Source organism: Acipenser ruthenus, chromosome 8, assembly GCF_902713425.1.
Source record: "Acipenser ruthenus chromosome 8, fAciRut3.2 maternal haplotype, whole genome shotgun sequence".
NCBI lineage: Eukaryota > Metazoa > Chordata > Actinopteri > Acipenseriformes > Acipenseridae > Acipenser > Acipenser ruthenus.
In genome coordinates this window covers 41192943-41337121 of record NC_081196.1, presented here as the reverse complement: position 1 = coordinate 41337121, position 144179 = coordinate 41192943, and the positions used below count along the sequence as shown (strand labels likewise).

At 36.9% G+C, this 144179-nt stretch overlaps 4 protein-coding genes and 1 pseudogene across 11 annotated transcripts in view; 3 read left to right on the top strand and 2 right to left on the bottom strand.

Moving 5' to 3' along the window:
* Positions 1 to 34756: 34756 nt before the first annotated feature.
* On the top strand, positions 34757 to 49847 carry LOC117406978 (gem-associated protein 8-like). 4 transcript variants are annotated; one of them, XM_034011477.2, is made up of 5 exons: positions 34757 to 34928; positions 35843 to 35912; positions 37357 to 37384; positions 38228 to 38669; positions 49329 to 49847. In XM_034011477.2, exons 3-5 carry the CDS (start codon positions 37382 to 37384, stop codon positions 49583 to 49585), a joined length of 702 nt encoding a protein of 233 aa, XP_033867368.1. In that variant the 5' UTR covers positions 34757 to 34928; positions 35843 to 35912; positions 37357 to 37381; the 3' UTR covers positions 49586 to 49847. The 4 variants fall into 4 exon arrangements, with proteins under 4 accessions (XP_033867368.1, XP_058884984.1, XP_033867367.1 ...); XM_059029001.1 differs by having other exon boundaries at positions 34757 to 35013; XM_034011476.2 differs by lacking the exon at positions 35843 to 35912 and having other exon boundaries at positions 34757 to 35013.
* Positions 49848 to 62003: 12156 nt separating this feature from the next.
* Positions 62004 to 109013, top strand: LOC117407455 (neuronal membrane glycoprotein M6-b). 3 transcript variants are annotated; one of them, XM_059028998.1, is made up of 7 exons: positions 62004 to 62350; positions 101095 to 101281; positions 101942 to 102098; positions 102830 to 103001; positions 103947 to 104020; positions 104112 to 104177; positions 106769 to 109013. In XM_059028998.1, the coding sequence occupies exons 1-7, from the start codon at positions 62347 to 62349 to the stop codon at positions 106916 to 106918; spliced, it is 810 nt and encodes a 269-aa protein (XP_058884981.1). In that variant the 5' UTR covers positions 62004 to 62346; the 3' UTR covers positions 106919 to 109013. The 3 variants fall into 3 exon arrangements, with proteins under 3 accessions (XP_058884981.1, XP_033868397.3, XP_058884982.1); XM_034012506.3 differs by lacking the exon at positions 62004 to 62350 and adding an exon at positions 92323 to 92806; XM_059028999.1 differs by lacking the exons at positions 62004 to 62350; positions 106769 to 109013 and adding exons at positions 92332 to 92806; positions 105230 to 106339.
* A 3828-nt stretch (positions 109014 to 112841) lies between these two features.
* On the bottom strand, positions 112842 to 133438 carry LOC117407454 (centriole and centriolar satellite protein OFD1-like; annotated as a pseudogene).
* A 1147-nt stretch (positions 133439 to 134585) lies between these two features.
* On the top strand, positions 134586 to 138599 carry LOC117407456 (trafficking protein particle complex subunit 2-like). Of its 2 annotated transcripts, none has more exons than XM_059028997.1 (5): positions 134586 to 134685; positions 135356 to 135456; positions 136438 to 136586; positions 137299 to 137380; positions 137757 to 138599. In XM_059028997.1, exons 2-5 carry the CDS (start codon positions 135364 to 135366, stop codon positions 137853 to 137855), a joined length of 423 nt encoding a protein of 140 aa, XP_058884980.1. In that variant the 5' UTR covers positions 134586 to 134685; positions 135356 to 135363; the 3' UTR covers positions 137856 to 138599. The 2 variants fall into 2 exon arrangements, with proteins under 2 accessions (XP_058884980.1, XP_058884979.1); XM_059028996.1 differs by lacking the exon at positions 134586 to 134685 and adding an exon at positions 134733 to 134754.
* Positions 138600 to 142139: 3540 nt separating this feature from the next.
* The window catches only part of LOC117406793 (ras-related protein Rab-9A), a 7370-nt gene continuing 5330 nt past the window's right edge, over positions 142140 to 144179 (bottom strand). For both annotated transcript variants that reach the window (XM_034011109.2, XM_034011110.2), the window contains exons 2-3: positions 144166 to 144179; positions 142140 to 143386 (exon numbers count right to left, since the gene is read on the bottom strand). The exon at positions 144166 to 144179 is cut by the window's right edge and continues 19 nt beyond it. In XM_034011109.2, the coding sequence (XP_033867000.1) occupies positions 142743 to 143348 (606 nt within the window). In that variant the 5' untranslated portion in view covers positions 143349 to 143386; positions 144166 to 144179 and the 3' untranslated portion in view covers positions 142140 to 142742. The remainder of the gene's footprint in view (positions 143387 to 144165) is intronic.

The following is a 144179-nucleotide window of genomic DNA, read 5'->3' as shown; positions in this document are numbered from 1 at the left end:
TTTTTGAGAAACTGCTACTTTGTGCGTGAAGTTTATGAACTCTAGTGTATACTGGCGGTGGTGTGTATCCACATATAGCTCTGCCTGTAGTGAAAGGGATAGGGGGAGATCTAGAATGGCTCCTATGTGATTATTTGGTCTGTAAAATGAAAATCAATTTCCTTTCTTTGATAGCTTTGAGAATGGGATTATTTAGTCAATGGAATACATGCCCGATGTTCGGTATCTGAAATCCATTGGAGGTGAGATTGAGGACTCGCTAGATTTTGTTAAGTTGGAGCACCGAGTTATTTTGATATGGATGCATTTTGTTGACTTCAACCACATCTCCAATTCACCATTGCAATTGACTCTGGATTGTTTTATTCTGTTAGGTGCCCTTCAGTGCTTTATAACCCGTGATGCTGACATGTTAACTACTGTGTCTAATTTGTGTAGCTGATAACTAATATGCCTCTGTTTTTACGAAGCCCTGGGGGAAAAAAGGATCCATTTGATATATTTTATTTTTGTAAATGTGAAAAGCATATTTTATCTTATAAATAAAAATATTGAACTCTATTTTGCTTGTCCTCTACTTTCCTTGTGGTTCATGCATTGCTCCTTCCCAATAAAATAACCTGTCTGTTAAACTAGGGCAAAATTGGGAAACATTTATATTTGAGTTGCTCTTTCTTTATAGAGCTGGCTTAATGGTGGCTTAGCCTGAGCGTAGTTGCCCCCGCTGTAGCTGTGCACTCTCCTATACTGGTTAGGCTTCCTTACCTCTCCCCTGTTACAAAAATATAAGAAAGGGTCTTCTTTCATTTTCCATAACTAGCTTTATATCATTTGCTTCTATTTAAAGTGCATTGAAGACATAATTACCTCGGAAAGGTAAGTAGATGGGTTGGAAAAAGCATACTGAAAATACAGAAACATGTTTCTGTTTATTAAATTATGCTGGTGATGTCCAGATCTCAAAACGGATTCATTTAGCTGCACTAGTTTTAAATGCACTATACGTGTTATTGTAGTTTCTGTTACAAACAGGGTATGGTTGATTTAGAAACATAAACCAATGGAGTATGAGCAGGCTCTGCAAAACAAATGTTGAAAATCCTAGTTCTTTTAGCCCACATCTCCTCAATCTGCATCTGTCTGTATACTCTCCAAAAAAGATTAGGAAATCTATAGTCAAAACCTTTTGGATTATTTCCCAAGCAAGGAGAACATGTAACGTTTCTCTCATTTACACAGACACTGATATCTGAAGTAATTAATAAGTGTGTAACCATATCCTAATGTGATATGCAGGCCACGATGAAATATATCACTATACATGTGATCACCCTGCTCGGCTGCTTGTATGATGCACAAAACGATCAAATTATCATTTAATGATGGACTTTTCTTTTTAAAAGGCAAAAATAAATTAACCATTTGGTGAACTAAAATGAACTATGTTGTTCTTTTGGTATCACAATACAAACATACCTGTACCTCTATTATGATACATATATGATGGCAAGAAAGGAACATAATTTATCAATATACAATGAATCGTACACCCAGCTCCCCCCCCATAATTAATGTGCATTGTATTTATTATGTCAGTTTATACAAGAATATAACAATTTAGCAAGGCATTGCTTGTATTTTACTGTGTCAAAACTGTCAAACCTGTTAAACCATGTCAAAAGGATTGAGCAAATATAGTAGGGTTGTAGGGAGGGGCAGGCAAATGGTTACACTCTGATATACCAGCTGTACTTGGAGATAATTGGTTTGAGAGCTCTTCCAAGGCCACAGGGATGCTTTTAACTTCTGAGTTTTAAAGAATCACCATGGTGTGAATTCAACAGTAATTTGATGTAAATATTGCAAGTATTTAAATTATTGTAAATACAACATAACATTATGTACCATAAAATGACAATAAAAAATAGACTACAAAACAAAACAAAAAATAGTAAAACTAAGGGAGGAATCAAGTAAACAGACTTTACAAATATTGAGTTATATTTAATACACTGTAACAGTTGGGTGATTTTGCTGTATGACTTGACAACAATGACATCATCACAGGTCAAGTGAGACAAAACACAGGACCAGAATGATTTCTAACATAAGAATATAAAACAAAAATAGTACAAGAAAGGCAGCCCTGAAGCAAACAAAATTGACAGGTTTTCTTCTTAATAATAAAATGACTTACCCTCGTATCACATCCACAACTTAAAATGGATGCAATATGGAATAAACTTCAAACTTCAAGGCAAATGTAACAAAGCATGCCTATAATTAAGACTTCAAAGATGTTTTACAATAAATAAAAAATAAGAATGAAGGCAATTTTAGAATACCATAGATAATCAGCTCAAAAATACCTTTATTCCCTAATGGGATTATCACCACATTATATAACAAGTGGACTCTTGCTCGCATTCAGTTAAGTATACCAGTGCTCAGCTCAGCTAATAACTGTCTGATCATCAGAATATTTTCAGATTCAATCTTTCTGCTAGTTTTCACCATGACATGCTGATAGTTAAGAAGTAAAAGTAAACTTTTGTGAGTGGTTCTTTTTCTTCTCATTGTCTGGGAGTTGTGATAAGAGGAATGATAGTAAAGTGCCTAGCACTGAACCTTAAAATTTCAAGAATACAATTTCCCAGATTCATGTAAGCCATACAATACGATTCAGAGGTTACACTTGATAGCAAGCTGATCCCACTCTGAACATTGCATTTCCCAAGAGAATGCACAGAGCATTGAGCTAAAAGCTCTTGAACCTGGTAATGCAAACTGTGTGACTGAATAAGCCACAGTACATGTTTTCTATCTTCACCTGAAGAGCTGCCTTCCAGAAACATTTGGACACTGCTCATGTTAGACATGTCTTAATGTAAGTCTTGCATTGTTACAAATTAGAGTGGAAATGATTTATAAAAATAATGATCAATGACTGTACATTGCTGCTACTATAGGCTGCCTAAAATTGCGTAATTAATTTGTTTTGTTTTTTTCAAATAAAATGACTTTTATAATAAAATTGATTTGTATTCTTGCACAAGGATTTGTTTCCAACTAATTTTCAACTAAGGGGTTGTCCAAAATTATCACCAAATACAGCAAGTGTACACAGTGTACTCTTATTCCTGAGCTGGAAAGGAAATGGGTGCTAGTGTAAGAGGATCCTTTTTATCAACCAACAGTCAGATATCATGAACTAAGACAAAAATGGCATCTATGGTGGCTATAATACTTCTGCAGGAAGGCATGTTAATATTTCTAGCTATATAAAAATTTCATTTTTCTTATCAAAAAGCATAAACTGCCCTTGACCCCCCCCCCCCCCCCCCTATTAAATCATTTTGGCAATTTTGTTTTAGATTTAGATTTGTCTACTTTTGGGATATAATTGATTTGTGCCTCTAGTACTACATTTAAAATAAAAAGCCACACTTTGGGGGTTTTAAAAAGCACTTCAAATGAGACCGTGTTGTGGTCTGAGTTTGCCAATAGTTCTCTGACCTCTGTTTTAGTTATTCTGTCTTCGTTATTTGAAAAGACTAAATCAAGACATGACTCCTCTCTAGTCTGTGCCTTCAAAAATTGCGTTAGGAAGCAATCATTTGTCATTTCCACCATTTCAATTTCGTCTGTTGTGCTCCCCACCGGGTTTTCCCATTTTATATGGGAGAAGTTGAAATCCCCCATTAATATGGCTTCTCCTTTGCTGCACATATTTCTAATGTAATTGTATAGCAGATTATTTTACTCGGAATTTGGCGGTCTATAGCATGTCCCTATTATTATGCCCTTTGAATTTTTGACCATTATTCTGACCCATATTAATTCTGGGTTGTTTTTTTCTTCCAGAGTTAACACCTGGGCTTCAAGACTATTTTTGATGTATAGCACCATCCCTCCGCCTCTTTTGTCCTGCCTTTCTTTCCTATACAGTGTATACCTACTAATATTATATTTGTCTCCATCACTCTCTGTAACAGGGCCAGGAGCCCCATACATGAAAAGGGGGCAGGGCTAAGTCCTGCCATAAAATGTGTTTGTTTGTATGTGGAGGACGAGCGAGGTGCAGTCCGCCACGTTATTGTTTTGTTTTCATTTTGTATTTATTTTAGAACGGGGTACCCCTCTGCCCCTGTGCAATTTATTATTCTGTATTTGTTTTGTTGTATTATTATTATTATTATTATTATTATTATTATTATTATTATTATTGTTATGATTTATTTGTATATATGATGGCGAGAAGCCGTATGTTTTGTTATTGTTTTACAGCGTGGCTGGGAAGCCCCATCCACATTAAAAAAAAAAAACCTTGTGCAGAAGGTGACCATCTCCCGAGTTAATTAATTGTTTAATTGTTGCTAATCAGGAGATGGTCATCTACATAAAAGCCTGCTGCTCTCTGCAATCTGTGTGGGTGTTCAGAGGAGAAAACAGAGCAAGAGCAGGAGCAAGAGCAAGAGCAGTTTAAAAAACAAACTAAATACAGGATCAGTGAAAACGATTGCCCAGCCTGACCTGACTTTTGTTGTGTTTGTGTTCAAGATTTGGTTTTGTTTGACTTTTATTTTTGCTCTGTGAGCAGTGTGTTTTTGTTAAAATATTTTATTTATTTTTGTATTTAAAAATAAAGTGCGCTGCAGCGCCTTTTTGCACAGCAGTATTTTTCCTTTGTTTTTCTTCCTGCCTGACGTCACCACACGCCAACCCTGTCACACTCTAGGATAACCTATAACACCTATCACCTTATAGTTACTTGTTAGTGCAGGAGTTTCAAGTTCTAACATTTTGTTTCAGAGACTTCTTGCATTTAGATAAATACACGAAGGATCAAATCACAAATATCTGATATGAGGAAGGCAGTAGCAGAAGAGGAAGCAGATGTTTTTTTGTTTTTTCTTAATGACGATACCTTTAGTAAACGCTTCAGTAAAGTCTTCAAAAGGTAAACATGCATATAGGCTGACTGTAATTAGTTAGGTTGTTAGGGCCTTAGCAACAATTATAAACAAGGTTCAAATAAGGGAAAGAAGGTGTATGTTTTTTAAACAAAAAATATATAATCTATTGAAATAAACAATTTAATCATACTAATATAGCCTTAAATGTATTGTCTTTTGGTAATGTTAATAAGGGGTTGTCACAAAGACGGCCGGAGTGGGTGGCGTCAGACCAAAAGCAGGGAGTAAACAGACAGAGACTTGGGGTTTTGGTGGAGCTGAGCGAATGGTTTCCCTCAGCATTTAATAAAACAGCACAGAAAATAAAAGGTTTGAACAGACAAAAACACGGGACACGGCACTACACGCCAAAATAAAAAGACAAACAAAACGTACTAAACACTTAACAAACGGTGCACGGAGAGACAAACAAACACGGTGAGTACAAACACTTCTAGATATTATTGTTACTATTTTTACTACTTTTACGTTCTCCTTCTCTCTCACCCGTTCTCCACTCTCGAACACCCAACCCAGTGAGTGAAAATGTGTCTCTATATATACTGTTGTGCTGGGATTCAATTACTAATTAATTATTCACTTGAATCCCAGCACGTGAATTAATTCTGTGCAACCCCGTGCTCGCATATTATATTTTAAATGCACGTGCGTGATGTGCAATCCCGTGCCTAAATACAAATCTACACTTTTTAAATATACGTGAAACACAGACCCGTTTATATCCCGTGTACCAATCTATACACCGACACTAACACACGCACGCACACAACACATAACACAAATGCACACAGGGCGGGGCGCTTTGCCACATATACCCCCCCTTGTGCGCAGCACACATGGCCTCAACGGCCACCTCCCCCCTTAAAAATCCAGCAGTCCAGGACAAAGTCTCGGGCTGGGAAGGGAGGCTTCAGTGGGCCCATGGCTGGCCATGCTGTCAGCACCCCTGCCGGTAGTGGCACGGCTGACAGCCTGTTGGTCCCGTCCTGCAGCGAAAAAGCTGCGGGGGCAGGTGGTCCCCCGACCTCCCCCTTCTTCGTAGCCGGTAGCTCCCTTTGGTGGGGCTCCAACCACAGTACTGCCGGCAGCGAAGAAGCTGCAGTGGGAGCAGGTCTCCGGACCTCCCCCACGATCTCCGGCAGCGAAACTGCTGCAGTGGGAGCAGGTCTCCGGACCTCCCCCACGATCTCCGGCAGCGAAACTGCTGCAGTGGGAGCAGGTCTCCGGACCTCCCCCACGATCTCCGGCAGCGAAACTGCTGCAGTGGGAGCAGGTCTCCTGACCTCCCCCACTTTCTTCGTGGCCGACAACTCCCCTTGGTGGGGTTCCGGCCACAGTACTTCCTGCTGCGATGCGGAGCAACTAGCAGCCCCAGGCGATGCGGCACAGCTGACAGCCCCAGGCGAGGGTGAAGCGTGGCAGGGAGTCAGGACCAGCCGGGATGCGGGTGTTGGCCCTCTTCTCGGCCTCTGCGACCAGGCGATTCTTACCCATGCTTCCCTCAGCAGCCTATGCAAGGGCTGCGGAGGGCCGCCAGCTTCACGCCCTGGTCTTTCTGGTGAAGGGAGAGGCAGCTCCTGCTTCTCTCCCCCTGATGGTGATGGAGGCAGAGGCAGCTCCCGCTCCTCTCCTCGTGATGGTGGGGAAAGTGATACCAGCAGGCATTCATCCTCTGCTGGTGGGGGAAGTGATACCAGCAGGCATTCATCCTCTGCTGGTGGGGGAAGTGATACCAGCAGGCATTCACCCTCTGCTGGTCGACAGGGACCCAGCAGGCATTCACCCTCTGCTGGTGGACATGGCGGAGGCAGAGGCAGCTCCTGCTGCTCTGCTCCTGCCGGTGGAGGTGGCGGAGGCAGAGGCAGCTCCTGCTGCTCTGCTCCTGCCGGTGGAGGTGGCGGAGGCAGAGACAGCTCTGCCTCGGAAGGGGAAACCAGCAGGCATTCTTCCTCTGCTGGTGGAGGTGGGACCAGCAGGCATTCTCCCTCTGCTGGCAGCTTGGTTCCTAGGGTTATGGAAGCCCCGACTTTCCTCTCTTTGGGCTGTGGACGCACCGACTCCTCCCTTTTGGGCTGTGGACGCACCGACTCCTCCCTTTTGGGCTGTGGACGCACCGACTCCTCCCTTTTGGGCTGTGGACGCACCGACTCCCCCCACTCAGGCGTAGGACGTTCGGGCTCCTCCCACTCAGGCGTAGGACGCTCGGGCTCCTCCCACTCAGGCGTAGGACGCTCGGGCTCCTCCCACTCGGGCGTAGGACGCTCGGGCTCCTCCCACTCGGGCGTAGGACGCTCGGGCTCCTCCCACTTGGGCGTAGGACGCTCAGGCTCCTCCCACTTGGGCTGTGGACGCTCAGGCTCCTCCCACTTGGGCTGTGGACGCTCAGGCTCCTCCCACTTGGGCTGTGGACGCTCAGGCTCCTCCCACTTGGGCTGTGGACGCTCAGGCTCCTCCCACTTGGGCTGTGGACGCTCAGGCTCCTCCCACTTGGGCTGTGGACTCTCAGGCTCCTCCTCATAACTGCGGAAGGGACAGTTGGCGAACAGATGATCCTGGTCGCAGAGGAGGCACCCCGGCGTTGGCTTGTTAGATCGCCGTGGATGTCTGGCCCTTAGGCGGCACTCCTCCTCCCTGTCCTTCACCTCTTTATCCTCCTTCCATCCCATTTTATTTATTTATATATAAATTTTTTTGTAATCCAACACTTTTTTTTTTTTTTTTCAAAAAAATGCGGTTCCTGCTCTGGCCTGAGTCCTGGAGGCGCTGTCGATCCCACGCAGGACACCACGTGTCACAAAGACGGCCGGAGTGGGTGGCGTCAGACCAAAAGCAGGGAGTAAACAGACAGAGACTTGGGGTTTTGGTGGAGCTGAGCGAATGGTTTCCCTCAGCATTTAATAAAACAGCACAGAAAATAAAAGGTTTGAACAGACAAAAACACGGGACACGGCACTACACGCCAAAATAAAAAGACAAACAAAACGTACTAAACACTTAACAAACGGTGCACGGAGAGACAAACAAACACGGTGAGTACAAACACTTCTAGATATTATTGTTACTATTTTTACTACTTTTACTACTTTTACGTTCTCCTTCTCTCTCACCCGTTCTCCACTCTCGAACACCCAACCCAGTGAGTGAAAATGTGTCTCTATATATACTGTTGTGCTGGGATTCAATTACTAATTAATTATTCACTTGAATCCCAGCACGTGAATTAATTCTGTGCAACCCCGTGCTCGCATATTATATTTTAAATGCACGTGCGTGATGTGCAATCCCGTGCCTAAATACAAATCTACACTTTTTAAATATACGTGAAACACAGACCCGTTTATATCCCGTGTACCAATCTATACACCGACACTAACACACGCACGCACACAACACATAACACACAAATGCACACAGGGCGGGGCGCTTTGCCACAGGGGTCAATAGAATATACATGGCGGAAAATACCAAGAGGGTTAATATAGAGTTCAAGGATGGCAGTTTTAAGATCTACTAGTTTCGATCATTAAAATACAGTGTTTGCATTTCAGTTACTACCCAAATGCATTGTGTTTTACAGTTCAAGCCGGAATTCCCTACATCTATTCAGTCCTGAACTGAAAAAATACAAATATAAGCTAGGAATCACTTCAAATACAATAAAACTGGAGCATATTTCCAGCCTAATGAATTCACATAGTACATACATGATCTTAAAAATTGCTGCTTGACTAATGCATAAAAGTTGCCATAAATGTTGTAGAATCTGATCCATAACCATGGACACATTATACCATTCTTATAATGATTCAAAAATAATTTGGCAACCTATCCTAACTATAACAGGAGGTGCGGTCAAGTGGTTAAAGAAAAGGGCTTGTAACCAGGAGGTCCCCAGTTCAAATCCCACTTCAGCCACTGACTCATTGTGTGACCCTGAGCAAGTCACTTAACTTCCTTGTGCTCCGTCTTTCAGGTGAGACGTTGTTGTAAGTGACTCTGCAGCTGATCCATAATTCACACACCCTAGGCTCTGTAAGTCGCCTTGGATAAAGGCACCTGCTAAATAAACGGAGAATAATTTAACAACATTTAGCAGTACACAGGTTATTTTATACTATTTATACATACATTACTCTAAGGTATATTTGTGATGGCAGTATTGTAGGTGAGAGGATTACAAGTTATGTGTAATAGACAAAGCAGCTCAGAAATGCTTGCTTTATACACGGTGTGGGGTACATGTTTTATTACCAAAATTACAGTGAAAGATACTTGATCTGGAAGTACTCAATCTGCACACGGTTACTATCTTGGTGCCTGCCTCGTCCTATGCTTTGGTAAACTGCAGCCTTTTTTTTTAAGTTTCACTATCGAAGCATGGTAGCAGTTATGTATCATTCTAAACAGGCTATCCTGGCAGAGCACTGAGTCAAGAATAATGGAACTTCAATTACCTCGTTCACTGGCTGCGGTACGTTACAGCAACATGTATACATACTTTCAGATGCATTATTACCAATAAATAGACCTGGAGTTGCCTATTTGATCATTGGTGCAAAAGTTTTGAGGTGCATATATAATAATAATAAGGGTTATGTATGATAATCTAAACTGTTCATTGTTAATTATATTAAAGAATGCACACATACAGCCATGACCAAATGTTTTGCATCACCCTTTTGAATTAATAAAATTTTGCTTCATGAAGTCGAATGCAACCTGCTGAATAATGTTACGCTAACATATTGAATTACATACCGCTTTGTAGTTTTCCATATACTTAACGAAAAATGATAAAAATTGAAAAATGTGACATTTTGAAATACTGTATTACTATTATGGCCGGTAGAATTTTGCAATATAATTTTGTAGTTTCTTTAACTACATGATGTTAAATAAAAGATAAAAACTATTGTTCATATAAAATGTATGTCTCAATCCTAAAATTCTAGGTGATGCAAAACTTTTGGCCATAGCTGTACAGGTACTGTATGTGCCGCAGCAACATTTAAATGCATTGACAAACAACATCCTGCAGACTTCATCAACTTTAAATACTGACATTATGAACGGAGTAACATTCTCTTCCCCCGTGTGATTTTCACACATCATGTTTGCTGGCTTCTCAGTTGATGGAAAGTGTTAAAATATACTTTCAGGACAAATGGTTATCATAACTTCCATGTTGATTCAGAAGCAGCCAATCAGTGTGTGCAATAAGTGCATATATGAAGCATCCCAGTGGGGAATTCCACGATAATGAGTTGTGCTGAATGAAGCAGTGTGGTGCCAGGGGTATCTATCCAAGACAGGCAGTCAGGACTCCAGAGAAAAGAACTCTCTATATCTCTGAGCTCCTCTTAATTGCCGTCATTAATCTAAAATAATAGGCATTAGACTTACACACAAGACAGCAGGTTGTCTATTTATTTATTTATTTATTTATTAATTTTTTGCTAGATGGGCCTCCAGTGTACAGTGTTGTAAATCCTGCTCACTTATGTTTAGTCAGCCCTTGTAAACAGCATCAGCGCTGCAGAATGAACTGTGTGATTAACTCATATATCATGCTCTACTGGCAGCTTTATGAAGCCCTTTATTTCCCTTTTGCCATTAAATGTAGTCCTGAAGGAAAGTGATGACTTAATATTACCTGGCAATGTGGAATAAAAGGAGCAACGCACAGAGAAGTTCCATTGCTGCCGAGAAGAAAACAGTAAGAATTATGATCACATTCCTTTGAAATATTCGGACTAGTGCACTGAATCATGGGTATTGCCCAAGGTACATTTCCTCAAAATAATAAAAAAAAAACCTGTTATTTACTCACCACAACAGAAACTTTAAGAAGATTTAACAGTGTCTTCTCTGATGAATTATCTCACCAGTGGTACAGAATGGTGTACACTAGCTGGTTTTGAAATTAAGCATGCTACAAGAAGCGTCCATTCCCAGTTCCCAGGTTGCAATTACAAGCAGAGACTTTTGTCTGACACCCACATTCCAACAGTAATTAAATCAGCCTTTTCTGCTTTGCCATTGCTATTCTTAGCTGACTCGGATTTCAATCCACGCAAATGTGTCCACCCACGCTTATTATTGCAATGTACTTGCATTGCAGGAGGTTCCAGTCGATACTGAGTTCTGCTGATAGGGTACTGTTGCATGTCTGTAGTGACCTCTTGAAATTATGCTTTATGCATATCTCTGGTGAAGGAGATATAGTGCGCCAACAAGCATCTAGGTCCTTGGCACCATTGTGCACTGCACTAGCAGATTCATAGAATGACATTCCAGCAGATATCAACAGAAACCTTGCAGAGAAATATGAACGTGAGCATGAGTACATTAAGAGATGCTTGACTGAGAAATGTGATTAAATGCATATTCACACATATCACATTTGGAGACTACACATAGATTAGCTGACAAACAGTACGAGGGGTCTCAGAGAAATGCATTTTACACCCACTTGCTCATGGCTTGAGGTTGTCAAATACTGTTCAGCTTAATGCTATGATGCAGGAAAGCATAACTTTGCTTTGATTAATAGGTCATTGTTAAAAAAAAAAATCAATGAAAATTCAATAAAGGTTTAGTAAAGTAAAAAGAACACATGTGAACAGCAAGCTGCTTTTTTTTGGCAGTTATTTAGAATCACAATCGATATCGTTCAAAGATTACAGCAGGATAAATGTTGTCTGCCAAAAGAGCATTACTCCTGGTAGGACAAAATGCTTTAATGTGGTACCAAAAAACAACATTGCAACCATAATGATACATGATTGTTTGAACATTCTCATAATGAATTCAGTCAAAATAAAATGCTGTCTGAGATATGTTTTGCATAACATGGGGTTGATGCAGACTTTAAAGCTCAAACTTCTATAAATGAATGCAATGTTCATGAGGAATCACGTAGACTGTTTGGATACTCCCGTTTTCTGTAACTTTATCACTAAATTATATTTAGTAAAAAAAAAAATAGATGTGGTTGATCCTCACAATTAATAATACTGTGGTTATACAATGCTTCTGACACAAGACAAACAAGCACATTTCATAAGTCATCTTGATTTCAAACAATCATTCATCCTGAGAAAATCTGGAATCAACTGGAATCACCTGATTATGGCTTTCAGTAAGAGATCTGATTCTGTTCTGTGAGATGTGATTTGGGGTTAAACGAAAAGCATTTGATCTTTAGCGAACTTTTCGTTCAACATGAAACCCACTTGCTCAAACCTCTTAAGAACTTGGTGCAGTCTGTTGTCATGTTCCTGTCTGTCATGACCATACACCAACACATCATCAGCATGGCATAGCACCCCCTCAAATCCTTCCAGCATTTGTGACATCCTTTGCTGAAAGTGTTAGGAGCAGACCAGATGCCAAAGGGTAGACGATTAAAGCATTAACAGCCAAATGGGGTAATAAAAGTCATGAGGGCTGAATCAATGGCTAAGGGTATTTGCCAAAAACCAGAACTAGCATCAAGTTTAGTGACACTTTGGTGTCTGTTAGCAATGCTAGTGTCTGATCTACCACAAATAGGATATGGGTTCCTCGGCGCACCCACTTGCTAAGGCAAGTGAGATCAACACAGATCCATATCTTGCTGTTTACTTTGGCCACCACCATATCCTTGCACACCATTATGCAGGTTGTGTAATTGTTTATATAATGCCCATACTTTCCATTCAGTCCAGTTCTTCTCTGACTTTATCCCTCATCGGAATTGGAACTGCATGGTGTGGACAGCGCATAAGGGGTGGCTCCTGGTTCTAGTTCAATCCTCTCTGCTTCTTCTAGCTAGCCCAGTCCTTTAAAAACAGCTGGGCAGCAGACAGGGAATTATCTGGTGCCTTAAAACAACATATATTTCCTGTTGTGTGGCATCATTCTTCACAGCTAGTCTTCCCCTGAAACATCCTTGAACCTCCAGGAAGTTTTTTCCGGGTATATTATTCAATATGTTAACGTAACATTATTCAGCAGGTTTCATTCGACTTTATGAAGCAAAATCTGTTAATTATATGGGGTAATGCAAAACTTTTGGCCATATCTTATACTTATATGTGTGTGTAGTTTTTAGTGGGGCAGTGCCACAACACCCTGTATACACGAGCCGCCACTGGCCGATTGCTAGCTCCCGTTACAGCTCTCTAAACTAGACTGTAAGCTTACCGCTTACAAGACAGTAACAACAACTGGACTAAAGCTTTAAGCCCTCTCCACCCCTGCATTTCCAACCATTTAATACCACCGGCAGAAAGCCACCAAATCCTCCCTATTTTCTTTATTAAATTTGTGAGCTTTCTTTTTAAATAGTATGGGAATGTATCCATAAATTTAAACACTCAATCATAAAAATCCAAGTAGAATTATATATATATATATATATATTAGCTTATGCCTTCGTCAGTGTTTGCCAACTTGATCTGAACTGCTTTAGCGACCTGGCTGTGATTATCCAATGACAAACTCTGAAAATAAGAGGTTTATGCAGTCCTGGGGGATTCCCCACAGTTTTACAAAAAAAAAGTATAAATCCAGCCGTGACTTCCCCCAGTAGGTTTTACAGTAGGTTGATTTCATCAACCCATTCACTTCTTATCGCCTGGTTTCAGAGATCCCAATTTACCACTAACCTTGGACAACCAAATTACACACTTGCCATGAAATGTACAAATTCAAATGTGAGACCTGTGAGCAAATGGTAATGCATTTTAAGTAGCCTGTATGGAATTACTCAATAGCAGTTCAGGCTTTAGCGCTCAGCTCCCCAAGGTTTACACATCGTAGCATATTTAACATGCATGCTAATTTCCTCATTGATTCGGTGGTAAATGAAGGAAAAAAGCAGAAGCTGTTTGTACAAACATTTAAACATGTGGCTTAAAGCGTAGCAGTGTCTCTAGAGTCAAGTTGTAATATAATGTGTTGTGCACAATATCATATTAACTCAAAGTATAGGATAGAGGGCCTCAGAATATTCAAGTGATGGCTTCTCCCCAGAAATGTAGCCGGCTCCTCAAACTGATTGTGAGGAAGTGAAGGTGGGGATATATATTAGTTATGCACTGTGCACTGAAGCCCAAAATAAAACATTGTGCACTGAAGCCTGTGTATGCCTCCCCACCTCACTTCCCCATTAGCCTTAATAAGTTGTGGCAGGGTGAAAGCTCTGCCGGTGTAAATAGTGTGTGGTGGGGTGTTTTTTATTTGTTTGGCAGGGATGGGGTTATAATCTCATATCTGCCAAATCCTTGTGCAGAATATGGCTGGAGCTTAATTGATAAATTGAGGATCAATCAAGCCCAGCCGCATGCTAGGAAAGGAGAGCCAAATTCTTTGTTTGGGGAGAGGAGTTTGGGAGAATGGTTATGTTTTTCAGTGAAGGCAGCGGCGCAGCCTTTATTTAAAGTGTCTTTTGAAAAGTGTTTTTGTTTTAAACCTTTTATTTTGGCCCTTGTGCCTTTGTTTCTTTGTTTGTGTGTTTAATAAAAGCATGCACAGCGCTATTAAACTGCAGCTTCTGATTCTGGGTCTGCATTCCTGCTGCTGACCAGCCTTGACTGTAACGCTACCCTGCCACAGAAGTCCTTTCTTTTTTTTCTGGAATAGTTTGTAAGCATGGCAAATGTAAGTAGAAACATCAGTAGAGATTCATAATAGGATATTAAACAGGAAATACATAAAATTATAATAAAATGTGACTAACGGCCCACCACAGCCATTCATGAATAGGGATAAATGCATCTGATGCGTATAGGTCTTTCACCATTGTGCCTTTTTTGCTTTTAAAAACATAAGTTACCTCGCCTCTTCTTTCACAATCTAAACCTGCTATTCATTTCTAAGGCCAGTGTTTCCCAAACTGAGGTAAGTGACCTGTGGGGGGCTTTAAGATGGTTTGAGGGGGACTGTAGCACATAAAGAAATATTCTCTCTTCCAAATGACCTGACACCTGACAAAGCAATGTTCCCCAGTCTGAAGTATCAGTTTATTTATCTGAATGTGGATGTGTTAGGTGCTTGGAGTTATTTCAAATAATACTCACTATTTTTGTATCAGCTCTTTCTTCACAACAAAAATGGTGATTGTAAGGTGATTAAAAGTTCACATTTATGAAGATTGGGTGTAGGTCCATGAAATAAAAGCCATAGTGATCAATAATCAATGAATTGTATAATCTCTACAATATATACAACCAGGCCTACCAAGATGGCCGGGATATTTCCCTGGGGCCCGCTGCCCCGTAGGGGGCCCTGGATAAGGCAATAAAAATATATAATAATAAAGTAATAATAATAATAATAATTCTGGTCAATCAATACTGAACATTTCAATGTAAAAAAAATAAAAATAACAGCACCAGTCCTGTTCTGCACAGGACCAATTGCGTTTGTGCCCACCACTACATTAAAAAAAAAAATGTTCAGGTCAAGGTTGTGATATACTGCACTATAGTACTATACACTGAACCAATGTGCTTCTGTGGTAGTCTACGCAGCGGTGCAGGTGCTGTCAAAATACTATACATTGATTTTAAATTAAATATTTTAAATATATAGTGAGAATCGTTGGATGTGTCTTGCGCTTGCATTTTAGAGTACTTTTTATTTGCAAGTGTGGATATGCTGAATTAGTTGCTTTGTCAGTTTTAGTGTTGTTTTTTACGTTCTGTACTGTAACGAAGCGTGGACCCTGGAAAGGAGGGTAGGCAAGGTGTATTACTTGGACATTATTTTGGCTGAATTGAACCTTTGACAAGGGATGGTTGTTTGTGCGTAATTAAAACAGTCATGAATAGGGATACATGCATCTGATGCGTATAGGTCTTTCACCATTGTGCCTTTTTTGCTTTTAAAAATGTTAAGTTACCTCAAATATAATGATAATTTAAAGACAGATCAACAAAGAAAATATAAACGAAACCAATGTCGACAATGACTACTGCTACAGAACCTATATGTATACATAATCCAGTCGTAATTTAATTTCAAAACAACAGGCTAGCACCGTGCTTTACAATAATATTGCGGCATGATCATATTTAAGTAACTGTGAAGTGTCACTCCATTTTTTTCTCTACTGAATGTCCAAACTGAATTCCATTGAGATCTTGTTTCCATTGGACCATTTTTCAGTTCACCAATATGTACCTAAATACATTCCCCATTTAACAGTGCTGATAAAGTCAACAGGAAGGAAACAGCCTTTGAGTAATATGAGTATTTCTCTCGTCTCAATTTCTCGGCCCACCAGAGGAATAAATAAACCCTGACAATAAGAAAATGCTAACAGCGATTTGCAATAATTTTAATGAGAAAACAAGACCCCTAGTGAGATTTGCTATATTTCTGACAAAGGGAAACAGCTTATACAACTTATTTAAATCCATTTCTGACCAGGGAAAAGGAAAGATTATTTCCATATGCTTGTTGTTGCTGGAAGGATTCTGAACTTAATTAGGAAATGTCTCCTGGACCTCTAAAAATTCACAGCAAATGAATAATCTGCGTAGTTATATTAAAATTTAAATATAATTAATGCCAATGCCTCCATCTGTTATGAAAAAAAAAAATAACAACAAACTAGCATAGATGTAATTCCAGCACGGGCCTTGACGCTTTATTAAAACTACAAAATTAAACCATAATATTATAATATTTTAAGCTGTAATAAAAATGTTTGCAGGTTAATATTGCATATATAGCAATCTGATTGTAGTGCTCTTAATTGATATAAAAATATATTGTTGTTTGAACCCAGGACTGTACATGTTGTGTTATAACTTATACTTTTAAATAATGAAATAATTCCATAAATCTTACATCCAATACGTAGGTCTCACATGTGCAGTTCTGAAAGTGGTAAAGAAAGTTTCCAGGCAGTCTGTTATTACACTTGAATCTGTCAGTGAATAGGGCCCCACATTGCTCTTTGCTTCAGTAATACTGCAGTATATTTTCTAAGTCTAAGCAGACAAAACTACATTTAATTAAAAATGATATTAGATTACAATCCACATTTCAAGCATTTTAGTTTTGTTACATAGTTCAGTGCATAACGTTACCTTAGACCATAGATAATAAATTAAGACTATAACAAAATACATGTTAAAGCTTATCTGTCTGCTGCCCATGACCTTTCAAAATACCTGGGATCATTGTCAACCAGAAGCTGCTGAAATAAATATTAAACCTTTCTAAACAAGAGCTAAACACAGACAATTATATCATTGTAATACTGTATATAAATCGCTAGATAAAGGATACAATGACATTCCCTTTGCAGAGTGCACATATTAGAGTTACCCCCACAGTATCACCCTGTGCTGTACAACAGGGGGGACAACCATTGCTATTTCCAGGCCAGGTATTTGATCCAACCATGTCCTAAATTATTACATTGAACCAATTAAGCCTCAGACCAGGTCGTAAAGTACTTAACAGTTAATCCTTGAATGGAACAGCATTTAGGGGCTGGAGTTTCCTATTCCTGCTGTACAAGATTTGAAGGCATCCTTTGTATTTGAAAGTTGCATTTTTAAAGTTGCAGCTGAGGATCAAATCCCAGTCTTTAGGTTTAGAGACATCCAAAAAAATCAGGGCTCCATTTACGGACAGATGCAACTTTGTTTTTCTAAATGTATGGCGTTGCCATCCTTTTGGCAGTTTTCAGAAAAGTGCATGATGGTCACGCTAATAAAATACCTCATTAAAGCCTTGTAAATGGATTTCTAATATATACTTTCTTTACTTTTTTCTTCAACTATTTTACAAAAGGTTCTGCATACAAACACATGCACTTATCTTGTGTTGACGTGCAAACCCTATACATACGGCAATTTACGTAAATATGTGGTCCTCAAATAAACCCAGAGGCACTACCGGTAGCCATAGAGTTTTGTACACCATTAACAGAATAGGAAAGCTAAGAGAGATGTCGACTTCTGTCCCATAATTCGAGCATTGATTACATCAAAGTTTAACTGCTATGAGCTGAATTTAACAATATGACATTGAATCCGTGGGGAAATGCAAACTATGCGCGGATACAGGTATAGAACTTTGGTTTTCTGAGATTTATTAATAATTGATTGCAGATAATATTTTTTGACATTGCATTACTCAAATTCAGAAGCAGTTCATGAGCCCAATTCCCAGATGGGGTTTCCACAGCAGTCCACTGGCTTTGAAATTATGATGTTTGACAGTGTTTTACAGAAACTGGGGGATATATTGTTTATCTTCTAACAATTTTTAGCAAATATACTTCAAAGCTCTTTGTATGAGGCTTCAAAGGTCTTTGTCAATAGGGTGTAGGGACATCACGGGCAGCGAGGGTGCAACTGATTTTATTTGTATTATTAATATTATATTATTTACCGCACAGTTAATTTCATTTTCCATGACTGCTGATGGCCTATATGTAAAACATATGCTAGTTTTATTACATTTTAAGTACTTGAAATAATTATGATACACTGCTACAGCTCTAGAGGTAAACGGTTGACTGACTTTTGCCAAACAAGCATTAGCAAGTCAAATCAGACAGTAACATAAAAGAATCAAAAGCTCAAGAGTAATCATTTTTTATCGGTATAATATCTTGTTAGCAGTAATAATACATTGCTGAACTTTTGCAGACTTCACTGAACACAAAGACAGTAAATCACAGTTAATGCTTGGGATCATCATCAGATCTCTTTTAATGCCTTGATTATGGTCTTTACTACCTCATGAAGAATATTAGCAGTTACACTGAATTGTGAGAAAGACCGTGTGGTGGAGTGTCCCGCCCCTATATATATATTTATTATTATTTGTATTTTTGTTTGCGGCGCGGATAAAAGCGCTGCGTCTTTTGTTATTGTTTTTCGTGAGGATGCGTGGTGATCAGCTACTGATTATTTAACTAGCTGACAGTCACGCATCTTTACTAAACTCGACTGTGGCCGAGGGGTAATAAGATAATTAACAGCTAGTTAACCCCTCGGCCAGAGTATAAGAACCTGCAGCTGTCCGTGCTGCGGGGTTGAGTGTACAGAGGAGAGTACGGGGAGCGGAGAGAGCGAGGCGAATAAGAGAAACAACTGCTAAGTATCGTGCTGGGGTAAAACCAGCATGCTTATTTGTTTATTTCTATTTGTTTGGCCAACGTGCCCTTTTGTTTTGTTGTGTTTTGTTTGTTTAAATATTTTGGTTTATTTAGTTAATAAAACGCTGAGCGCCGTTGTGTTCAGCTTCACCCGCCCATCCACTGTTTTGTTTCTGTTACTTCCTGGTCCGTGACGTCACCACACCTCACCACTGCAAGCCATCCTGCCACAGACCACATCACCCCCAAGACGCTGAATCCGTTAACACTAAAAGCCCCATGGACAGAGTCAATATGGCTGCTTTCTGTATGTTTGTGTGTCAATGAATAGAAACCATTTTGTCAGACGTCATAAAAGCTGATCGATTTGGAGGTTATCAAAGTTGTTATTTTAGAGCATCAATAGTTAAGTCAGAAAGATTAATTAAGGTTATTCGTAAAATACGCCTTTTATTAAGGACGACCTATCTGTCATCCCCACTCATGTAACTAACACAGTATTTGTGGAGTTTCCTCTATGTATTAGTTATGGTGTGCAATAATTCAGAGTGATTCTGGATTATATTGTCAGATGTTTTTTTTATGAAATGAGAAAGGTTGTTCAGTCCCAGCATTTAGGATTCTCCAGACAAGCTCAAAGCCAGATAAAGATGATTTAGACAAAAAACATTGGAGCGACAGAACCCAGGTGACTGCCAACCCCATAAAATAGTAAGAAAAAAGAAAATAATAATAATAATAATAAAGACGTTTGAAGCTACTAGTTTTTTAATAAAACACATTAACAAACACAGTTTAATATGGCAATAAAGAAAAACAAATGTTGTTCCCAGTGTTAAATGAAATTTGGAGGGCCTTCAATGAAGATGGATCTTTCAACCACCTTAATCTCTCTATCTGGAGACTGTTACAACAAACCACTCAAAGAGATGGGCTCTTGTAATAACCTGGGAACTTCTATCTTTTTCAGAACAGACTGAAAAAAATCAGTTGGCTTAGTTTTCTAGACTTGAAGATCTGTCAAGAGCAATTTGTATCTGTCCAATGCATTTTTGTTGTTGTCATCACTTCAAAAGTTTTTGTTTTTGTTTTTTTGTTTTTTTTAAATAACCAACCACAAGTTAAAAATCCTGCAGTGATGAACCACACACACAACAAATTTGGCAAACTAGATTTTTTTTGTACCACTTTCTTGCTGTCTACAGCGTCTTCTGTTCCATGATTGAGGTCTCCAGATAAATTATTCATGGTTTCCATCAGGGATGATAATCACACTATTTGTCTTTTCTCCTTCTCAGTTCAACAGATCAACTTTAGCTTTATTTTACCATTACTGCACGTCTTATTGAGTGATTGAAGTTATGGATGAGCAATGATATTAACATTGCATCCCAAGCCTAAAACTTCTATGACCTTAAATTCCAACTAATGCTCAATCTTGATCAGTTTTGATTTAAGATGGGGTACTGATAGCTGCTGCACAAGAAGTGAACTTTAAACGGACTCAAAGTGAATATAAGACCTGGACAGTTGATTACTGCCATTAATCATCTTCCCACACTTATATTCAAATGTAAAAACTATAATGAAGCTCCCACTAGAACTAGAACAGTCTAGGTCACAGTCCACTTTTTAAACATTTGATTTTGCTGATGCAAAAAACTTTTACGCCACAAAGTAAGGTATAAGTAACCTAATAAAACAGCTTTTTAAATCACACCCTATCCCACACACCTGAACTTACATATGCACGCCTGAAACAGTTTTTCATTTATGTAACCTGATGGAGAAAAATAATTATTTATAAGCCTTCCGTCTCATAAGATCATGTAGGAGAGGGGAGAAGCTGGGTACCTGTCAGGTTTTAAATTACCCGACCCGACCCGGGTCTCTTTTTACTACCCCGGTATTGATTCATTTGAGAAATTAAATAACATGTAGAAAATATAACAATACAGTTGTAAGCGCGGGTCTCTGGCTGGTGTAATAAAGACAATGTTAAAACAAGCTTTACATTAAGTCTTTTCTTAACTGACAGCATATCAAGGTTTTACAGAAAACAATAACACACAGTGGCAAGTGCACCTCAATAATAACTGCGGAAACTATTCTTCTCAGTAACTAAATCGGAAAGAAAACAACATAACAACATCCTGTTGGGCTTATGTCAGTGACACCTCTGTAATCCACTAATAATAATAAGCATGTGGCTTTCAATACTGAATGTTTTATCTACAGTTATTGTGCAGTGTGGCAGTGTGACCCCGCCTTGTGTGTATTGTTTTTTGTTTTTTGTTTGTTTTTTCTCTTCTCCAAAACACACACACACAAAAAAAATACTTTTTGAAAAAAACGTCCTTTTCCTTCCTGGTCCGACTGTTGGAGGCATTGTTTCATCCCATTACTAATACCATATGTGGCAGGCTGGCTCGCAGTGGTGAGGTGTGGTGACGTCACGGACCAGGAAGTAACTGAAACCAAAACAATGGATGGGCGGGTGAAGCTGAATGCAACTGCATTCAGCGTATTTAATAAATAAATCAAATAAACAAAACAAAAAGATTTAAACAATCAACAAAACACAAACAAAAAGGCACAAGGGCCAAACGAATAAACCACTACTGTTTTGCAGTCGTTTTTAAATGTCGTTATTTTTTCGCTCGCTCTCTCCGCTCCCAGTACTCTCCTCTGTACACTCCCACCCAACCCCGCAGCACGGACAGCTGCCAGTTCTTATACTCTGGCCGAGGGGTTAACTAGCTGTTAATTATCTTATTACCCCTCGGCCAGAGTCTGCATGCGTTTGGTAAGGATGCATGACTGTCAGCTAGTTAAATAATCAGTAGCTGATCAGTCATGCATCCTCACGAGGTTTCTAAATATAAATAATAAAAAACAATAACAAAAGACGCAGCGCTTTTATCCGCGCCGCAAACAAATACAAATAATAATAAATAAATACATAGGGGCAGGACAATGACCGGGACTTTGGGACTAAGGGGGGAGGTGGCCTTTTAAGGCCATGTGTGCTGCGCACAAGGGGGGAGATATGTGGCAGTGTGACCCCGCCTTGTGTGTATTGTTTGTTTTTTTGTTTTTTTTTCTCTCCCCACACACAACTCTCTGGTCTGACTCCTGGAGGCGATGTAGTCCCACTTCCGGACACCAACTGTGGCAGGATGGCTGCAGTGGTGACGTCACACCCGGAAGAAGACGCAAATGCACAGCAGCTGCGGGTTAAAACCGAGACGCGAAAGATGGGGCAATGCACACCCCTGGTTTGCAACAATGTGCACACTTCACGTTTTGTGATGCTATCTATTCACTCAAGAATGGATAAATATGGGTCCAGTCTTCAGAGCCGTATCCATACTACACCTCATGTAAAATAAATAAATAAATAAATAAATAAAAATCTACATTTAAGAAATGCTTACTGATGGGTGTTCACTAAAACAGCCAGTGTGAATTATATTATCTACAACAGCTGTATGCTTAGTAGTCAAACGGAACCAATGGGGACTAGGGACAGACTGTTAACCATCTGGCAACAAAAAGAAAGAAAACAGTGGGTCTGTGTTTTATAAGCTACAGAAGTCCATTTAAAAGCTGAGCAATATCAAAGAATGGTTTTACTATGTATTGCTTTAGATTAACGTGGGTCTATTTTAATGATCTAACCAGCAGTGCATCTAAAAACCATGCTTTTAAATTTGCTCTATCAGCAATTTATTTTCACAGCATTATTATTGCAAATTCCAGAAATGTCTGCTACATTCAAAAGCCATTGAGAATACATGTCGTTGATTGAGTATAATTGGACTCAACTGAGTATGACATCACAAGACCAATGGACAAAAACAGACACCATCCATACTTAAAATGGCTAAACTGTATTTTTCAGACATATCACTATGGTATTACAGTGAGATTATAGGATGTTAATATTTATGGGCACCAGTGTTTACGATATATATTCTTTAGACATATGCACATTTGCTGTTGATAGATGTTTTAATGGGCATTCACAACAGCTCTTAAACAATATTTAATATTGTGTGACTCTTGGGTCAGAAGACACAGTTCATACATCCCTTGAACTAGATCCATAAATAGCTTATAGCTCATCTCATTTTTAGGTTTTATCCTGCGAGATGACATGTTTAGAAAGGTTAATTTATTTCTGAATCTCTGTCTTCAAGGGAAACTCTTCTGTCAGGGAAAAAAAAACCTCAGTGAATTTTGATCACAATAGGACTGGGAGACATCAAGGAACAGTGCTTTATGACTAACCTTAAGGTTTTGAGAAAGCTGTAAAATGCGAGATTATCATTTAATCAAATCGAAGGGGTGTAATACTACATGTTCATTAAGTTCAATACCATATAAACCCCTTTGTCTGACAGGATTTATATCCAGTTCAGGCATGAAGTTTAGAATGCTGCATACAAAATATCAAATTACCTGGCATCTTGTACAGTTTATATTTATTTATAGGATGTACTACACTGTGTATATGCTATAATTCCTTTGTTCGTGATTTAATGGCAGATAAGCAGAAGACTACCACTCCTGGCAATGTCACTTCCTTGACTCTAAATTTAGTAGGATTAAAAGACTAATGCACATTGCTTTGTTTCTCCAGGACAGAACAATCCCCGAAGCTAACACTATTTATTTCGTAGAGAAAAGACCAGCATAATTAACCATAATAGTGTGTTATAAAACTTACACACAGTAGTTTAAAAACAAAAGATTAGCTTGTGATTCTAGTTTTGTAAAATGAAAAGGTGTTTTTTTCCTTTCCTAAAACAGGAGTAGATTACATACTGGATGGAGCTAACTGGACATCTGACTCCATGTAGCCTTATTTATCAAGGGGCAGTTAAGTTTAAGAAGCAAGTCTGTCTGTATCAATAAATGCACTTACTCCCTGTCTATAGAAACAACAATGCCTATGTTGCAGCCTTAAAAGAAAATGACACAGATGAAAGTGAGGAGAAGTAAAAAAAGCTGAAAACGCAGGAATCTGGGATCCATGGCCGTATTTGATTTTTTGCTCAGGAACCCAAATTGAATGAAGTTAAGATTCAGATTACACCTGAAATTAGAATGTATACCAAATAATAAGTGAACTTTAACTGCTGGTTTCACAAACCCAGAGATGTCAATACTTGAGAATGAACAAAACAGCACCTGCCTAGCAAAATAAGTCAGGACGGTAAAATCTATTTTTTCTTAAATAAATAATCTATAAACATGTTTTTGTTGTATATGTCGATACAACAATGTAAAAGCTCTGCCTGTATTTTATCCAGTTCATGTTTTTTTTATGCACTCCGTTTTACCTTTTAATGTGTGTTGTCATGTTCTGAGAATGCAAAAATAGTTCCTCACTGACACTTTTTTGGAAATATATTTATACAGTGCTCCCCCGTTATAATGTGGCCCATTATACTGCGAAACAGGTTATAAGGTGGTACGGTAATGCTTCCCATTTGCCCCATAATGCCATTATACTAACACTAGTATTCTCGTTATAAGGCAGAACGCAAATAGCATGGCCTCTTAACTATGGCTCCCGACTACAGCATTATAAAGAGGGAGCACTGTGTGTGTGTGTGTGTGTATATATATATATATATATATATATATATATATATAGAGAGAGAGAGAGAGAGAGAGAGAGAGAGAGAGAGAGAGAGACACTTTTCTTCCGATGACGCTATTTGCATAACACCGGATGGTGGCTATCCAGAGACCATTATGGGAATCAAACATAGCTGATGGCGGCTGCAAAGGGGTTAATAACAATGTGTCATGCTGAGATGGGAGATAAGTGTCTTCATTAATTGGATGCCTTTGACATTGAAGACATGTAGTGGCGAGGAGACATTATGTTGATCTGCTCATTAAGTTCAGAGAGTGCACACTGAGCAAAATAAAAAATGCTTATGCTTCGAGCCTCCATTTTATGGCGTAGAGTTCAGAAAGCAATTTGGAGCTTAACAGACAACATCTAATGAATAATGCAGAAGGAAAATACAGTATGCTGTTGACATGGGCATCGCTAATGTGTATTTGGCAGAACCGCATAGTGTTCAATTTTCCCAAACATTGTTAGCACACAAAGCATGCATTTATGGATTTGCTTTTTCTGAGCAAATGTGGGCTGTCTCGTAAATTTAAAATCACTACATTTTGAACAAAGAGCACTAATCATTTAGTTTTGTTTGGGCCACAAACAAAAATGGTATTTCATAGCACGAAGGATCAAAATATATGGCCTCAATCCAGATGGTGCCTGTTTTCTTTTTTATTTTAAAGGTCATTGATTGTGACAGTAAGTCACTGCTTTCTGTATTACATCAGCTTTCTCTTTTTGCCACATTATTTCTGAAAGAAATAAAAACTGAAACAAAACAAACCAGGCTGACCCTTAAAACATTTTTTTAGCTCCAGTATCTTATGTAGCTTTATGGACATCCTTGCTCACCGTGGGCCCAATTCACATAAAACTGGAGTTAAGACTGGAGGTATGTTATTATCACTCCAAACTTTACTCCTTGCTTCCGCTATAATTCACGAACATCCTAATGTTTTCTGTGGCGTTTGTTCAGCTCTCATAAATTTGTGTTAATACCACCCTTTTATCATGATAATGGGACTCTTGCCTTATTATGTCCTTCAAATAAATTGCTACACACATACCTCTAGTACAGTTAGCTATAGGTATATTAAAATAAGCTTTTGCTTTAACTAAAAATGGCTCAACAAGGGAGCACGTTTTTACAGTCATATTCTAATGCAAGTTTGTTAGATGAGTTACTTATAACAGGTTTTTTTTTTAAGTTGTATTTCTATTACTTTCAAACAACAGTAATGTGAAATGTATTATTACATGCTGTGTTTGATTTTCTGTGACTAATCATTGCTTAGTGAGATTACATTTGTTGTACACGTTGAAGCACAGAGAAAATGTATGTCTGAGATATCAACATTCAAACAATCTCCGATTTAACTAATGTTATCATAATTTCACACTACAGTTAATCATTTTTTAGTCCTACTACTTGTACTGTATATTAAAGTTGGTGAAAGCCACACCAAAGCTGCCCAAATAGAGCACAAAAAAACCCTCAAGTCTCAAACAAGTCTCTTTTTATTAACTTCGATTTTATTTCCTGTACCCCTGTGAACCATTAAGAACTTGTTTGCTGCCTAATGTACCAGAAACCATCAATTAAATATTATGTATGTCTCCATGGATGTTCTTGAAAAAAGAGACATCCCATCTTTGTCAAACTACTGATAAAATGATTTAATGAATAAAATACTGTCCAGATGGGTTGGGATCTGCAGACATCCTGATAGCTGAAGTGGAGGGAAGTCTGGAGTGCCCAAGGCAGGGAGGGGTCACCCATCATGTTTGAGTTAGACTGGGGGCCTCACACCATTGATCTGCTGACCAGTTATTGTATCTACTAAAAAGAAACATGAACCAACCTTAAGCCACTTAGTGCGACTGACACAAGCCAGTTCCATTGAGTTCTGCTTTTATTTTAGTTTTTTTACTGGTGTTATTAAAAGGTTTTTTTTTCTGTCTTATTTTGAAAGTGATAGAAACATGGCTGTCTCTACTCTAGCTAGTAAGAAGAGAACATTTGATGGTGTAAATCGTAGATTAAACAGTGAGTGGATCAATAAATACTTATTTATTTTACCAACTGTACATTTTGAAACCAAATACGGAGCTTTTGGAAATACGTATCGAAAGGGGCTAAGCAGTGAGAAGTTCAAAAGTAGAGGTGCTGATCTCTTCCTATCAACATGCTTGTGCAACTCTTGTACAGCCTTTGCACTCTTCGATTGTTTTTTGAGATTCATTAAAAAGTATACCATATAAAGGAAATTAACAGTTTGGTCAGAAACATCAAATGTCATTATTTGGGAAATTAACCAAATGTAGAAACAAGATTTCATTGATTTCCCATATGCTTCTGTAATCCCGTTTCCATGGGACTAATCTGTTTGTTTTTAAAGTATTCAAGTTTTAATTTTTGTGTCCGAGATGGAATAGAAACAAAGACACAAGTTTATTTGTTTTAAGGTCACATATTGTGGGGGGCTCCCGAGTGGCGCATCCAGTAAAGGCGCTCCACGTGGAGTGCAGGATGCGCTCTATAGTCTGGACGTCGCAAGTTCGAGTCCAGGCTATTCCACAGCCAACCGTGGACGGGAGCTCCCAGGGGGCGACGCACAATTGGCCGAGCGTCGCCCAAGGGGAGGAGGGTTAGGTCGGCCAGGGTGACCTAACCCTCACCGCGCACAGCAACCCCTGTAGTCTGGCTGGGTGCCTGTGGGCTTGTGATGAAAGTTTTTGATCGCATTTTTACTCTTTATGTTTTATTCACATCATTACATTACTGTATATTATAGTATATAATAGTATATATTATAGAGTAACAGTTATACTATTAATATGTCACATACAATGATACTCTGTTAAATGTTCTCACTGTTCACCAACTTTGCTGGTGACTCCGAAGGGGGCATCACATTGTGCAACAGTGAACTCTACTGGCCAGACACTGAGCACATTCAGAGTGGATAAAAAGCAGAGCTGATTTTTGTTCTCCATGATCAGTAGTCTGCCCACCTCTGCTCTGGATTACTCAGCCTAAAAGCGATTCTGGCTTTAGGCTTATGAGATCGGAGGACGCTCACACGCACCCTCAGAACGTCCTTGCTGTGTGGGGACCCTCTGCGGTGAGGAGAAAAAACATAATTGGACATTCCAAACTGGGGGAAAAATAAATAAAAATAATAATTGGCTTGGGCTGACACTGTTCTATTATTAAAGTACTATTAATATGGTAAAATGTGTAGGTCTTGTTCAATATACTAACATTATGTTATATAATATTTATTATGTTGTTTAAAAATGTGCAGAGAAAAATACTTCTGGCTTGCCTACTCCTAACTTTTTTTCCAATCTGGCCCCCTTAAAAAACTAGTTGAAGAGCCCTAGTCTAAAATGTCCCAGGAGCTACAATACAGTTCATAGCAATTATGCTGCATACATGCACCTTTCAGGTGGATTCGCTGTGACTGTGGGTCCATTTATTTATTTTTTTTCTTCAACAGTATAACAGTCTTTTATATTGGTTTCAATTATGGTAGTCTGCATATTCTTATACATATTTGTATACTGGTTCTGACTCAGTCCATTCAATGAGGCAATTGGTTCACACATTATGTACCCTTGCTTTAAAGGTATTCATTAAATTTTTAAAGACAATATTAATCATAGACACATTTGAATTGGAAGTACATCACATAATATTGCCTTTCAAAACAAGAATACAAAATGTCCACTTTATATTATTATTCTAGTCTACTTTAATGGAAATCAGGGGTGACTAATTGCATTAGAATACAAATGAAAGAACATTATTAACATGTACACATGCCTGTTTAGTGTGGGTTGTTGCATGGTTATTTTAAGCTTAAACCAAAAAGATTATAATTTACAAACTAATTGTATGGATCTTACACCAACCTATTGTATACATCGCCCAGTTTGTTCACACTGGGAATTATTTGTAATGATATGAAATAAGGCCGAAGGCCTCTTGGCTCTTAGTGCCAGTCTCTGGGCATTCATAACACAGTGACATTTCCACCACAATTTAAAACCTGACAACATGAGTCTTGGGGGTACTGCAACAGGTTGGCGTATGGCAATTTTGATACCTGAACTGCAAGTAATTACAACAGACCTTGCCTTTCTGTATTTCATTTCCATCCTTTGAAATGAAAATGTTCACTGAGGAAAAGTTCACTTACAGAACTGGCAAGACACTGCAGAAGAGCGATACCGTGGTCATACAATTTCACATTGTCACACAAGTTATCTGACATTACAACATTTTGAGATTTTCCACCAGAGGAATCCATTAGCATCAGTGTTGATATGCAGGTCTTGACAGTTGCATTGTGAAGAAGAAGAAAAAAAACCTGCCGCAAATGTCATGCAATAAAACTAGTACAGAAATTGTACACAATCAGGTTCAATCCAGGGGAGTTTTATGTGTGGCTGACTCACAGTTCCCACATTAATATCATCATAAATATTGTTACTAGACCATATAACGTACTTTATAATGCCTTACTAAGGCATTTTATATTAAAATGATAATCATTAAAGGCCGGTTTCACAGACCCCAATAAACACCAGTCTTGGTCTGCCTTGCCTAAACTAACCTTGGATAGTCTGTGAAACCAGCCCATGGAGTGTTCATCTACATGTTGTTGGGCTTGTGGAAAACCCTAACAAAGCCTTTGTAATGATCCCAAACTGTATTCAGTTTTTTTTTTTGTTTTTTTTTTTTATAGCAAGCATATCACATTTCAGTCTGTATCTCATATACAACTTCCAATGAATATTAAATGAAAACCTCAGCAACCAAAGTAGATATTTTATTTGAAATCTAAGTATTTGTTGGTGAGAAATACATTTGGAATGCCAATTTTCTTATTTATTTCTACTATGGTAAATGTGCCACAAAGTACAATAAATTTCCTATTAGTCTGTTTCAAACCTTTAGCTAAGCTCGCTGCAAGCTATTTACGAGGATATTTATGCATCAGAGGAGCGTTAATGTCATTTTCTTTCTCGCAATACCATTTTGAAATATTGTGTCAAGCTTTCTGCTGCCAAATAAAACACTGGTGCTATGGGTATGCAAATGGTGCAGACACACTAATGTGGCCCTGGAGTACAGACTCATTCCTAGCAATACATTTTCCAGTTGCCTTGGCAGCTGAACTTCGATCAGGTAAAAATGAGACAAGTGTGTCGGGGCTGGCCCATCCATGCTGTTGCCACACAGCCTGACTGTTTAGCAGGAGCCTTGCTGGAGAAGTAATTGCTTCAGTGACCTGAAAATGAACCTTGTTAAAGCTGCTACTTTTAAAAGGAAGCTAGTTGGAGAAGGCAGTTAAGTCTCATCTTGTATCCTGGGCATGAAGGTGTACGCTCCACTAGAAGCCCATGGTTCTGAATTACATGCACACTTCAGGAGGGAACTTCCTCGTAACCGATCAAGGCCCTGAAGTCTGCACTGTAGAGACACAGCAGGGTGTTTAGTTTTGTTTATCTGGTCTCAATGCCTCTTGCATACCCACCCTCAGTTAAAGGAAACAGTGACAGGTGTTTACAACAATGATACGTTTTGTTTTTGACACCCCTGAAAATAACGGATAGTGTATGTTGCTTAATTTCCTGATAAAGGACCTTACATCAAACACTAACATGAAGACCCCTGCAGCTCCTCTCCATGTTGGCAGGGACTTAAAGCCATATTCAGAAACAACACCTGAGTGTTAATGCTCACTCAACTGTGCCAAGTTAATGTTTTTTTTTAAAATATATATTAAGAGTTAAGTGAGCATTAACAATTGCCACTCAGGTGTTATATGTGAATTTAGCACTAATATTCTGTTGGGGGGAGTGCCTCAAGTGATAGTTACGGTGCATCTGGGTCTCCAAATGTTTATCAAGCAAGGCTAAATCTTGTAAAATAGGCTCTTCCTGTAACCTGTTGGCAGCAATGCATTAGCGCCTCATCCTTCGATTAAACTTTCTTGCTCTTCAAGATGACAGTTCAAGGTTTTGTTTTTTTTTTGCTTTGTTTTGTTTTTAAAATAGATTGTAAAGCATGTTCCTTGGCCATCACCATCTTTGCTTCCTGTCTGACAGTTTTATTCAGAAGTGACTTAGCGGTACTAATATGAACTGTGGACGAATGTACGTGACAGAAATACAGATTTCAGACATTTGTTTTCTCAACAGTCCATTTTATACTAATGTTTACATTGTTTCCTGTTTCTTACTGAATCATTATAGACAGTCAATAAGTGTGGATTTAATGTGCTCAATGCCACAAACAAAACCATTCATTACAACAATCTGCAAACCAATTAAGCTATACAGTAGGATGGCAAGCTTCTATGTGTAGGTTATATCGACACAGAGCAAACAGGTATCAACTTTCATCTTCCACTTTTTCACTTATGCTAATACTGATATTCCCTCATACCACCTATAGTGATGTATCCCAAGACAACCCAATGAAGCACAACTCAAACACTGAGAGGTTTTTTTGTGCACATCTATGGCCTTTTTCATTTAACCCTGCTGGGAGTGCTTTGCCCACATTGGAGTTTGGCAAGCCAGCTACAATGTATCCACTTCCCAGGCTGTTCAATCTAAACACCTCAGACTTCTCTACTGATCATGCAAGGTACCCTACATTGTCAACAACTTATAATAATAATAGTAATAATAATAATAATAATAATAATAATAATAATAATAATAATAATAATAATAATAATAATATCTTTATTTTTATATAACGCCTTTCATAATGGACCACCATCACAAAGCACTTTACAGAGGTAGGCTGTGAATTGCAAGTATGTTTGCTCTTAAATTCACAACTCAAACTACCTACAGTCTAACAGGGGGATTCTTTACATACGTGGGGCGTCACTGAATGATACTGAGGCAGACACAGAGCAGTGGGTGTTGACACACCGCACAGGCGCACAGATTTAATACAACACAGGTGCTGCCACTAGGGTACCAGCAGTTTAATAAAGAAAACAAAACAAAGCTAAAAATAAAAGTTTGCCACACCAGGTGAGCACTAGCCTCACTAAAAGAAACGTCCCTCTCCAGGAATCTACTATACTACTCAAACCCTCTCTATACTGCTTGGGCTCAACATCCCCTAAACTGACCTACTTCTTTTAACACAGTTCATTTTTCATCATTCTGACTGTAGCTAAACCAATGGACCAACAACACAGGAACAGAATAGGTACCAGTAAACAACTTGTGAAGAAAGAAAAGAAGGACCAAAGTGATTTTCAGCATGAACATACAGTATGGAAGGCCCAGAAATACTGTGCATTTTGCATTATGAAAACGGGAGCTAGTAGTGCCAGCACTAATGTATGAAGGGGTGTATCATGAAATAGTTATGTGATAATACACAAGACAAAGTGACTAGACCAGTCAAGACAAATTAAAAGACCATGCACATCTTCCCTATTGATGTGTGCAAAGTAAGATAAATGGGTAACAAGTCTAAAAGATAGGCTGCATGGCTGCCTGGAACAGAAACAGCATCATGCATGGCCAAAGGCATGTGGATTATTGGTTTTCCACCTGACTGTCACAAAGGGTTCTGACTGTTTGAAGTCTGAATCTGCAATAATAAATTAGTCACACTTAGAGGTTGAATGTTAAGTGAATACCAGTGGTCTGATACTTGTTTATATATGTAGAGTAATGGATGAAGTATATAGTAGTATTCAAAAGAGCAGCATGTCTAATTTTATCAATTCAGTTTCCTTTTAGTGGTCTATTGGTTATATTTATCATGGTATTTACAGCAAAGTTGAATTTAAATCATTTTTGAGAAAGAAAATACACTACAAAAATGGCACAAATAAAATGCTGTTATAAACACCCTCATAAATCTGGCCATATATCTTTAAATTTAGCGTGTAAAGTTCTGGGGGAACAAGAAGTACATAGAGAGAATGTCCAAAAAGAAATGTTTGATAAGCGCATTGCAGCCTAGGATTCCTGACGACACCATTGTCTCCATCCCTCCTGGATTCGGTAAGCTAAATTGTAAGTAGAATCTTCCCTCTGTAGAGTAAGCTTGATTAAAGCATCGAAAACAAATGCAGACAAGTGTGGCAAAGCATAGTAAAAGCCATGGTAAACATCCATTGTAAAGCAAGGTTCATGGGAACTACACAATTACTGTTCACATTTACTATGGTAAATGTTAAATGTATACATTTTCCAATTGCTTTGGCAGCTTAACTCCAATCAGGTAAGAATCAGGCACAGACCAGCATGGCAGGAAGGGTGATTTCTATAGGTCTTTATACAGAATTGACTGTAGCTTTACATTTCAATGTGTGCATTTTGCTAATGAAAGTGAATAGCGAATTGTGAAGGTTGGTTAATTCTGCTGTGGCTTTCCGAAGAGAAAGAAAATCATGCAGTATATATTCTTTGCCTATTTTCTTTCTCCGCTGTAAGGAACTTAATGGCACACTGAAATATCAGTATAAATTATGTAAGACAGTGCGAGTGCAGCTCTTCATTAGAAATGCAGTGCCTGCTGTGCACAGTAATGAAGTATGTATGTAGCTTTTCGTTGAGAGGAAAGTGTTTTTTTAAAGTGTAATAATTTATCTGGCTTTTCATTCTGTTTGTTTGATTTGGGGCACACTTTTAACTGAATAATACAGCATACAACACCACAGAGTGTGACTCCATATGTAGAACCACAAAGTTACAAACACATTGGCAACTGAGAATGATCATAAGACTGAAGAATCTGTAACTCTCAACCCTGTATTATTATCAATAATGTTGTGTTAATAAAAGCTACGATCTTCAAGTCTTTTACAATAGCTAGGAGCTCTATTTCTGGATTCAAGAGGTGTTGTGTCTCAAGATCACACTTGAGACACAATGGCCTTCCATAATAATTGAATTGCAATTCAATTGCTCTAAAACTGCAAGCCACTGGCGCAGTACTAAGGTGCAATGGTAGCACTTAGCTGTAATTTGGATGGTGTCATAATGGTATGAACACAATACACACTGATTGTCCATTGTAGTGCCTTAGTTGACATTTCTGGTAATTCTGCTTATGGTTTTGCTATGCTTTCTTCAAGATAATATACTGGTAATATTATGGCATTGCAGTTACAGTTTTCAGACTTTGTTTTTGTACAGGAGAGCTTTGTGAGGACATTAAGATTGCTGACTTTTAGTTCCTCACCTGGGCCCTTACCTTTTAAAGGACCAGATATTAACTTTTCTAGAGTTTGTTTTATAAGATATTTCTTTAAATGTATTATTAAAATAAGCTTTAAATAAAACTTTATTTGATAAATGGATAACAGATTTTATTTACAAATCATTTACCAGGTTATATGCTTAAGATTTTAAGGGAATAGTGCCACCTACTGTTAAAATATGACCCACACCCTGTCAAATGTAATGCAGTACATCTGTACAGTACCTTTCCATCATTCCTGTCCATTTTCAATATTCTATTGAAAGTAAGCTTGATTAGATATTCAACTCACGATGGAAAGGGTAACAAGGTAATACAGCAAGTATCGGAAATATCAGTTTATTCAGCCTGAATATAGTCAGCTAAAGAAACAATTTAGTGTATTTTATCACAATGAGGTTTTGAAACATACAAGGGATAAGTACTCAGGTTTGGCCAATATAAGCATATAGTAATGATAATGATGATAATTTTAGGTCATGCTTTTGGGACACCAAATCCTTTATTTCCTTATGGCAGACAGAACATATTTTGGCAAGATTAACATAAATATAGTTTTAAGTGGTAATTTAGTGATCGGAGAAACTGGTTAAAAAAATAACACAGTAATAATTACCAGTTAATCAGGTGTTTGTAGCTCAACCAGAGCCCAACCAATGCCCATCGCATCATATTATCCTCTTCCTTAATGGTGGCTGCCATGGCATCCCTGTTAACGAGAACGTTATCTGTATTTCAAACACTGGAGTTTCAAATACTGTTCATGTAAATCTTACATGACAAACTGAACCTCTAGATGGCGTATAAGTGTCGTTTACTGGTATCTGGGAAAACAAAAGAACCCTAAACGTGGTGGCGGCAAAGTCTTAATTTCCTGTGTATATTGCTGGAAACAGGAAACAGGAGACTGGGTAGCGGAGTGCTAACTGCTGAAATAATACAGTGAGTTTAGGTTTCTTGTGTACACTGCCTGTATATTACGTTGTATTTTCTCGATATTTCTGTACGAAGCAGGCATTCTGTTAAGGTATGATACTGTAATATTGTGTTGGTAACTATATACTGTACATGCTGTATAGATAGGCAGGTTTAACTTACAATTTACATTTATACATTTCATTGATAACTGCCAAGTGATTACGTGTGTGGTCAGTTTTCACGGGGTAATTAGACTGAATGTGTTGCTGCGTCTTATCGGCAGTGGTGCAGCGTTTGTTTCCTTTCGACCCTGTTCAAAAGCAACACTTGACAACAGGAACAAATTGTCACGTGTTAGTACAAAGAAAACCTTACTTTAGCTTGTGAACATCCTTACAGAATTAATTTGTAACGTCGTTATATTTAAAAGCCACGAAAATTATTCCACATAGGCCTACATTTAAAACAATACCAGTGATCACAAATCGAATGGTTGGCTACCTCATAAAATGAATTACGAGCATTTGGCAGCGTTGACGTAGAATGCATCATCGTTTAAGTCCTATAGCGTGCAAATATATTATTATTATTATTATTATTATTATTATTATTATTATTATTTGTTTGGCAGCTGTATGCATTGTATTGACTATAACGCCAGCATATATTTTTGTTTTAAAAACGTTTTGTTTTTATTTTGCTTTTGGTGTTCAGATGACATTATGTCATCAGCCTAGGTTTTCTTTGTCTTTGCCAGGTATCACAAAATGTATGCTGCTGTGTCTGGCAAAAATCGCAACCCTTATATTAAGGGAGCACTTTACTTCATATACTTATATATAATTTAATTTAATTTTTGTACCTGTTTTATACCTATTGTGTTTTTTTCTATTGTAATTTCTGCTTTTAATTATTTGCCTTTTTTTTAATTACGACAGCAAAAAATGTCTCTGAAAAGACTTCTTAAAGCAGATAAAGACTGAAGCGCATAGTGCTGGTGTAACCATGGTATGCTTCTATTGTTAATTGTACATTTTCACCCAAGTTGTTAAGGGTTAAGTACATGTACTAGAACATATTCACACGGCTTTCCTGTTGATGCAGCAGTTGAGTCTCAGCAGGGAGTTAGCCCACAGACATCTGTCTGCTCTTACCAGTATGTCTGAGGGCAGTGATGGTGTTCCACATGAATAGTGTGAATAGATTTATATATTCCTGGAGGCATTTTTTATTTTTTTAATTTGGGCAAAAACCCATGGTAGTATCTTGTACTCTGAATATGAGTATGCACAACTGCAAAGTTACTGTACTATGCTCAGTGCAGATATGTTGCAAGGTTAAAATACAGTAACATTCGACGATGCGTCTTAACCCTACGTGCTGGGTCATTTAATGTGAAATTCATCTGGTGCATGCCAAACTTTAAAGTGAATACATCATATGAAAATTTTATTTGTTGAAAGCATTTTGTTGTTAATACATGCTGCCAAAACTGAATGTAGCATAACACTGGTAATTCAAATGACATGTTTACTGAAATGAAACATGTACATGAGCTGAAGGTTGGAGTGTTGACAGGTTGATAATGATGACATACTGTACCAATCGATTTTTGGCTACAGTAATACTGCAAAAACAAAACAAAACAAAAAACCCTACGACTCAAAAGCTAGCGTCTAAGGTCTCCTGATGTGATTATCCTGAACAATTGCACAGTTTAACAGCTCCATTAGTCTCACTCCTTTAAAATAACTACTGTATGATGTCTGCTGTGTTTCAATGCTGTCCTCTTTCAAAAACAATTCATCATTCAACTCTATATCCATGTCCATGTTAAAGATTAATCAGGTCCCTTTATTGTAATCAATTACAGACTTCGACTGCCTTTCAAAAGAGCTGTCATTTGTGACTGATCAAATAATGTCCATGTTAAAAATAAATAAGAAAGTGATATACAGTCCAATCGCATTCCCATGGTCACAGTGGGTACTCTTACTCTGCCACTGTGGAGTTTCATGAAAATCCACCTTAATTTACTCTGTTTTGCTTCTTCAACATGGAGAAGAAAGACAAGATATTAAAAGGCATTTTTTCCAGGTGATGTTAGTGTCCAGATACATGCAGAAACAAAAGAATAATGACACTTGGAATAGCTGTGGCAATACACTACATCCAGTTACTAACAGGTACAAGTACCTGGGGAGCACTTTGTTTCAACCAAGTCTTAACTAGATGTAGAAACCACTTTCATTCGTCCTGAAGTTCAGAGTTTGTATAAATTGCTTTAGACCCCTTGAGGGTGGCTTGTACTTTATTCTGCTGTATTTAAACACTTGCATGTGTATCAGAAATACGTTTGTGCATTGGATATAGGAAATCTGAGTAACTGACATCCTTTCTATTTGTAACTGAAGTATTATTGTCTTGATTGTTACTTTCTCTTTGTGTATAGATCTAACATTCAGTGAAGGAGAATCATGGTAAGTTCTTTATTTGTTCACAATGTATTGGGAATCAGATTTTGTGTTTTTTTTTTTTTTTTTACTCATTGCATGCTTGTTTCAAATAATGCTAAAATTCTGAGGTTTAGTGAATGACTCAATCCAAAAAGATATATATATATATATATATATATATATATATATATATATATATATATATATATATATATATATATATATATATATTGCTAGATATATTGCTATAGATAGATTGAATAACCACAGAATCCCCCATGTATGGCAAAACAAGATAGATAGATAGATAGATAGATAGATAAAGGACACTAGGAAAGCCTCATAAAAGCCAGATTTTCAATCTGCTACTGGATTTGACTTTAAAGCAATTCAAATTAGCAGCCAATCAAGATCAAATCCATTTCAAATGGGACCCCTGTCAGCCCCAGCAGAGTGATCTAATGTTACACGAGAGGAGGGTTTTTGATTATATGAAATGTAGGTTGAACATATTTTAGGTTGGTGCATTAATTTATAAATAGCAGTTATACATAAAGGTGATTTTTACTGATTGGATTGTAGATTGTACCCTGCAGATGGAACTTGCCGCGACCCCATTTTGATACTGGGAAGGTGAGATTGAGTTGTACAGACAGCTTTCATTGTGCAGATGGAAATGTGGCATACTTTGGTTCTGTCAGCTTGTTTTTAAGGGGAACACACATGTGTTCAAGCTATGCAGAATGACCGACTTATTTTAAAAGATTCTTACATTCATATCCAGTGTTTATCTTGGGTATATATCCTGAAGCATGATTATTGCAGACAATATAGCTAATTGTAATGTAACGCTTTCACCCAAAACAGGATGAAGCACCCCATCAAGAGAGTGATGCTTGGTATAACCACCAAGTGTACTCCAGGTATTGGCGGCATTACCAGCAGGCCATGAACTGGCAATACAGACATAAACAGGCCTACAGAAAGGCACTAGAAGCTGTTTACTATTCACCGTTCAGTCCACCACCACCTGCTGCACCTCATCGCTATTCTGACTGGATTGGTGATAATCACAGTTCCATGAGCCATTGTTCTGCACCCAGAGAGAGAATGGACTGGGCAAGGCAGCATAAGCGTAGTGGGCAGGAGAAGCACAAGGAGGAGTTGGAAACGGAGAGCGAATCTGAAACGGAAAGTGAAGGGGACTCGGAGTCAGACAGCGAAATAGAATGTGACGTCAGTAACATGGAGATAACAGAGGAGCTTCGGCAGTACTTCGCACAGACTGAGAAACACAGGGAGGAGCTCAGTGAGTATTTAATCAGGGAATAAAATAAGAACCATTGCATTTCAGGTTTTCTGCTAGTGGACACATCCTAGATTGTTACCATTAAATCAAACTGCTATGTGGTAAATGGGCAATGTTGTGCGGAACACTGCTGTTAATGATTCTGATCCCTTCAGGTAAGGTTAAAAGCCCTGTATGCTCGTGCAAACTACAGTAGTCTCTTTTACAAACATGTTCTTTGAAACTCTGGTTACCACACATTTGCAATGCACATGTGTGAACAAGCTTCTTCCTAGACATTTTGTTGGAAACGTACTGTGTTTTGCTTGTGGAATTCCTGTTCAACATGTGAAATACACAAGATATTTTTTTCTTTTGATAGGCTCATTTAAAAATCTCTACAATACAGCCAAGCATATGTTTAAAATGAGGTCTTGCAGCTCTGCACGTAGTATGCAGGAATTAAAATAACATGCTGTCAAGCTGCCATTGTCTTCCCGGACACTGGTTGGTCACTGCTGTCTCTCAGCAACCCTCCACAAATTGCTGTATAGAAGTACACTGTACCATGGGCATCATTAAAACTGCAAGAATCTTTCATCTGTAAGCTTTTGTATTCCTAACTATGGCAACGAAATGAACAAACTGACAAATATTAGGTAACGGGGAATTTACAGAAAGAAACAAAGCACAATGAACTAGGGAAAGTACTGTAAATGCAATCAGTGATGACAAAAGTAGATTCTGTGTTTGTCTTGAGAGACAATGAAAAAAAAACCCAAACAGACCACTGCCATCCTGACTTTCTTGACTGAGTGCCAGTTCTCCATATTCGACTGAGCTGTGTCGCTGTTGCTGTTCTGAATCATCTTCAAGCTGATCTCCTGACTGTGTGAAGAAGAGTTATACTATTGAACAGAATAAATGCACTGTGTTAGCAGTGACTCGTGTAGTTTTTCACCATCACCAGCAGGTATCACTGGACACTAATTAGAAATACCTTTTCATGGTCAACTATACAGAAGTCGAATCTGGGGTGTCCACGAACTGACTTTACCTTTAAATTCTTGTGAAGCTATAAAGACTGATTTACAAATAATAGAGGCCTATATACAGTTTGATTCATTGACATCAGAATATGGGTTTTACCCTGTGCGGAACATTACTATATCCATTACACACTAGGGGTGTTAATAGTTTACATCTTAAACGTTTAGATGTTTTCTTAGACGTTTTCCTAAATGTTTAAAAACTGTCAAATATGCATGTCAAAAATAAATCACATCAGCTGTGGCAAGTAGGATGTGTGCAGTCAGCATAAAGTGATGTATTCAATGCTGTCTTTACCATATTCATATACATATTGTACACATGTAGTCTCATACACATTAATGTTGTAGTGTATCACAAAAACAGCACACAAATGGAGGACTTATCATGATGCCGTTTTGATTGGTGACAAATTCCCAAATAAACCTGTTTAATTCTAAAGTTAAAACTTTTAGGAAGTTCAATGGAAATTAACATCCCCAGTACATACTGCACTTCTGCACACATCCTTAATTCCCAAGTGAATGACCTGAATTGGCCGTGCTGTTGTTATATTGTGGCTGATGAATAGTACATGATGTGAAATTCCATTGTTTGTCTTTCAAGGGTGCTCTGAATACGATAAAATTATAATACGTCTTAATATGGGTCTTTCATGAACTGCACCTCGTTGTTCTAGGTACAAAAGACATACTCTAAGTGCTCGTTCAATATTGTGTATAATGTAAATGTTGTTTTGTCTAGTTCTTTTTATAAATAACAATGAGAACTCAACATTTCTAAAGAAACATTTGTAGGGCATGAGAGTATAGTCTTTCTACAAGAATGTAGGAGCCGAGTCGCAACCTTTTACAAACATTATATATACAGTAAATACAGAGGTCGGCACGGGTACCTGAAAACCCCGGTACCCGTCGGGTTTTAAATTACCCGACGCTACCCGGGTCTCTCTTTACTACCCGGGTTGCGATTTATTAATTTTGAGAATTTAAAGAAAATGTAGAAAATTACAATACAGTTTAACAACGTTAAAACAAGCTTTTGCATTAAGCCTTTTCTTAACTGACAGGATATCAATGTTTTACAGAAAACAATAATACACAGCGGCAAGTACACCTCAATAATACGAACTGCGGCAACCATTCTTCTCAGGAACTAAAAGAAAACAACATAACACCCTGTTGGGTTTATGTCAGTGATAACTCAGTGATCCACTAATATTAATAACCGTGTGGCTTCCAATACCGAATGCATTATCTACAGCTATTCCACAGATATAGTTTCTTACCAAAAAGATAAAATAAGTAGCCTTTATTTAAAAATACATAAGCAAATAATAAATAAAAAAATAAAATAATGTGAAGCACATTAAGTAAGTGTGCTTCCTCCTTGGAATGAAAAATTTCCTTTGCAAATTATGTTTTCTCTTGCTTGGTAAAGAAATTCCACCCAGTACTTTGCTTGGGTGCCATTGTTATGTATTCACAAGACAGAATTGAGAGATGATCAGGAATGGCACTTCATTGTTAACCAAACAGATGCACGTGTCTCATTTGTGACTGTCGTCAAAACCCATAATGTAATAGCGGTGCTGTACTACTGCATTAGTTTTAAAACTGAACATAACAGCCACGTTAACAACTGCGGAATATGGCCAATATATGTTGCAAAGAATTCTACAGCATTATGAGCATTTAACATTAATAACTGTATTTAAACAGAGATTCATTATTATTATTATTATTATTATTATTATTATTATTATTATTATTATTATAGGATTCAGACTTGCGATCTCTGTTGTGTGGTACCCAGTTCCGGATTTTCTACCAGTGCTTACCACTAATTTTATATCTATATCTATATATATATATATATATTGATACACACACACACACACATACAGCAGATGCCACTTATTAACAACCTCTCGGTTTCCAGCAAAAAGTTGTCATTAACCAAAAGTTGGCAATAAGCAAAAAAACACATTTTCAAGTGTATTTATATGGCACGATATATACTGTAGTTGTACAAACTTGGCACTGAAATGCATGTGTTTTAAATGTTACAGTGTTAAAAAATGAACATGAGAAACACGAAACACCCAGACATAGAATGATTTACTTCAAACTTGTGTAAAACAAAAAAAAAAAGGAGTAGGCTTAAACAGAACTACACAAAGATGTACTACAATTGTCCTTGCAATAAGTAAAGCAAACATAAAAATCTGTGTTGTACTGACAATCAATTCTAAAGAACACAATTTTAAAATAAGAAATTGCCCAAAGTTGTCTGCTTTTCACAATGCACCACCTCCCATTGTAAATCCATCTCAATTTTGTGTGCAGCTTCGTAGCCAGCTTCAAAGCCACAATTCTGCCTCAGTCCGCCAGAAATACACAGTTCAGGAGTCTGTGTGTTATAAAAGCTGCATGAAGTATGCGGATAAATCATGCAAGTGAGCTCTATATGTATGTGTGTGTATATATAATAAAAAATAAATTATATCATAAAAGATTCCAAAATATTATTATGTTTAGTTGCTTTATTCACCAACAATGAAGCAGAGGAAAGATCCACCTTGCATGCTGTAAATGTAGCTCCCCATGGGTTCCCTTGGCAACTTGCAAATAGTTTATTTGCTGAATAGATTTTGCAATTGAGCATCTCTCCCAGAGGGTCCAACCCACTGGATTGTTCCACAGCTTCAAGATTGTCCAGTAATCCGCAACACAAATGTGGAGCAAACACAGCTGCCAAAGTGGAAAAATAAGTTATTCCAAATCTCTTTTTTTTTTTTTTACCCATTCAAATATTTTCTAAACATTTTGTTTTATCAACTGAAAAAAAAAACATGTATTTCTTTCAGTGAAGGCATGAGCTGTTTGGCAAACATAAGTTTTTGTTTTAAATGTTTTAAAAAAAAAAAAACAATATTGTTTGTATTGTATGTGATTTAATAATATGCCGTTAACACCTTTTTGCTGTGACAGGTTAGGTCAGTTCTGCTTTATTCTAGACTTTCTAAATACTTTGGTATCCCTGAGTAGCTGTTTGTCTCCTCTTTTAACAGTTTGCTTAGGATTTTTTAAATGAGCAATCTGTCTCACGAGTTCAGTGGTACCCTAAATATGATGAATGTACTACTGTACCAATGCTGAATGACTAGATGGAGTAATTGTTCTCTGATTTACCCCCCAATTATTTTTTTTATTTTTTGGGTTTTGCTGGTACAATATTCAGTGTAGTGGTTTCCTTGGCAGTCCTCAGCCTGAAAGCTATTTCTGAGGGTCATATAGAGGAAATGTCATACCCAGTCATTCCACATTGCTAGTAAATGGGTCATTAGGATTCCACTGCACAGGTGGGACAGACTGCTCATTAATTTCTGTGCATATTTTTTTAAGAGGACACGATTATATATTCACGGATAGCAAGATATTTCGTGAGCAAATTGTCAGATTGAGGTTAGCCAGCAGGAAACCTCCCAACTCCCAATTTCACTGCTGTCCCAGAAAAAGGAGAAGATTGTAGTTGTGAGATGAACTGCTGAATAAAATGTTTTGCATATTTTTAAAGAGGAGACAGTTATCTATTCAGATAAAAATGTATTTTGTAAGCAAGGGGTCTGAGTGAGGGAAAAATGGATACAATACAATCCCTACCCCTAGTCTTGCTGTAAAGCATTCGTCATTTCCTTAATTTATGTTGGTACTATTATATGACACATCTTCTTTTTAAAAGAGAGGCACCTACACACTTCTGTGCCTACAGAGCATTTAGACTTAAACAAACACACTGAATACATATTGTGAGATATACCAACCCTATACAGTACCATAGAGAATTGTTTTATGTTGTATGTTATTTGTTTTTTTTAGTCGTCTTATCGCTGTCTGCAACAGATTGACATTGTCATGTGGTAATGCCAAGTCAGCTGGTCTGTATCTAATCTTATTGCCTGAGCCCTGATCGCCAACTAGAGACAGCTGCTGCTGACTGATCCTGCACTAATTTGAACGGAGTGGTCAGCAGCTCCCAGGCTTTGTGTTCGTGTCATCTGGCTTTGAAGTCTTCAGCCTGGGGATTACAGGTCTGATAGTGTTTATAGTGTTTTTCAACTGGGTTGTGGGTGTGTAGCTAGGCACAGAATACTTTAGATCTACATGGACCTCGAAAGACTGGGGAGGGGATTAGTTCAGGGCTTTACAAAAGGAAGTTACTGTTAACAAGTCTCTGGGAATCTTTGAAAGTCAGCCTGAGGCATAAACTGGCACTAAACTGGCTTTGACAGTAATGGGAGAACATTTCCATGTCTGCTAATTAATGTTATAACAGCTAGAACATGTGTTGCTTAAAATGATAAAACCCTTAATGTGTGGATGGAGACTGCTAGTGGGAACACAATTAGGCTGCATTGCATATACTAAGTGTCCCGCATTTTCGTTTTTTATCTTTTAAAAAAAAAAATTCCGGGAGTTTATTTTAGATATATTAAAATAGGGATAACGTCAGTAAAAAATAGTTTTTAATTGAAACATCGGTTAAAATCAGGGGGGAAAGAGAGAATGTCTGTATACACACTTTACATGTGGAATATTATGCGTAGCAGTTGTGGTTTCTGATGAAGTTTAATGTCACTGGCATGTATGATGAAGAAGAATCTGCAAGTATTTTCCCAAGTACTTTACAAATGTTTGGACAATCGCTGTGCTGACGGAAATAGTCTACAGAAGGTATGAACGTGACATCAGCACAAAACAAGCCAGGTTTATTTGTAAAGCAAAAAAAAAAGAGAATTGACCGAACTGGGTGGTGCAAGCCATCGGGAGACGCATCAAAAATCACACTGGACATTTCCATCAATGCATTCCATAAGTTTACCAACTAAAGCATCACAATTTTCTGCCAGATATTTACAATTAAGATTGTCGGTGTTAGGCAGTGTTTTAGCTGATGGACAGTACTGTCGCACAAAGTCACCAATGCATACCTCTCTGCAATAAACAGTGTGTATTAAAGCGTGTGTAAAAGCAGCATAAATGGATTGCTTGTCTCTCAGTTCACTTTCTTGTTTTAGTTTAAACTTATTTTTCAGTATGTTCTTTTAGTGTGAACGCGAACATGTACCTCGATGCAGCAGTATTTGCAACACCATGCATTCTTTGCCTCATGTGACTCACTTCTGCTGTTTTTCTTTTGGTGTACTTAGAAACTTTCATTTTCTTTTGAATGTTCATAAACTGATTTATGTTTTCTCCCCATTCCTCAACTACTAAAAATATTATATTTTTATAATATTGTAAGTATTTCAATTTAATTTTTGATCAAGCTGGTAGTTACTGCGCCCAGCAATTGCCACAATAATCAGATTTTCATTGGCCAGCATAATCAGGTGATATTATGTTTGCAAAGTGACAGAGAACCACGTTTGAACGTTATTTTATCCTCTGACGTCTGCTGTATCCTTAGATACAGTGCAGGGCTGCTTATTGCTATGTCAGAGTCAAAATAAAACAGCATTTTAATCAAAATATTGTGTATTTCCAAGAAAATAGTACTGGGAAAATATTGAATAATAGACAAAAATCGGGTATAAATCAGTAAAAACAGACGTCCAGTTAAAAAAAAAAATCTTGTAATTTTTCAGTAAAATTCTGAATACACCGGAAACGCGGAACACTAGATATACTGTAGATAAGGGCTTGCTGCTGCAATCCCATGAGTATACTGTATAGCATTCAAAAAAGAAAAACAGTGAAAAGGCCAATTATACACTTGAGGCCTCACGTTATATGAAATGGTATCTGAGAATGAGGACAGCACAGCAGAAATTGGTGCTAGGCCTGTATTTGTCATTACCATAGATATGTCCATACGATAGTTCTTCACTAAGATGAAGTAGATGCTTCCTCACCCCCAGGGTCCTAAAGGCTCAAAATTGGGATCGGGAACACCTGCTGTACCACAATATGCAAAATTATTATTTTGTTTTAAATAAACATCCTCTTCACAAGTTCTTCACTTTAAGTACTTTGTTCCATGATGCAGTTATATGACTAACTTTCTCGTTGCATGCGGTCGAGTATATTAAAATGTTGACATATGGAATTAATTATGGTATGCTAAGAGGGTCAAGACAGGAGTGCGATTAACACGCGTAAAATAAATTAATCTCAAAAGAAATGAACGCATTAATCGTGGGATTAAGTGACAGTCCTAATATACAAGGTGATTAGAAAGTAAGTTTACCACATGAGATATGGTGCGTTGCTGTGGTAAACTTACTTTCTAATCACCCTGTGTGTGTGTGTGTCTATGTATATATCTGAGCCATTTTTCTTTCACCATTATCAGCGTTATTAATTGTAGACACTGGATAATGAGAACAAAATAAATAATCTGAATAAGATCCAGGCAGTTTCTACTTGGGATAAATGCTTCCTTTATCCAAAACATCATCCGATGTCAGTGCAGGATTTCCTCAGTTCTACAGTGGACCAGTTCAAGTGTATAGTAAATGTCCCTGAATTAACAATGTTTAGTCACAAGGCCGGTTCAGGCGCTCTTTAGAATGCTGTGTTCAAACAAAGAGAGGCTGTCTGAATGCCCCTGAATCCTCTAAAGCAGTTTCATAAAAAACAAGGCACAGATGTGACAATAATTATTTTGCAGTCACATTGGCTACAGCTGGACTGTATTTCCTTTTTTCTATAGACAGTACTATATCCAACACTTTTTCCACATTCCTTTCTTAAGCTCCATTTGGAATGCAATGGAAAAAAGGTTTTAAAGGAGTGCAGATTCTTCCCTTTCGTGTTGCCCAAAACCTCTTTTAATTGATACGATTCAAGACCAAGCCAATGTGGTGTGCTGGGGAAGCTTAAAAATCTGCTCACATGTGATTTTATTTTATGTTATTTTATACTTAAGAATTATGCAAAATGCTACTGATATGGCCACTTTTTCCCCAAAACAGTGATAATTTAGGACTAAAATAATAACTACATTACAAAGCTTTGCCATAGTATAGTAAGTATTTATAGAGTATTACACTGTAGACTGTATATTCAACATTTACTCACTCTAAATGTGTGACTCTAACAGCATCTTCCAGCTTGAACTTGTACTTATAGGGAATATCTGTTTAGGTTGGGACTTCATATCTACCAAGTACACAGGACAGGTTTGTTATCCCACTACTGTTATTGTTCTACATAACTCAAGAGTTTATAAGAAAAAGCAGGAATCTCATATTTTTGGTTTATTGCAAAGTAAGACTCGTATATATAAGCTGTCTTTACCTCGCTAACGAAGCAGTTTCTAAACAGGAGTCTCTTCCACTCAAGCCCTCGGGGCAGTTTCTGCACTTCCCCAACAATTCTGTTGCAGATCAGTTAAAGTTACCAAAAGAAGTATGGAATTTAATTAAAAGAATGACTGTAAAAATACTTTTTTTGTACTTTTTTATATTTTGCCTACCATGCTCTGGTGTGGGATTTTAGGTACCAGTTAAAATGCAATACAGCAGCATAACAGGGAATATGATCAGTATGTTACAGAAAGGAGATCCCTGCAGAAAATCTGTGTTCCACTGAAATAAGTGGGACACACAGATGCTGTATCATAACAAAATAACATTTTAGTAGATTTAAAAAATGTTACAGTGTGTTTAAAGTAACAGTCAGGCAGGTGTCTAGCTACTTTGTCTATAATTACATTAGTGCTGGGACGAACACAGGATTTTCATGTTCAGAGATTCGCTCATAATTTAAATATTCGTTCATTTTCAAGAAGTAATAAAAGCCATAAAACCCCAAAAGACTTAAAGCTGTTATTGCAGTGAAAGGTGGCTCTACCAAATATTAATGTGTGGGGGTTGAATACTTATGCAAGCAAGATATTTCAGTTTTCTATTTTTCTCAAAAATATTTCCCAACATAAAACCAATGTCACCTTACAATAATTGATTTAGAGTTTCAGTGTTTTAAAATAAAATATCAAACAGAACGAAATGTCAATGTACCATTTGTAATTCAGTAATATGAGAGAATTGGTCAGGGGTCTGAATACTTTTGCAAGGCACTGTATGTGTGTATGTATATACAGACGTGCTCAAATTTGTTGGTACCCTTACAGCTCATTGAAATAATGCTTCATTCCTCCTGAAAAGTGATGAAATTAAAAGCTATTTTATCATGTATACTTGCATGCCTTTGGTATGTCATAGAATAAAGCAAAGAAGCTGTGAAAAGAGATGAATTATTGCTTATTCTACAAAGATATTCTAAAATGGCCTGGACACATTTGTTGGTACCCCTTAGAAAAGATAATAAATAATTGGATTATAGTGATATTTCAAACTAATTAGTTTCTTTAATTAGTATCACACATGTCTCCAATCTTGTAATCAGTCATTCAGCCTATTTAAATGGAGAAAAGTAGTCACTGTGCTGTTTGGTATCATTGTGTGCACCACACTGAACATGGACCAGAGAAAGCAAAGGAGAGAGTTGTCTGAGGAGATCAGAAAGAAAATAATAGACAAGCATGGTAAAGGTAAAGGCTACAAGACCATCTCAAGCAGCTTGATGTTCCTGTGACAACAGTTGCAAATATTATTAAGAAGTTTAAGGTCCATGGAACTGTAGCCAACCTCCCTGGGCGCAGCTGCAAGAGGAAAATCGACCCCAGATTGAACAGAAGGATAGTGCGAATGGTAGAAAAAGAACCAAGGATAACTGCCAAAGAGATACAAGCTAAACTCCAAGGTGAAGGTATGTTCGTTTCTGATCGCACCATTCGTCGCTTTTTGAGCGAAAGTGGGCCCCATGGAAGAAGACCCAGGAGGACTCCACTTTTGAAAGAAAAACATAAAAAAGCCAGACTGGAATTTGCTAAAATGCATATTGACAAGCCACAATCCTTCTGGGAGAATGTCCTTTGGACAGATGAGTCAAAACTGGAGCTTTTTGGCAAGTCACATCAGCTCTATGTTCACAGACGAAAAAATGAAGCTTTCAAAGAAAAGAACACCATACCTACAGTGAAACATGGAGGAGGCTCGGTTATTATTATTATTATTATTATTTATTTCTTAGCAGACGCCCTTATCCAGGGTGACTTACAATCGCAAGCAAATACAAATACATTGCAAATACAAATTTGAGCACGTCTGTATATATATATATATATATATATATAGGCAAAGTAGCCAGGCACTAGACTGAATGTCGATTTAAATCTGTATGAACACATTGTAACATTTTTAAAACTAGTAAAATTATTTGCCAAATATTTTGACTAGTGTTTATCCATGTATTTAATGGTATGGGGTTTGTTTGTGAGAGTTCTTGTACCTTAGGTGGCTGGTGTTGACTCCACCCAACATAAGGTGTACAAAACTGTTAATAGTCCTATAGACATGGACAGGTCAACTGTTGCCAAGTGCTGTTGTGTTATTTTGTTTCACTCTTGTGGAATATCTGTCATTAAGTTGGCAATTAAATTGGAGTTGCAGACTGTTATTGCAGCATTTTGGTTGGTGGAAAACAAAATCAGTTTTTAAATTTTAAATGCAGTGCAGTCGCCAACCTGTTCTTTTACTAAATTCTAGTCTTCCTTCCTCAGAGAAACAGCAGCAGCTGGATGCAGAACAGCAGGATACATATGTGTTGGCTGACCATGATTTGTACAGAGTTTCCGGTCGAAGTGCACAACCCCCAGTAGAGCGGCCCGGTGAGAGAAGAATGGCTGAAATGAAGAAACTGTACGGGGAGGATGCTGCTAAAATCCAGGGCATGGAGACAGCCATGCAGCTCACTTTTGACAGAAACTGTGATAAAAAGCAGCCAAAGTACTGGCCTGTCATCCCCCTTAAACTATAAATCTAAGTTGACAAGACGCTAAATGAAAAATATATTTGATGTGTGATGCAAAGCACTGTTCATGTGGTTGTATGTGAATGACAGTATTGTATGTCAATAACGATTTGTTTTAATGTACAGTATTGAAAATGTCTGACCCTGTGACCCTTTTATATGACTACAGAATAGTGGTCTAGTTCAGAAAGATTAAAGGTTTCAAACTGAAATGTATACCTGTTGCATACTTTTAGTATTTTCTCTAAAATAAACGTTTTTCAGTTCAGACCAAGTGTTTATTTTTAAACCTTTTCTGGTTTCTGCTTTTGAAACTACTGTATATTGAGTTTGTCTCATATTTTGTGGGCATGACTGCTTGCATGCTTGTGACTCCTGTAACTTGTGAACAATTGCAATGGATCTCCTATCGACTGATGAGTTAATTGTACTGACATCAGCATGAGACACATACCGTACTTGCCTCTCTACTACAGGGCTTGCTGTCTTTGAACTGGGAGGTTACCAGTTCTTGTCCAGTCCTTGCATCTACATTCAGTTCAATGGTTTGCTGTGTTAGACAAACCACCTTTCTAGTTAAACAAATTTGATATGAGCTACAGTATAATGCTGAGCATTTGTGATTCATCAACTAAATGTTGTTGGTTTTACCAATTGTGTCCACACTAAATGATAATTAATGATAAGGGATATAAAGTCAATTTGCCTACTTTTTAGTACCAGACAATATTGCACATGTGCCATATGTTGCTAAAGAGAAATTCAAGATTGCCGTCTTTCTAAAGGTCACATTGAAAGTCATTGGAAATAAGAAAGTGAAAGGTCAGGCTGTTGCTAATGATGTTTGCACTTATCAAGTCTGATTTATGTGACAGTGTGAGCACAGAATAAGGCATCCTAAAACTTGTTCAGAATTACAATTTTTTTTTTTGCCAAAATCTGTAGTAAGGTCAAAACCCTTAGTTTGTCCACTGCATACAATATGTGGAACATTTTGGACATTTTGGACTGGCACTAGTTCAATGTGTAAGGACACAGTAATATTTTCTTGAAATGTGAGTTCTGCATTTCCATGTGCTACATAATTCTATAATAGACGAGTTAGATGGCAAACCTGATTAATGTCTAAGCACAAGTTTAACTGAAACCAAAACACACAGGTACCAAACACGAGTTTTTGTGTACATACAGTAAACAAATATGGTTGTGTTTGGTGACTTAGCAAACCAGAATGGTACATTCCCACAATGCACAAATGTATTTTGTATAAAGTGTGCGATAAAAAACATGGTACAACCCAAGGGTGTTGGTGTTGGGGATTTTAGCTTGATAAACAGTGTGCCGTTCACTTCATGGTACGGCTGGGGCACCAAGAATTTATTTTTTTATTTGAATGTTTTATTATTATTATTTATTTTTTAGCAGACGCCCTTATCCAGGGCGACTTACAATTGTTACAAGATATCACATTATACAGAGATCACATTATTTTACATATAATTCCCCATTTATACAGTTGGGTTTTTACTGGAGCAATCTAGGTAAAGTACCTTGCTCAAGGGTACAACAGCAGTGTCCCCCACTGGGGATTGAACCCACAACCCTCCGGTCAAGAGTCCAGAGCCCTAACCACTACTCCACACTGCTGCCCCAGTGGTGCTTGACAGGGAGAATTTAATTAATATTTATTTAAAATACACTCACATTAGAAGGAACATGTTAAACATTCAGTTTGCAGACTTTATTTTCATAAAATCTGTGAAGGTAATTATGTGCTGATCAACTGTGCCCTTTAGGCTATTACCATTTAAATGCATACAAAATATACCAGATAGGTCAGATACTGAAATGTTGCTTTCTTTCATGGAAGTCTTTCACACTTATGAACAGGAATCAACTAGCATCTTGAAATGTAATCGCATAGAAATAAAGCCCTAATTTATAAATGTAAAATGATTGTAATATCTAACCTTTATATTCCTTGAAGAAAGCATTAACCGTGGGATAGTACAATAGTGTGCCTGGAAAATTTGATTGTTTTCTTAACATGTTTATGGGGTTGTAGCAATGACTGTGTTACACTTGCACACATTTATTTGTAATCTGCCAATGTATTTTAATTTTAACTTTCATTAAACCCTACCATGTTTGCACAACCCCACCTCAGGTCACAGACAAGTTTGTTGTAAAATCTTCAAAAAATGCAGGTAAATTGAAAACTTAGCATACCAGTTCCTTTTTTCCCCCCATTGTAAACATAGCCAGTGATGGGTGTAACAATTAGGTTCTTGAACATCATCAGGAGAGGAGAAGCTACCCGGAAATTTGCATGCAGAATTTTCCATTTTTAAGTAACTTGCCTAATCACTTTATGTTCACTACATCAGACTATGTGATCCTTCAGCAAATGTACCAGAATGCAGTACTTTATTTATAGCACTGTATCAAATATTTCAAATCTCTCCAGATTTAAGAACTAAGAGATAAGTGTTAAAAAAAGTTAATAAGAGGCAAGTAAGTGGATTTTAACCAAAAGTTGTATGTGATGTTGACAGAATCTTTGTAAACTAGAAACAAATTCTACACAAACATTTTGAAATGTTTATTGAATGTACTTTTACAATTTGTCATTCATCGTGTTTATAACCAAACACCTCTCATTCTCTGCATGAGGTTCTGTAAGTTATCATTAAACTAAAAAGGATCCTGTTTTTATTACTGGCATCTTGTAATCTAAGCAGGTAAGTACTGTGTTTACTGTAGATGTGCCACTGTTTAGATCATTGAATAAACACAAGTTTCCTAAATGCACTTCACCCATATGAAGTGCTTTGCTGTTTCTGCAAAAGATTGATCATTCATTAGCTCTATTGCTTGTGCAGAGATATGCCTGCATCATTAGAATAAACTGCTGGTTGGCAAGTGTATTTGGCATCAATTCTAAATATCTGTAACCATGGAAGCCATGCTGTTAGTGATACACTGCGTTCTTAGTGATCTCATCCTTTTCCTTCCCTAAGGCACATTACTTCTACTATTTGCACAAACAGAAAATGGCAGTACCTAAAGAGAACTGGTTTAAAAGGCAGATACTATAATATTGGCCCTGTGTACTGGGCATTGGCCCATTACCAGAAGAAAGAGCTGTCTAGTTAACACTTAATTGCCAGTCATGGTTAGGCGATTATATTCATCCTTAGGCGACCGGAAATAGAATTTATTGTCTTAAATGTCTCTATTGGTGCAATAACTTTGAACGTTCACAAGGTCTACTTTTTATTGTTAATTTCTACATTATCTTCAATGTTGGCTTATCATTAACAGGGCCTCAGATATTGAGGATTGTTCATGTATGTTGTCTCAATAGCACTGAAGTCTGTTCAATGTTTGTGGAATACTATATATTTTCAATTGTTTGCTGTTTTTTTTCAGTTACTTTGGAAAAAATGCTTTGCTCACTTTTTAATTTCAATGAGCTGTTTTAAAAAATATTAGGTTGTTAAACTGCATATAAACATTTGTCATACTGTATAACAAATAATTATTGTCCCGCACAAGTAATAACAAATGCATTCAAATTGAACTAATAATTTGAGTCTGCATGACTTTATGGCAAAGTTATGTTATCTCAAACTGCCAAAAACAACTTTACAATAAACTAAGATAATATTTCAATCTTTACTCACTGACATTTTTTTTTACTCTTGACATTTTTCTACACTGGAATGTTTGTTCCATTTGGCAGTTTTTTCAATTACTTAATATTTGAAAAACACATTTTTGTTTAATACAATGGAATTTCCTTGGGGTTAGTGGAGTTCATTATCATTACCTAAAATGTGTCACCACTTAACAAAACTCATAACCCTGTGTATGTATACAGGCCTAGGAAAGATAACCCCTCTCAAAAAAACAGACCCCTCCAGTAGTATAGCAACACCAGTAAACAAATCTAATATATTAATGTCTACAGCATGCCCATTTATATTTATAAGCTATAATATTAATGTAGTCATCCTAGGGTAGTCCTTTAAGTATTTTCAAATATAGTATGCCCCCCCAATAGTCATTGGTATTGCAACCATTTTAAAAAATATATTTTTGAACAAAGACTTGCATAATATAGAAACACATTTATATGTTGTACTCATTTAAGTTGCAACACTTAAGGTTACAGCTTAAGGTACCAAAAAAAACCTTTATAATGAATGTCTGTGACAAGTTGGCGTCATGGCCCAGGTTGATTACAAGCAGGAAAGAGACCCAGAAACAGAAGCTGCAGTTCAAGCACTAAACCGCACATTTATAAAACAAAAACAGGAACAAAATTAAAGGTTCAAATAAAAGAATAAATCACTTGTAGGCTGGGTATTAACCTTCCATACTCACACGTGCATGCGCACACACAGAGGATTTCTCCTTCCTTATATTATTTATTTTATTTTTATTATTATTTATTTCTTAGCAGACGCCCTTATCCAGGGCAACTTACAAGATATCACATAATTTTTTACATACAATTACCCATTTATACAGTTGGGTTTTTACTGGAGCAATCTAGGTAAAGTACCTTGCTCAAGGGTACAGCAGCAGTGTCCCCCACTAGGGATTGAACCCACAACCCTCCGGTCAAGAGTCCAGAGCCCTAACCACTACTCCACACTGCTGCCCAATATACATGTAACCACTCCCCAATAAGCACCAATGACCTAATTGGGAATGGCCACACCTGTAATTGCTGGCAGGGACTGATTTAACCCCATCCCTGCCAACCTTACATTCCCACACACTATTTACACCAGCAGGGCTTCTGCCCTGCCACACTGTTGTAGCCTTAAGAGGTCAAGTATTATTATTTTAATAGTTAGACTGTAATGTATTAATATGAGCCCAGGAGGTGTGCCTTCCCTGAATTTCCTGTAAACTGGAAAATGTGAACCAAGAGACAGTTTGAGTTATTTGAGTTTTGCTATTGCCTAAAAAGGTATGTTTTCAGTGTTTGAACATTAGTCATAATCACTGTGTATATTCTGTGTATAAAAATTGCACATTGACATAGGACACTATTCACAAAGTTATTTTTTTATGACTTAATGTTTAATTCGTGCCACTTTTCTAAACTGTATTTGTCTTTCATTAAAACAGTGTCATGAATCTCAAACTTTTTAAATAAATAATCCTTTTGTGAAAAGTGTAAGGATTTCTATTCAAAAACACATTGTTATTTGATGATTGTGCAGTGAAAGATGTACAGTACCTTATTCCATCTTTCTCTAGTTTAAATAACCCTCCACATTGTGAACTTAAATAAATCTGGTTCTAATCAATTCTGACGGTAAAAATTCTGAACGGAATTCAATAAATATTTTTTGAAAGAAACCTAACTTACTGTATTTATCCTAGGGGATAGTTTTTAGATAGCCCCTATTGCAAGGTTAAAAATAAGGAATACATTGAAATGTAAAATTGATTCATATATTGTAAATCATTTAGGATTCAACAAAAGCACAACGTGGTAGTCACTCCCCATCCATTCAGATAATGATATCTACTTACAATCTTCTGTGTATGGGTGGTATGCGGTTGGATGTCACTTATTAAACTGGTAAGTGGTGCTAAATTTAATCTGGTTTTAGAACTGGTATTATTACTGTATTTATATAACTTGTAAATATCACATGCTCGCTTTGACAACGGCTGACCAATACATACAATTAGTCATGCCAGCAGCTCCAAGTTTGACTGATTACATAGAATTGTAAAGTAGGTTTCCATAGTGACCAAAAAGTACTGTGGAGTTATTTCCTGTGGCATAATGCAGACTATTGAGAAGTTAACAATTTAAATATTTTAATCAGTAATCTTCAAAAGAGAAAAATAACAATATTTAGAGGAACTCTTCTTTCCTTTTTATAAAAAGCTCAATGAGATTTCCCATTTAATTGTAACTGTTTTACGTGTCATACTGTAATTGTCCTTTTCCCAGTGCCCACACCTAATTAACTGTATTCTATTGTTATTTTCATGTAATTTTGTTCTAAAAACAGAACAAGAAAAAAATGAGAGAAATTAATAAAGCCTTTTACTTTACAGTGTTTTTAGCACTATATTACATTACATTGCTGAGTCGTTTATTTCAAGTTTTATTATAAAAAATAATAATTTAAAAAAGCCTTTTGGTTCAAGTGGCTCAAAACCCATTAACATTAACCAACGCTGTTCATGTCAGTAGCTGTTAGGGGGTGGAAGATGGATCTTCTAAATGCAAACACTGTTCAATGTAACAGATGAAGTGCATTGTACAGTGCAGTTCAATTAGGTTCTGTACATACGCCAGTATGTCTACAGCTGCCATTTGATTATCTGCAACCACATTATCCAAAACGCTGGATTATTCAAATTCCATGTCTCCCTACTACAAAACCATAGAATGCCATCTCAATTATCTGAAACAACTGATTATCAAAACAAAATGTGAATTTGCAAAACTGAGTATCTACTGTACTTTTTATACTTTTTGAATGACATTAGAAGCATTTTTACTACATTGCTGACAATTCTATTAATTCACTCAGAATGACATTTTTGGGGTTTGTAGAAGTAGGTGTATGGGAGTAGGCTGCATATCTGCCAAATTATTTCCGTTTGGAACTGGAAATGTGCTTTATACTTGATAAAATGTTTTAAACAAATGTTGAACTTCACAAGAGCCAAAATAAACTTTAGCCACCAGCAGATGATGAGGGTAGAGATTTTGAGAAGCATATTAAAACTGTACAAGTTGGTACTAACCATGAATTAAGTCCATAATGTTTATACATTTCTGATAACTGTGCTCATATGGTTAATACAAGACTGTTTAACATGTAAATAAAAAATGAAAAAACAGAAGACTATATACAGTATATGTATTTCAATACATATTTTAAGGAGAAATTGTAGCCTTCCTAAACCAGCTGTTTTGATATATGTATTGCACTGGTATGAATTTCCTATTGATATTTTATTTAACCCTATGTGCCATAGCATATGTGGTCCATATAGCATGTACCTTATTTCTATTATCATCACATACAGGAGTATGTTTCTTATCAATTACACACGTTGTTTATGGGTTTGGCAATAATAATCTAAAATATCTCAAAACGTGTTAGTACCCCTGGTACTTTACTGTGTGACAGACTGGTCCTGTGTATTACACATTACCCAATGTAGGGCAAGTTTACAGCAATGCTGCTTGTCTTCTGGTCGCAGCTGTAAGACTTCATTTGCTGTTAGCAGATGGGTTAAAATGACACACATTGTTAGGATTTTTAACATGCTTTTTTCCCATCTGGAAGCCCAACACATCTCTCTTCGGAATTGACTGGAGTCAACTTGGAACTGGACTTTAAATGTATGCATTTACAAACACTTTCTCATACTGGTGGGACGATTCATTTTTATATTAAAATGAAATATAATATCGGTCTTGATTTACAGTAGGTGAGACATGTTGACACATGGTCAGAGCTGTCGTTAACAAGGTAATGCACAGAAATGATTCCAGGTCTGTAACAGCTTGTGCAGGTGAGCCTGGCTCTTTTGTGCAATGACTAAGATCTGAGGCTTAAGAGCTTCAGTCTGTTTCAGCACAATAACACAGCATAATAAATCAAAGGCTCATAAAGCATCTCAGTTGTTTCTTACTATTTTATATATACAGTATATACAATGCCTATAGAAAATCTACACCCCCTTGAACTTTTTTGACATTTTGTTGTGTCAGTGCATCAAAGTTTCATGCATTTAAATGAGGATTTTTTTCCACTTATCTACACACCATACTCCACACTGTTAAGGGGAAAAAAGTTTTTATTGAGATAAAATATATATATTTTTTTTTTTTAAATACAAAACTGAAAGATCATAATTGGATGTCTCCACCCCCCTGAGTTAATACTTGGTGGAAGCACATTTGGCAGCAATTGCAGCTGTGAGTCTGTTGGGATAGGTCTCTACCAACTTTGCACACCTAGATTTGGTAATATTTGACAATTCTTCTTTACAAAACTGTTCAAGCTCTGTCAAGTTCCTTGGGGAGTGTTGATGGACAGCAATCTTCAAGTCATGCCACAAATTTTCGATTGGATTTAGGTCAGGGCTCTGACTGGGTCACTCAAGGACATTTACCTTTTTGTTCCTTAGCCACTCCAGTGTAGCTTTGGCTGTGTGCTTCGGGTCGTGATCATGCTGAAAGGTGAACTTCCGTCCCAGTTTCAGCTTTCTTGCAGAGGGCAGCAGGTTTTCCTGAAGGACTTCTCTGTACTTTGCTCCATTCATTTTCCCTTCTATCCTGACAAGTGCCCCAGTCCCTGCCGATGAGAAACATCCCCATAACATGATGCTGCCACCACCATGCTTCACAGTAGGGATGGTGTTCTTTGGGTGATGCACTGTGTTGGGTTTGCGCCAAACATTACGCTTTGCATTTAGGCCAAAATGTTCCATTTTAGTTTCATCAGACCACAAAACGTTTTGCCACATGGCTACAGAATCTCCTGAGTGTTTTTTGCATACTTCAAATGGGATTCAAGGTGGGCTTTCTTGAGTAATGGCTTCCTTCTTGCCACCCTACCATACAGGAGTGCTTGGGATATTGTTGTCACATGCACACTTTGACCAGTCTTGGTCATAAAGGCCTGTAGCTCTTGCAAAGTTGCCATTGGCCTCTTGGTGGCCTCTCTGATCAGTCTCCTTCTTGCTCGGTCATCCAGTTTGGAGGGACGGCCTGATCTAGGCAGGGTCTTGGTGGTGCCATACACCTTCCACTTCTTAATAATTGTCTTGACCGTGCTCCAAGGGATATTCAAGGCCTTTGATATTTTTTTTTTATACCCATCCCGATCTGTGCCTTTCAACAACTTTGTCCCGGAGTTCTTTTGAACGCGCCTTGGTGCTCATGGTTGAGTCTTTGCTTTGAAATGCACTACCCAGCAGAGGGAACCTACAGGAACTGCTGAATTTATCCTGAAATCATGTGAATCACTACAATTTAACACAGGCAGGTGGTGGCCACTTAACTTGGTGTGTGATTTTGAAGGCGATTGGTTACACCTGAGCTAATTTAGCATTACTATTACAAGGGGGTGGACACTTATCCAACCAAGCTATTTCAGTTTTTATTTTTAATTAATTTTCTACAAATTTCTAGAATATTTTTTTCACTTGGAAGTTGTGGGGTAGGATGTGCAGATAAATGAAAAAAACTATTTAATGCATTTAAATTCCAGGCTATAAGGCAACGAAAGGTGAAAATTTTGAAAGAGGGTGTAGACTTTCTATAGGCACTGTACTGTATATATATATATATATATATATATATATATATATATATATATATATATATATATATATATATATATTTAATCTACTTCAAATGTTTTAATTCAAATGTTGCACGAGAAAGCTCTTAGTAATCCTTGTCCATTATCACCACATTAACATCCAGTACACTGAAGTTCACAGGGGTTGCTGTTGTGATTTCCATTTCGTACTTTTGATTCATTCAACCTTATACAGTATGGTGATGCTTTTGTACATCTGTCTCCGCCCATGTCTGGGTAGTACAACATTCCCATAGCCTGACCGATGACAAATATTATAGACCATTGCCTACACTGTCCACTGAAGCACATTCAAAAGATAAGTTATCAGCAAGTCCATTCCTCCAGTATTTGAGAAGTTGCATGAACATATTTGTATGGAGTGGTGAAGGGTGGTGGTCTGCTTTGGAATGAAAGACAAGATGGCAAAACTGGGAATGTAGTCCTAATAAAAGAAGAACCATCATGAGACAAGACCATTTAAATGAGAATAGTGATAAATATAATGCAATTATTTAAATGATTAAATGATTTTTAGCATAAATGAATTTCAATAGATTTAAGCCCTGCCTAATGTTTCTTCATTAATGTTAGACAATAAACCAGCCATACATGTTTGAAATGCTTTGTATGTGTTTTGTACTGTACTGATTTGAAACATGTAAAGATCCAGACATTTTGTTTAATTACCCATTGTTTGTGAACCCTGTTACTGTCATCTAATAGCCTACCAAACAAATCTGTACCAAGTAAGTCAAGTGTTTCTTTTTAATATGATTTATGTGGCTTATTAGCTTCAGCACTTTTAACCTTGGTTACTGAGTATATTAAATAAATATGACTTTAACCTTTCACTATATCTAAATAGGGAATTTCTACTTTCCAATTCCAGCATGAGATACAGTTTATACTATTACTGAATATTATTATTATTAGGAGTAGAAGAAGCTGTATTTAATACCGTACTTAATTTCTTGTGATTATAAAAATCCTCACTTTCTCTTGCGTGGGGTTCAGTGAATACTGTTTTTTGAATTTTCTCATTTACATATGTGGGCTCTGCTGTAATTCCAGTTTATCCTCAGAGGAAGCAGTCCATTCATCATCAACAATTGGCCTGCGGTGAAAGGCTAGAACTGAAGAATAAGCCTCCCTGCAGTCAGGGCTGGCCAGTGCTGGCCCATGGATCAATGGTGAATAACTGGCACTGTTCAGGATGTAATCATTATTCAGAAGAGTAAACCATAGATATGTTTTGTTATAAAGATAGGATCTTGAGAAATCTGGGGTGGGTTTTCCAGTTTCCCTTAATTTGTGTGGAAAGTTTAAGGGACATTCTGCAATAGGTGTACAATAATTACACAAAGTGTGATTAAAGCATATTTTTGACTAAATGAAAAAAGGCACCGTTCATCATTACAGCACAGTGGAAATTAGTGCCCACTGTACCATACAGAAGCCACCCAACTCTTAAGAGCTGAGAACCAAGTGGTTGAAATTCAATTTAGTTAAAATCCTCTCTTTATACAGGGAAAAAAAACACTGATTACAAGTTTTCATTTAATGTAGAATTAAGACCCTTCAAAATCTGCAGCAGTACACACCAATTCAAGTCCAAATGTACTCAACTCCCCAGTAATGTTGTTGAAGCTGACACCCTAGGATCCTTCAAGAAGCTGCTTGATGAGATTCTGGGATCACCAAACGAGCAAGATGGGCTGAATGGCCTCCTCTCGTTTGTAAACTTTCTTAAGTTCTTATGTTCTTATATACAAAATAAACAAAAAAGGTTTAGGGTGTACATAAAGAAAATACATGTACAGGATACATTATAAAATTATAAAAGTATATTGCATCTGTTAACATCCCTGGCACACTAGCATCAAAACCAAGGGTACCCAGTCATACATATGCAGTGCAATACTGGGTCCAATTTTCAATTACAATGACATTTTACACAAAAGAAAAGTTTATCAAAATTAAAACATGTATTACTCTTCAATATCTGTAGTACGTTCTGGTATAAATATTTTTTTATTTTATTTTTTTATCTGAAGCTGGTATTGGTCCTTGGAAAATTCCTAAAACAGCAAGGGGATCCCTACCTTGGAAAAGGATTTGAACCACTGCACTAGATCTATCCAGATTAAAAGAAAGCACCTCTGCATTATAAACTGCTTCATGTCTTACCCTGCTTCGTAATAACATACAGACATGGGCGATAACATAAACCAGAGTGATTAGAGGCAGTAGAAAATATACTGGAAGCAGCCTTTTTAGGTTTTCTTGTTACCAGTAAAAGTTCTACTGCCAGTAAGAACCACCCGTAAGACAGTTGCATATAGTTTAACATCTGGGCTGAAAAAATATATTTATTTTCCATCATTCTTTATACAAAAGGAAATGGGTAGTTATATTAATAATTTATTTTGTGTAGCTATTGGTACCAGAAAAATCAGACTCAGTGCTAATAAAAGTCATACTAGTAACATCAATCCTACTGCCAACATACATTCTAGAGTGAGAGGAGGGATTTACAACTGGAGCCCTTAGCCAAGTAAAAAAATATTCTGTTGAGCTAAAGTTGGATAAGCGTTGATTCACTTTCAAAGCTGGGGATAGAGTAAAGTGTAAAAGAAATCCACACCAGTACTGCATATTTTAATCACAGATCTATCTTATATCAAAAGCTTGCTTCAGACTCTGTTATGTCTTTACCAAAAAGATAATGAAACCCTAGGCTACAGTCCCCATAAATCTGCATCCTATCCCACCCATCTATTTATGTGCCATTAAGCTGCTCTATAATCTTGTTTTAAAACTTGAACAAACCCAGTATCTGCAACAGTTCATAAGGACTGTTTTTTAAAAGCACATTTTAATAAATGAAATGAAATTTGCAGTTCATAAAACCTTTTTCACAAACCATTTTGTGCAAATGTATAGTCAACGTTATACATTTTTTGAAGTGGTACAGCCCTTAAAATGACGTTTAGGGTGCAATGAAAGAGGGGATGCTCAAGGTCGGGTATAATCCACCCCACAAAGAAAAAAACATCAACCACATCACTCTGTTAAAACGGAGTGGGGGGTTACTACAGTACCACTTGTGTATACTGCACGTGCTGGCTGGGAAACTCTGTTGGGTAGCTGCATAAAGTGTAGTGCGCCCGTCCCTCGTCTTTTCTTGTTCACTTTTCCCCATTGTAGGCGAAGAAAGTCTGGAGGAGTAAGAGCGCTCTCCCACCAGCAGTAATCCAGAGCGGTGACGTAACCACGCTCTGTCTCCAGACGGGACCTTCTATCATAGTGCTGCGAGAGAGCAGAGAGCCTGGCACCCCTGCACTCATCTTTCAGCATAGCGCTATACTTCAAAACTGAAAAAGGTCATAAAGGAAGAAAATGGGTAAGTTTATTTTTTTCGCTCTTTTTAAATAGTAACTCTGTTACAAAAAAGGTACCTACAAAGTTGCTATTTGTTTAGCAATTTGCTTTAAACAGCAGCAACACATATCAAGCGAGATAGGTACTTTATTTGCAGTGTATTTTTTAAATATCCCCCCCCCCCACACACACACACACCATACGTTTTTTTTTCTTTTCTTATATCCCAGTAAGATTGTGCTGTAATTGATTGGAGTCTCATTGCGTAATAATGGAGAAAAACGATTAGCAATAAAACGCGGTGAAATTTATGTTTCTTTAGCTGTCTGTTCTGTTTAGTTTTAATTCAAGATTTATAAAGCGAATGAGGAACTTACTTTATTTGACAGAAGTTAAAAAAGTTTTGGCTAATTTAATTTTCATTTTATTTATTAATATGTGTACAATATATCTTTTTATTTATTTATTTTTGCTTTATTTTAGTTTATCCAGCTAAATACTATTTTTCTTCGCGCAATTCAGTTTGTAAAGGCTCAACGTTTACTGTGCGCATGTGTGATGTATTTATCTATGTATTTGCAACTAATAATTACCAAGTCTGAAAAAACAAAGGTTAGATTGTGTGATACTCATACAACGTAAGTGTGTTCCATATCCAATCTAAATTAAATATTGGAGCTTACAGAGGAAGAATTCCTTTGCAGATCTATACCAGCTGTTGCTGTAAAACCAGACATTCTGTAGTTGGCATTACTCACAGTCACTGTCTTTGCATGTGATTTATTTGCTCATGCTTCCTCCATTGTGGCTAAACATTAGGAAAAAACACAATAATAAAGAAGAGTTGTAGCACGATCAGGCTTCATACACCAAAGAAGACATTCATGTATTTAAAGGGATTCTGGTTTACTGGAACAGCCCACATACAATGAGTATGCATGTGTGTGTGCCTGTAGAAGTGCATTTCAATGTGGTTCCTCCCCCTTTAAAGTTATAGCTCTGTGTAACATTGTTCTACTACAATACAATCATTGATTCAGAACCCTGTCTGTAATGGGAAGTTAATGCTGACATGTTGGTTGTCTGCTTTTTAATTGACCCAGTGACAAATCATGATTGGTTTAACTGAATGGAAAACAGCGAAGAAAAGAATACACATAAACAAAAAGAAAAGGCATTGCATTTCCTACAGGCATTCCCCATCAAGTCATTTATAAAACAATGATAGGTTTTTCCTTACAGTGTACAAGCCAAGCACTGGAGCTCAGTAATCCTGCTTTGTAAGGATGATCTGCTTACTAAGCTAAAGATAACTTCATTCCCCTTTATGAACTTGTCATAATGCAATATTCTTTATAGCCATCTATGTATAGCTTGTATGTAAGGCTGAGGGTATAATGAACTTATCCCCCTGTGATAGAACAACACCTTCTGATAATGTTGTAATGTGTGGTATGCATTAAAGTGTGGACACTGGACTTCATTTATACATAAGCAGACTTAAAATCTGACCAGACCTAGCACAAAATGTTTTGCAATCTGATGGAATATGAAATATTGTCTTACATTTTAAATAATAATTTTTTGCAGTGCTAAAAACTACATGTAATAAACTTGATTTGATGTAAAAAGAGGTGACCCAGTCATCTCTAATTAACAGATGTGCTCTTGTCAACACCCCAACCATATATTGGATCCAAGGATATGGTGCTGTGACAAGAATGGGGGCTTTGACAAGTGCTTACCCACAGCGGGCAATAAGAATGTTGTACCCATGGAGCAAAGGAATACATTTCTTATTGGTTCTGATCTGCATTCATGAATATGCAATACAGTGCCTATTAATATTCGATTAAATACAGTATGGTGACCACAGTAATCAACTATGCCAGTCAAAAAGAAAAAGTTAATCACAAGAAATTGGTTACAACAGAATCTCACGTGGGAATCAATTAAAATGTTCTATATAAAAACTTCCAAGAATTCTCTCCAGAAGGGATTTATGTGCACTGCAGAAACTCTCATTCTGATCAGATTGTTTGTTCTTGTGGTGTTGTTGTGCTCTTGTTTAAAAGAATGCTCATGGGTTTGAAATGAATGTCTGTTCTTCTTTGAAAGTGAAATTCTGTAGTTGTTCTTTTGAAACTTGGGGGGGGGGGGGGGGGGGGGGCAGTGGGAAGGATTGCCTCAAGCCAAGGACATGCATGTGTGAATGCTACTAAAGTAATTGATGTGAATGTACTTATTGTAGTTTATTAATAGTTTTTGGGAAATGTAAAAAACAATGCAGTACAATTCTTTTCAAAGTTATGTTTCTTATAAAGGAATAGTTTCAAGTTTATAATATTACTATTAAAAACCAATTTTGGGTCAATTGCAGGAATATTGTTATTGTGGTTTATTACACAATGTTGTTGTCCATATTTGGTTGTGGAAAACTGAAAACTGGATAGAAAACTGAGTTATGCTAAATAATACGATTTATTAGGAATTGTAGCAATGTGTGATATTAAAAGAATACTTTATACAATCTTCATTTTCTTACCTGTTTAATATCCAATTAAACGTGTTATCTACTGTATATACTACCCAATGCCCCTTTTCAGTCACTGAAAACACTGAATCCATAGTGGTTTGGAAAATAACTACTGGGTGTGTGCAGCTTTAATTTTGGTGCCTTTAAACTGTGATTCTGTAGATTTAGATCTCAACAGGTTGAAAAGGGAAACCTGGGTAAATAATCTTAACAGAAACTACAATTGAGAATGACAGAGAAGACTCCCATGATACAAAACTTGTAAGAAATAACATTTTCATATTGCAATATTTTAAACATAATATTATTAAACCCATACATGAAAGCTTCCATCCCAATTGGCTAGTGGAGGGTCCCATGATGAAAATCGTTAGTGCTGTTGCTCCAGGAACATTGTAAAGCCAAGAGGTCAATAGTGCCCTCTGACACCACCCAACAATAAACAAAATGGTGGACCAGCATCACCTTTACACATTAATCCTAAATCCTTGTGGCAACAGTTTTTAACTATAAACTATATATTTGTATAATTCAGAGTACAACAAACAAACAAAAAAAACACAAAAATACAATTAAGCTTCCAACCAGATACTTAAAAGATTAAACTGTAGTGGTTTGGTGGAACCCTGCTACTTTTTAATTTGATTCAGGAAGGAACCCCTTCTGCTAACACCCTGAAGCAGTTTCTTTATTATTCATATGACATCAGAAAAGCTGACTTTTATTTACAACTCAGATTGTTTATCTAAGAGATCCTTCAGCACAAAAGCCAGTCTCAGTAAATATGAGTCAGTGTATATGTTAATGTAATGTCAAGTTTTACAACAGCATTTAAAACAAAGATTGTACCCCTTGACTTATTGAAGCTCAGTCACGAAAGCTGAAGTAATTGCTGGCCAGTGAATGAGGCAACATCATGATGCAGTTTTATCCTAAGGCATTGGAAAGTAAGCCTGGCTTCCCCCATACACATCAGCTGATACACAGTTACTGTAGTCAAATGGTCATTCATCTGCCCACGCACTGCATGTTTTGTTGAATCCTAATTTAAAGCTATAGCTGTACAACTGTCAAGTTTAAGGATGAAAGCTGATCTTACAGGGATTGCAATTATAAAGAGACAGACCAAGAGATGCTTAACATTTGTTTTAAAAAGGCCAGGCTTTTTTTCCACTATGGTTGTTTAATTTAAGGTTACTTAAGTGTTTAGTTTTTTTGTTTGTTTTATGTTCATTCCCTCTTTCTTGGAACAAACGTGGGGAAATGTGAACACATTTAATAAACAGAAAAAAATTAAATAAATACTGGTGTACTCCAAATAAACATTCACTTACATTTATTGCATGTTTATCTTCTCATGAAGACCCCCCCCCCCCCTCCACACACACACACACCAAAAAAAAAGAGTCAATTGAACTGGGGCCTGAACAAAATGAGAAACATTCTTTACCTTATGAGAGACCTTTTTTATATAATTAAATCGAATTTATGACTCAGAGACAAAACTGGTGTCAAGAAAGAAGTGGCCAAAGTAGATTTATAAGAACCTGAGTACTCTTACTTTTGCAAATAGTTGTTATTCTTCAGTGAGGTCTGCTTAGTTCCATTCTTTACAAAAAGTGCCATGAACAGAGCCTTTCAAGTACTGATGTACTTCTGCTGTTGATAAAAAGCTGCCATTGCTTGATGTTGAAGGCAGCTAATACATCTATGCTCTTGATATTATTCCATTGTTATTTAAAGTCAGGCTGCCTTATGATTTAATGTTGTCCAGAGATTTTGTAATGCCTACACTCAGAATTAAGTTTGTTTGGGGAAAAAAAAATGTCATTGGCCATTCTTTCCAGGGCTGTAATGCGAAATGAAATTGGACTCAGTCCTTGTAAAATCAGATAACACATATCCGGTGAAAATATAGAGTAAACAAATAAGCCATAAAATCAAGTTGCTTTTCATTTTAACATCATGCTTGGCTTAGTTGTATGACTATGAATTCACATTCAGCTGTCAATACAATTGTGTGCACCACTCAAAACATGATAATCTTGTGATCGATAGTTTTACATCATCAACTTTTGAATACTTTTCTGTTCACTTACCGCTGTACAAAAACAACTCAGTTTCGATACCAGTTCTGAAACATATATATATATATATATATATATATATATATATATATATATATATATATATATATAACCATTTGCACGTACATATCTCAAGGTCATTAGCCTATGTAGAAAAGCCACTTTGGGGTTATCAAACTGGTTAATGGTGCTTGTGAAGAGGTCATGTGATTGGGTTATGTTGATGAGTGATGTACAAAAGCCCATAGACATATTATAATTAGATGCCCTTTATGTATAACTGGAAATTGTCATAATGCTAGTATGTACATAAACAACAAGATTCTGCATTATGGCATTTTATAGCAAAAGTAGGAGTTTTGAAACTTTACTTAGGGAGAAGGGAAAGAAAACACCAGGCATCATACTGTGAGTTAGGCAGCAAGCCATATTCTTATTTCCTCTACTTAAGTTTGTTTTCAGTCACAACTATCTCCGTCCTAGTAGCTAACATCAACTTTAGCCTTATCCAAAAACTACCGAAACAACTATTAAATCCTTGTCAAGCAACACTACTAACACCTATATATATATATATATATATATATATATATATATATATATATATATATACCCTTTTCTTTAGACTAGCGTAAGATATTGATATGTGGTTGATTCAGCTGGTTCTCGTCTTAGCAGCTGTTGCCACAGATGCTTATGAAAAGCTTTAATTTCTGAAAATGGAACTGCAAACAGCTAGGCTATCAAGATGGTGACAGGATATTGTCATATCTGAAAACAATGTCCTGTTAACAGAGCCAAACTACCAGGGTAGACCGCCCAGGACATCTGGAAACACTCAAGCTTTTGCAAAAAGAAAAAGGCAAGCACTTTAGAAGATGATACTAATAGAATGTGCTTGTTAGTTCCTTTCTTCAGAGAATATGGTTACAGAAATACAGAGTTCCATCCTTTATAAACCATCAATAGAGCAGATAATGTTCAGCACATTAGCAGTGTCTGAGCATCAAGAGGAAATGTTGTAATGTCATGTGTGTTTGCTCAAGGTCATCGTTAAATAAAAAACAAAACTTTACTCTACAGATTGTCTTGCTGTTTTTAAATTGAGGAAGCGTAACTGTTAAATATAAAGTTTAACCCCTTGAGGGTGGCACTTTCAGTGGTCGAATCTTCATTAAAAATGTGTCAAGATTTTATGTTATTAATTTATTGTTGGTCTCTTTGTTACAGTGTCCATCAATCACTTGTAATATAACATGTGTCAGAGCTCTTTGTTTTTATTTTTAGGTACTCAACTAAATAATAAAAATGACCAAAATAAAAATGCTTCAAATTTAAACATGTAGTAGAAACACTGGCATAAATTTCAGCGCCATTGTATTCTAGAAAGACGTGGGTGGTGAGGTTTCTTTCTGCTTAGTTCTCAAATGCATTTAACTTCAAAGTAAGTGTTCCCCTACCTAACCTGTTACAACTGCTCCTTACTTTTGCTAAATATATAGGTATGCCTGTGTCTATACCAACTAAACCTACAACATGTTGTTTTATGAGAGATTTGTTTTCATAATTGACTGATTTTTGGGCAGTCACCCATTTGGCAGTGGAACTAAATAAATGACCTTTACAATTAGACTGCAGATGATGTCTTTCACCCTGAAAGATTTCAGGAGTGTGAGAAACTGCACGAGAGAGCTTAAGTGGGCCAGAAGTAAATCGCAAACTGTTCAATTCTTTTTTTTTTCCTGTCAACCCATCATTGAAGATGATTGTTTTTCTGTCGGTATTGTTCATTTTTGGGGGGTTTAATCAGTCGACTAGTAACAAAACTGGACATTGTTTATTGTGATATGAAATGATAGGCCTGTTGCTTCCTGAGTGGGAATGCTTGCTCAACCATGACATTGTCCCTGCAATTTAAATAGAGGCCTATTCATAGACACTCAGCAGGGGGTTTGGCAATTTTGACGCTTTGGAGTTTGATGTTGTTTATGCATTTCAGTCTGGGTGAATCCTAATGTACACGACTAAAGTTAATATAGTTTTAATATATATATATATATATATATATTTAAAGATAAAATATTGGGTATCCACTCAGATGCAACATGTTTTGTTACAATTTACTGGGGCGCTGGAATTAAAGACTTGTTTGGTCATTAGTTAATGAATTTTGTCAGTCAAATATATTTTTAAATATTACAATTAAAATTCCCTTGAATAAACTTCTTCAGATCTCAGCAATAGGACAGGCTAGAGAGACAGGACCACTTAGAATAAACAATGAAACATAGAACAACCTTCTGTTCTTGAACCATGTCATAATACACTAAGAGCAGTTTCTGGCACAGCACTTGAAATATGTTCTCTCTAGTCACATCAGAATGTCCTCCAGTACTATAGTACAGGAGCATGGTGTGTTTAAAGCGTATCTGTTCTGTTGAGGCCATTTGTTTGTGTAACTGTATACAACTAACAAGATACAACATACTTATAGTAAGGGGCAGTTTAAATTGTTCTCAGCAGTTTCTTGCTAGTTTTATACCACTAAGATTATATAATACACGAATAAGTCCTATAATTGAGTCCTAAGCCATACAGAAGTCATAAGTACCCAAAGTAATGATAACTTTTCCAACATGTTTACTTTGAATTCTCAGTGCATGTTTTTAACTGTGGGCTGCAGCCCATTTTGAGATTGTAACGTTAAATCATTAATCTATGAACAAGAAAACAAAAACACAACAAAGAACTCTGCCTTTGATTATTGGTAATAGAATCTAGAGAATCTGTTAGTGATTAACTTTCTTATGTTTAACCGTATTTATAAATTAAAAACCTATTCAGTTTAACAATAGATATAACATATATTTGAATGGACAGCTGTGATTACTCTAGGTTATTATTTGCACCTCTGGTAACTTAATCATAAATAATTTTAGTCTTTGGTCTTTTTGGTCTTTGGTCTTTGGTCTTTTTGAATTATAATATCAGCAGAAGCCCAATGCATCTGTCATTGATGTAAGTTATTCCTCTATGACAATTAGTTTTTGCTTTTTCAAAACAGGACCCATGAAGTGCTTGGTGCTCACAGGGAATTATTATTATTATTATTTATTTCTTAGCAGACACCCTTATCCAGGGCGACTTACAATTGTTACAAGATATCACATTATTTTTACATACAATTACCCATTTATACAGTTGGGTTTTTACTGGAGCAATCTAGGTAAAGTACCTTGCTCAAGGGTACAGCAGCAGTGTCCCCTACCAGGGATTGAACCCACGACCCTCCGGTCAAGAGTCCAGAGCCCTAACCACTACTCCACACTGATGCCCGTAAATATCTCAGTTATTTACATTTGAAAAATCTCACAGTTTGGTGAACACTCGCAAGCATGAAACAAAGTCTTGGAGAGCTTTGAGGGGTCAAGGAAATAGTTTTGGAACATACTTGTAAATGGTTCATATTAAGTTGTCACAGTCAATTCACGGCAAAAGGACCAATGCTATACTTACCAATGGTAGGGATGGAAAAAGAGCCATTATTATTCTTTTTGTTTTCCCACAGAGAATAGGTATTCCCCACTAGCATATCCAGAAGGCTGATTTGCTGCGTTTGAAAATAAGGGATTAGACCAACAGGGATGTGCATCAACATACAGTAGCTGATACTAGTTCACACTGAATCCAAAAATGAAAAAAATAAAAATAAATAACAGCTAACGTGTGGGAACCTGGCCTCAGTGACTCCACGTACATGTTTCAGATTAAATCAAAATATTAAGAGAATACAGAAAGAAAAAAATTGGATGACCTTTTCAAGCTTAACCGAAGCTAATTTCATAGCACACTAGCTGAACTCCAAAAGGCTGTTAACATGGAGTAGGTTCAGACACCATTCTGTTAAAAATAAGAAGCATTTATAGGATGCTTTGCTTTTAAATAATGGAATAGGATATTCATATAGTAAACAGTAATCGTTAATGGTAGTACCATAATAATCAACACCGTACTGTATCTGACATATCTTTTCTGAAATGGGGTAGGCAAGCAAGCATTGCGCTGTGCACTGAAGCCCATACTGTAGGTAAGGCATTGTGCACTGAAGCCTGTGTGTCAATGATATGCTTCCCCAGCACACTTCTGAAAATCTATGTCATAGTTTTTTTCAGAAGCAATTTTTGCTGAAATAGATCATAAGACTGGCCAATAATGATCAAGCTGAATTTAGTATTAAACTTTTAAGTAGTATCTTATAAGGTTTTCAGATTCTTTATTTTTCAGCTATTTTAAGTGGCAGACATAAAAGCTACTTATGGAAAGCCCATGCAAAACCTGTTGTGGTGATGATTAACTGCATATCTTGTTGTTCTGATCAGCTGTGGTTTCAGTGACAACTTACTCCTTACCACCATGTTTACAAGCGAACTGGGCGCAGGATCACACGCAATCTGTCTCCCCTTGTAGCAGTGTAAATGTTATATTTGGCTCCTGCCCATCTCTGTTTATTTATTTTTTATATAAAACTTAGAAGCTGATTTTGGCAGCCGGAATGCTAACAGTAGGTTTGGTCCTGAGCCAAGGAAATTAAGAAAGATATAAATGAAATTATTTTTTAACGCTTTGTTATATTTTACCAAAGCTTTAATGCATATTCCCAGCAATGTGTGTACAGTGGAGCCTGTACCTACTCATGCATGTCACACTTTTGAACTTTACATGCATGTGGAGAACCACTTATCCAATTGTGATGAAACTTGGGCCCCTATTCCTAAAAGTACTTGCCAACTGCCGTAATAAAACAAATTTTGTTTAAAACTAACGAAAGTCGTCCATACAGTTATTCATAAAATGATCTGAGCAAACAGGCAACTGTCACAAAGCACTTTATGAATGGGTATACAGTCGTTCAAGAAAGAAAATCCACCTCTTTTTGATGACATCATCAGCATTATTAATGTTCCCTGGGTGGCGTCAGTAGCTGTTGCAAAAAGAAAAACGGAATCCACCGTCAGTATCCTACTACCGAAACCTGAGTCTGCAGCTGCCAGTCACGGGCAGTTTGCAAAACCTGATTCCGATGCCCCTATCACGTCTGCCAAAAATTCAGGACATGTCATAATTTAGAAAAAAAAGTATTTTTGTTTTGTTTGGCAATGCTGGTAAACATATTTCCATATGCACAAATAAGATTTCCAATCTTAACTGCAGTGCCAAAAAAAAACTAAAAACTAAACAAAAAGCACTTTAGGAGGACGTTTGTATAATTCTAGTAATAATAATAATAATAATAATAATAGTTCAGAATTTGTAAGATTAACATTTAAAGTTTTCAAAATTATTATTATTTATTTATTAGCAGACGCCCTTATCCAGGGCGACTTACAATTGTTACAAGATTTCACATTATACAGATATCACATTATTTTTACATACAATTACCCATTTATATAGTTGGGTTTTTACTGGAGCAATCTAGGTAAAGTACCTTGCTCAAGGGTACAACAGCAGTGTCCCCCACTGGGGATTGAACCCACAACCCTCTGGTCAAGAGTCCAGAGCCCTAACCACTACTCCACACTGCTGCCCTATTATTATTATTATTATTATTATTATTATTATTATTATTATTATTATTATTATTATTATTATTATTATTATTATTATTATTATTATTATTATTATTATTTATTATTATTATTATTATTATTATTATTATTATTATTATTATTATTATTATTATTAAATCCTGCTTAAAGCAGGAAATCAAGCAGGGGCGAGTTTATGTTTATGAATCATTGAAAGTTTCACACCGTATTGCACACTTTACACAAAATTGATCGTTTGTGGTGCGCGAAAAAAAAAAAACTGCCTTCATAGACGAAAATCTTTGGGGCTTAACGACACATCTGAATTATCTCTTATGAATAGCACCTGCTGTTAAATAGGCGGCTATGGACGAAATCCGATCATATACTCCTGTTCTCTCATTTCGACAGGCGTTAACCCTTTATGAATAGACCCCTTGGTTAGTATAGAATGAGAGCATCAGAATATAGGGATATTAGGAGGTGCCTGTCTGTCTGTCTGTGTGCACATACATACTGTTACACATGCATTTTTACATATATGTAAAGAACTTCAATATCCTTTGTGGCAAGGAAGTAACCATATAAGTGTGTTAAATGAAGATGGTGGTATGGAGTGAATGCAGTAAGCCATTATTACCATGCATAGGGTTTAACAACAAAAAAGATTATTAAATAAGATTATTTTATAACTAAACAGTGTGGTCGATTCAGCTAGCAGATCTAAGTACTTCATCTGTTTAAATAATTGAAATAGGATCTGCCCTGGTATTGTACATGTTGATTTTAAAGACAACAATATCATAAGTAGTATTATATGTAATTAGTGACTTCATTAATAATCATATCCTGAAACCTAAACCAATGTATATTAATACAGGATCTGGAAAGGGTTGGAAAAATGTACAATGAAAATAAAATATAAAAACCACTATACATACAAATCAAAGTGTATGTTTTCATTGAAATTGACGACATATTTAAATGTTTCATTTTTTGAAAGTTCAGCATTCCTGATATAGTACTTTTCGGGGGCCTTAAAAATTGGTTACTGAAAATAATGCATTGTTCTTCAGAAAAATGGCTTGGACTACTAGCATGGGTGCAAGCCAAACCACAAGAAAAGGCTCAGGCATGTACAGCTCAACACTTCAGAGCACATTTCAGGAGGCCCTAGCCAAGGTTAAAGCAACGTGGGAATAATAATGATTTTGTTTTCAACAGTATTATTAATAGTCCTTTACATTGTACTTAGAAATAGTAGCACGCTGTTACATTTTAGCAGTGGTTAGCTCTTGTTTTTGTATAATCTCATGTGGAGGATTTTGGTTTGTGGGACTCGGTAGGGTCAGCTGCCTAATTTTTGGAATAACTAAGGGACCACTTGGGATTTACTCTTGGATAGTTGGGAAACTGTTGGGGACAATCAGCTAGCACAGTATATCTGTCAGTCCTCCCGCTGTGCACATAATGAGTTGTTTTGGTTCAGTTAAAATTGACCACGGATACACCAACATACAGGTCAGCCTCCCCATGGAAAGATAAAGCACATTCCCACCATAAATTGTTGAAGGTTTATATTAACAGTATATGGGGGAATTTTTTTCATGCGTGTGAGCAAATCATAACAGTACAATGTTTGCAGACTTATCTTACTATGTTGGAATTCAGCCTGTGATTGGGAAAATAAATATATTCAGTGACAGAACAGCAGTGAGTGTATTTCATAGGTACGTTAAAAAGAAGGCGGTATGATTTTGGACTTGGCAGCTTGCCCTGGTAGATATTCAGCGCTCTACAGATAGGGCTTTGTGCGAAACCCTTTTAAAACTGCTGCTGGTAAATGAAAATAAAAACAGAAGCAGATGCATTTCTTTGATGCAGCTGTTAAAACCATTATCCGTCTAAAGAATTTATTTGAGTTGGATCAGACATTTCATTTTTCGTTCGCAATAAGACGTGTACGATTTATAAAGGAGATTTGCCGAAGAATAACCAAATTGGAAACAAGAATGTTTATATTTAACAGAAATATTGTATTTATTTCTCAGGGACCTCAAAGTGACAATGGTTGTGGCGATGTTGTGTGTGTGTGTGTGTGTGTGTGTGTTGTGTGTGGAGAGAGGGTTTGACAGGCTGTTTATATTTTTAATAAATGACTTGTAGTCTTAATAGCAAAGAGTGTTACAAATCTAAGGTTTGCAGAAATCAGAAGCTAAACAGCCAAGGATATAAGATCCTTCTTTTCATGAAGTCATCTAATGTATCAGTTTTTTTTTCAAATATATATTTTGCTTTTTCAAATTATGACATACTACATTTTTCTGTATTTACCCTTAACTGTAAGCTCACTGGACACGAGCGAGGGCTGCGTATCTTGTGCTCTATCTTTCAGGTGAGATGTTGTTGTAAGTGACTCTGCAGCTGATGCATAGTTCACACACCCTAGTCTCTGTAAGTCACCTTGGATAAAGGTGTCTGCTAAATAAAATAATAATAATCTAGTAGTTTTGGTTATTTACAGTAACATGATACTTAGGCCAAACCTTCACATGCATATTATCTTTATACTAGGATATTTGTTTCTAATGTTTTTGTCTTATAATTTATTATTATTATTTATTTCTTAGCAGACGCCCTTATCCAGGGCGACTTACAATTGTTACAAGATATCACATTATACATTACTTCACATTATACAGATATCACATTATTTTTACATACAATTACCCATTTATACAGTTGGGTTTTTACTGGAGCAACCTAGGTAAAGTACCTTGCTTAAGGGTACAGCAGCAGTGTCCCCCACTGGGGATTGAACCCACAACCCTCCGGTCAAGAGTCCAGAGCCCTAACCATTACTCCACACTGCTGCTAATGTAACATATGTGGCTCAACTGTGAATAGGAATTTTAATCCAAGGATAAAGTGTTAAGATGATGTCTTGTTATTGAAAATGGCATACTAAACTCTCAAAAAAAGAAAAAAAAAATACTAAAGGCATGCCAAAATAAATGTGCTAAGCAGATTAACATTTCTAAAATAGTTTTCTCCTTTTCACTAAAATACTGTAGGACAGCTGCATTGAAATATAATCAGACTGTGTGATTGTTAAAAATGGCTGGTCTCTGCAGAGCAGAAATTGGAATGGAAATGAGTGTGGAGGGGGTACTGTGTGTATCTCTGGTCTTTGTGGAAAGAGCATTAAGAGTGCTTTAAGCAGCCACATTGTAGAGGTATAACTGTAACTAGTAGACACATGCTGAAATAGCCACAGTAGCATTCATAGAGACATGTATATTACCAGGTTCAAATTATAGGACTCCTGTATTCTGTCACAGCATACTCTTTAACTTTATCTATCCCTTCATGCATCTAGTTGTGCTCCAGAAGCATGCCGGTCTCATGATCATAGTCTGAACCCCGGTCTGAGTATGGAAATGTTTTTGTCTTACCCTCACACATTAATACAGATTTGAAATGGTTTAGTCAAGGTCAAATCAGTGCAGTGCTTAATGTAAAAAGTAAACTTTCAGCATCAGTTCACAAGGATGTATAGCTTTGTCCTCAAACTATGTGAGATGACACCTCTAATAACAAGAGACACCCTATATATACACCATGAATTAACTTATTGTAATCCACAAAAAAACAGATCTACTCAAGAACTCTTCTACTCAAGACCATTCCAATGCATGAGATTGGGATATTGACATGATTTATAATATGTACTAATAGGCATATTTAAACCATTATCTGGAGGTAGAGGTTTATAGATGCATAAAATGAAGAGCTTTTCTGAATCTAAACAACTGAAGAAGCAGTAAAGCCTAATAATGAGGATATTGTAATTTCTGCAGTGTGGGAATATTCTGGAAGTTGCTCTTTGAAATGACCTCTGGTCAAGTCTCTTAACCAGAAAACAAACTTAATTGAGAAAACGCTAACTCTACCAAAGTTTATGTTACTATCAGGTCTCTGAAAACTTTGTAACATTTGGCCACAAACCAAAAAATACATTATTTTGAGGGTTTACATCTGGTTTCAAGAATATATGGCACACTGAATGTTAACATCTGTACTTGTCTGAATATAATTGGCCCAATTTAAAGTATTTATGTCATTTAAAATAACAAAAAAATCTGTTACCTGGAAGGTGCCATTTAAAAAACAAATGGACGCTGTTTTGGCTGACAGGTTTTTAAGGCTACACAAGCATGCTCTATTGTATCTTTTCTGTATCTGTTTTACATTTTTCAGAAATGGCCTGTTAGATCAACCCTCTGCTATTCGCAGCAGGCTATTAACTAAATTAAATTAACAGGGCTAAGGTTATGCTTGTCCATATTGTTTATAATAAATGATTGTTATCTTTACGTCCCATGGAAACTTTTACAAACCGTGGGTTGAAAGAATAATAAGTTAAGTACTGTACTGTCGAAGAACACAAATGACTCATTCTTCAGAGGGAGATAGGTGCTGGTACTGTAGGGTATGAACTGCCTGAACTGCTGAGGATGATGGCATAGCTGGACTTAGATCGTATTATTATGTATACAGTTTGTCTCAATAACCTATAGCTAGCCCCCTATGGAGTCTGGGGACGGATGTGGTTTCTTCTATTAATAGAACACTGCAGATGTTTGCAATGGGATTTAGGATGGTGCAAATAGGATTAAAACAGCATACACTTTCAGGTCAGAGTTCAGATAATGACACCATATGGTGTGGGAAGAAGGTGCAGATACAGGCATGCCCACACAAAATACTTTAGCAGAAGAATGTCATGAGACGTACAGGGGTTAAATGCAAGCTGTGTACCTTTGAACACTTTTGTGAATTGATTTCTAGTCTAGACATTTTGTCTGAATCTGATAGGTTTTTGTTCCAGTTGGAGCCCCAAAAGGAACAATCAGCATCCTATCCTATTCAGATTCATATTCTGGGGGGACTAACTGCAAATGTTGCTTCCAAATCTTTATAGTAAGATCGATAGATTCACTGTGCACTTTTGCATACATAAGGAAAACTGGGCTCATAGTCCTAAAAAAGCAGATATTTCGAAGATGATTCCTAGTATCGTTGGAGGTTATTATCGCCCCAGAGTTTTGTTAACCTCGAGGGATTAGAAACATTTGGAGTCTTTGTAAACATCCCTTCCAGTTCCACTTCCTTGTGCTTGTAAAGTGGTTGTTTTTGTATGCTGTTATGTAGGAGAAGCCGTCCCCAAACTCCAGATAAATCAAGTTTGCTTCCATCGTTCAGGCTTGAAGTGCAAAGGAGGTTGTATGCTGTGAGTGACAGTGTTAAACTCCAGACCTTCCTAAATGTTTTTTCTCATTGAATAGGTGCACCTTTTTTAAATACAACAACATCCCAAGAACAACATAGACAAATAAAATGCAAAATGTGTAAAGCAAAATACACTTACACATTTTTGAGCTGGATACAGCGGGGCAGAAATTACAGTTACACCCTTGTAACCCACAATTTAATAATATTAAAAATAGATAGAGAGTATACCTTTAGGGTTTGTTCGAATGGGTCTGCGCTCCATGCATATTGCCTCTATGCTCTACTGTGTTGCAGAAGAAGGATGTAATGCAGAAACGTTGATACATTTTTTCTTTCCAGATTCTCATCCTGGAATAAACCTATCCTTACTGCTTATGCAGCGTTTGTGCTGAGACAGCATTGTGCATTCCTTTGCTTTAATATACTGGCATTCCACACCCTGCTTCATTGCATGTTCACATTTATTTTAGCAAAGCCTTCAACCACACTTGAGTACCTGTACAGTACAGTGAGTATGAATTATCTGTGTTTCTTAACATGATGACATCAGTTTGTATTACAGGTAGTGTCTGAACTTAAACACAGGGACAAGAGTGTTCTGGAAATACTTGTTTTCAGAGCCAAAAGCTTTAGTAATATAAACACTTTGCCTATTCACATTCAAGTTCCAGGAGTGTGCAGGGCATGGTGGCAGTGATCTGCTTTATCTCTCCAGGAATCATCAGAAACGATTCCTCTGTAGATTAACTATCGTACGGTTGTCCTAAAAAGGTCAGACATGTCTATAGTTTCTGTTGTTTCTAAGTTACGTTTTAACTGGTGCTGCTACAATGAATGACATGCCTTATATTAAAAGCACTGGACACTACAGTGTGTATACAAGCAGGTGGTGTTCACAAAGCTTCTAACTCTGAAATCCCTTGCCGAATTCTAAAGTCAGCAAGAGGCTTTTAACTAATATTAGTGCGATCAACCCTACCTGCGAAAGAAAACTCTTTACCTTAACATTGACTCTTTAAATGAACCATGTGCTTTACTATAAATAAAAGGCTTATTACGATAGAAAGCACAGCAATGGAGAGATTAAAGTTACTGGGTCCATTTTGTTACATTGTTGTATTGGATTTAATTAAGGAGCTACCAATTGATTATAATCTAATCCTGAGCAAATATATCCCCAACAGTTGGGATTGTGTTTGTGAAATGTACAACAATACCTACACAGGAGACAGCCACAGATAGCAGTGAGAATGATATCAATGTCAATGGGTGTTTCACTATAAACTAAAGGTACTAAAGTGAAAATCATAAAAAAATCATTGGTGTTTAGGGTCATATAAGTAGGTAGTGAGTGAGTGAAAATATGACTTACCTATTGCTATAAAAATCAGCAGACCTTAAAACAAAAATTTAAAAAGAAAATAATAAACCTTCGATTACTTCTCTGTAATTATTCCTTGGATTAGGCCATTATAGTCACACAATGATATTCAATAATAAAAAATGCTTGCGTCCTCATTCATATCATTAGTGACCGATGGGGTTTCACAAAAGCTGATTGTCAAGATTACAGTGGATGAAATTGTTCTTTGTTCTGTGACCCTGGCTTGGCAGCTGGATGCTGATTCAGTGTGCTGTTGATTGGCACCCAGTTTTGTTTCATCTTGAGAATACAGTAGTGATTTGTCCATTGGAAGCACCCCACATTGTTAACCTCTAAATTAAGATATTGAAGTGGGTTAAAACAGTAGAGTTTACACTGGAACATACTGCTTGAATAAATGAAACGCAATGAATCGTCTCCCTACTTTTTAGAAAATAGGAACAATTTGCTGTGGGTTAGTTCCATCTAGTGACTAGGATTTCAGCCTTAGTTTGACAGATAAAAAAAGTTTAACATGGTGCCACAATACAATTTTCAGTAACATGCTTTTACTATGATTAACTGCTTATTCATTGTTTAGCATGATTCTTTTTACCTTCTTTCCTTCTTTTTATCATACTGTACTTCTCTGTGATTTACCATGCTTTCACTTTGGTTTTAATATGAAGTACATGACAGAAAATGGGCCCGATTAATGTTGATGTAACCCCTGCACAGACACTCGCAGTCCTCTAATTCTGTTATATACTGTGTTTTAATATATAACTTACAACATCCAACTACAAGAATTCCTTTAAGTGGCTGAGGTACTTGACTGATTGCAGCGTCACTGTTTTGAACTGATTTAGTAGTTGAGAGTATTGAATATTCAAGCAGGTGACACCAGCCATACCAATATTGAGAATAAAGTACGTCAGCTGCAGAGTCACTTACAACATCTCACCCGAAAGACGGACGTTAAGTGAGTCAGTGAGTGAGCCAGGATTTGAACCAGGGACCTCCTGGTTAAAAGCCCCTTTTCTTTAACCACCAGACCACACAGCCTCCAGTTCAGTTTTCCTTGCTAAGTAGCTACTTGAGTAGTTCATTGCTTGTCAGTTTCTTTTAGTGATCATGCTGTCTCCACTTACACTCTGCAAAAGAGTTCTAGGTCCATTAAAGTAATGTGATTTGTGGCAGTCCTAGTTGTGAACCAATAGTACTGTCAAACCTACTTATACAACATCTGCTCGAGGGACGATCTAAAGGTGAACTTTATAGACAAGTCTTCAAGGTGCTTTGATTGACAGTCTAAATAGATAAATTGAGATTCATGAGACTGGTTCCTGTAGATCTTTGGTTTTTCACATAGATGTGGCTGTAATAATGAACAATGATAGAAAGCGATTTTCTGTCAAATTATCTTTGATCGTTTATTATTGTAATAAATAAAGATTGAGTTTGGACCTGAATCGACTGAAGGATCATTCTTATTTTTGTTACAATATTTATCCACCATATCACACAGGTTTCTTTCAAGTGTGAAGAAACAAAATTAAATTAATATTACATAAAACTGTAACATAAATATATTTTAAAATATATTTTATTGCTTTGCCAATTTTAATAGGCTACATAATGGCACTTTATACAATGAAAATAACTCAACACTGTAAACAAGGCTGTCTTTATAACACAATTATAATAGAATAGAAACATAAAAAAACAAAACAAACATCTGCATACATTTATTCCATGTGCAGTGTTATGTCACTGGCTTCTCAGGCACTGCGTATGTTTGCAGGAGAGAGCCAGACGCTCTTCCTGTGACGCGCTGCCAGTTGAGTGTTGTTTGCGGGGAATCCCAGCCAAGGATTGGCCAGCTGACACATCCACCCACTTTGACTGGTGGGTGGATGTGTCCCGGCAGAGTGTCTCGCTATAACAAGGATCCCTCGTTGGTGTGTGTGGTGAATAAACAAAGAAATTGAAAGTTTAAAACCCACTGATTACCAAGTGTGAAACCGAGATCAGGCTTTGTAATTTAAATTCACCTGAAAAGAACAGGAATTAGTTTAGGGATTTTAAAATCCCAATTTAAATTATAGATAGGAAGAGTGTGTCAGTGGGACCTCTTTTTGTAGTAGGAGCACTGCACCGCCCTGTTCACGGCAGCCTTTTATTTCTTAGCTGCTTTTGTCATTGTTTTCATTTTGCATTTTTGTGTTTTGTTTTGTTCATATGTTGTATGTTTTCCTGTTGTATAATATTGTTTGGTAAAATCTTATGGTTAATTGTTGAGGAAAACAAATACAATCAAATACACATTTTACATAATGTGTGCCTCTTTAATATAGGAAAATGTGAGCTCCATAAAGTTTAGGTTTACTTGAATTATTTTGTCAGCTATACTTTAAATACTAAAGAGGTGGAAGCAGCAAGACGTTCTGAAAGCTGGATTTGTCAAAAAGTCTTTATTTCTAGAAAAGAAAAGGGTTATTTTCTAAAGACCAAGGCTTTGAACAATTCAACTACAGTCTATCTTAAATAGAGTCTGGAAGTGTGTTCAGAAGCAGTCAGAAGGAAAGAAAGGCCTTGCTTATAATGACCACTATATGTGGCAGTCAGCACAAAGAAACAGGGAATTGCCAAGTTCGAATAAAAAAAAAAAAGCACTTTGCTGATCTAGCAGAACAGAGCACTGTAGTGTATGGAGCCTTTCCCAAGTGTCCCAGTCTGAACCCATGTTGGTTTGAAGCTTGTGGTGTTGGCATTCATGATCTGATAAGACGCCTTAACTTGTGGACGGGGCAGACCATAATTGACTTCGTGTGGCAGGAAATTGGTAAACAATATTAATGTTTTTTTTTTTTTTTCCATTGATTGGCTGCCACCAATATTACAAGTACATGAATAATACAAACAGTACTTGCCACTTTGGGCACTGAATATAATTATGTTTGACAAAGCCTATTAGAAGCATACATTTTAGAATTATGTCATGAAACACTACTGTATATGTATGGAAGTATAACATTAAAATAATGTTGAATTAATACTGTATGACAGATTATATTGCTGTCCATTTTCATTGGTTACAATGTTTTTTTTTTTTTTTTTCTGGGTAGCCACAAGTGTAACATTACGCTAGTGTCAGCTTTATCTATTTGTGCTTTTTGTGGTTTAGAAGTAGAAACCACTGACCTTTAGCTAGACTACAACCACATCATAAGTGATGGCACTGTCTTTAACCCTTTACACTTAGCGGGGTTTATTGATTTGGACTGGAACATGGCCCTTGGTGTACCAAGATAATGGAAGCAATAATTCTAACAGTGTATGCAAGTCTCTTTGGGGAGGTTTGTAATATAGTAATTCTCTATTTATGTATTTGAGTCATTCCAGCCCAAGTGGACCAAGGGTGGTTGCTTGGCCTCTCGTGTCAATATAAACTTTTTGGAAAGCCCCAGAAACAAGCTGTAAAACGATACTAACAGTGTCTAGATCACCCCCCACATCATGAAAAAAAAAAGTCTGAAGTCATCAAAATTGAATTACACAACTCTTGTTTTGCATGCAAACGACACCGCCCTTAAACAAAGAAAAGTGGTTCATGTATCATCATTAACAAATGGAAGAGCTGTAGTCAATCAAAATACATTATGAACCCCAATTAAGAGGTTTGTTTTGGATATGTTGTATTTTTTATTGTCATCATGTTTGTGTAATTTAGATTTCCTCCATGCTTAGCCAAAAGAGACTGGAACTAGCATGTGCTCATATTACCATAATCCTCTTGGGTGGGGGAGCTCTGCTAAGTAGACATGTACAGTATATGAAACAGCTGCCACACCAAAATTCAAAATGTAATTCTAAATTAATTATTTATTACATTTTTAATAATGTACAGAATAATGCAGATTTAAGTTTTTAAACATTAGATACAGTTCATGTTAGTATCCTATGTGTTAATAGGTCCCCTTTTTTAAACAGTAGAAGCTTTATTTTATCTTTTATCAACATTGTAGCCTTTTTATTAGGGCTACAGAGAGCTTGGTACGGTAAAGGTTTAATCTGTCCTATACGTCATATATATCAGGTTTTAAAAGCATGAACTGATATGTTTGCCTTGAAATCAATCCTATTTCATGTGGGCCTGTAATCAGAAACTGCCACTGAGTATGCAGACACATGTCTGGTTGTTGTTGTAGAGAGGTTGGTCAGAAGATCTCTTTTTATTCTTTTTTTTTAGCATTTGCCCTCGCGGCTCCTAATAAATATTGATGTTGTCAAGTTACCCAGACTGCTACAGCCCCAGGCTGCTAAAGTCTGCTAGTAAGATGTTTTATGCTAAGCATAATGTTATTAATTGGGCTCTTTCAAGTGGATTTAAGTAACTGTTCTGTGTCTGCTTATTTTTAAACCCTGGAAAGCAGTAGCGTGTTAGCTAAGCTACAGTGCCTTACTTGCATTGTCCTTCTGTTCCATGCAACCCCAGGTCTATTATGAACTGTATGCTAAAAAATATCAAGGATCATCTTAGACATCTGGCAGCTTATCTGATAGAACGGTCATAATCCCACAGGGTCAGTAAATTCAACTTTAAAAGACCACATCATTTTCAAGCAGCCTCAGCAATCCAGTCCAAAACAACAACCTAAAAACTCATCTTGATAGGCTTGTAAGTAGTGTTGAGTTGTTTCATATTTATTTTAGAATTGCAAATGGTATTTTTTTCCTTTCAGAATTGGAATCAATAGCATTAGAAATCTAGCCCTATATTTTAAATCTCTTATATCAGGAATACAGAGCTAATCCGTAAACAGAGAACTTAAATTGCATCCCTTTTTCTGCTGCTACATACATTTTTTAATAGGCCTACTAAAAACATTTTACAGGAAACACCTAAAGAGATTTGTTTTTTAGGGTAATATATTAACAACCTTCATAAGCACTTTACATAAATATATTCAAATGTGTATTCGGCTTTACAGATATGCTGTATACATAAGAACACAGCTAGCCAATGATCGTATACTAAGTGCTGTGATCACAGTTGACAAGTTTGCAAACAAATACTGAGAGAAGTCCCTCAAGTCTGATTTTATCACTGTGGTTATATCCGCAACAGAAATGAATTCTTGGAACTTGCTGATATGAAAGCTTCTACCAAGCAGTCTATTTGTGTGTTGGACCCAGTGTAGGAAATTATGAGTAAAAAATGGGGCTAAGTTGGAATCACGCGCTTATCCATGTATTTTTCTATTTTTATGTTTTCAATAAAAGTGTCTCGGAAAAAAATCAGTTTCTAATAAACTGCTATAAAGGTCAATGAAGCTAACTCATCTCTCATTACTGACGTTAGCTATAAGGAGCATTCAATTACCTGGAATCCAGTCTGCTAATAATGAGATGGCAGAGTTTGTCTTAAACGAACCTAATCTAGTCCAGATGGTTGAGTCTATTCAATGTTACTGGGCCTGCTGAGGAGCAAAATACAGCATATAAAGATGAGAGATATACACAGATAATGTGTGGTAGTGCAGTACCATACAGTATTTGTAATTCATATGCTGTAGTGACATCAGTTGGTACAGTACATGTAAGGTATTCCTCATTTATGTTATATATATATATATATATATATATATATATATATATATATATATATATTTTAAACTGGCTTTTGATAAATAAAGTTCAGTGAAATACTGTAGATCAGGACATTTTTTTGTTATTTGTTTTATTTACAGGTAAATGTAAGTCTGGATCTTACTATACATGGTGGGGTCAGTGTAGTTGTATATTAATGATTTAGTAATGGATGCCATGTTATTAAATAAGTACACCCATTTTTGGCCAATATTCATATATGCAATTAGAGGATGCATACTTGTGTGCCACTTTATTATATGATATACTTAATAGGTTTATTTACAGCTGACAGTAAACAGACTTGAGCTGCTACAGGCAATAAACAGAATAACATAGTCATTAAGCTTGATGTCCCCTGCTATGTACAGACAATTTGATTCAGCAAACTAATTACCTTACATGTATTTTGAAGTTATTACCTAAGAAGTGATTTTTGATAATGAGGTTAGTTGAAAATGGGATTCATTAAAATACTGCAGAACAACATGTCCTGCTAACATCCACACACATCTCAAGGATTTTTATTTTTAGCAGCACAAGTCATTAGTCTGGCTTAAGGGGTCAATATACCCCTCAGAGATCCCATAACTGTGTTGGGGATTGGGATCGTGGAAAACATTGTGAGGTTCATGACCCCACACTTTAAAAACTGCTGTTTTAGTTGATTTATTATTAACTGTCAGATAATTTTTTGGTGTAAATATTTAAGGGATAAACTATAACTTGTGTTAGAATGTGTTAAACATAACTTGACCTAACCAAGATGCAGAACTTTGGACCCGTTTATTCAGACTAACATTGGTGGGGCTCAAGTGGACAAACTTCTCTTAAAAATGATGTATGGTTTTCTTCAACAACGTTTATACTTTATTGTGCTAATGCGTGAATCTCACAATTTGGTAACACTTTGTACATTATAAACTATATCTGTAGAACAGGATAAGCCGTGCTGATCCGTATATATGAGAAGTACAAGAAAGTTTGTGTTTGGTGATACTAATAACAGAATTAGCTTAAATGTATATTAAATTGTGTTTGCATATTCAATTGATCCTAGCTATGAATAGAAAAAAAACCAACAACTTTATTTTAAGAAAAGCATACACAGTACACACACACACACACACACACACACACACACACACACACACACACACACACACACTCAAAAGCTATTACATGAAGGCCCTGGTTGTAAGTTTAAATTGAATCATATAAAATGTGTAAAGTATTTCAGTTTTTCTGAAAACATTCGTCTGAAGGTTCCATAAGGTTCCAGTGAGCTTTGTTACTAACTTCATAGAATTCGACTGATACCTTCTGCTAAACAAATAGTCCCAAGTTAAAAAGCAGGGTCCTTGTTGTGCTGACGGTATATGGTAATTTACCCCATGTTTCCCATCAGAGCCCTCTTTTTTCTCATGTCATAGCTGAGATATGAATGATGATGAAGCAGCATACAATGCAGAGGTTTGCATTGTGAGAGTGATGCTATTTGCTATTCTGTATTGAGAGCAGGGTTGAATAGATGTTAAGTGTTTATTCACCCGTGAAGACCCATGGCCTGCAGGCTACACAGAGACGAGCAGGTTCTCATGGGCTCCGTCTGGTATCACTGCACAATTGATTTTAATAATAGAGAAATTAATTACAATTCCCACGTTACAGCTTGCCAGTGGACACAGCAACACTCCCGTATTTATAGGCTGAACAGTTGGGCAGAGTTATTAACAAAAAAAGTGGTTTCAAAGGGCAACTGGCACTTTTTTTTAAAACAAAAATGAAGTCTGTATATTGCTACTAAAATGTTAAAAAAAAAAAAATTGTTTTGATTCACAAAACAATTGTAAGCTATATTTTACTACTCTGAGAGTGCTTTTTTTTTGCAAATGTTTTAAACACTAAAATGTTACATTATTGAAATTATGAGGATAATGTCTAACACAGTTGACGACACTTTATTGGGACGCCTCGGGAGAAGTAAAAATTTCCCGAATAAGCGGCTGTCCCAATTAAACAAGAGGCATTTGAGATGACCTTAGTCACAGTTTTTTGTTTTAAATGAAAAGAAAAAGAATGAAATCACATCACATTAGAATTTAAAATACAATTCAACTGTTTTTTTTTTATTCCTAAACAAATTGAATCACTGTTTTTTTTTATTTCTACATTAAATGAAAAAGAATGAAATCACATCTTATCACAAGGTGAGGCGCCTGCGATGTTGACACTCCAACTATCTTGCCTGAGAAACCACAGGAGACTCCAGCTCCTTCAAGAGTTCAACGTGGTTTACGCAATTTACACAAGTCACAGTGTAATCATATATTCACTGCCTTGTGCTACGCGAACCTGTCTTGCTATGAAAAGCGAACTCTGTTCATCATTTAATACGAAGTGACTTTCCAATTAAACGACATAAATAGCATTGGTTAGAACCATCCCCCAGAGTTGTATCCCACTTAAGCAGAAATCCTGATTATCAGTATCCCGATTAGGTGGCTCCGACTGTATATGGACATTCAGCAGGCGCATATTCCTTTTAATGGGACCATTAAGAGATTTTCAAGACTTCATCGCTTAGTGGTGGAGACCTCAATACCCAAGGATATAAGAATGTGAACTCATTTCAACATTAAAGACATGAGAAAGAAGTATAGTCTAAACTTTTGTCATTTGATTTTGCAAAGTTTCATGTAGTGCTTTTAAACGACTGAAGCCTCCCTTAGGTATTCTTAATTTCCTTCTGGTTTACTGTTGAAACTTGGAATGCGTTTTGAAATCAGATTTGTAACCGTCCTCATCTGCTTTTTCCTACTTTCCCACAGTTTGCACACACAATATAAAATATGAAAGGATGTTTTATAGTGTGTTTATGTGCTTGTAACTTGTTACACTTCCTTCTGGCTGTACTCAAGGTGCTTATTAGATGTCACAAACAAGGTTTAGTAGCTCACAATTACAATACCACTACCTACAAATATATGACTGCACTGTACCATACATATTTATAAACTATTTATAACTATATTTACTATTGGAAACTATTATTATTATTATTATTATTATTATTATTATTTATTTCTTAGCAGACACCCTTATCCAGGGCGACTTACAATCGTAAGCAAATACATTTCAAGTGTTACAATACAAGTAATACAATAAGAGCAAGAAATACAATAACTTTTGTTCAAGCAAAGTACAAGCGTGACAAACCACAATTCAATAATACAGCAGATAATAGTGATAGTGACATCAGGATATGATTAAATAGTGATAGTTACACCAGGATATGATTAAATACAAAGTACTACAGGTTAAACACTTGGCAGATTACAGTATTCTGAAATACAGGATTAAATGCAGTAAAATAGGGGGCAGATAAGAGCAAAATAAAGCACATTTAAATGAAGGGTGATAGTGTCCCAGGATACAAACAGAGGAGTTCTACAGGTGCTGTTTGAAGAGGTGAGTCTTAAGGAGGCGCTGGAATGTGGTCAGGGACTGGGCAGTCCTGACATCTGTAGGAAGGTCATTCCACCACTGCGGAGCAAGGGTGGAGAAGGAGCGGGCTCGGGAGGCAGGGGAGCGTAGCGGAGGTAGAGCCAGTCTTCTAGTGCAGGCGGAGCGGAGAGGTCGAGTGGGGGTGTAGGGAGAGATGAGGGTCTGGAGGTAGCTGGGTGCAGTCTGGTCAAGGCATCTGTAGGCTAGTACAAGAGTCTTGAACTGGATGCGAGCGGTGATCGGGAGCCAGTGGAGCGAGCGGAGTAGTGGAGTAGCGTGGGCGAAGCGAGGCAGAGAGAACTATCACAAACTATCACAAACTATCACAAAATATGTTAAAACTCTTTGGATTCATATAAACTGGATACTTTAGTAAAAGGAAAACGAGAATCAGGAGGCCTGTGCATTGTGTAAGGAGGAGGGGACGGCAGATAATCATATCCTTGCAGAATCAGATACAGTCTTAAACAGCCTCGGGAGTTTTGTGAATTGGGACCACTATACCCTTAGGAAATTTGACTGTGGTATCTCACGGTAGAAACATTGCAAAGTTTATCAAGCAAAGGAAAAGTACTGAGAAAGCTTGTTAAAGCACAAGGGGGCATGGTACTGTATGCCACAAAAACTAAAGGCATTGTATAAATGGCAAAAGTACAGTTAACTGCAAAATTACTATTCAGATGTACTAGTAAAAGTGTATAGTTCTTAAATCCCAAATCTTATTTCCCAAACCCAAGAGTGTGTTGTGTTTACAGGGATTCAAGAAAGGCTTGAAACGTTCAGTGAAAAAAACTCAAGTAGATCTTGTTTCTTACGGATAAAGCAACGTGTAACATCTTAACACTGTGGGGAGGGTTCTATATTACTGTCCAACACAGCAATTTGAAACAATGATGGTGATTTGGAAAAGTGAATGACACACAAACACACACTGAGCCCAATTCTATCTTTTCACTGATAAGATAGCGATATTGATGTTACCTCTGTGTTTGGAGAGAATCCACGTTTAGTGCTGATTACAGTCATATGCACATGGCAGCTGGCATGGTGCAAAGATAAAGTAGAAATTCTGAGGAACATGAACTATTCTGACCAGAGAAAAGTGCACTGCCCTACATGGAGGTGTAGATGACTAGGGAGTGTTTCCTACCAGCAGAAGAAGGACCTGCAGCAGTGGTTTGAGAACAGGCTTAGTGTGCCGTCCTGTATGCATGTTAACATGGTCTCCCTCTGTCCTAAGTCTGTATCCACTTAATTGCTATAGTAACCGTGTCCTCTGGTCCTGGTTTCTGTGCTGAGTTAAATATATTGGCTTGGGTTAACTTTGTCAACTCGTTTTAAAAACTTCAATAAAGTCAGCCTCTAATTCTTTGTTCTAGGCAAAATAGATTCACTTCCCTCAACTTTTTTCCAGGGGCCTCTTGATTAGGAATGTCATACTACCAATTATACAGTAATAATTCAGTGATCTGAACAAATACAATTTGAAAATACCCCCTGGCCCTGATCATTTTGAATAATATATTGTACTGTATCATTTCTTAAAGCTGCTACAGTTCAAATTATAACATGTTCTACAATGCTGTATTACTGTTTTTGAGATAGTTCATAATAATCTGTCAAGTGTAAGGTGGTGGCAGAGTTATGGGGTGAATTACTCCACAGTGCAAAAATCCCAGCAACATCACTGCTGTGCAGCCAAGATGACAAGTGACGAACTAAATGCCATACCCAAGTTTCTTGTATTCTCTATATGCTTATGTTGTTAAAAGCAACGAGTGGCTGTTGTAATCCTCTAGAAGTTGGCATATGCTTGTGATTATTGAGTCTTTTTTATCTTAGTACTCCAACCTTAATGGCAAGCCCTGTTTCCTGACGCTGTATTAGTCATGTAATAATTAGGACACCGTCTGCATTTGAAGTCTATTTTGAATTAAGCAGTAGACTTGGAAGTTGTATAACTTTGTTTGCATATGATTTAAATCATGTCAGCTATAACATAATTTTTGTTAATTATGTAAGATTTAAGGGCCCTGTCCACAATGATTTATATTTTATTCCTTAAATAAAGTTTTCTATTCAGTAAACTGTTCCAGACAGTTTGTAAAGAGGCCATCAACTTTTTAAAACAGTATAAATACATTGTTTTGTTTGTTTAGTCAAGCAAAGTAGATGCATAGTGAAATCATATACAGCAAGCGCCGCCTAATCGGGATACTGATAATCGGGATTGCTGCTTAAATGGGATACAACTCTGGGAGATGGTTCTTCCCAATGCTATTTATGTAATTTAATTGGGGTGTCACTTTGTTTAATTGGGATACAGTATTTTCAAATGATGAACGTAGATCGCTATACAGATCAAGACAGGTTGCGTAGCACAGTGCAGTCAGTACGTGATTACACTGTGACTTGCGTAAATTGTGTAAACCACCATGTTGAACTCTTAAAGAAGGAGTCTCCTGTGGTTTCTCAGGCTGCTGTTGCAAAGAAAGTTGGCGTGTCAACATCACAGATGTGATTAATTTTGTTTAGGAAATTAAAAAAAAAACATTAACTCATATCTTAAATGATGTATTTAATATTTAATCATAATATGATTTCATTGTTTTTCTTTTCATTAAGAATCAAAAAAGTGTGACTAAGGTCTTCTCACCTGTCTCTCGTTTAATTGGGACAGCTGCTTATTCGGGTTATTTTTCTTCTTCCGGGGAGACCCGATGAAGCGGCGCTGACTGTACATACCATAAAGCATGGCAATAGAATAGTAAACTGCAAAATTACCATTGAGGTTAGCCATAATTCAACTTAACAGAAGAGAAGGTCAATTACCTACAGGTATTGACCGCTGCAGAGGATATTGATGCTATTATAAACGGAACATGTTATATTAATGTTATATTTTGGTCTGGATCACTCAGGCTGCTTTAAATATATGAAGTTTCAAGATTCTGAAGTCCTACTAGCTTTAGAGGACATGGGCCATAGTATAATGAGTGTTCTACTCAGAAGCTGATTGGCGATTCATGAGGTTTATAATTGTTCTAGTTTAATAATCTAAGCAGCATGAAATATTGAGCTAAAGTAGTTGTTGTCTTGGTATTTCAAGGTATTGTTGTTACTAATATCATGCTCAATTGTTTTCTCAAATTTTACACTCAGTCTATGCCTTGGCATTAAATTAATACCCATATGGGGACTGGTTATTTTCTACATTAAAGTCCATTACTAAAAACATTGTACAGTGCTATAGGAACCAGTCGTACCGTATTGATAAGCACTTTAAACGTTTTGATGATAACAAATGCTTTTGCACTGGATACGCTTGTTTTCATGACATGAATACAAACTTTTCTCACACGACTGATATATAGTTAATATAAACCTGTTAACTCTCTGTGTGCATGTTGGCATATCTCCTGTGGGCTCCTTGACAGCTAGTAGAAGCAAGCAAATTAGAACTTCAACTTGAATGTCAGGATTTACCATTTAATAGAGATAAATGTTGTCATATTTCATAATCATTGAAAGGCATGAGACTTTGACCACAAAAGGAATTCTGGAGCCCAAAAAGGAGATGTATATTAAACGTGGACATTGTGAAATAAAATCTTAAATTGAGAAAGAGATTATTATCTGTAATGACCTCTGAATTACCAAGCTTGGTAATGTAGTATGATTTATTTACCTGAAGACCAGAAAGCACATACTTAATTAGCTGCAGACTGTGGTGGAAACCAAAACCTTATTTTTCCACATTAAGTCACCAGATGGAGCAGAGACCATGGTAAGAGACTTAATGTATGCTGCAAGAGCAGAGGGCATATGGAATAAATCAAAATGCAGAGCACACACTAACTGGGGTCTCTTGGGAAAGAAAGACTTGTGATTGTGCAATGACAAGCATTCTCCCAGGAGACAGCATATAAGAAGGCTTTCACCACTGTTGAGCTCTGGGACCGGAGGGGGTTCCTTTCACTCTGATACACATACCCTCTTGTGATGTAATACATCTATTCTTCAGTAGCAGCCCTTGATTGTCATTCATTGGAAGCCTCCTAACCAAGAGGAAGAGGGGGGTTTTAGTGAATGTTCTTCCCACTGTAACCAGGGCTGAATCCTAAACAGATTTTGCAAACAGAGAGACCATTTTCTAATTGGGATTCTAAGTACGGCTCAACGTTTGCTGGCAGAGTTTTTTTATGGACAAGTAAGTTGAGCAAAATCTGATCTGACAAGACCTTTACTTCTTGGAAAGAACTGTAATATACGGAGAAACACAGAGACGCTCAATCACTGTTGCTGTAAAAAAAAAGGGGGTGAGCAGAGAGAGAGAGAGAGAGAAGAGAGAAAAGTGCTTGTAAAGGAAAGCATTTTTTGGTTGATGGGATGAAGCCAGCCATGGAAACTGCAGCGGAGGAAAATCCTGAGCAAAGCCAAGAGAAAAAAGGTACCACTGAGACCCAACAATGGGGCAGTTTAATGCTTTTCTCAGAGATTGTTTACAAATGGGTTTAACCTACTTGCAGTTATTTTGGTACCCAGCAGCACAAAGCGGTCTAGTTTCTGCTCTATTTGAAACATCCATACAATGTATATGTTTGATTACGAGTAAACTAAGCAAAGCAAAATTAGTAGGCATAAAGATGTGTTTGTGTTTGGTATCAGTGTGTTAATTTCCTGCTGTCTACTTTAGCATCCATTATACGTTTTCATGTGATTATTGAAAAACATGCTGTTTATTTACATCATGTTTATCTTTTTACTTTTGTTTTAATGCATTTAATACATTTGTAGATTTCCATTTCCTAAACTATTTCAGCACAGCATGAATACGCACCAAGGTCTTTGTAAGCAAATTCGTTTTATATGGCACTGAATTGGTACTTGAGTTACTACAGTGTACACAATAACATCTGCTAGCAAATCTGACAGATGGTTTCCTTAATATGGGTGATAAGAAACTGTGGTTAGCGATTAAAGATGTAAGGTTGTCAAGGACTGATTGTTTAGAAATACAGGGCTTTGTGATTAGGAATGATCTCCAACAATGCTACTGCAGTATTGTTTCATAATGCCTTGATGTGATTAATCTTTTTCACTATGACAGGCTGTTGTCCTTATAGCACAACACTAATTTTTACAAGCAGATAATTGCGTCTCTATTAAAGAGCCTTGTGAATTTAGCTCACCACCTTCTTGACAGTGATAAATGGGTGACCTTTGTGTTTTTTAAGATAAAGTTTATTTGAATTTTTACAGTAGCTTCATTTTTATGGGAGAATACCACAATGCTGAAACCCTTTTATTGTAATCATGGTCAGGCCTGACATGTATTTGTTAATCAATCCAAAAAGCAAAATTAGGCTTTCCATTTGTTTTAATGGCCTGTCTGTCCTCTCAAGGGTTATGACTTTGTGAGCAATTAATCAACACAGTTCAGCGAGTTAAAGCTTTATTTTGAGAACAGACATTTTGAGGCTCAAAACAATTTACTCCAAGTAGCGCAATATGTACATCACAAACCGTATCAGAAATATAAGTGTACAGAAAAAAAAGTTTTTTGATGATTTTCCAGCAATGCGGTTTCTTGGAATGAGAAAGGTAACCTTTTCCCTCTTAATCTGTCTCAACTGGTCAAAGAAATCCCACTGTAATACAGATTAATTTAATGTGGCTATCAAATTGGTTTAACATGTTCTAGGCCGTACAGAAATATTTATAAAAGCGCCGCTGAAACAATGCTTGTGTACATACTGATAACTGATAACTTGTTCTTGTGTGTGTGTGTGTGTGTGTGTGTGTGTGTATGTGTGTGTGTGTGTGTGTGTGTGTGTGTGTGTATTCAGCATGCATTTTTTTATGCATACACCAATTGAGGACCAAGCTTGTTTTTACATCTCTCTATGGATCTAACTTCATTGAACACAAAATATCACCACAGACCAACAATTCACAAAAACAGGGGACAGGAGAAATACTTAAAATCCAAATGTAAATAGAAAAAATAAACACTTAAGAAAATAAAAAAGCCCTGTGCTGTACCACCCTATTGCCATCATAGGGTTTGTACTTTATCAAGGGCATTTAAACAGATTTCATAGTAATCGTTCCTTCAGTGCTGTGCTAACTGCAAAGGACAACGAATGAGATTCATTTTAGTTTAGTTTTAAATTTGACTTAGAAATTAATTAACAACATCATTATAATCATTTAGCCTTTCTGCAAGACACGTCTAACTGCATCACATCAAATGGTTTCATGTGTCACAATTCCCCCATTCATGCATAAAATATATTTTTACATAACTCGTTCTTGCTTTAGCTTTGTACATCATAGTTATTGTTAATACAACAGAGAAAGGGCAGAGTGTGTTGACAGCTAGATAGCATAGTGATCAAATGTGTGTTCACTGCGCCTTGGTAAACTTCTGAAATGCACACACAGCTAGCTTGCTTCGTCGTGGTTGATTAGATCACCTCTACTGTACAGGTAGGCTAGTATGCAGTAGCTGCAGGATTTTAAAAACTTGCAGTTTAGCAGTCAGCTGCATTAGTTAACCTGAAGATGCTTAGGTTACTGACTTACTGGACTGTTCAGAAAGCTTTTTCTGTATTTTCAAAAAGGGATACAACCTATATTTTGAATGAGTTTTATCCATGTTAGAAACGTTTTAAGAAGCACAAACTGAAATAATTGTTGGGTCTAATGCCTAATTGTACACAAAACAGAGGATTATTTCACATTGTTTTAAAAATGCAGCCTTTTCCATTTATTTACAGAACAGAACTAGTGTCTCAGTCACAAACAGGAGTACTGGTAACTAGAGGGATATAATGTTTTTACTGTAAGGAGAGCATGCACCCATTCATTTTACAAAATCAAGATTAAGCTTTGAAAATCACCACATTTAATATGAATGCATATCTACTTACTATACCCACCACCCACACTCTAAAGTTAAACCATTCTCTTTGGCAACGTGACAGGACAGGGCACCACAGTTGGGCTAGCCAGGGTAGAACATAAATCAAGAGGCCGGAAACCTTTTGCTTTGGCCTTCCACTGTGAGCACAAGCACACGCTGGATATTTAAGGCTGCTGTGACCCCAGGCTGAAGGGGTAAAGCTGTAGTAGTGCTTTGTGCCATTGCTCCATTGACAGTGCCCCATGCTTTCTTTTAGGTCTGTATGCTTCTGTGGGCTGTATGTATTTATTATTGTGTGTCTTTCATTACCACTAAAGTCTTGGCTTGGCACAATATTCCAGCAGCTGGCTGTATAGTACTGTAGTTATCCTTTTTTATTGCATTTTTGAAGCAAGAGGAGAGAAACAAAATTGTTTTTGTGTGGCTTTCTGTAGAGACTTTAAAAGCATGTAAAGCTTCTCAAATCGGCAAATTTGATTTTCATTCTATGAATTTAGTCAATTCATATCAGGTATGCTGTGGACTGCGAAGAAAACTGCAAACAACTGTGTTGTATTTGAAGATGAGCAGCTACTACAGAAAAGAATCAAAAGCATTCAAGACGTTTGCTTTTGCTCCCTAGTGTGTTGCAACTAATAAGCTTGGCATTTTCACTTGAAATACAGTAAGTTGGTCATAGCTGGCTTGACCATTACAACACATTATGTTAGGGTTCTCCAAAACATGTTGGGCTGGTTTAATTAATTACAGTTGTAGAAATGGGTACCCATGAACACTTACTTTCAAAATGTGGAATTATTATCCCATTTAAAACACTGATTTTTAAAAAAATAAGACACATGCTGTGTCTTACCTAGCTGACGTAGTGCTGAAGTTTAGTACTGTCACAGAACAAGCCATAGTGAACACAATCATGCAATAAAATAATAGCCAATAGTGGACTCTGTTTGATTATATTGTGCTTAATTAACTATGAGTAGCTGTAAAGCTGTATGTTTTCAGTATTGTAGCCACTGAAAACCAGGAGTGCAAGCTGCCCAGTCTGTAAAGGAAGTCACATGTTTAAACCAGGCAATGTCCAGGGCTAATCATGCATGAGTGAAACAAGTACTTGCACCTCAATATATAAAGAAAATACAGTAACAAAAATACATTTTGAGTTGACATGTGGGCTGGACTTAATATGCCTCTCTCACATACCTTGTTTGAAAGCTTATGCTGTCTGCATTTCCTTTAGGTATGAGATTCTAAAGTGGTATAGTTGCCATGGAGACCATAATGACTTATTTACCGTTATACTGCACATTTCATTGCGTCTATGAAGTTGCTAAAAGATTTCCAAACAATATCACTTGATTAAGCCTGAGTGTGGAGCTGCTTAATGTTTAACTAAAAAGATTGCTGCAATTACATTGTTGAATTCTCTGAAATATCCCATAATGGATCTGCTGTGCTAATGGCAAAGGAGATGTTGAAACGACATCGTTGAGATTGCATTTCAGTACCAAGCTGTAATGTGCAACTCTAGGCTTCTCTAAAGCTGTATAATCATCAATAGATGATTGTTTTTACCTTTCAGATGTGTGAAGTGCATGTGGTGGATTAATGGAACCATTCTCTGTAATGCATAAGTGGTGATTAGGGACCAAATATTGTATAGCAATGAAGCATGACGTGTTCTTTGATGATTGGCGACATACTTTGATGAGGTTTAGTATCCCCAGACTAGGTTATAATGAAACATTGCTTTTCATTACTGTGCATGTAAAACAGTTGTTTAAAAAAAGAACTGCATTCACATCTGTAACTTGTAACTCAGACAACAGATTAAAACATAGTCCAGTTCATTGGTTAGGCTATTATTGTTTGACACACTCTATCAAGCGGAAAAGCCATTGATTTTTGTAATGCTTTTTAAAAGCTGCTTCATGTTTTTGAGTGCATTGTTTAGTGAATTGGGAAGGGCTTCCAGTCCAACAACTGGAATGCAATGACATTGTTGCCTGACCTTCAACTCTGCCTGACAGAAAAAGGACAAATGGGCCTCTTGTTCAATCTCTTTTTTTTTGTTTTTGTTTTTTTAACTTTGTAGCTGTATGATCCAGTTCTATGTTAGCTAACAGCAATATGGAATTAATGGTGACCTGAAAATTGCTTCCTAACAAGAAATTAATGAATATTGGTTTATTGGTTCAATTATGACAGATTCAGGCCATAGTAGACATGTTTCATAGGAGTACAAACCATACAAAAATGCATACAAATAAGAAGATAAGTGCTGATAAAGATGCACCAGAACTGTACTTTACCCCAAACAAATGCATAGCCTAAAAACAACATGAATGCATCTATTGACTGAATACATCATTGGTTCTTTTCTGTTTAGTCTGTTCAGCAGGATGCCAGGGGATTCCTGCAGCCAGTACTGAGCATGTGAATTTGTGTGACACTTTTCTGTAATACTGTACAATACAATTGGCTGCAATTGAAAGCTCAGATATAAAAGCAGTAGAAGTGTCACAGATTCTAATATTGAGTGCTTTCTGTCAATAATGAGACACTGGGACAGTTTTACTAAGCCTACATATTGTTTTGACAAACTGGTAGTAATGTACTGGATGCAACTGTTCATGATCCAACGAACACCCACTTGATTGATACTTTTATTTTTATAATAACAACAAATTAGCAAATGTTTAGTAAATATGAGCAATTCTTCCTTGAATTCGGGTTATTTCAGGTTTAAAGCCCTGAAGTATATCAACTAGGTTATCATTTGTGTAATACATTTTTTTTTTGCCATGGAAACCAAAAGTGCTTACCAGTTTAGTATAATTTCCTGATAAATTCCTCAAAACCTTATAATATGTTAACATATGTGGTAGGACAAACGGTGAGGGCAAGAAAAGCAGAGACCAGAGAGAGAAACGCTTAGAACCAGAAGTGCATGTTCTACCACACATGTACAGCAAGCATAGCATCACAAAGCAAAATCGGAACCCTTTTTTTTTTACTGATTTTAAACAGAAACACATCCAAGTCGGAACAAAAAAATGGATTGGCTTATCCGTTCAACAGTGCTTTTGTTGAAAATGACTTATGAATATTAATGATTTCTGCATGTGACACTCCTTATGAAATAAAAAGTGACACAAACCTCTATTGATTTCAATGGATCATGACTTTAAAACAGTCTAATTAAAGAGATAAGCAGGTCTACAGTGCACCTAACAGGGAATTGCATTGGGACTCCACAACTATGAGTAGTAAAGCATCATTGTGTTAATTGCCCAGCCATCAGTTTCTTCAAGCTAGCATTTTCTCCTAATTTAATCTTATTTAATAGTATTCATTCCTTAAAGAATAACACAACAGGGCTTATTTTCACAGGCCTCTCTTCACAGACTGTGTGAAATCTATGGCCAGTAATGGAGCAGCTCTGGGCAAATTAATTGGGCCAGTATTAACACAGTGCCATGGCAACACTATTCACAAGCCCCAGGACAAAAATGCTGCACTTTACAAAGAACTATAGTGAATATTCTGACAATGTAAACATTGTGATGTAGCTATATATATATATAGTTTTAACATGGCAACACCAAAAAATTATTTTTCTCACTTAGATACAGTACATGAGGTTTGAATGTATTTTTTCACTTTGACGGTTGAAATCTACTTTACAGCAGCTGTTGTCATTAAGATGGTAAGACACAGATTCACTGAATTAATAATACATATGTCTTTCCATTGTGGCTCTAGGATATTTTGGGCCTCTAATTTTGATACAGTATATAAACATACATTTATTTTGGATATGTGTAAAATATATTTGAATTTCAATTCAACAAAGAAAGACATTCTGACTAGACACATTTCAGATTCCTTTTCTATGAGGTCTAAAATGCATCTTACAGGCTTTGAAACAGATACCGCCTGTGAATACCTTCAATTCAGTTTTGCACATAAACTCAAAGGGAACATTTTATTTAGCTTTAGACTCGAAGGCAAGGTATTTGGTAAAATGATTTCATCCAGTTTAACTGACACCACAATAACCATGACAACAGCTTAATATCAACACAGTTTACCAATTAATGACTATTGGTTTAGCGTTTACTTTAGGGCATACTACCTATGAACCCAGTCTAATGTAAATCAAAAACACCCTTAGTGGTGCTTGTTGCTCAGGCCTTTATTGTGACTTAGCCTCTGTCAGTGTTCAACCTTAAGCTGTATCATTCTGAAACAGTGACCCATGAGAGACTATGAATAAACTGCTTTGGCTCTTCAATGGTATTCCATTTTCACTCTGAACTGTACATTGCTGGCTACCATGTAGTCTTTAAATTGTTTTTCCTAATAAAACCTCAGTTGGTCACCAGACTCCAGGACTAGATACTTGATCCCGGCACAGATAAAAGGCCTGTTGTTTTGAGAAATGTAAGCTTTTCCTTTGTAGGATGGTAGATTTAAGGAATGGCTACTAGTAAATGTTCCTTCATGGGTCTAGATTCACACAGTAATATCAGAGTGTTTGTTAAAGAATGTGCTCTGAAAATAAACAAAACTGAAACGATGGGGCAGTAAGTGGTTCGTTATCCCAAACCAAATCTGCTTTATAAGCACAGCTTCTTTAATTGAATGTTTGTTTGTTTTTTTCAATAAGATGTTGCCCATTGGTGCTTACTTTTAAAAAGACGGGGGGGGGGGGGGGGGGGGGGCTACATGGCTTCTCAACAAGATTAACTATACAGTATATGCTACAAAATTAAACACAGTGAGCATTTGAGCTTAATAAAACCTGCCTAATAGATAACGTCTGATATTTATCACAATTTAAACTGTAGTTATCACTCATGACAGTTAGCTGTATCCATCACTTTTACAGCAATGTAGACTGCACGGCCATACTGCGTCACTTTCATAACATCATTCTACAATAATAAATTGCTAATGATTTTCTTTAGCGGCCAGCCTGCTCTCAGAGCTCTGGCCCATCTGCTTCCCATTAAAGCACTTTAATCGGGGTGATAAATAGCTTCACACGTAGAGGTGCTTGCGGCAGAAAAGCAGCGGCTCATGGAGACGGGACACAACCTTTGGGCACAGCCCTTAACCAAACATGAAAACATGTCAAGGTTAGGTCTGACTGAGAAAAACAGAAACGTATTGCTCCAGGGAAAACACATTCAGTTTCCACTCAATTAAACAAGCATGGCTCCATCAACTTTATCTTAACCACAGTCTACCCCATTTTAGACATTCTACATCACAATATACATATACAACACATTGTCTTTTTTATGATGGTCTTGCTCTGGATTTACATGCTTTATACTGACAACAAGATTAGGGTCACTGCCGGCACTGCTAGCTGCCACACAGATTGATGGCCAAGCCTGTTGCCTAGTTTCCAATAAGTAGTTACTACTACACATCTAGCCCATCAAAACAATCATATTGAATGACCCATTTATAAAATAATCAGACTGGTTTTAATCTATGTTTTTAGCTACTGTGTGATCAATTCTCAAGTTCTCAAGTTCGCCCCCAGTTTACTGCTACGCTCACTACCATTTCATTTTTTGTGCAGTGCTGTGATATTTTTATCCCCATATGAAAAGAAAAATATATCTAATATATCTCTGAGATACATCTAAAATGCTCATTTTTTTGTCCACTTTGATAAAACACCATTTTAAATACACAGTACAAACTGTGACCTACATATGCCATGGTATGTGTCACACCTAGATTTAGGATTGTTTTCCACTAACATTGTGTTTGCTTCTCATGTGTATCTGCAGGGTGTTTCGAATGCTGCATTAAGTGCCTGGGAGGAGTTCCTTACGCCTCGCTGGTTGCCACCATTCTTTGTTTCTCTGGTGTTGCGCTCTTCTGTGGTTGTGGCCATGTGGCATTAACAGGGACGGTGTCCATTCTGGAAAACCACTTCTCAAAGACTGTCAGCGATCATGCTTTGCTAACCGAAGTGTAAGTTTTTCAATCCTCTTGAGTGTTAGTATATATAATCTTGAGAATACTGAAGGTGAAAGTCTTGCCTTTTAAATATAAAAAGGTTATTCTTGGGAAGTTTCAAGAAGGAATGTGTCTAAAACGCATGCTTTATATACAAGTCTGAGTTGTTTTCTCATCAATTAATCAGAGCATGCATACAATCCAGTAATCGATTAATAACACAAACTTATGTCTATTTTTTGTAGACAAAACATTTGGAAAAGTTGGAATTAGCATGTGTGATTGATTGCTTGAACTATCTTGAATCAGCTTTTTTATGTAACGTAAAATAAAAAAATAAAACAGGGAATCGCCCATCAAGAAGTAATGGTACGCCTTTAACATGCTGTTGTAGACTCCACAGGGACTGTAATCTTTAATTTGAATGTGTTTTTTTTTTTCTCTCATGTATCTAACACATCATAAAGTGTGATGTTCATGTCATAGATCATTAAGCAGGACACTGAACACCTGTTCTATCTGATATACTGTCAAGTCTACACATTTGTTTCTCGGATATTTGATATAGATATTAGAGAGTAGGTAAACAGATTGTCCCTTGAGATTCAGTAATGGATATCAATGTAGGTGTACAATTGGGATTTATGTGCAGTTGTCTTTTTTTTTTTTTTGCAGAGTACAGCTCATGCAGTACGTCATTTATGGAATAGCATCATTTTTCTTCTTGTATGGAATCATTCTTTTGGCTGAGGGATTCTACACCACCAGTGCTGTAAAGGAACTTCACAGTGAATTCAAAACTACAGCCTGTGGACGATGCATCAGTGGAATGGTATTATTTATTTATCTGTCTGTCTATCTGTATGATTTTCAACAGATTAAAATACTTTAGATCAGAATTAGTGTTTTTAATAATTTGGTAACACTTACCATTATGTGTTGCACTGTAATTGCATGTGTGGTCACACAGTAAAGACACAATCACATGTGGAAATACAATGGACGCTAGCTAACGAAAACCAAAAAAAATCCTTTTGGAATGAAGTATTTCGTTTTTGCCCAGTAACTACAGAAGCGTGTAGTCAGTCGTTGGGCTCGGCAACAGCTTGTTGCTGCTATGGACCTATTTGTTTGTTTATCAAACAAGGGCAGCAGTGTGGAGTAGTGGTTAGAGCCCTGGACTCTTGACTGGAGGGTCATGGATTCAATCCCAGGTGGGGGACACTGCTGCTGTACCCTTGAGCAAGGTATTTTACCTAGATTGCTCCAGTAAAAAACCCAACTGTATAAATGGGTAATTGTAGTAAAAATAATGGAATTGTATGTAAAAATAATGTGATATCTTGTAACAATTGTAAGTCGCCCTGGATAAGAAATAAATAATAATAAAAACTGTTGCATTATCGCTGCATTCATTAAATGTGAAATAAAACAGAATTATAAACCTCACAGATCTTTTCAGCCATTTAAACTGGTAGATGATGTTCCAAAAATGAACATTTAAAAGAGTCTGCAGAACCTTTTCAATGCCGCACAATAATTGGTATGTTTGTCTTTTTCCAGTTTGTGTTCTTGACCTATGTGCTCGGAGTTGCCTGGCTGGGTGTGTTTGGCTTTTCGGCTGTACCTGTGTTTTTGTTCTACAACATGTGGTCGACCTGCCAAGTCCTCAACTCTCCAATGGCAAACATGACTTCTTCGATTGAATCCATATGTGTGGATGTCAGGCAGTACGGTATGTGTTCCAGCCCTTCTCGTTTTGGAACTGTTCATCATGGGCATTTACTAATGTTATACATGCATTAACAAGTGATAATTTAGGCAAAGTAAACAAACCTTTATTACTCTGAGGAACCCCAAAATCACAACACATGTGGAACTTAATAACTTGGTACCACACTTCATTTTTACATTATATAAAAATAGTTAGCAAGCCAAAATGTGAAGCTTGTGTTTACAGACTCAATTTGCCTCATGTGGTGTTTTCTTCCCAGTCCCATGTTGGGTCTAATACTTTCATTAAAAAAAAAAAAAAAGGTCTGAAGCAAAACTAGATACCATTAAGATTACAATTCTTCTTTGATGGATCGTGCCCCTGGGTGTGTGGTGTGTAAACAAGCACACTGAGTCGTTGTTCAAGGAGCACTCAAAGTTTATATTTAGTTCAAGTGAAGACACACACGAACACAGCCACACACAAAAACAGTCCCCTCAGTCCCAATCACCACCATACAAAAGTACAGTGTCCCTGTGGCTTATCCAGGTGGGATATACAGTACGTTAATTAAATGAATCCATTTCAATATTGTTACTTTGTAATTCCCCTTACAAAACAGGGCTACTTAATGTAATTGTGTGTATATTTTTAAAGGATCAATTGACCCTTTAATTTGGAATTTGAAATTTGAAAACTAGACAAATGTATGTTAAAAATATATATATATATATATATATTTTTTACTGCTTGAGAGAAAAAACAAACCAGTTATCTTATTCAAAGGTGATGAAGGTCAGAAACTCATACACTCCACAGGAAACGCATTTTGTGCTGTTCTGATTCTGCCTCTTAGGCAACCCAAATACCCCATTTGCTGCAATTACTGTTCTCTAGTGAATAAGAATAAAGATAATGCCTACACTTAAATACACAGACCCTTACTTTTTTTTTTTTTTTTTACAGGAATCATTCCTTGGAATGCAGCTCCTGGAAAGGCCTGTGGCACAGTGTTAGGAGAAATCTGCAACACAAGCGAGGTATGATTGCACCATTGTTCTGCACTGTCTGGTTCATCCCATATTTTACTTGTAATTTGTTAAAAGAATACCTTTGTTGCTTTTATTTTAGTTCTACCTGTCCTACCATCTGTACATCGTGGCCTGTGCCGGAGCTGGTGCCACCGTTATTGCATTGGTGAGTAATGTGTTTTACTGTTAATCGTTACAATTCCAAATTCCAGTTTTCCTTTTCTGTTAAGTGTGGAATAAAATGCTCCCTTCTTATTTCACTATTATCTGATTCATAACACTGATGAAAACATTTATCTACTTGACTTAGTGGATGATGCGGTGTATGTTTAAAGAGTAAGTATTCATTTGATTTGCTTATTTTTTTTACATTTCTCTTACAATGTTATGGTGTTTGCAATCATTTTGAGTGGTTCTAGGTTCTCGCGATCAAATACTGAGTTATTACCTTTTGCCACTAAATCTGCCTTTACCTCCAGACAAGCTCAAAGCAAGCAGAAATCCAGACAGAGCCTGTGCAACTGAAAATCATTACAAAACAATGCAATAGTAAGAGTAATGCTAAAAAAGGAAGTCACATGACATTTGAAGTTACTCTTTAAGCATTTAAGGTCATGGATGAATTACTGTTACAGAATTGCAAGGTCCAATCGAGAAGAGAACATTTGAATACAGCTTTATTGATAATTGACCAATATACATTTAGGCCTGTGGACAGGTTTATTATATTTTTTTAAATGTATCTAATACATATCAACAGTCACTAATTCACTTCCCCTAGTAATTAATATATTTCTAAATATATATACACATACATAATGAAGGAGCATTTTATAAAAAGTACAGAAATAATTGGGATTACAGTATACAGTATAACTGCTGATAGAGACCGCTGGTAAACCTAAACATTCACATACTGGTAATCAAGCTGTTGAAATAACACTTACTTGTGTCAGTGTGAAAGCAAAAAAATAACTCTCCCAAAATACCAGAGTGCCTCGTTTAACCAACATTGGTGTGTTACCTGAAATAGAAAATCCAGATCTTCACCTGCACAATAATCAGAAAAGGGACTGTATAACACTAGCAGTATCTCCATCATGCAGTGTTAATTTACTGTATCTAAAAACCAGTAGCAGCATAAAATGTAAGACCTTGCTGCGGTCTGGAAACACTGAGCACTGTCTTACATCCCTGTATTTTGTTCTCTTCCACCAGCTGATCTACATGATGGCTACCACATATAACTATGCTGTTTTGAAGTTTAAGAGTCGAGAAGACTGCTGCACTAAATTTTAAGTTGTATTAAGAACACAGTGCAGAGTTTATGAAGCTGCAAAGAATAGATTGAGCAACCACTGACAACATGGACTAAAACAGAACATAGACAAAAGTATTTTACATAATGTGTAAATAGCACGCAACATTTAGCATTTATTTACAGGGACTGGCACAATTTGAGATTATCAATAGAAACGTATGGCATCTGGCTGTTTTCATCATAAATTCCAATGTCTTTCTGGTGTTGATTGTAACAGTACCGCACCACTTTTACTTGATTTTTATCTCCTCAATTTACTGATGACCACTTAAATATTTAGCAAAGGGAATTAAAATTTCCTTTGAAACATATGCTAGGCTTTTAAGATATTGCAGTGCCTCCCAATGCACCTCAGAGCAGTTTATACATTCCATTATGTTAATCTTTATCTTGTGGTGTAAGTACCTCAAATAAAACTAAAGAATTAAAGCCGAGGTCATGTTGTGCTAATGCCCATTACCCATCGTTTTCTGTTGCCCGTGGTGTCACGTACGTAACACAATCATTGAAAACTCTTCTACTGGGTACAGATCCCCATTTTAAGCCAGGTTCCATACCTTTAAGCATTAGGAGCAGAACTCCATCAAATGTAGATGTAGTATTAGACATTTTGCACAGTAAGCTCCAACAGGCATTGATGAAGGATTGGGCTGATGCAGGAGGCATCTTTTTATGATTGATGTCTGTGGTTGGAAATTATTACATTTGAAAGATTTTTACTTAAATATTAGAAATAAATTTACTTTTAAATGACTGAAAACTGCTTCTGCCTTAGTAGTTAAACTGTTAATAGGAATGTTCATGTTGTGCTCATTTTTTCATACCTGCCATTAAATATGTTTAAATGTGCCACTATTTTTTGTTAACCTGAGACTGCATGCTTTTATTTTTCACTTTCTAAATATATCTTTGTTGATTAAGTATTTAATTTTTTTCTTAAGATTTTGAAAACTGTAGTTTTTTTTCTTTATACACATAAAATAAACATCCTTTGTTTTAAAAAAATATATATATTTTTCTTTTTTGGTCTTCTTCATTTTTTATGAATCTTACAGGATCCACATAGGTATTTATTTCAACACAAACACCACAAAAAAAAACTGTAGGGTAGATTAGTGCAGATTTAATGTGTTCTTACTTTATATTCTTGTGTTTTTGCGTGCCTACCAAATCCAGGTTGGTAACTTACACTGTGGCTGGTGCCATTGATGTATCTGCCCTTTGTATTAACTAACCCCCATTACTCTACAACGAACTAAAAAACAAAAATGCATGCAAAAAAAAAAAAAAAGAGCTGACACCCTTTTAACTTCTGTAGCTCACAATATTAGGGTGCTTATTGACACGTAACATTTGTGTGTTTAATTAGCCTGTCTAGTAGCTTGCTTTGCATCCTGACATGCTTACTAGCCATCAACCTCACCCTTCTCTTCCAGATTCACTTCCTCATGATACTGTCAGCAAACTGGGCCTACTTAAAGGATGCAAGTCATATGCATGTGTACCAAGACATCAAAATGAAAGAAGAGCAAGAGCTGCAAGACATCCAGTCCCGATCAAAGGAACAGCTCAGTTCTTACACATAAGGACATAACATATTCTACATTCACCAACCATAATATTCAGATATGATAACTATACAAACTGTCCTCTGCAGTGCAGTGCTAATGTGGGTCCCCCTAACAGACTAATCCATAATGTTGCTTTCTACACTAACTATCCTGGAAAGGTTTGTAGAAACCTCCTTTTGTGTTCTATTTTCTCTTTTGTTTTATAAAAAAAATATATATATTCAAAAGTATGCCAATTTGAATATTTCTTTTTGCGTGTAGACTTTTACCCTTAACCAGCCTGTACTGGTAAAGCTTAAAACATTGCACTATTTTTTACTTAAAAAAAAGAAAAAGAAAAAAAAAAAAAAACACGTTCAGCTGCTTTACGGCACGCTCTTCTTACTTTAGCAAATTTAACAGCTGCTAAATAAAAAGAAAAACAGTGTAGCTTCTTCTGAGCTTAATGTTCCTTCATCTTTCATTAAAGATTATATTCACAATACAATATATGCGCCTTACACATGAACCGGTTTAAAGGGGGAAAAGAATGAATAAAAACTAATGCAATGTGTTATTTGTACTTGTACGATTGTCATTGTATGTTTAGTCTTGAATTTAATCAAAATGAGAACGCAGTGGTAAGAAATCATATTGCAGCAGCATTCCATAAAAAATCAAGCCTGCATGCATTCCTGTTTGGGGGATTGGGGGTGGGATCTGGATATGTAGATTAATAACTCTGTAGCATAAGGCTTAGGCATAATAAGATTTTCAGGATTTCAGGATTCACTACAGATGTATTTTTTCTTTTTTGGGGCACCTCCATTTGATCTCCTTTTTCCATTTTTTGTATGTTCCATGGGAACACTCAGCATGGGAAAACAAATGTTGATGTAAGACCCGGAGGAAAAACTACCTCTGCATGTAGGAAACTGATTTCCTTTAAACAGGTTGAATACTCTTTTATTTTAATTGAGTTCATATTGTTTATGGCAAAACTGCCTAACCCAATTAAAACATCTGTACACAAACTGAAGTGTTTAAACAGTCAGCTGTAACCTAAACAACATATAAGGGGGTTTGTAGGGAAATCCATTTCTACTCCCTCACAACTTGGCTGCGTTTGGGCTCTGCAGGATTACAAAAAGCCTGTAGCATTATCAGTCACTCCAGCATTATCTATGGTTTTCTCTGGTCCCTTAACCTAGCAGGTTTTACCATCTCAACATATGGCAAGCATAACCCAGGGTACTAATTTAGACTTTAGTACTGAATGTTAGCAGAGTCAACCCTAAATGGGGATTGAATCCACAACCTCCCGCGCCTTTAACCACTGCACCTTTAAGTAAGGCTGATGGAAACCATGGAGAAACACTCCTATTTCTTCTGTGTAACCTTCCAGTACCACTTCAGCTGTCACTGCTAACATACCTGAATAAAGCTGGGTTTCATCTAGCTGCGAAGGCAGCCAAAAGCCAAAGCAGGATGCTTGAATGTTTATAGCCAGCAACTGGCACATGGAAGTTCTAAGGCATTTCAGCCCTTGCCTGTTGTACACATAATTTGTGTTGATTGTGTAATACATGCATCGTTTAAAGCATCAGGAATATGATGTTTTGATTTTTAGAAAAATGTTATTGGTTTTACTGCTGCTATGTATTTGGTATGAAAACCTCTAAAATATTGTATTAATAATTCTTTAAAAATCTCTGAAAATGTTTGTCAATATTGTTCAGATGTGTAAAGGTTAAAAAACTGACTTGTGTTACTGATGTACACTCTGTTTCATGTTAGGTAGAAGAGATGTACTGGAATATCTTAAGTGTTAAATCGTTATTGCATGGAAGAGAGTAACTGTTTATGCAGTAATGCAGGTAATGTGTCGTCATTTATTCTGACAAACTATGGTAGGCAGTGTTTGCCCACATCCTTTTATTAACGGAGATATATTTCAATGTATGTAGTGAACATGGCAGTTTTTAGTTTTGTTTAATAGACCTTTTTCTTTTTCAAAAAGTCAAAAGGTACCAATTTTGTAACCTAATAGTAAATCAATATTTTCTATGAGTGCCAAGGGCTTCCTTGTGGTTTTTCTTCAAGCAGTTATTAAACATTTGTAGATAAAACACTTTGGGTTAGCATTTCTTATTTTTATATAATGATCCTTTATTTCTCATTAGCTATACATTGCACAGCTCAAAGACAGTTGTTAAAGGAATAACTATTGGGCGCATAGAGTGTATGAGATAACAGGTCTTCCAGATAGATCAAATCAGACAGATGAAGTTGAGGTTTTATACTAGCAAGGGAGATGGTTCTCTTGAAAGTAATCCTTTAGTTCTAGCTATTACATATATGACAAGTGCTTTGGTCTTTTCTTTTTTAATGTCCAGAATCTGAATAAAAAAATGTGAAGGGCTGTTGTCAATATGCGGCCGATGGAATCCCAATCACAATTAATATAAACGGAACAGGACCATCGTCATGCTGAACTAAGTGTATAAATCATGAATTATTTATCATATGGTAACAGCACACATCTGCAAAATTAAAAACGAATTCAGCCCATCAAGGTGTTGACAGTTACAAGAATACATCAAGTAAATTTATTATCAAGTGTTGACTGACACACAGGGTACTCACACTCAAGTATTCAAGCAATAAGAGGTAGTGAATTGTGTGGTTTCACTGTTTTTGCGCTATTCAATCAAACCTCCAGTCACTGGACACCTAAAACACACTACTGCAATAGCCTAATGTTGTCCTGAAATTCTACAAGCCCTTAATTTAAAATACTTACCGGTATATACTGTGCCTATAGAATTTTTTTTGAATTTTGTTCATTGAAGTGACTGAATATCTGTGTTCATTTTAATCTGGGGTTAATTCTATACATATTTTCTGTATTCCTGAACATCCCAGCAAGATAATGCTGTTTTTATTTCCTGTAGGTGCTGCCAGAAAGTTTCAGTAATCAGAATCATTTATTTATTTTTGTCTGCTGCAACTCTAAGAAAATCACCTGGTAAATGGGATGGGGTAATGCCCTTCATTATACCAAATAGATACTGCAGAGTCTGAAGGCAAGCTGCTGGTTGCTTTCTTTGCTGTGAGATAAACCCTTCTTATCAACTGCTATCCAGATGGCAAGGCAAGGCTCAGAAAAAAATGCATAATCCTCTTTGTGGATGCTAGCCTGGTAAGATGCTGCTGGGAAGGTACAGCATCATGGTACAGGGGTACAGTACACCTTGGGTGGCAAAAGTATTGGGACACTCCAATGTAATATGGGTATCTTGTTCCAAGAATGTTATAATCTTTTTCTGCAGAGCCATATGGACAGCAGCTGATTGGTAAACTATGAATTATTTAACAATTCATAAAACAGAGATGCCTTACTCCTTTTAGGATGAACTGGACAAATATGTTAAGACACACATGCATGGTACAAATCCATAGAACTCATACTTTTCTCTGTATGCATGACAATTTAAGATAAAAGTTAGAATAGTGTTTTTTATTGTTTACATGTACAAATATAAATCACACTATGCATCTTCATATTTAAAAAAGGAACATTTAAAGTCACAAAAATACATAAAATTAATACATGAACATCATACCCTGGTCCAGACAGTGAATGCACAAAAGATTCACCAGAAATCCTCATTTGCATCTTCATGTGAAATGCCAGCAATACTACAAGAAAAAAAAAAAAAACACCTGGAGCTTTAACTTGTTCCTGCCGATAGAAAACTCCAAAACAAGTACAAAAACTAAAACCTTTAATTATTTTAATTCCAATTATTCTTGCTTTTGGAACAATTTTCCCCCAGGATAATGAAATGCCCATAAAGTCCCCAAAAACTTACTATAGAAATAATGGGCTCTATTCACAACTGTTTTAAGGAATGTTTTGTTAAGACCTGTTTTATTGAAGCCCATTTTGGTTAATTTGCAGTTCAAGTGTTTTAGGGAGGGTTTATCATCAGCAACCTAAGAGAATGTTTATATAAAATAAAAACTTGCAGTCATTAAAATTATGTGAACAGAGCCCATTGTGTCTACACAACAGCATATAAAAACAACAGCCGATAGGAGTTCCAGTCAGAAGATCCAGCAGTACTATTATTAGTTGTAAATGTCATTGTTCCAGTTACTGAGTTTTATTAAAAGGCCTGGAAACACTAAGCAAAAAAAATGGGGTCAACATGTTCACACAGTACCTGTCATCTTTTTCATCAGATAGTCTATCATGAATAGAGCTCTGCTCTGCAGCTTCCCTCCTCAAACTCTGAAAAAACAGTTTCAATATGACATAAAGATGGTAAATATTTGCACCAAAGATTTGTCTATTGATATACTGATTGTATTATTTCAAAATTTAACACAAGTGAATATGCATTTCCATTAAACAGAGAGTTATGGTCCTCACAAAGCAAGCCTGGACATGTTTTTGTTCCATTAAGCAGCAGTAAAAACAAAGACTGGACAAGAGGACTACTGTTCCACTTGGGCAAGGCTTCCTATAACAGCGGAATCTTTCTTAAAAATAAATAAACCACAACCAAGAGCTGAAGCCTCAAATCCCCAAAACTGCTGATGACACTGAAAAGTAAAAGGCTTTAACAATGTAAAGAAATTGCCGTCCCCGAGAATTCTATAATAGCTTTATGTGTATAGCAGTAGTTACCACTTTCATCCAAAGTGCTACCTAGCTTCACAGTGTGCAAGGTTCTGGTATAAAACTCTGATGCAAGCAGTACTGTACCTGGCCCAGTTCTGGCTCTTTATGCTGCTTGACTATTTTCAGGTATTTTTCAAGAGGATCAGCATTATTGCCTGAAGAATTATCTTCTGCTTCAGACATTTTGGACTCTGTCTTCCCCACTTCTGTTTCTCCTTTTTTGTCTTCGTGATGTTGTGCATTTTCAACAAACTTCAAAAAACAAATCAATTGATTTGTAAAAATAATAATAAAAATATTTAAAAAAATATTCCTCTGTTTGTTGAATTTAGTAGAAGTTTTGTATTAATACAAATAACAGGCAACACACATTGTCCTTACAAAAAACAGCACTTTTACTGTTCATTACAAGCAGATTGAGTCCCGTTTCCATTTAAACTTGGAAATAACAATTACAAGTGTCTGAGGATAACCATTTAATCTCCTCAGATCTTATATGCAGCAGTGTGGAGTAGTGGTTAGGGCTCTGGACTCTTGACCGGAGGGTCGTGGGTTCAGTCCCAGGTGGGGGACACTACCGCTGTACCCTTGAGTAAGGTACTTTACCTAGATTGCTCCAGTAAAAACCCAACTGTAAATGGGTAATTTGTATGTAAAAATAATGTGTAAAAAATAATGTAATTGTATGTAAAAATAATGTGTAAAAAATAATGTAATTGTATGTAAAAATAATGTGATATCTTGTAAAAATAATGTGATATCTTGTAAAAATTGTAAGTCGCCCTGGATAAGGGCGTCTGCTAAGAAATAAATAATAATAATAATATGTGTGGATCATCTTGGATAGGGATCTGTTCTCTAGTGGTTTGTGGCCACAGGATCTACATGGAACCCAACAACAACCCATACTAAGCATTTATGGACAGTAAGCAACTGTTATTTCTAGATGGAAGGCTGACTTTGTTGAAGCAGTTCCTAATGGCCACACATGCACTGGGTTATTATCTGCAGCATGTTGCAGCATTTATGTTAACCTTAAACAGCCTAAAATTGGCTGAACCCAGTGAATCACACATAATGGTCACACTCCTGGTGAAGCGATAGGACCAACATGTTTTTGTCAAAATATGGCATGTGTGAATGCCTTAATAGCTAAGCAAAATAAATGGTTTGTTCCAAATCCTCTGGATGCAATATGGGGAAGTTTAATTTGACTTAATATAAACATTTGAGGAAATGTAAAACACCTGACAAAGTCAGTTTCATTAGAACCCACCACCTGCGCTTGTTTTTTTTCTTTTCTTATGTGTGGACGCAGACCAAACACAGATGTCTCTGAATGAGGTTGCTATCTCTCGATACAGATGGCTAGGACTTGTATATTATGAACTCACTCTCTCCTGCTCTAGTCGTTCCAGTTCCCTCTGCTCTCTCTCCCAGGCTGCTTGCCTCTCCTGTAGTCTTTTTTCTTCTCTATTCTTTCTTTCCCGTTCCCATTTTCTCGCTTCATCTTTTTCTTTGTCCTCCCTCTTCTGTCTCTCTCCCCCTTCTGTCATTTTCTGATCTATTGCTGTAAAATTATAATGGAAAGATTTTTTTCCCCTCAATTTAAAACTGAACATGATTCATATCTCGCCAATGGGGAAATCCTTTTAAGTCTTAGATATTGCCTTACACATATTGATCATGTGAGGTAAAAAAAACAAAACAACTGCCTGTTCATCAGTATATAGTGATATGTATAATAAAAGGCAGACAGTTCTACATAAAACATTACGTTTTCAATACAATTTTCCAACCTAATCTTTATTTGTACTGTTATACTAAAAATCAGATACTGATGGGTGACACGGAATTAAATAGTCCAATCTTCTCTGGATTGAACTGTCGGCCCAAATGTTGATTAGAGCAAATGTTTCTTCATCCTTGCTGCAATCTGGCTCATGGTGTGTCTCAAGCAACAAAAATATGGCTAAACAAAAATGTTACTTGTGGAAGTGAAACCTTCACGCAGACGTGGCTGTTTGTTATTTTGTCAGCCATCATGCATTTTGTCTCGCTCAACCTGGATCAAAACGTGTTAACCCACATTCTGAGGTGGGTCGCTGGGACCCGGGCACAACCCGGGTCCGTAGTTTCAAACTGCGTGGTATTGTGACCCGTGTAGCTAGAACCCGGGTCCAGACCCGGGCAGAGGTGCCAGTGTGAAAGGGGCTTAAAAGTAGGGAATTTGGGGGCTCCCGAGTGGCGCATCCAGTAAAAGCACTCGCTAGAGTGCAGGATGCGCTCTATAGCCTGGACGTCGCCGGTTCGAGTCCAGGCTATTCCCTAGCCGACCGTGGACGGGAGCTCCCACGGGGCCGCGCTCAATTGGCTGAGCGTCGTCCGGGGGGAGGGAGGGTTAGGTCGGCCAGGGTGTCCTCGGCTCACCGCGCACCAGCGACCCCTGTAGTCTGGCCGGGCGCCTCGGGCTTGCCTGTAAGCTGCCCAGAGCTGCGTTGTCCTCCGACGCTGTAGCTCTGAGGCGGCTGCATGGTGAGTCTGCAGAGTGTTAAGAAGCGGGCGGCTGACGGCACACGCTTCAGAGGACAGCGTGTGTTCATCTTCGCCCCTCTCGAGTCAGCGCAGGGGTGGTAGCGGTGAGCTGAGCCTAAAAATAATTGGGCATTTCAAATTGGGGAGAAAATAATAAAAACTAATTGGCAACGACTATATTTTAAAAAATAAATAAATAAAATTTTTTTTTTAAAAAAAAGAGTAGGGAATTTGATTTAAAAATCTTACTTAATACTCTTTTAAGGATTTTGCTAATGTATTATTTATATAAGCCCAGTCATTTTATGCAGCGTTTCAATCCTGGGAAAAAAACTGTTACTGATGAAGCACACACTGATTATAACATTTCCAAAATGCTTAATTGTGTTGCTGTTGGATGTAATGGGCACTGAAATCAAGATTTTGGACAGGCACTCACTGTGGTCTTGCTGTGAAGTAGCAGCTATTGGCTCTGAGATGGTGACACTGAGCCTATTCATCCGGTCCTCAGATTGATGGGACACATCGTCCTCAAGCTGCTCTGGAATGTCACTGTGATCTAAAAAGAAAGTAGCACAATGGCCTCTTTATTTTCTTACCATAATGGAGGAGGGCGAGGGAACGGACACAGAATGCATAAACAGCCAGCACTTTATTAAGGAGACATTATTCCATGTTTCTACCACTACAGGTTTTTAGGAGACACAGACACTTAACACACTCTTGCTTCTAATTTATGGCCTTTAGCCAATATCTTGCAAGTACAAAGATTTTGTATCTGAGACCTAACATAGTTTTTCTTTTACATGTTGGATACTTAAATCATGTCCAGATATAGATCTGTAACACATTTCAAACTTAATCAAATTAAAAAAAGCTACACATTACAAACATTATTACCTAACCTTGCAAAGGAAGTCTTGCAACTACTCACAGACTATCTCATAAGTGACATTTTTAGATTCAAACTTAACTACTAAGTGACAATAAAAACGGTCAGTGTATCAGTGATTATCATCACATTTTCGACTATCAAGCCTTAGATATATGTATACAGCCAATAAACTGAGTTTGGTCTCCACATCACTATTAGAAAGTACAATGGACGTTATGATTACCATAGTTATGATTGTATAATTTCGGTATATTCTGCACATTTCTATTTGATCTGCTTGGTTCTTTGTCTTCCTTCTGTGGTTGCATAGGTACAGTTTGAACTGTAAAAACTGGTATTACTGCACTGTCTTGTAAAATAAGCTAAACGTTTTTTCTAGTACTGACTTAATGCCACACTACTATAAAATAGTTGGCTTCCCTAATGCACTAGTATAATGTAGCAATTGTGTGTTATGATATGAAGGACCTACTGTCAAAGGAAAAATAGAAGCAATCTGGCTACAGTGGTAACAATCTTTGTGCAAGCTACCCTGGCCCATAGGTGGAGGGGGGTGTGGTTAAAGAGTTGTGGTCCTAAGATCAGAGCTCAGAATGGAGAGAGGTATTTATAGTAAACAGGAGATGAGATTGCTGTGAATAAATCAGACTTTGGCAGAACAAGCCTTTGAGGGCATGGTGATGAGGTGCTTGTAGGCACGCTTGTCTGTGAGGGCCGGAGGTTCAGGAAGCGAGTATGAACAGAAGATATAGTTTCCCTTGCTTCCACATGTGGGATGGTGGAGATACTTACTAGTGTACAACCATTCCAAGATTGAGGAGGGTTGGGATGAAGTCCATTCTCAATTGAGTATATAGCATATACCTTTTGTTATAGATACGATTATTATAGCACTTCACACAGCATTCTGATTGGGGTGGTAATGTTTAATATTCCTAGGTTCTCGCCTGGTGATGCATGGTCTTGCAAAAAAAATGCATTTAAATAGCAAGGCCTTTATGTAAGAACCTGTATTCCTCTAATATTAGTGGCTTTCCACATTGTCCGGTACCATTGAATCAGTTTCAAGATAAATTATCTTGACAGCTCGGCATAGTAACCAGCTGAGATGACTTCTGTTGTTTTTATTAAGCAACTGTAAATAGCTGTTTTAGGTAGAGGGAAGGTTAAGGTGTCAGTTTAATCATCCTCAAGTGCCAAGAAGAACGACAAAAGCATTCATGCAGAAATACTTTCACTATAGGTATTAGAAGCTATGTACATTAAAAAAAAAAGAAAGATATATAAATTGATGAAAATATACTGTGCATCCAATGGCTGCCTCTTAACATCACGTGGGCAGCAGCTGAAAGATTAGACTTTACCTGTACCTGTACATACAATAACCAAGTCTGAATTTAAATGTGTCATCCATAGATTCTGCAAGATCCTCAAATGTTAATTTTTCAGAGTGTGGTGAAGAATCTGGGCTGAAAACCTCTTCAAGTTTTTTTTGTGAGCTGTGGATAGGTTAAAGTTCTTAGAACTAGGAAAACTGGAACAAGAATCTATTTCACAGGATATGAACATTCAAACATTAAGAGCTTTGTTTAATGAGTGATGTCAGAGCAAGTACACTATGACATGAGATTGTGTTTTACAACAAATGATAGTTAACCATCTGGTACTGTTGCTAGTCTTCCAATTCATCCATCTTCATGTATTTATTTTGTGGAGGGGAGGGGGGGGGAGAATACTACTAATGCTATCTTCTTTTGAACTCCCTTAAGCAACACATTATTCAGAAGTCTATGGTACACAATTTTCACAAGTGAAAAACAGTGCTTAAAAATGACCGGGCCATAGGATAGACACAACTAGAGATGTAACTTTTTATAAAACCACAGATTAAAACTGTGTGAGGCAAAACAAAAATTAAGTGATTCTTCAAAAACATCCTGTCACTGCAGAATACCAATCAGAAACTCCTGTAAATTGCTTAGACTTTTTGCTGTCATAAATGCTTACTGAGAAAGAATAAGAACTCAAAAAGGAAACAGGTGGCTTGTATTGGAGGTGGCAATGTACAAAGTGTCTTTCTGGGGTTTATTTATCTTGTTTTTTGCAGAATCAGATACAGCTGAGGGATATATACAAAACATAAAAAATACAATCTCAAACTGCCAACAGGAGATCAAACTGTACATAATGCAAATTTGAGTCCCACCAGTGCACCACCTTAATTACCATGAGTGTCACATAAAATACACATTGCCTTTATGGTCGAACAATACAAAATGCTGGGAAAACACACTGTAAAAATATGTATTGAGAAAACCAACTAAGAACACATTCTTGTCTTTTATATAGCACTTCAGGAGGACATTTACTCATACCTCATTATCATGTCATGAACAAGCAGACATTCATTTTTAAAGACCCTCAAGTTTGGATTACTTGCCTGCTGTGTTCTCTAGCAGTGCTTTTCAATGACGGTCTACCAGGAGATTTTGTGTCAGCGGCATGGACAACAGTTGAAGAGTATCCATTGGAAGGAACTGGAGATATCTGCCGTTCAGGGGAGCGGTGACAGGGTGCAAGAAACGAACCCCCTTGATCTGTAAACAGTAATAGAGCACAATCCACTGAGAAATCATTTTGTACCTACCATGTAGAGATCTTCATTTTTAAGGCCTGGTCACACTGGCAACTTTTGAGGTGGTCACATCGGAGACAAGCCTGCTGGCAACACACAGGCAACAACGTAATGCAAACCAATCATAATGCAAGTTTCTGTCAAAAGACGTAAACATGCTGCGAAGGAAGATTAAGATATAAAAATGTACTAATTGCATTATAACAAACGAAATAAATAAATAACAAAATAAATAAATAAATAAATAAATAAATACCGGTAAATAAAAAATCGCAATAAATTACATCTATTATTTATTTATGTATTTCTTTTTTAATTTTGCCACAAATTATCCCCCATAACTGCATACACGGCAAATTAATTTAAAATAAAACATATTTTAAAAAATACACTACACGTGTATTTTAATACTGTAGAATTGTATTCATATCTTAAATATGTTATTGTAATCGTGGACATTAACATTCGATTATCCACATACACACTGTATTGCATATCTATAGACAACATATAATTGGATGAAATGCAGGAATCAGAATGTATCATATACACTATCTGTCTGACATTATGGTCGAGCCTTATCATCATGTGACACTATTATCAAATTTGATTGGCTAGTATTGAAAATGTTGCCCTCGTGTTGCCTGAAAAACAGGGTGGTCACAGGAGGCGACAAGCCGGCAACATCTGTCGCCCCCTTGTTGCCGTCGACAAATGTCACCAGTGTGACCAGGCCTTTAGAGTTACCCCCATAACACAGCAAATAATGTTTTTTCTTCTCAGCAAAGAAAAATAGATGCAACTTCCATCCTGTACAGGGGTCCAACCCAAAATTAATAGAATACAACTTAGACATTTGAGTTGCATATGACAAATAAAACAGAAATATCAGAGAACTATAGGAAGAAAAAGCATAACTCTAGGCGGAACAATTAACTAATTTAACACTCCAAATTAACCACCATGTTTGTGTACTTCAACGTCCATTCAAATGGAAAACATTTATTTAAAAGGAACATCGGAAGTTAAAATGTTTGCACAATCTCTGTTCCTTTTGAAACCATCAAGCAAAGCAAGTTATTTTTTATTGCATAAGAATGACATGATCCTTCTACATATCAACATGAGCTATGAAACAATATAAAAACATACCTTCCAAAAGCCTTCTACTTTCCTGTCTGTCGGACAGTGAAAGGGGCGTGGAGGAGAGTCGTCTGGGAGGCAAGGAGTTCTGCACAGATGGGGTCTCCTGTCCTTGCATCCCAGCTCCATTCAGGTTCAGTGCATCGTACAGCGTGCTTCTTAATGCCATCAGATGAAGCCCCTGAGATGGAAGCATCTCGTCTACGAATGTGACTCGGTTATGGGAGGCAGATGGGCTCCTGCTGGGAATACTGAGAGTTTCTGGGGGAGACCGAGGTTTCGCTGGTTGACTGCTGGATATGGCTGCTTTGATGGCCCTGTGCTGGTAGTTCCTGTAGGCCTCTTCTAAAGATTCAGCCTCCTTTTCTAGTTCCTTAATTCGCGCTTTAGCATCAGCCACCAGCTCAGTACCCGAATCTTGGGACACAGTCAGTCCAAGTCCTGGAATGCCTGCAGGACCGTGAGCCGACGGGCTCGAAGAAGACATCTTCGGACGCTGGCCTGCTCCTCAGCAAAGGACTATCTACATAAATATCAGGGGGCACAACCTTATCAGCTGTGAGGTCAAGGACAGAGCGGTCAACAAGAGAAGGCTTTGGATTTCGGAAAACTTCATTCTCCAGAGCTTCAGGAAATCATGCCATGCAGGAAGGAAAAAGAGAAAGGAAAAGGTAAGGTGTCAGGTAAAAAGCAAGACATTACTGAGAATTTAAATATTTGGAGTTGACGGAATGTAAATTGAATCCATCGATTATTAGCAAGAAGAATGAAAAATAAAAAGGGGGGAGTGGGAAAATTTTTTTTTTATTTGAAATGATTTGAATCTATGCCTCAAGGAGATAGTAATTCTTAGTCACAGTGTTTCGACACTGCAAGGCCATGATAACTTCCAAGTTTACGGGGAGGGTGGGCAGGGGGTTTCTAGCCAAACTTGGCTTTATTAACTAATTTTAATACTGCCAGTTCAAATTTTCTAGTTCATAAAAATCTGTACGAGTATGTCAAGTTTAATGAATATAGACTCTACATTTTGCTTCTTCAACAAGGGGGCAATGAAGAACAAGAGGAACAAGATGATTTCAATTTTAGTAGAATGGTATTCAAACAATTACAATAGTTGTGGCAATACCCTAGATTTCCCATAAATTTCGGTTTTGTATATAGCCACGATAGTTGCTGCGCTCATTATTCTAACTTGGCAGGAGTAACTACTGTGGCTCTCAATTTGGTAGATTTGATGTTTTGATTAGATGATTGGTAAGAACTCCACACTAAAAGCAAATAGGTTTGAAGAAATAAAATGTAGGCATAATCAAGCTTGTGCTCTTAAAATGATTGCAGCTAACAAACATACCATGTTCCACGTCATGCACATCCATTCACTATAGAGGTCTCTAATATACAGTTTTGAAAGAAATCTATGGTTTAACAAACATGTATTTTTATTTCTAAACATGGTATATCTTACTACACATGGTTAAAGTAATCTCTGGAGGCCTTTCTTCCAGATAGTGTTGCACTTTCTTCTTAACCAACCAGCTCCTTCCCCTATTGACTGACATGCTTTCAGCCAGTAACATGCTTTGACTTGGAAGACGCTGCTGAAATGAAATGACCTAAGACATGGGTCTCCAACCCTGGTCCTGGAGGGCCAGTGTCCCTCCTGGTTTCGGTTCCAATTGTACCCTAAATTACTTAATTTGACCAATTAAGTGGTTATTAGACGCTTAATTTGTCCAAATAATTAAATATAGTGTACAGCTAGAACAAAAACCAGGAGGGACACCGGCCCTCCAGGACCAGGGTTGGAGACCCCTGACCTAGGATGTCAAGCAGTAACAGATTTCCTGAAAGGTGAGGGAATCAAACAGGGAAATCATTCTTTAACCTTGTGCAGTATCTGATACAATGTTTCAAAATTAAAATACATGTCTGCTACAACATTTGAGATCTACATAGTGAATGGAAGTGCTTTACTTTGATACAGTTAACATTGCTAGCTTTAGGTCTCATGAAATATGTACATTGTTAAATTAATCTAAACAACAACCTTCATTAATTAGACTTTTAAAGCAGTGTGTGGCTAGTGATTCTCTTCAAACTGAACTTTATTAGCCATCAGCATGGTTCCTCCTTACACACACAATTTTAAAGAACGCACAATTATTGTTACCTACATAAAGCCAGTGGCTGCAGGGCTATATATCCAATCTAAGACTAATTGGAGCATAGGGAGAGTGAAAAAAATACAAAGCTACGCTGTTGGAGCACCAGCCTGCAGAGCCCAGAGAAGTCTCCCCCAGCAGCTCTGTGAGCCACAACACTAGTGCCTAACTCAGCTGTTGCACCCCTGGGCACTGCAATAATGAAAGTTCAATTAAGGACACCACATGAATGCTGCAATACCTTCACAAAAATAATAATTTTAGACTGTATAACCTGTGAATTCAGGGAAACAAAGTCTACTTTTCTACTATATCTACTTTGTAGCTTCAAGAAGCAAAGAAATGTGAGGTATCTCTATATATGGATAACTTAAATATGAAATGTATTTTTATGTGGTGTGTGTGTGTGTGTATACGAGTCCTGTTATGCAGGTTGGGTTCCATGGTAAGACCCCAAACCTAGCTGTGTCTGTCGTAGCTGGAGTTTCACATATTCAGCCTGGGTAGTTAGCAATTGTGCTCTCTCCTCACAGTCTATAAGCTGGGTCTTTATCTGTGCAGAGTGCTCAACCTATGGATTGGAATTTGTTTTATATTAGTATATTACAGACAAACATGTTTGTTTACTGGACAAGACATGAAGATGTTCTGAGTGATTATGTACCTCCTTTTGTAGCTGCCCCTCCAACACCTGTTTCTGACTTTCAAATTCCTCTTTGTCCAGTTTTCTGGCATTTGCTACTCTCCTCAACTCAGCTTGGAGAGCCAAGTATTCAGACGTGGGCCATCTAAATTCTAACAAAAGAAATACATGTTATGAGTAAACAGTCTACCAAGGACTTTTTTAGTTGATTACCCTATACACTACAAGCAGCAATACAGGTACAAACCCTTTTAATTGTTATCGAACTGACTCATTAACGTACAACTAAAGGCTCTTTTGGTCTCAAATAAACAAATACTGTAAACATCCTTTTATTTGTATGCTATTTATTTGACTAATTTGTCCATTTAATCACTAACCTAACTGGCTGCTAATTGTGCAATGTACGAATACTAATAATGTAATACAATTCGTCTGTTTATCCTTTCTCTCTAAAATGTATAGCATCTGATTCTGAAGATAGAAGGGGTTCACAGCACTCTACATAAACACTGATAGAACTGGTGGAACCCCCTCCCTATCTTTCCATATTACGAGCCATGCTGAATGCGTTCTTCAAAACAAACTCAGCATGAAAAAGACCTGGAAAATGCAGTGCTTGTTTTTTTTTTTTGTCACTGCTATAAAAGTGGAGCACCAGACTTTGCAAAAGAGCCAACATCACAATGTGCTGTCAGGAATTTGTGTTTTGGGCACTAACTAAAAGAAAATGATACGAACGGCAAGCCTGAATAAACGGCCACTTTTAAACAGCAAGGTTAAAAAAAAGGATGCAGGAGCAGTCAGGGTATTTACTTCAGGGTTCATTTTATTTGATGGATACTAAAATGCTAAATTACACACTTCTGTACTTATGAAGACACGTCTTTCAATGAAATGATGGATGACGTACAAAAAAAAAATACTAAGATAAGTATAGTTTAGAATAAAGCTAAATTATTTTAAGTCCTTCATTTATGACTGGAATGTTTCTAAAAGCCCACCAGAGAGTTTTCTTTATAAACTATTATTTTTCCCTACTTCGATTTCAATCAACTGAACTCCCATCTCATACCACAAAACAAAACACCTCAACTCTTACCTAATACTGATACTAATATCACTGGAGAACATCATGGTGATTTCACAATACCCAGAAAAAAATGCAATTGTTTTTTTTTTTCTTTTAGTGCAGGTTGAACTTCAACATTTGGATCTGATTTACAGTATACAAGAATATGGTTAAACTGATGGGCACTTGATTAGAAAGTGAATGCAGCTCCATGGGACTGGCTAAACCATCTCCTTCTCACACAGGAAGCATGTTATCAATCACACACCAGGAGAGACTGCAGCAAGCTGAATGCTGAGCACCAACTCATTGACTACACAGGCCTGGCACTCTGCCCTCAATAATCAAGGCTTTCTATCCTATCGCATTAGTGCACTGACCCCCTGCTTCACAAAGCTTTGAGTTTGCTTCCCAGCACTGTCAGTGGCAGTGTTTGTTGCAAAGTAATGGAACATTGACAGACAGTGCCTCTCCAGGAAAGCATACAGCAATGCCAGTCCCAGCTGGAATCAGTATAATCATAGTTTTCTTACTGCCAATTTAAAGGGCAAACAAATCCTCCTAAAAATGTAGCAATGCTGTCCGTCCGAAACACATACTAAATAGAAAGATATACAGTGCCTTGCGAAAGTATTCGGCCCCCTTGAACTTTGCGACCTTTTGCCACATTTCAGGCTTCAAACATAAAGATATGAAACTGTAATTTTTTGTGAAGAATCAACAACAAGTGGGACACAATCATGAAGTGGAACGAAATTTATTGGATATTTCAAACTTTTTTAACAAATAAAAAACTGAAAAATTGGGCGTGCAAAATTATTCAGCCCCCTTAAGTTAATACTTTGTAGCGCCACCTTTTGCTGCGATTACAGCTGTAAGTCGCTTGGGGTATGTCTCTATCAGTTTTGCACATCGAGAGACTGAAATTTTTGCCCATTCCTCCTTGCAAAACAGCTCGAGCTCAATGAGGTTGGATGGAGAGCATTTGTGAACAGCAGTTTTCAGTTCTTTCCACAGATTCTCGATTGGATTCAGGTCTGGACTTTGACTTGGCCATTCTAACACCTGGATATGTTTATTTGTGAACCATTCCATTGTAGATTTTGCTTTATGTTTTGGATCATTGTCTTGTTGGAAGACAAATCTCCGTCCCAGTCTCAGGTCTTTTGCAGACTCCATCAGGTTTTCTTCCAGAATGGTCCTGTATTTGGCTCCATCCATCTTCCCATCAATTTTAACCATCTTCCCTGTCCCTGCTGAAGAAAAGCAGGCCCAAACCATGATGCTGCCACCACCATGTTTGACAGTGGGGATGGTGTGTTCAGGGTGATGAGCTGTGTTGCTTTTACGCCAAACATAACGTTTTGCATTGTTGCCAAAAAGTTCGATTTTGGTTTCATCTGACCAGAGCTCCTTCTTCCACATGTTTGGTGTGTCTCCCAGGTGGCTTGTGGCAAACTGTAAACGACACTTTTTATGGATATCTTTAAGAAATGGCTTTCTTCTTGCCACTCTTCCATAAAGGCCAGATTTGTGCAGTATACGACTGATTGTTGTCCTATGGACAGAGTCTCCCACCTCAGCTGTAGATCTCTGCAGTTCATCCAGAGTGATCATGGGCCTCTTGGCTACATCTCTGATCAGTCTTCTCCTTGTATGAGCTGAAAGTTTAGAGGGACGGCCAGGTCTTGGTAGATTTGTAGTGGTCTGATACGCCTTCCATTTCAATATTATCGCTTGCACAGTGCTCCTTGGGATGTTTAAAGCTTGGGAAATCTTTTTGTATCCAAATCCGGCTTTAAACTTCTCCACAACAGTATCTCGGACCTGCCTGGTGTGTTCCTTGTTCTTCATGATGCTCTCTGCGCTTTAAACGGACCTCTGAGACTATCACAGTGCAGGTGCATTTATACGGAGACTTGATTACACACAGGTGGATTGTATTTATCATCATTAGTCATTTAGGTCAACATTGGATCATTCAGAGATCCTCACTGAACTTCTGGAGAGAGTTTGCTGCACTGAAAGTAAAGGGGCTGAATAATTTTGCACGCCCAATTTTTCAGTTTTTTATTTGTTAAAAAAGTTTGAAATATCCAATACATTTCGTTCCACTTCATGATTGTGTCCCACTTGTTGTTGATTCTTCACAAAAAATTACAGTTTCATATCTTTATGTTTGAAGCCTGAAATGTGGCAAAAGGTCGCAAAGTTCAAGGGGGCCGAATACTTTCGCAAGGCACTGTATAGGATAATGTATGGGAATGACAACAGTGAGTACAGATGATGGTTCTGAGATGTATTTTGCAGAATGGGGAGGAGGTGGCAATGCATTCATATTCCTAATGATTTCCATGAGAAACTTGTGACATTTCTGACATTATTGAGTTGCGAATGCAACTAAAGAAATGTTGGATTACAAGCACACATATGAAAGGCTTTATAGAACTGGACCCATTTTAAAATTTGAATGAGGGTGTAAACGTTTTTGAGTCATCTCTATTGTTTGCTTTTACCTACCTTGCGCAGGCTGTCATTTAATATTTTTAGATACATTAGTATTATCATTTGTGAATAATTTACACACCAAAGAAAATGTATTCTAAATAAAAGGCTAAAAAAAAATAAACAGGATTGATGCTTAGTATTTTACTACACATCATTCAGAACCATTACAGGTTAGGATGTCACTTATAGACATATAATGTTAACTTTTCATCACCAGCTCTAAACATGTAAAAGCCATACAGACATCATTTGAAATGTCAATGGACTAACCTTCTCTGAGCTTGCAGTTCTCTTCATGTGCCTCTTCAAGTTGCCTCTTTAGCAGTTTTAACTGAGTCTGCAGCTCCAGTCTCTCCCTCTTCAGCAGGGGGTAGTCTGTAGTCTCATTGAGTCTTTCCTTCAGCAGCTCATTTTGTTGCGTTAGCAGATATATCTGGGAACTAGCAGAATCCAAATCCACCTACACACAGGTAGAAAACAACATCAAACCTTCCTATTTTCATTTTACACAATAGAATGATCACAATGTCTAGCGATGTTCAACCTGAACTTGTGCAGCATTCCCCCTAGTCAATCAAATTATTTGAATCCAATTTGCACCATTTTTGTGAAAAGAAAATGAAACAGTCACAGCTAATGAGAAACAACTCTTACCAGTTTTATAAAACAATGGGTGTGTTGTAATATATAGAGTTTAGAAAAGGGTGCTTTCTACATGAGCCAGATTAGTTCACGGATTTGAACTTGTGACATTATGAAAATATTCTCCAAACAGCCTGAAGACATATTTACCAAAATCAGTTAAACCTGTGCTAAGGAATGTCCGTAGCATGTTTTATCAAAACTGGAATGAGCTGAGATTTGAAGATGCAGGCTTTAAATCTTAGCTTGTCATTTTCCATGTTAAAGCTAGGTTGCTTAGCCAAGTACAAAGCAACATAAAAAAGCTGTGTACAAGCAACAAAATGATTTTTTTTCTCTTAATCAATTTATGTTAAACGTGTAAAGTTTTCCAGATTTTTAAAAAAAACTAAATTAGACAGTAATCTTAAAAAAAATTACCTGAAGTGCCCTTAATTCGGCTAAAGCATGCCTGTGTTCCTCTTTATTTGAATTGATAGCTGCAGATTCCTCACGTAAATGTGCAGCGTCAGCTAAAAAGGGTAACACGAAAGATTAATAAAATCTTAAGCTGAACTCGGATATTGACACAGATCTGCTAATTGTAATTAAAGCAATGTACACAACAAACCTTTGCCAACTTGTTTGGTACAAAATGTTGTTTACTTGTAAAAGGAGACTATTGCTTTATTAGTACAGTAATACAATGTTAGTGGCTTTAAGCATGTGGTGAAATCAAAAGTATGCATAACTCAAATTTTAGACCAATTCTAATACTTCGCACAAGATATTAAACAAACCTGTATTCCTTTTTTCATCTTCTGTGACTTTTTCACTTCTTTTAAGATAGTCCTCTTTCAGTTCAAGCTGATACCTAAGCACATAAAAAACAATCAAACATTTGTATTTTATTACTGTTGCAAATACAGCGCTACAGGGTTGGCAAACTAATTCATAATAAAGTGAGCAGGCATGGTTTATTATTGTATCACTGAAAGGTGGACAATTAGCAGTAGGGTTGTAAAAGGCTCCTGTTGCATACAAATCTGAGACAATCCTGGTTTTAATGAGTTTAAATAGGCCCACCCAAGCTGAGGTGCGAATCACCAAGCTCACAAAAACTCTTCTACTTCTACTCTTGAGCTGTATGAGTACATGCAAGGATTACAGGAAATTTTGTATTGCAAATTCATGTCTACAGAAACGCACTTTCTTATTTTAGATGTTTATATTATGTAATTGAGCTCTGGATGTGCATCAACCTGTCCTTGACAATTGTATCATCTCTTCTCTGGCAACTGACTTGACAGGTTAAAAAACATTGTAGGGCTTGTTGCACAAGGGCAAGCAAGTAGTGGAGCTCAAGTCATATTCCCTGAATTTAACACACAGATTGTCGTAGGCTTATATAATCACATGTCTGCATCAGTGTTAGGAGTGAAGTAGCTGCTGTGTTGCAGGTTTTACAGTATACAGTATGTAATGCATACCGAACAGCTGTGATAAATAACACACTTGTACAGGGATGTATTTATCAACTGTAAACTACAGAAAACATTTTCAGGCAATTTAAATGAAACACTATTCATCTAAAATGAAAGAATATTTAAACATGACAAATTGGCAAATAAAAAATATGTTTTTGTCCCAGCATGTTTTCTTTTATTAGGCAGCAAAATCTGGCCCCTCTAATAATGCAGAGGAAATTTCCTGAAGGCTCAAAAAATGTACCTTTCTTCTCTGGAAACTGACCCAGTATGTCTAGACATTTCAAACAGTGGCTCACCTTACAAAACATCATACTTTTTTCATTATATGCAGTTAGTAAGAAACAGAATAGCTTACTGACAGCAGATTTAATGTTAAAACAGTGGCTTTCAACCTTTTCATCTCCAGTATCAGTGTCTCCATCAGGGACCATCAGGTGTACCAGTAAATATGTGCATCTTAAATGGCTATTGTAAAACAGACCTACCCCATTGTAACCAGTTTTCTTTTTTTGTCTCCAAGTATCACAGAGGATGTGACGGCTTCATCTAATTATTTGACAAGAGTTCATCACAAACAACAGAGAGTGGCTGCTTTGGTTCCCCATCATTAACTCTGAAAGCTCAGACTTTGATTTCTCAGACTTGCTCCAAGTCCTTTTCTTTGGCGGTAGTTCAGTGGTACAAACAGATTGATACATTATGATGGTGTGATTAAGTGAATATTGTGGTTGGGGAATCACACCATCATAAAGACAACTACCGCTGCGTACCAGTTGGAAGCCTGTCACGTACCAGTACTGGTACACGTACCATAGGTTGAAAACCACTCTGTAAAATGTTGCTTGCTCTGGTTCCAGCTAAATCTGTCCAATAGTGACACCTGCTGGTAAAGGCAGCAAGTGCTTACTGGATAACCATAAGGTTTTTTCAAAGGCAAGTTTTTCTGCACATCACCAAGGAGGATAGTTCCAGCACAGCACGCTCATAACACTGAACTTTACTTCTTCCTGTGTAAGTGTTTAATACGCCTGCAGGGAATCAACTCACAGCAGGAGCATGTAAAACTGGGGAAATGCATTCAGTGGGGTGCTGCAGGGCTCTATACATGGATCATTCATGTTTCTTATTTACATCAAAGACTTAGATCTGGGGATAAGCAGCAAACTTGTCAAATTTGCAGACGACACAAAGCTTGGGGGAGTGGCAGACACGCTTACAGCCAACCAAAAAATCCAAAGAGATTTAGACTGTATACAGAACTGGGCAGAAACGTGGCAAATTAAATTAAATGTCAAAAAATGTGAAGTGTTCCACGCCGGTTGAAAAGGGGCTTGATACCAGAAGGTTCCCGTTCAAATCCCCGCTCAGCCACTGGATCACTGTGTGTGACCCTGAGCAAGTCACTTAACCTCCTTGTGCTTCATCCTTCGAATGACAGGGAAAATCGATGTCCTATTGTAAATGACTCTGCAGCAGCAGTTGATGCATAGTTCACCCCCTTGTCTCTAAGTTGCTTTGGATATAAGTGTCTGCTAAATGACTAATTAATAATTATTATTATTATTATTATTATTATTATTATTATTAATAATAATGTTTGTATTTGTATTTATTTATTTTTAATTAATTGTTAAGGTCTCCCTGCACAAAAGCTATTTGATCCTTAAGAAAAACAAGAAGAAAAGATGACGCTGTTCTTTTAAAAGTGTTGGTTGCACATTTGTGATTTATAAACTAGATTTTAAAAAAAAACATACCTTCGCAGTTCATTTTTAAGTTTCTGATCATAGGTGTCTTCAATAGTTTTAATTGCAAGCTCTCGCCGTCTGAGAGCCTCTTCTATACTCTTATTCTTCTCTTCTTGCAATTTACAATTCCTAAAAATACAAAAAGTAGTTAATAGACTGCAACGTTAATTTTAGATTGTACATTTATAACACTCATTTCCCCCCCAAAAAAACAAAAACCAGCCGCTATGAAGAATGAGCTTCTCTACAACCAGCACACTTGCCACGAATGGTGAGCTCCGTACTTCTGCTTACTATACGGTACCTTCAAATTAGTTCGGGTAGCTACAGTATTTTTACTGATATCTTATTTATAAACAAGGTATGTCATGACAAACCATGACAAATAGTATGGCATTAACATAAAATAGGATAAATAGCTAAACGTAAGCAATGCATACATTTTAATGTATTAAAGAATTACTGACTAGTAAGCCTATACAATGACTAGTAAAACATCGGTACCAGCAGTTGTAAATCCCCATCAGGTCCCGCTGCTCTGTACTGACAGTCTTCAATGCAATGACATCATAAGCCACATTACAATAAAAAAAATACTGTTTACTTTAATACTGTCCTTCATAAACTAACTAGTGCAATTACACATTACACAAAATTACATATGTATATACAGTATATTCTTATTGAAATAAGCATTCATGAAGATATATCATGAAAAACCATGCGGCATTTATGTCACGGGCGGTAAGCTGTGGAAGGATAACAAACTTGCAGAAAGATTTGTTTGATGTCGCCACATTCATCCATGACATAAATACCTTAAGTCATGGTTTTCCATGACATATCCTCTATTTATAACATTTGGCTGCTGCTTCAATACCGTCTGTTACGAGTTATTTGTTTTGCAGTAATTTTGTAAATATCATACACTTGGGAGATTTCCATACAAATCAAATTGGATAGTTTTAAAACACTAGACATCTGCACAATATTATGCCAATAAAATAAAAACACACTAAACATGTTCATTAAATTAAACTAAATGTGTTTAAATGTAATCACATTTGGGGAGTACACTTGTAAACCATTGTTGTCTTTATTTTCAGTAATCCTGGTTTCAAATAACCAAACAGGGTTATATATGTATTCTTATCCAAAATCAGGGTTTTACTTCCATGCAACAAAGAAGAACTTCAGTTTGTGATTTTTGACCCTTTGCAAAATTGGGTAATATCCCTAGATGCTCAGTTGCACAACATGAAATGACTGCACTTAATATAGGTTGTATGAAAAGTGTTTAAGTTATCTAGTTTTACGGCTTCCTTATCTGACTAAATACAATATCTATTGATACCAAATACATTTACATTTCAAATGCTTCAGTTCTTTGCTTCAGTTCTGCATCTCTGTTCCTCAGAGTTTCAATCTCTTTCAGCAACAACTGTCTTTGGGTATAGATTTCTTTTTCCTCAATCTGTAATGAAACAGAAAAATACCAAAGACTGAATTAAACTGTATGTCGGTAAGTATGGACATTATTAGTAACATTTCACATTGAAATGGTGGATAGACCGATTTAGAAAGGACATTTTACTCTTTTTATTCTGAAATAAAATCAAGTATAACAAGGTTACATCCCTTGTTAGAGCTTGCAATCAACATACACTAACTTCCCACCCTTAGTTTAACAGTTTTTATCTGACCCTAATGCAACCTATTTTTTTTTTTTAATCTATCCACAATGACACCTGACAGTTCCACAAACCAGCCCGTAAAGACAAATTCTGAGTATGCACACAAATGTGAACTTGTTTTTTTAAAAGGAATTTGGTTCTAATGTAGTGTTATTGTCAGAAAAATAAATGTCTATTCACACGAGACACTATGTGACAAGTGAATGTTTAGTACGACACACTGTGCCACAAAAAATTAAAAATAAACCTTGTGATACGAACCATTCACACCGCCTGCGATGTGACGGGTTAACACTGAAGCAACACAAAAAATAAATAGTATTGGTGTTTATTTTTGCGATTTTGTCACGCAGCAGATTGGGAACTGACCAATAAGGAATAGTTTCCCTTGTGCACCTTTTTTCAGGAAACAATGGCAAAAGAAAAGTTCATTTTTGCAATATCAAAATACCCTGAGCTGTATAACAAAAGAACACAAAATTTACAAAGACAGGGCGATAAGGGAGAACATCTGGGAGTTCATTTCCAGGGCACTCGCTATAGCTGGTGTGTATGACTCCTTTACATTTACTGAAATAAGTATTCAGCAAAAAACAATTATGCATTCTACATTTTATATAACAGGAGCAACTGAATTCATTGAGTTTGTAAATATCTTGCAGCTAGTAAACAAAAAATTCCAAATGTGATTATTTTAACTTAGTGATAACTTGGTGGTGGGTTAACATTCTTTGCAGTCTTTTTTTTAAAGCAACAATGATCTTAAGTGTATTTAGCTCTGGATTACACCATTTCCTATGGTTGTTGCTCACTGTACAGTACCCCCTGCTGCTTCTGCAGTCGCTCAGTAGAATTCTTCTCCCGGATAATCAAAGCATAAGACTTAGTCTGGTAGGTTCTCTCCAGCTTCCGTTTCAACTCTGACACTTCTTTGTGGGATTTTTCCTTTTCCTCCATCCTCAGTTTGGCTAGTTCAACTTCTTTGAAATGCTGTAACTACACCAAAAACACATTGCATAAATTTAACATCCAGTTTTATTCACAAACCCACTGCATGCTTATGCCTTGTAATAACAAAAAATATATAAACGCCAGGCTCGTGTCTTAAATCCCTTCTCATAGTAAACTCCTGCTAACTCATGAGACACTGCCTGACAGTTGAAACAAAAACAGCGCAAGCAGCATTTTTCTGTGATAATTTACAAATATTTTAAAAATACTTTACGAAAAACCATTGCTTTACAAAGTCATGACTTATCTGCCCCAGCAATGTACCTTTTGGTCCATTTCTGCTTGAATCAGTCCTTCAATTTCCTTCCGATATACTGAAAGCTTTGCTCCCAGAGATTCCCACCTGCTTTCTTTCTGATATAGAACTGCAAATTGGTCATCAATCAACTGCATTTTTTCAGCTAAAAATAAGAGAATAAAACTTGTTTAAAGAAATCTTTAAAACTGACCATGTATTATTATTATTATTATTATTATTATTATTATTATTATTATTATTATTATTATTATTATTTCAAAATTTCCTAGCATTTTATTTTAAGTCTGGTACTACAAATGTTAAAAGATCTGTCCTGCAGCACCAAATATTGAATGTACACAAATACAAGATTGCAAAATTGCAAAGCACGTATTGCACAGGAGCATTGTTGGGCATTACTGGGGTTTGAATTATTCTAATGGATGAAAAATAAAACTTATTGGTTGGCCATGAACTGATTTAGTTTTACGTTTCTTTCATAAGAACTGAGTATTTTTATTTTTTTTCTATGGTATTCTTTACCAAGCGATTCCCTGTAATGCGGGGTGGAGTCTGTCTGTGTATCTGCATCTTGGCGCGCTTTATGCAGGTGATCAGTCAACTCAATAAGCAGCTTCATCAGGAAACCTAAAAGAAAGAAAAAAGGAACATTAATTGATACTTAAGGAGGTAGAAGTGGGCCGTTGCCTTTTGTAGATTAACATTGTTGGAAATCTGGTGAATAATTGAAGTATGGTACTGTTTTCAGGAACATCTGCCTTCTCCAGTCCTAGTATAATTGGTGATAATTGATTGTAGAATGATGCAGTTTTAAACCATCACAGGTGTTTTTTTAATAAATGTTTCTAACAGAGATAACATTTTAAAGAATTTAATAGCCATACCTTTCTTATTTTCATTTTGCATAGTTGAGGTCTGTAAAAAAAAAAAAAAAAAAAAGTAGACACTAGAAGTATAACAGGGGGTACATTTCACAATTCTCTCAAGAAATTACAAAAATAAATTAAACTTACAAGGGATTTATACAGGATTGATCTAGGGTTGACATTCATTAGCTGAAGCAGGTCTCTTGTTGAAAATACCTTTAAAAAACAGAATAAAATGTTGCTTTTACAATAAAAATTACTTTTTATGTTTAGAAAAGCAAACTTTAAATCATAGGACTTACCTTATCTGTTTCCAGACCACACTCTGGATAGAAAACAGACAAGGAGTATTCATATCCACATTGACGCAAGTGAGCTACTACCAAACTGTTGGAGGCTTGGACCAGGACAGAATCAGCCTCCACGGGAATTGGTTGTGGGGGCACCTCAACACTGGGTGCTTTAGTTGATGTATTAGCTGATTCCGAAGCTGTGTCTAGGTAAAAATATGCCAGAAGTAGGAGAATTATAGTAAAAATCAATTTTGTGAAACCATTGAAAAAAGAAGATACCATTAACATGTTACAAAGTGATTGCTTATAAAGAATGCTGTGTATTCCATGCAGCCTCTACAACTCCATTATGGTCACTGTGATCCAAGCATTTATGCTATTATTCAGTCACACTAATAATAAGCTATCCTTGCACTGTGTTTCCAGTTTATTTCTTATGCATTAATTTCAATGAAAGAAAAAAAAAATAGTTAACCTACCTTCATTTTTTTTAATAAACATTTTTTTTAATAAACTTGTACTGTAATTTAAAAAAGAGATTTAGAAACATCAACCCCTATCTCTTTTTACTACCACTATACATTCTTTGTTTTAGAAATAACAACACGTTTTCAGTCTTTAAAGATTGTATTTAAACGTGTTGCACAATAAATACATTTTCTTGGTGGATCTTTCATGTTTACACTTTTACTGATCGTTTGTGCCACCGCCAATGACAAAATACAACGTTGTGTAACCAGTCAGTGATATAAGTACAGAGCTAGAGAATGAGTGTATCATTTGAAGTAGCCTACTTGCCACTATGCAAACTAAAACGGCAAAACAATCTTACATTATATGATTACAGCTCTTTCATATGTAGATGTTATTGGACAAATTTTTTGCAGTTCCAACTAGTCCAATGTCAACTGTCAAACAAGCACGTAAAACAAATGTGTTATACTCGCGTCCAATGTATAAATTCAAAATAAAAGACAGTATGTATCAATACAAATTATGACAATTAGGACTACGATAACTGAGTGTTGGAATATATATTTTGACTCAAATGTATACATTTCCTACAGCATGGTATATTATTTGCAAACAATCAAAACGGGTACTATTCGATACAACATACAGTTCCATCATTGTTAGAAGTTGTATATTTTTTGTTTTTTAATGTATCTCAGGTAAACCTGTCGTGGATACCACATTATATTACCACTTTTGTCACAAGAGATCACAACCGATGTAATGCAAACAATGCCACACAAATTCACTGATTATACTGTAAGTTATTTCTTAAGACAGAATGTAAACAGCAAGTAATGAATAATTAGTTCTACTTGTGAAATCATATTGTATTTTATAAGCTATAAAGGAACCATTAGTGATAATTTTATTTGGCTATGTAAGCAGTATTCATATTTCATTTGGGTTAACTCCAGTTGTATTGTTTTCTGTCAAAATGTGCCTATCCCTTTAAGTTTCAATGACGTAATCATCCTGCGCCGCATGTACCTGACCGGAGGAAGGTTTTTGGGTTGCTGTTGGTAAATTCATGTTTTTATTATGTTTTATTCCACACGGGTCTCAGTCCTCTTCTATATATATTGGTGAAAGTTAAGTTTATGTTCTTCTTTTGAAGTATTATCAAGACAATATGTTGTTTAATCAGGGCGGTGCTTGTTGTAAACATACCAGATGATTGTCCAACGAATGTTTACCTTATTGAAACCCTTAAAAAACGCCAGTAATTTGCGGTCCAGCGTTGTAACATAGGTGTCATAGTCAATGACATTTTTTTTTGTTTTAGGGTTAAGGCAGTATACAGTGTGTGCATAACTTAATGAAATAAACCCTATTTTGTTGTATGACATCAAGCTGAAGCTAAGCACGTACATTATTCATTTTTTAAGGTTTAAGCACAGACTATGTATATGCAATTCCTAATTACTGGCTATGAATTGCCATACACCATTATTATGGTTCAACAGTAAATAAATGTCACATTACCTTGGTTCTCTAGAGATTATATTCTCATACAACAAATATAACTACAGCAGTTGTACAATGGGGGCAGAGCACACCTGTAACTGAGATCTTGCATTGTATTGCCTATGTATTGCACGTAGGGCTGCTGATCCTGAAAACACCAGTCATTTCCAGTCAATGCCCATACTGCTTTATGTACATATAATCTTCTTTGCTTTTTAATTACAGAATTAACAATGTCAGGAAGTTTCTATTTTGTTATGGTTGGCCACCATGATAACCCAGTGTTTGAAATGGAGTTTCTACCAGCAGGAAAAACTGAGTCAAAGGTGTGTAGCTTGATTTCCGAACATTATGTCTATTATTATTATTATTATTTATTTCTTAGCAGACACCCTTATCCAGGGCGACTTACAGTCGTAAACAAAAATACATTTCAAGAATCACAGTACAAGTAATAATACAATTAAGAGCAAGATAAATACAATGACTTTGGTTCTAGCAAGTACAAGTATGACAAAATACGATTCAATAATGGAGCAGATAACAGTGTCAGTGATAGTTACATCAGGATCTAATTAAATACTAAATACTACAGATTAAATAACACTTGACAGATTACAGTACTCTAAAGTACAGGATTAAATGCAGTAAAATATGGGGCAGATAAGAACAAGTAAAGCGCATTTAAGGAAGAGTGTCCTTAGGGAAAAAAAGAGGAGTTCTACAGGTGCTGTCTGAAGAGGTGAGTCTTGAGGAGGCGCCAGAAGGTGGTCAGGGACGGGGCAGTCCTGACATCTGTAGGAAGGTCATTCCACCACTGCGGGGCGAGGGTGGAGAAGGAGCGGGCTCTGGAGGCAGGGGAGCGTAGAGGAGGTAGTGCCAGTCTTCTAATGCAGGAGGAGCGGAGAGGTCGAGTGGGGGTGTAGGGAGAGATGAGGGTCTGGAGGTAGCTGGGTGCAGTCTGGTCAAGGCATCTGTAGGCTAGTACAAGAGTCTTGAACTGGATGCGAGCGGTGATCGAGAGCCAGTGGAGTGAGCGGAGCAGTGGAGTTGCGTGGGAGTTACGTCTAGCATTGTACTTGTTCATAACACAGCATCGGGGGATTATTTGTGTACCAGAATAATTCCTCATTACATATTGTGGAAAGATCATGAAGTAAACATTCACTAATATGTAGGCATACTTTATATCAGAGTCTTGTAAAGTCTTAATGGGTGTTGCAGAGCTTCTCCAAGGATAACTAATTAAGTATTGTTTTATTGTTTTATTGTTTCAAAGGCTATTTCTTGTATTTGTTAATAAACAGGATGACCACCGGCATCTAAACCAGTTCATAGCCCATGCTGCTCTTGACCTGGTTGATGAGAACATGTGGACATCAAACAATATGTACCTCAAAACAGTGGACAAGTTTAATGAGTGGTTTGTCTCTGCCTTTGTCACAGCTGGACATATCCTTTTCTCCACAGTTTTTATATATTTCATATATTCATTTTAATCATGATTGGCTTTTAACCAATCATGTCCTTAACAATTCAATTGTACCAGGTGATAAAGTACACTATTTACTTATAGCTGTTAAACCTTTTTATGGAATAGCCATAACAAAATAATTAATGTCAGAGTTGCACAAAAAACAGTAATAGTACCTAAACCTTTCCCGTCTTTTTTTTTTTTCCTATCCGTTTTGACCATCAGTTGTGCCAGAATTGTAAACTTGGTTGCTTTTCTGCAAGGAGAATTCGCCCCACAATGTGCCGCCTTTTTTTTTTTTATAAAGTATTTTGCTGGCATAGTTAGTAAACATTATACATAGTGATATCAGCAAAACAGTAATAGATAATCATACATTTAAAATTGGTAAGATATTAATTAAATGTAGATGATATACAGTTGGTTTCATAGACCCCGATGAGCACTACTCTTGGACACTTACGCACTAACCTGGGTCTGTGAATCCAGCCAGTAAAATGTAACTTGTTTAATTTAGTGGTAAATAAGTGTTTTTTTTTTTTTTTTTTTAGGCCAGGTACTTGGCTCCAGATTTTGGATGATTAATATTTTTTTTTTACTGTTGGTGAGGGATTAAAATAAATGTTTTGGCAACTGTTTTTTTCAGTAATGTGAACTGTCGTTATTATTTTTACCTTAACTCCTTTTCACATATGAGATTTCTCATGCTCCATGATGTAAGGCAAGAAGATGGGATAAAGAACTTTTTCAATGATGTGTATGATTTATATATAAAGGTATGTTTTGACACTTGAAATATTTTTTTTAGCACTGTAGATTTATTCACATTCACTACATCACATGAGGTGATACTTAGTGTTCATTTAATTGAACAATCTGTATTAAAACAATGTATACAAAGTATAACGCAAGCCAGAAGCCAGAATGCAACTTATAGCAGTCTGAAATCAGATTAGTTTTAAAAAGACATGCCGTGTCCTTTTGTTTTGTTTTGGTCTTTTTCAAAAAATAAATCCATCACTAATTTGTACTACTGTTGTTAAGATTTATCTGCCATCTGGCTAAACTTCTCAGTATACAGCACTTTACGTACAGTATTTTATCTTTTTTTTTTTTCTAAAAGTAATATATTGTATGCTCTTTCTTTTATAGTTCGCGATGAATCCATTTTATGAACCAAATGCTCCCATTCGATCAACCGCCTTTGACAGAAAAGTTCAGTTTCTTGGCAAGAAGCACCTCTTGAGTTAATGTCTACTGCATTGTGTTGCAAATACAGGAGCTCAGATTTGAACTGTTTTTTTATATTGAACTGTGCTTATTATAATGTATTTTCCATGATGGCAATTCCCAGTTTAATTACAAAACATTTTCTAAGACAACAGGGAAGATGTGGGAAAGGATATATTCCAAAAATACACTGCACTGTTTATTGCTGTCAATCAATAAAGATGTTGCTGTTTCATTATCAACGCTATTAAGATAATTCATAATATTTTGAACATTAACCTAGAGTTTGAGCCTATGCTGAAATTGGTTCTCTTAACAGTATTCAACCTCTTAAGCCCACATTTGTTGCAGTCATAGCATTGACACTGAACTGCTGTCTGACCTTGAGACTGGTTGTTTTTCTTGTTGTGAGGTAAGAATACTTAAAGGAAGCTCACATCAGCTGTAGTATTCCTGCACTGTGGGTGAAAAGAGGACTTATCTCCAACAAACTTCATGTTTATTAAGGTTGGCTTTTGTCCTTGGCATAACTCCTATTCCAGTAAAAATGACATCTTCCCTATTTTTCCAGATTTAAAAAAAAAAATCTATGCTAGTAGTAACAGTATATTTGAACCAATAGTTCATACAAAATATTTGAATTATTTGATAAAGCTGTAAAATGTACCATTTATGATTGTTGATTGCAATTAATTAAGACATGTATATAACTATCAGGAACCCTGCTTTGGAGTAGAAAAAATAAAACTAGCCTTTGAAACAGTAGCATTTCAATCTTCATTGATTAAACAATGTTTGATTATCATTATAATAAAAAAAATATTTACTTGTAACTGTATTATGACATGCTTCATGGTTCAATTGAGTTTGTTAGTTGATTTTATGCATATTAATACTATATATATATATATATATATATATGTATATTTAATTGAGAAGGGTACAGGGACATCAATGATGAAATATAATGTAGTTCTGTTGCTCAAATGAGTTTGTGAGGACACAAATGAGTTTGTGAGGACACAGATGACCCCCAGTAACCTTTTTCTTAATCAACCCTACAATTATGTTGCTAACACCAACTTTTATGAATCTGTAATTCATCCCATTTCATTACTGGTATCATGGTTTGATATTCTTATTTCTATTATTGCTTACTTTTATGTTACAGTACCTTCTATTAGCCAGCATAGAGTCGTTTTACTGCTCATTAGAATAGCAACTTTCTTACAAGTCATTTTCTTATGCGTTGGTCTTTTAATTCACCACTATATTTTTTAAATCCTGCCAACAAACTACACATTCACTTCCTGTGTAGCAGTTTTTAGGAACCCACTTACTCTAATTTCCAGGAAACTGAGTCAGATATAATGTCTGAATTAATAATGTAAGTGTAACCCAAACATATTGATAAGTTGTATACATAAGCACATGGTTTATATATATATATATATATATATATATATATATATATACAGTGCCTTGCAAAAGTATTCAGACCCCTGACCAATTCTCTCATATTACTGAATTACAAATGGTACATTGAAATTTCGTTCTGTTTGATATTTTATTTTAAAACACTGAAACTCAAAATCAATTATTGTAAGGTGACATTGGTTTTATGTTGGGAAATATTTTTAAGAAAAATAAAAAACTGAAATATCTTGCTTGTGTAAGTATTCAACCCGTGCTGTGGAAGCTCCCAGTTTACACCGATGAAGGAAATTGCCCTAACGAGGACACAATTACCTTACCATTGGCCTCCACCTGTGAACCATTAAAGTTGCTGTCACATTTTCTGGATAAAAACCCCACTGTTGAAGGATCATTGGTCAGGCTGTGAATCTGAAGGGAAATTAAGACCAAAGAGCATTCTACAGAAGTTAGAGATACAAATGCAGATTAGGGAAAGGGTACAAAATAATATCCAAGTGTTTGGATATCCCAGTGAGCACAGTTGGATCAATAATCAGGAAGTGGAAGCTGCATCACACCACCCAGGCACTGCCAAGAAAAGGCCGTCCCTCAAAACTCAGCGCTCAAACAAGGAGACTTGTGAGAGAAGCCACAGAGAGGCCAACAATCACTTTGAAGGAGCTACAGAGTTCAGTGGCTGGGAGTGGAGTAATGGTGCACCAGTCAACCATATCAAGAGCTCTGCATAACACTGGCCTGTATGGGAGGGTGGCAAGAAAGAAGCCATTACTCAAAAAGTATCATCTGAAAGCACGTCTGGAGTTTGCCAGAAAGCATGAGAATTACCCAGCTGCGATGTGGGAAAAGGTTTTGTGGTCAGATGAGACCAAGAGACCAAGAGCTTTTTGGCCAAAACTCAAAGCGCTATGTGTGGTGCAAAGCTAATACTGCCCATGCCTCAAGACACACCATCCCTACAGTGAAATATGGTGGTGGCAGCATCATGCTGTGGGGATGCTTCTCATCAGCAGGGACTGGGCATCTTGTTAAAATTGAAGGAAGAATGGATGGAGCAAAATACAGGGAAATACTGCAAAAGAACCTGCTTCAGTCCGCTAAAAAACTGAAGCTTGGGAGGAAATTCACCTTTCAGGAGGACAATGATCCCAAGCACAAGGCCAAAGCAACATTGGAGTGGCTCAAGAACAAAAAGGTGAATGTCCTACAGTGGCCCAGTCAAAGTCCTGATCTCAATCCCATTGAGAATCTGTGGCACTATTTAAAAATTGCGGTCTACAAGCGTCGTCCAACCAACCTGAACAACCTGGAGCAAATCTGCCAAGAAGAATGGGCCAAAATCACTCCGACACTGCGTGCAAAGTTGGTACATACTTACCCCAAAAGACTTAAAGCTGTTATTGCAGCAAAAGGTGGCTCTACCAAATATTAATGTGTGGGGGTTGAATACTTATGCAAGCAAGATATTTCAGTTTTTTATTTTTCTTAAAAATATTTCCCAACATAAAACTAATGTCACCTTACAATAATTGATTTTGAGTTTTAGTGTTTTAAAATAAAATATCAAACAGAACGAAATCTCAATGTACCATTTGTAATTCAGTAATATGAGAGAATTGGTCAGGGGTCTGAATACTTTTGCAAGGCACTGTATATATATATATATATATATATATATATATATATATATATATATATATATATATATATATATATATATATATTATACACACACATTTTCATTTCACTGTACTAGAATTGATCTGCATATGTTATAGTTGTAGATGGCTGCCATTAATTTAGCAAAGACAAGCCTGATAATTAAGGCTTACTGGTATGACTGATATTGCAGTGCAAGCACTCTGCTGTGATTATCACTATACATTTTTGTCACAGGTAATTAGCAAAAAGAAACAACACTTCAGTTTGCTTTATAATATATTAGTTGGTCTTGTCAACAGAAGAGATGGGCTGATGTTAATCAGCGATACATTTCCACTGTGGAGCAGAAAAGAAAGCATTTATATAGCGAGACATCAAGACTCAAGATGCTACATTAAAACTCTGAGAACAAAGCAATGTTTCTTTACCTCCCAGCTATCAATAGAGTCTATGAGATAGAAGGGAGGGGCTGGGGTAAATATGTGCAGTTAATCCTTTTAACACCACAGGCAATCCATGCAACTTTCCAGATGCTGAATCATAAATTCTCAGGTAAAACTTTTTTAAAAAGTAGACAATTCCTACCATATTTTAAACCACTGTATGCTCACAATTGCAAAAGTTTTAGCGGCAGATGGTAGTCAATACATACACTGGACACTGCAGCGTGATTGCACTTTCAATAAGTTCCCAGGATTGTTGCTTGTGAACCACGCTTGAGCTAATTCAAATGGCCGGGGGGGGAAAAAAAAAAAAAACTAGTGTGTAAGACTAGCCAAAAAGGCACTTGGAGTCAGGTCTGTAAAATCGGAAAAAGGGGGAGGTACAGCAGAGTTATTTTTATTGAGGATAGTTGAGCTTTTCTTGGATTATCCATGTTTACAGCTTTTGACACCACTAACCTGTTTCCTTCGAAAACCAGACCTGCTTTATGATAAGGTTTTATACCTTTTCGTGTCTGCCGTTCAATCCTTTGCCCAGTTAAAAATTGGGGTAAACTTTTATACTGTAAATAGTCTTTTCTAAGCAACAGTGGCTGTATTTAATGACTAGGAATAGGAATCAGTAATAACTGTGTGGGTTTGTACAACAGAAAAACATGGAGCAATCCATAGCTGCGCTGCAGTGCCTTCAGTACAAAGCAGACAAGGTGTAAACATTTACCCTTGGTTATCATGAAAATATAATTAGAGCTTATAGGACAGACAATTCAGGCACCAAAAGTTTAATCAGGTTTTGAAATCTATTAGAGCTTTATACAATCAGTTAAAGCTGGTTATTACTCTCAGATTAATACATAGGCAAGATTCAAGTGAATAGTTTTACAAAAAACAAACTTATTGCCATTGTCAGATTTGTAAACTTTCTCTTTTTTCATTTCTGAAAATTCTGACACAGTAGTATTAGTAGTAGTGCTTTTAGTATTTAAGTCCTCTGCATTGACAGTTACTTCTAGATCTTTAGATTTAAAACTTAAAAGTGGCAACATAACAATTATATACAATAATTGTAGTCTAACATTTTTTTGTAGTTAGCACTTTTTTAATATATATATATTTTTTTACTTTTACCCCATCAAAAGACTATTTTCAAGTCAATCTGCTTCACTCAGAAATCATACCTGCAGGCTGATACATAAGGTTGCCAATATTCAGCATTATGAAATGGCTTTTGATAAGATGAGTGTGTGTGAGAAGGGGAGGGTTAAGCTAGGAGGACAATGTATGGTCCAATGTAGGTTTCTGTACCCCTTTTTGTATAGCAGTCTATGCATTTGAACTTCCACGGCACACCAAAGTGATAAATAAATAGTCAACAGCAGGAAGAGCTTGACTTGGGCTTCCTATGGAGGTTTACAGTGTCTGTAGGGATCAGGTGGTCCGTCCGGTCCTCTGTGGCCAAAACTCTGCGGACCGCCTCCTCAAAGGCTACTGCAACGTTGGTGGAATCCTTGGCGCTGGTTTCGAAATAGGGGTGGTTGCCGTTTTCTCTGCACCAGGTCTGGGCTTCCTCTAAAGACACCTGCCTCTCTGCAACATCCACCTTATTTCCCAGGACCACGAAGGGGAAGCTCTCTGGTTCCTTGACATCGGCGTAGTACATGAACTCCTTTTTCCAGTTGCTGATGTTTTGAAAGCTCTGGCTGTCATCCACGCTGAATGTGAGGAGGCAGCAGTCAGAGCCACGGTAGAAAGGAGTCCTCAGGCTCCTGAACCGTTCCTGTCCGGCAGTGTCCCAGATCTGCATGGTGACAAAGTGTCCATCTACTTCCAAGTCCTTGTTTAGGAACTCCACACCGATGGTGTGGAACAGGTGCGTGTCGAATTTGTTGGTCACGTATCTGTTCATGAGGGAGCTCTTCCCAACTCCGCCATCTCCTAACAGGATGACTTTGAACAGGGAGGATTTTGCTGCCATGGTTGCCACAAGTGGTCTGTTGTAGAATACAATACGTCCTGTATTGACAAAAATAATATGTTTCAACAAAGCAGAATGGCAAAGAGTGTGTGGAAAAAAGACATTTAGAGACTTAAAAAAAGTTAATCTTATCAATAAGGGGGTAGTGATAATGGAATGTAAGCCAGTACAAAGTTTATTGAGTATTTTGCATTGTGTATTTTGTGTTGACTGTTTGGATGGTGGCTTAAATATCTAACTGGTGACGATGGTGTTGCTTATTTTTATTAACATAGGCTGAATTTACAGCAAAAAGATCAGTAAACTTGAAGAACACTGTGCTATGCCAAGTATGTTGAACTCCTTCATTATAATAAAGCTATTTTGTGCTGTGCAGAAAATTGTGCAAGCTCAAAGCTACTAAAGATAGTAGCACTTTACTGAAAACTGATGTGTTATTTCTAAAAGACAATACAAATAACTAAGTGTGACCATTTGTTCAAGCTGTGTATCAATGTTGGCTGAACTGACTCACCTGAATAAGAGAATGTCCCTATTTTGCACGACACAAGGACAGTAGTCTAATTTCATTTGCAGCATAAACCAACGCTGGGTAAAGAATAAACTGAACCATGTTTTGGGTATAAAGCTGTCTGTATTTCATTGTTTGATTAAGAGCAAACTACAGCCTCAGAGAAACCTTTATTTATTGCAGTGTTCACACCAACTAAAACCTTGATACATGGACCTTCTTAAAAAAAAAGGCACCATTTGAATGACTAACAAACAATGCCATACAGTATAACAAATTAATTTCAGTTACAGTGTGCCTGCTTACCTTTACTGTTCAGT

Bases quoted from the DNA above. Each gene is read 5' to 3' on its own strand.
- LOC117406978 (XM_034011477.2), top strand. The intron at 38,670-49,328 runs GTGAGTATTTAA...TTCCTTCCTCAG, and splicing joins GAAACACAGGGAGGAGCTCA to AGAAACAGCAGCAGCTGGAT.
- LOC117407455 (XM_034012506.3), top strand. From the start codon at position 92,746: ATGAAGCCAGCCATGGAAACTGCAGCGGAGGAAAATCCTGAGCAAAGC. The intron at 92,807-101,094 runs GTACCACTGAGA...GTGTATCTGCAG, and splicing joins GCAAAGCCAAGAGAAAAAAG to GGTGTTTCGAATGCTGCATT. The intron at 101,282-101,941 runs GTAAGTTTTTCA...TTTTTTTTGCAG, and splicing joins CATGCTTTGCTAACCGAAGT to AGTACAGCTCATGCAGTACG.
- LOC117407456 (XM_059028997.1), top strand. From the start codon at position 135,364: ATGTCAGGAAGTTTCTATTTTGTTATGGTTGGCCACCATGATAACCCA. The intron at 135,457-136,437 runs GTGTGTAGCTTG...GTTAATAAACAG, and splicing joins CAGGAAAAACTGAGTCAAAG to GATGACCACCGGCATCTAAA. The intron at 137,381-137,756 runs GTATGTTTTGAC...TTTCTTTTATAG, and splicing joins TGTATGATTTATATATAAAG to TTCGCGATGAATCCATTTTA.